General features: G+C 42.4%; 7 protein-coding genes, 1 long non-coding RNA gene and 1 pseudogene across 12 annotated transcripts in view; 3 read left to right on the forward strand and 6 right to left on the reverse strand.

The window, feature by feature from the left end:
* The first annotated feature begins 8,411 nt into the window (after positions 1-8,411).
* LOC311041790 (actin, cytoplasmic 1-like) lies at positions 8,412-20,732 on the forward strand (annotated as a pseudogene). Its single transcript, XR_014602870.1, has 4 exons — positions 8,412-8,643; positions 8,847-9,094; positions 9,444-9,631; positions 20,534-20,732. The product of XR_014602870.1 is annotated as an actin, cytoplasmic 1-like (transcript).
* Positions 20,733-23,722: 2,990 nt separating this feature from the next.
* LOC311042331 (asialoglycoprotein receptor 1-like) lies at positions 23,723-32,547 on the reverse strand. 2 transcript variants are annotated; one of them, XM_084053010.1, is made up of 6 exons: positions 32,425-32,547; positions 31,269-31,358; positions 28,001-28,228; positions 27,305-27,462; positions 26,545-26,654; positions 23,723-25,051 (listed from the first exon to the last, which is right to left on the reverse strand). In XM_084053010.1, exons 1-6 carry the CDS (start codon positions 32,510-32,512, stop codon positions 24,904-24,906), a joined length of 822 nt encoding a protein of 273 aa, XP_083909136.1. In that variant the 5' UTR covers positions 32,513-32,547; the 3' UTR covers positions 23,723-24,903. The 2 variants fall into 2 exon arrangements, with proteins under 2 accessions (XP_083909136.1, XP_083909135.1); XM_084053009.1 differs by having other exon boundaries at positions 28,001-28,417.
* Positions 32,548-33,771: 1,224 nt separating this feature from the next.
* Positions 33,772-37,388, forward strand: LOC311041518 (uncharacterized protein). 2 transcript variants are annotated; one of them, XR_014600422.1, is made up of 3 exons: positions 33,772-33,981; positions 34,914-35,246; positions 35,589-37,388. XR_014600422.1 is itself a non-coding variant. In XM_084051922.1 (3 exons), the coding sequence occupies exons 1-3, from the start codon at positions 33,909-33,911 to the stop codon at positions 35,706-35,708; spliced, it is 516 nt and encodes a 171-aa protein (XP_083908048.1). In that variant the 5' UTR covers positions 33,772-33,908; the 3' UTR covers positions 35,709-37,388. The 2 variants fall into 2 exon arrangements, 1 of the variants encoding a protein (XP_083908048.1); XM_084051922.1 differs by having other exon boundaries at positions 34,914-35,236.
* A 1,184-nt stretch (positions 37,389-38,572) lies between these two features.
* Positions 38,573-43,944, reverse strand: LOC311042070 (tRNA N(3)-cytidine methyltransferase METTL6-like). Its single transcript, XM_084052611.1, has 5 exons — positions 43,468-43,944; positions 43,105-43,239; positions 42,391-42,561; positions 40,926-41,067; positions 38,573-40,268 (listed from the first exon to the last, which is right to left on the reverse strand). Exons 1-5 carry the CDS (start codon positions 43,786-43,788, stop codon positions 40,114-40,116), a joined length of 924 nt encoding a protein of 307 aa, XP_083908737.1. The 5' UTR covers positions 43,789-43,944; the 3' UTR covers positions 38,573-40,113.
* An 845-nt stretch (positions 43,945-44,789) lies between these two features.
* Positions 44,790-51,420, forward strand: eaf1 (ELL associated factor 1). 2 transcript variants are annotated; one of them, XR_014600351.1, is made up of 6 exons: positions 44,790-45,037; positions 46,804-46,898; positions 47,115-47,251; positions 48,725-48,903; positions 49,290-49,875; positions 50,875-51,420. XR_014600351.1 is itself a non-coding variant. In XM_084051597.1 (6 exons), exons 1-6 carry the CDS (start codon positions 44,935-44,937, stop codon positions 50,922-50,924), a joined length of 786 nt encoding a protein of 261 aa, XP_083907723.1. In that variant the 5' UTR covers positions 44,790-44,934; the 3' UTR covers positions 50,925-51,420. The 2 variants fall into 2 exon arrangements, 1 of the variants encoding a protein (XP_083907723.1); XM_084051597.1 differs by having other exon boundaries at positions 49,290-49,511.
* An 8,689-nt stretch (positions 51,421-60,109) lies between these two features.
* On the reverse strand, positions 60,110-79,970 carry LOC311042832. Its single transcript, XR_014600549.1, has 4 exons — positions 79,881-79,970; positions 61,590-61,985; positions 60,912-61,059; positions 60,110-60,825 (listed from the first exon to the last, which is right to left on the reverse strand). It is a non-coding gene; the product is annotated as an uncharacterized lncRNA (long non-coding RNA).
* LOC311038609 (metaxin-1-like) lies at positions 63,413-64,315 on the reverse strand (the record flags this gene model as incomplete). The annotated part of the gene is made up of 1 exon (XM_084048181.1): positions 63,413-64,315. The coding sequence occupies one exon, from the start codon at positions 64,313-64,315 to the stop codon at positions 63,413-63,415; it is 903 nt and encodes a 300-aa protein (XP_083904307.1).
* A 7,591-nt stretch (positions 79,971-87,561) lies between the features above and the next one.
* On the reverse strand, positions 87,562-118,732 carry bmper (BMP binding endothelial regulator). Its single transcript, XM_084052122.1, has 16 exons — positions 117,440-118,732; positions 114,674-114,759; positions 105,413-105,512; positions 101,116-101,198; positions 100,203-100,293; positions 99,639-99,721; positions 98,105-98,204; positions 97,583-97,692; positions 96,843-96,977; positions 96,090-96,194; positions 92,981-93,026; positions 92,376-92,548; positions 91,582-91,783; positions 90,916-91,255; positions 90,033-90,163; positions 87,562-89,744 (listed from the first exon to the last, which is right to left on the reverse strand). The coding sequence occupies exons 1-16, from the start codon at positions 117,675-117,677 to the stop codon at positions 89,563-89,565; spliced, it is 2,205 nt and encodes a 734-aa protein (XP_083908248.1). The 5' UTR covers positions 117,678-118,732; the 3' UTR covers positions 87,562-89,562.
* A 6,405-nt stretch (positions 118,733-125,137) lies between these two features.
* Positions 125,138-138,600, reverse strand: part of bbs9 (Bardet-Biedl syndrome 9) — a 227,709-nt gene continuing 214,246 nt past the window's right edge. The window contains exon 22 of the mRNA XM_084052563.1: positions 125,138-127,089. Coding sequence (XP_083908689.1) covers positions 126,542-127,089 — 548 coding nt within the window. The 3' untranslated portion in view covers positions 125,138-126,541. The remainder of the gene's footprint in view (positions 127,090-138,600) is intronic.

A 138,600-nucleotide genomic window follows, 5' to 3' on the forward strand; every position in this document is an offset into this window, starting at 1 on the left:
TTCGTCTCGAATTGAAGAAAGTTCATCACAATGGACCGGGGTGGAGCAGACGGGTTGATCGGTCGTTCGGAGCCCTGCGTCCCCTTTGTATTTGAAGTTGGGTCCCTTCAGGCAAATCAAGCTCCGTTTGAAACAGTCGCTCCATATATTTCACTACTGAAGCCCCTTCGGTCCCCTCCACGAGTCCAAACACGCGTATGTTGTTGCGTTTTCCCCTCGTCTCAGCGTCCAGTTGCCTTGCCTGTAATTCCACCAGAACCATCATCGCCTCGTCCGCTCCCACTACAGTCCTCTATCTCCGATAAGCGCATTTGGGTTTTGTTTGTACCCGCCTTCAGCGTCGCTAACTCTTCATCGTGTTTTTGCAGCTGGCGGTCCACCTCAATGCGAAAACTTGTGATTTCCTCCTTCATTTCTTTTTTCATTTCTTCTTTAAACGACAACAGCTCCTGCCGTATTTCCTGCCTGAAAGATTGTAGTTCTTTAGTTATATTGTCGAGTCCAGCACGCAGTATTTCAGCTAAGCCCTCGTCCATTTTCTCATCCAAGTCTTCCTCACTATCCTTCCGTCGTCGTCAATGTTTTCGTTATTTTATTCTTCTGCTGTATATCTTCGGGTGTTCCTACGGCTTCATCTGTGTCTCCTATTCGTTTCTTTTCATTATTTTTCCATTCTGGTTCTGTTTTTGTCAAGTTATTTTGACTGACTGTAGAGAGCGAACTCCAAGCTACTCCTCTCTCGCCATCTTCGAATTACTCTTTCTATGTGATTAAAGCCGTAATATTCATTCAAAAGAAATTCATTTCGCCGCACAAATCGAAGAACCATTTCTTTCAGTTTCGGTTTTTCCATTTTTTTCAGTTTTGCCAGTTCCCACTTGATGTTGTGTGGGAGTCCTGACTGCTCCAGATTGTACTGAATAACTGTTAGCTTGCATAATGTCTTCAGACTAGGCCTCAAATCTAACATGAACAGTTTATCAGTGCAAACAGGCGCTGAGAACGTTTTGGATGAGTTGAAGAAGCATCGTTTGTATCCTCCAAAGATGATGATACGATCTCCCACCATGCAACATAACATTCCATACATTGAAAACGGGCCTTTTCCCTTGGGCTCCACCTTCTTCCAGGAGAAGGTCTCTGGATTGAATTTCCACAGATCATTCAAGTCCTTGTTATCGTGTTGGCCACCAAATATGTACAGCTCTCCATTGTAGGCAAAGGCTGAATGTTCCTCACGTACTTGTACTTCTGCAACAAGATGTCCAGAAGGAGTGCTCAGCCAGCAGTTGGTCTCTGTGTCAAACACACTAATGTTGTTGTTAGGCCATCGCTGTCTGCCCCCAAATACAAACATCTTTGTCCCAATGATGGTGGCAGAGTAACCCGAGAAAGCAGTTGGTGAAGTGCCTCCGGTGTTAATTAAAGCCCCGACCATTGTAGTGATGTCCAACTTGTAGATGACATTAGTGTATCCAGCTATCATTGCATATATGGCCTTCCCCAGGACACAGGCTGAGTGGAAGTGCTCATTCTCTGGAACATTCCCACAAACCCTGGGCTTGAACCATCTGTGGGTGTCGACATCAAATGCATAAAGAAATCCGAACCCCAAAATGTAGATGGAATGTTCAATCAGCATAGCTGACAGCCTTTTCTTTATGGTGGGAACCTCAAGGTGACGTTCTCCTCTTCCAGCTGCTGTCACAGGGGGTAACGTCATCCAGCACAGAGACACTGTGTTGAAGACATGCACGTCAGTCCGATCATTCCTACTTTCTCCTTCAAAGCAGTAGACCTCGTGTCCAACTACCACAGCAAGATGGAATAAATTATTTTCTCTTCCATTCAGATGTACCACCCAGTGAAACATTTCGCTCACCAACACGAATCTGGTTCTGATAGTGCTGATAAACAATTTACAAGAGGAAGTTGTAAGAAAGCAGATTGATTCCTTGGTAAATCACATTTGTGCCTAAGTCATTTTGAAGGACAGTTACATGGTTGTGATGATGACGTGATGTCTTTGCGTGATGACGTCATCAAAATAAGTAAATAATACATTATTACACAAACCAGTGATTTTTGGGGCGGTGTAGCCGCCCCCTATAAGTGAGTTTTGGACACTGACCAATCCTGCACCGTGATTGGCCAGTGAATAGCCCTATGAATAGCAATATGTTAAAATTAATTGAACCTTTTTTTTTAAGTGAGTCATGTTGTGATGACCAAACACCGCCCACTTCACACTGGGTGTGATTTTTGGGGCGGTGTAGCCGCCCCCTATAAGTGAGTTTTGGACACTGACCAAAACATTTGTTAATGCAAATCGATACTTTTGCAAAGTCAGCCAATCACATTACAGCTAGTGTCATCACCACTAACTGTAATGTGATTGTCTGACTTTGCAAATTCAGGACTGTGATTGGCTAGCGAAACACATGACACATGTGAAGCCCTATGAATAGCAGTATGGACTTTTAAAAAAAGTGATTTATCCTTTTTTTAAAGTGAGTCATGTTGTGATGACCACACACCGCCCACTTCACACTGGGTGTGATTTTTTAAATTAGCAGCTGATTTTATTCATTTTATTCCAATATCACACGCACACACGCACGCACGCAGACAGACAGACAGACAGACAGACAGACAGACAGACACTAAATTATGGGCTCCGGTAGTTAAATTAAGTTTAGAGTAAAGTCACTTTAGAATTCAACAGGTGGTCACAGAGAACATTCTCTAGGCGACAGAGATACTGGCACCATGAAGAGTTAGTGAGGTGAAGGCTGGCATATATTTCTATGGCAGGACATGACATTACAATCATTTAGCAGACACGTACAATAAGTGCATTCAACATAGGTAGGCAAAGAAACTAGTCACCAGAAGTCTTAAGTCCATTCCCTTCTAAAACACGTGACTAAGAGTATACCTAGCGCTAAGGTAAAAAAGTATATATCAGCTACCAACTTTCTTAAACAGATGAGACAAATAGGAAAATCAAATGAGCCAGAGCTAAAATAATTAAGTGTATCAAATAAAACAAGAGCTCGTAATACTAATTGACAACAAGTATGCAAGGCTAAGATGAAGGGTCAGGGTAGTGTTTCCTGAAGAGGTGGGTTTTCAGCCTGCGGCGAAAGATGGGCAGTGGTTCTGCTGTCCTGACATCAGTGGGGAGTTCATTCCACCACTGTGGGGCCAGAACAGAGAAAAGCTGTGACCGTGTAGATCGGCCAGAGGGACCACTGAGTGACGAGGCAACCAGTCGCCCGAGGCGGCAGACCGAGGTGGTCGGGCAGGGGTGTAAGCCTCGACCATAGCCTGGAGGTAAGAAGGAGCTGTTCCTTTCACTGCCCTATAGGCTAGCACCAGGGTCTTAAACTGGATGCGACCCGCAACGGGGAGCCAGTGTAGAGAACGGAGGACAGTATGTAATGATGACAGGGAACCCAGGCAACTAAACAAACACAGTAACATATGTGTGTGTGTGTGTGTGTGTGTGTGTGTGTGTGTACTTGTACTCTACTAGTGAGGGCCAAATGTCCCCACAAGTAGGCTATAGTAGAATTTGAGAAGTAGACATTGTTTGGACAATGGTCCTCACAAGGACTCAAAAAATATTTGATGGCTGATTTATACTTAATTGCACACCAGTGTCACGCACCAAAAATAGGTGATCTACAAGCTTACAATGCATCACACAGTGTAGATCACTTGTAGATCTGCTATTTTTGGTGTGTGACACCAACACCAGCGCACCAAGTATAACTTTGACTTCCAGGTTCGGGTTAAAAATGGCCAAAAAGAAAGGTAAAAATGGCATTTAGAAAATTGCCATCCTAAAATATATTCTCCCAAATATAGTAATACAACCTGTGTGTATAGGTGTGTGTAGGTAGGTGTGTGTGTGTGTGTGTGTGTGTGTGTGTGTGTGTGTGTGTGTGTGTGTGTGTGTGTGTGTGTGTGTGTGTGTGTGTGTGTGTGTGTGTGTGTGTGTGTGTGTGCGTGTGCGTGTGTGTGAGAGAGAGAGGGTGAGTGGGTCTGGTGCTGGTGACATCATGTAACCAAGAGATCAAGGACTCCCAATGAGAATTGTGTTCCTGAAAACACTTTTATTTTCAACTCGGGTTCAAAGAAAACAAAGTGGGAAAGAAGAGAAGCAAAAAAACAGATGGTAAATATAGAGAAAAGAAATGAAGAAATAAAAGAACAAAATAGAGAAAGAAAGAAAGAAATTAAGAAATTATTAACGAATGAAAGAAAGAAGAAAACGCCATGCCAATACAATAACACATCTGAACCTACTGAAGTCTACCCTGCAAGGGGGAAGTACATCAAAGTAAAAGTCTATCCCCTGTCACTGGACAAAATGTTTCAAAATAAAAGTCCTCTAGTTGTCCAGAGTGCCTCTGGCTGGGGTCGACACCATCATGGCTTCTCTCCTCTCCCCAGTGCTGAGCGAGTCAACCCCAGGGCACATTGCATAGCCAGATAGAAGACGCGCCATCTTCTTCAACCGTTCAACTTCAGAAATGTCTGGATGGACTTGTCTCCATCAGAGTGTGTGCGTGTGCGTGCGCGTCCACGTGCACGTGTCAACCGCAGCAAATAAGAGATGCCTCTCAAAATCATACGATTGTTAGTTGGCTGGCCTCAGATCAGTCCTCCAGAGGATTGCGCTCCGCACTGCTGATAATGTCATCATTGTGTTTAAAATACACACATATGCACACACACTCTTGTGATAATTTAAACCTTTCACCCAGACACAGCGCAAAACGTTATTTACTGGCTACTACCATCTACTAAATGAATTGCTCACAATTACTAGTGTTCACCATGAAACCCGATTTATATGTACTTCTGTCATACAACGAAGCCAGAAATGGCCGAAGATCGGCTAATTCCGGGGTGCGACACCATCGTAGATGGAGCATAAATTAGGCATGAAAAGTGTTAGCACAGCAGTGTTGCTGTGTTTAAAGGTGTAGTGAAATGAAAAATATGTTTTTCACACTTTTAGAGCATATCCGTGGTCATCATATGGGCACACCTAACAATAGATGCCCAAAAAAATGAAAAAAAAAACATTTTTGTGTATTTTTATATCTAAAGTCCCTAAAAAGCCAATCTTAATTACTTCCTGTAAACTAAAACGTGCTGCGTGATGACATAACGCAGCCTTCATGAATATAAATGAATCTTGATTACATGCACCTGTTTGATTCCCATAGCTGCACGTTCTTCAAACACAGCTGATTTCAATTACAGAGCTACTCCGTTTTGAATCTCATTGAAGATGAGTGTATTACTCATTTTAAACTTCATCTGCACACTAAAATATGTATCTGAAAACATTATAGGTTAGAAATAAGCCAGGTAGTAGCAAACGTGCTTCACTGGCCGTCTCTCTCTCACTTGTAAACAAACACTAGCCATGTTGCCCACGGCTGAAGTGATTGAGATCCAACGTCCCATAGCCTGAAGGGATGGGACCTTCTGATTGGTTTAGAGTCGGTTGAGCCGACGTTTTAGACTGAACCTTCAAAATAAAATGACCGAAAATGTCACTGCAGTGCGTCTTTAATGGATGGAAACCAGAGCCGGGTTCTCTATGTATGGTATAATTAAAGCTTAATTCATACTCCATCGCACGACTGTGTCGCTTGCGATGGAGTATGAATTAAGAACTAATTCACAAGCCAACACCACCAGTAAGCTGTATGTGAACATCCGCACGTCACATGGAAATGTTTGTGTGGACACAACTCTGCCAGAGAGTTTGATATGTTTCATAATGAGCCTATATACACAGAGCCTATATACACCCCCTCCTCTCACTGTACCGGAGAGAGCAGACCACATCGACATGAATGGACGGAACATTCTGGTTCCCCTGAAACATTCTTTTTTTTTTTTTTTCTATAATTTTTATCCCACGATTTTGTAACCCACATTTTTTCACCCAGTGCCAATTGCCTATGTAATCCTGGGCACTACCTACCCTCTGCCAGCCTAGGGAGAGCCCAAGCTGAAGCTCATGCCTCCTTCAATGCATGAGGAGCAAGCAGGCCGCTTCTTATCACCCGACAGGGGGGAGTTTCCCTGGTTGGACATAGCGCGTGGAAGGAACACGTTATTCCAACCAGTTCCCTTCTCCTCCATCAGGCGCCCCGGCTGACCAGGGGGAGGCAGTATAGTGACCAGGATTACTACATGTTTTTGTGAGGGTATTAACTGGCCGCAGGGATCGAGTTTACCGTCGTGCAAACTTTGTACAGTCGTTCCACAGTCGCTCCCCGTTGACTTCCATGCGTTGGGACGGGTAGGGTGGGGGCGACGGTAAGAGCCTGTCCCCGCCCCCTCCCTTTGACTATCCCCGCCCCCTCCGAGGCTCTCTCGGTCTCTCGACGGCCGCCATCTTTGTTTACCTTTAGACGGACAGGGAGGCTCTGCGCTTTTTAATTCGTTACAGACCCCCGCGACCAAACACCGAGGGTCCCTCGGTGCCGGTCGGGACCCAATAACGTTCCGTTCTATGTTTTATGTGTTTTTGATGACGTTAAGGCCTGGGTTTGGACGTCTTTCTCTCGGCCCGCGGTTGCCAGACTGTGGGAGAGAATCGAGCGACCCGGTCTGGGAAAACAAAGCCCAAAAGAAGCTACTATATGGACTATATGGGCCACACGAGCCCCAACGGATGGTCTCTTTGTGCTGGTTGGGACCCAATAACGCTCAGATTTGATGTTTTATATGTGTAATATGCTTTTGATGACATCAAGCCGTGGATTTTTACATCGGCGTTGCCAGGTTTGGGAGAGAAACGAGCGCCTGGCCTTTTAAACCTACTGTTTACAATGTTGTGCTAACGTTGTAAACAGACGTTTTAATGCCTCCAATTGTGCTAATAGGACATAATCATTGATCAGCATATACTCCCTAGTCCCTAAGGAAGACGATTTTGTATTTAATATGATTTTAAATATATTTAGCTTAGTTTAAGGTAGCTTATTTGTTGAAAGGAGGAGATGCTAGCGAGATTAGCGCGTTAGCATTAGCGTCTATTTAAAGAGGGGTTTAATGGCTCTAGGGGACAGTTTATAACACGCTAAAGCAAACGATTGTGTGCTCAGATAACCTGGTGAGTTGGTGGATTTACAGTGGATTCATTATGAGATCAATCTGGGATGTTATAAGTGTGTTTTTGGCTGTATGTAACCTGCAGTTTAAGGGCTATTTTAATATAGCTGATGCAGGGCAGGCTTTATTATAGTGGGCTGAAAGCTGATAAAATCTAACAAACAGTCCAGAATGTTGATTCTAATCACTGTATCTGATCTGTTTATGTATGTCTAGGCCCATATGCTCTTGTTTATTGTACATTATAGGGCACTGAGGGTGTACAAATGGAATCAAATGGACCCTCAGGGGTCCATTTGGTTCCATTTGTACACTCTTGAGAGATAGGATTTTATAATATAGATGGAGGTCCCAGAGATAGAAAATGTTATCAAATGGGGGTCTAATGCATTTCAAACTGGGGGTCCTTGAAATTAAAAGGTTTGAGAACCACTGACAGGGGATACTGTGTGTTCCTATTTATGAGACAGAACGTATGCAAATATTCCAAAACGTTCACTTCATGTTTTTAAATAGCCGATCTACAAGCTTGTAGATTGGCTATTTTCAAATGGCTGGTGTGGCTTGCTGGTGTGGCTTGCTGATTTTGATGAAGTGGAGAGAACCACTTCCCTGGTGTGTGTTCATATTATTTGAGATATTACATTATGTGCAGGCCTATTGGCTTTGGACTGACAGAGACAGAAAGCTGTTCAATTATGTCTTTTTAATTATGTACATTTAGTTATGTGTAGGCCTTTATGTATAGTCTACATGATTGTGGATGTTGTGTGTGCATTATGCTCCCAAATAGTGTAATAGAGTTGAGGCTTTGGACAGAGAGAGACTCAAAGCTGTTTATGTGAATAAAATGTTCATCCAATACGTGTGCCATTACAGTAGTTCTCAAACGTTTTCATGTGAAGGACCCCCAAATTAATATGCATTTTACTATAGGGTTTATTGATGATTTTGATGTTATAATGACACATTTTTCTGGAGACCCCCAGGAACCCCCTTAAGGACCCCTGGGTGCTGTACCCTGCTGACTGTCTCACCTTTGTCCTGTATGTTAAATTAGCCAATCTACAAGCTTGCATGTTAAGTACATTGGTTTTCAGGATTCAAAAATGGCAAAAAGCTTGCAGATATGCCACTTTTGTGACGCTGTAGCATGCTCAAGTAGGGCATTAATTTACAAAAGTGAAAATATGGAGATTAGGTGTTTCTCCCCCCCCCCCTGCTGTTTGTTAACCTTTGTGTTTCTTCTTCCTCTCCAGGGTGTGATGGTGGGCATGGGCCAGAAGGACAGCTACCTGGGCGACGAGGCCCAGAGCAAGAGAGGCATCCTGACCCTGAAGTACCCCATCGAGCACGGCATCGTCACCAACTGGGACGACATGGAGAAGATCTGGCATCACACCTTCTACAACGAGCTGCGTGTGGCCCCCGAGGAGCACCCCGTCCTGCTCAACCCCCCTCAACCCCAAGGCCAACAGGGAGAAGATGACCCAGGTAAGAAAACAAAAACTGGGGACTTGCAGGAAGATGTGGGGCTGGGTTGTGAACGAGATTTTTTTTCGAAACCCGACATTTAGAAAAAACAATAACCGACTTAGTCTGGCTGGTTTGAGAACCACTGAACTAGAGCAATATTCATTCTTTGTGATAACAGAAGTGACTCATCATCTAACCCACCCAACCCTCTCTTCATTCAGATCATGTTCGAGACCTTCAACACCCCCGCCATGTACGTGGCCATCCAGGCCGTGTTGTCTCTGTACGCCTCTTGGTCGTACCACCGGTATCGTCATGGACTCCGGTGACGGCGTGACCCACACTGTGCCCATGTACGAGGGCTACGCTCTGCCCCATGCCATCGTCAGGTTGAACCTGGCTGTACGCGACCTCACAGACTACCTCATGAAGATCCTCACCGAGAGGGGCTACAGCTTCACCACCACAGGTTGGCAAAAACACCTTGAAACCAGCCAAACCCTCAGCCACACATTGCAACCAGCTAGAGAAGGCTTTTATAGTGTTATATTGTTGCTAGAGGTGTAAAACCCCTCAACATCCTGTCGGCGGTTTACACCACAAGCAAACTTAAACCACTTAATCCCTTTAGACTTGGTAAACAGGACATGAGCTGGCTCTGTACTTTCTACCCAAAATCTCTTGGGCAAAAATAGCTATAGATCTGCTATTTTTGGCTTAAGTTCCCACACAATATGCATGCTGGCATTCCAAGTTGTTAAAGAATATGAATTATTGCCTTCTGTTAACTAATCTCATTCTCCTCTTCTGCCCAACAGCCGAGCGTGAGATCGTGCGTGACATCAAGGAGAAACTGTGCACTGGACTTTGAGCAGGAAATGGGCACCGCGTCCTCGTCTTCCTCCCTGGAGAAGAGCTACGAGCTGCCCGACGGACAGGTCATCACCATCGGCAACGAGAGGTTCCGTTGCCCAGAGGCCCTCTTCCAGCCCTCATTCCTCGGTGAGTCACTAATTTCAGTAATTTGGATTCCATAGCAGCCAGCATGTCTTCTATGGACGCATGTTGGTCAGCGAAAATAGCCGATCTACAAGCTTGTAGATTGGCTATTTTCAAATGGCTGATGTATATAGGGTATATGTGGCTTGCTGATTTTGATGCTATAGATATTAACACATTTTTCTGGGGACCCTGTACAGTTAATCAGTAAAGTTATTTAACATGACAGTGTGGTGCTAAAGCTGCAGTTGAAATCCATCTCTTAGAGAACCACTTCCCTGGTGTGTGTTCATATTATTTGAGATATTACATTATGTGCAGGCCTATTGGCTTTGGACTGACAGAGACAGAAAGCTGTTCAATACATGTTCATCCTGTGTGCAAATAGCCAATCTACAAGCTTGTAGATCGGCTATTTTCAACCAGGTGATGAAAGGAGTGGCTAAAATGTGTAACATGGATTATAGGCCAAATGCTACAGCAGAGGACATGGTGAGAAATCAAATGAGTGTTTTAGACAATATGCATCTTGATTCTAACCAAATTACTGTATCTGAGATATTTATTTATGTCTAGGCTGCTATGCTCTTGTTTAGTGTACATGATAGGGCAGTGGTTCTCAAACAGAGGGTGTACAAATGGAACCAAATGGACCCTCACGGGTCCATTTGGTTCCATTTAAACACTCTTAGAGTTAGGATTTTAAAGTATAGATTCAATTCAGAACCTCTGCCCCAAATTGTTCACATGGGCCTGTTATAGCGCCACCAGGAGGCCGCTTTTTGACAGTACTCCTACAGATTCTGTCCAAACGTCAGGTAAATCGGTACACAGTATCTCTATAGTCATTAAACAAAACGGGTCTTTCAGATTTTTCATATTCCATCCTGATTGGCTAAAAATGGCTTCCAAAGTTTGCAGGAGTGCTCAGTTTTGAACAAAATGCCTCGAATCATGATCACAGCATGCAATTTCCCTGAAACTATGCACGCACATTCCCACTATGCCGAGGAAGAAATGCCACTTAAAACATTTTAAAAAGCGCTAACACAGGCCGATTCGTGTTTTTACCTATAACTGCACACTGTATAAAACTCTGCATACACACTCCCTAGAGGCCAAGGAAAAACCTTTGCCCTGCATTCTTCACATCTGCCTTTTATAGCGCCACCAAGAGGCCGACTTATATAAAATACATTTGTTTATATCTCTCTATAGTCATGTGATCAAGACAGATCTGTTTAATTTTTCATATTCCATCCTGATTGGCTAAGATTAACATCTAAAGTTTGCAGTAGTGGCTTGTTTTGAACAAAATGCCGCAAATCATGAACGCAGCGTCTGATTGCCGTGCATGGCCTAGGAAGAAATGGCACCCTTTTCACATTGGCCTATTATAGCGCCACCAGGATGCCAAAATAACCTACCTGACCTGGCGGAGACCTGTGCTCGGAGGAGCACTTTTTCTAGTTCCCCTTGGGTTCCTCTTATTCACACACATGTATTCTGTCTTGCTGCGGCAAAATGTTCACTTAATTGTCTTCTTTAGATAGCCGATCTGCAAGCTTGTGGATCGTCTATTTCAAATAACTGATAGGGTTTATAGCGGCTTGCTGATTTAGATGCTATATTAACATATTCCTGGGGACCCCCTTAAGGACCCCTGGGGGTCCCCTGACCCCAATCTGAGAATCACTGTGCTATTTTCTACTGTGATTACAGGTCAATCATATCAGTATGAAGGAGAGCTGTATTGGTTCTTTATCAAGCCACTGCAACACACGTTATTCAGGCCTTTTTAATATTTTCTGTATTCACATGCAAGTAAGGACATGGTGGTGTCACAAAGCAAACAAGCACTGGTAGGAAGTACTTCTAGCTTATGCTGGATCCAGGGTGCAACTCCCTGCAGCGCTGTGCCCTGCTGACTCTCTCACCTTTGTCCTGTTGTATGTTTATGTTATACATTACATTACAGTCATTTAGCAGACGCTTTTATCCAAAGCGACTTACAATAAGTGCATTCAACATAGGTAGGGAACGAAACTACTAATCACCAGAAGCATTAAGTGCATTCTCTTCTAAAACAAGCAACCAAGAGTATACCTAGCGCTAAAGTAAAAGTGCAATATATCAGCTACCTACTTTCATAAACCGATGAGACAAAATAGGAAAATCAAATGAGCAAGAGCTAAAACAAAGAAGTGTATCGAATAAACAAGATCCAATAAAACAAGAGTTCGTACAACTAGTTAACAACTAGGCAAGGCGAAGAGGAAGGGTAGTGTTTCCTGAAGAGGTGGGTTTTCAGCCTGCGGCGAAAGATGGGCAGTGACTCCGCTGTCCTGACATCAGTCCCATCAGGACCCTTGAGCGACGAGGCAATCAGTCGCCCCGAGGTGGCCGACCGAAGTGGTCGGGCAGGGGTGTAAGCATCGACCATGACCCGGAGGTAAGAAGGAGCTGTTCCTTTCACTGCCCTATAGGCTAGCACCAGGGTTTTAAACTGGATGCGAGCCACTACCAAAGAGCCGCTAGCAAAGAGGCTGTGTTTTCAGATCAGCTACAGTTGTCTGAGAGTTGTTCATTGTTGGTTGACGGAGCCCGGGATCGAACCCGCGACCCGTGGCATAACCGAAACAAATGGCTACTAGACATGCAAATCACATGGCATAACAGGAACACATGGCTACTAGACATGCAAAGCAGATGCAAATATGCAAGAGACATGCAAATGAGGGACCCTCCCCGATTTGATCACGTGACAGGGCTCGGCCAATGGCTTCGCAGGACGGAAAGCACGACGGTACGACTGACCCCCGGCCGCAGGGCTTGAGTCTACAGAGGTGCAAGTGACTGGAGACAGTCTCCAGCCATGTCTCCAGTCGGTCTCCAGAAGTCAGGGGGGGCCCCTTGTCTCCAGTCGCCCCCCTCATAGACCTCCATTCACTCTCCAGTCTCCAGAGGCCCCCACCTTCCTGAAAACTTCTCTTGTTTGCCTGTCCCCGCCCCCTTCACTCTCTCTGAGTTTCTCAATGGCAGCCATCTTTGTTTACATTTAGATGGACAGGAACACTCTAAGCTTTTTAATTCATTATAGACCCCCACCACCAAACAATGATGGTCCCTTGGTGCTGGTTAGGACCCAATAACATTTCGATTTTATGTTTTATATGTTTTTGATGACGTTAAGGCCTGGATTTGGACATCTCTTCCACAGCCTTGAGCAGCCAGAGTTGCCAGACTCTGCGAGAGAATCGAGCAACAAGGTCTGGGAAAACCAAGCCCAAAAGAAGTGACTATATGGGCCACAGGAGCCCCCACGGATGGTCTCTTTGTGCTGGTTGGGACCCAACAACGTTTATATTTGATGTTTTATATGGTTTTGATGACATCAAGGCGTGGATTTTTACATCTCTGTCACAGACTCCTGTCACAGCCAGCGTTGCCAGGTTCTGTGAGAGAAACGAGTGACTGGGTGTGAGCCCTTTTAAACCCACTGTATACATAGTCAATTTGAAAATAGCAGATCTACAAGCGCACAACGTGTCACATCATGACGGATTGTGAGCTTGTAGATCTGCTATTTTCAAATAAAGCTTGGGGGACATAATAAAGGCAAGCAGACCTGGCTGCAAGCATTGGTGAGAGCTTATGTCAGACAGCAGCATCAGCAGAAGAAGACAGGTAAGGTGCCTTGTAAACAGATGTTTAATGTCTCCAATTGTGCTAATAGGACATAATCATTGATCATTATATATCCCTTAGTCCCTAAGGAAGACCAGATTTTTTTTTATTGAATATGATTTTAAAAGGGTCTTTGTTGAAAGGAGGAGATGCTAACAAAATGTTAGCATCGTTTATTTAAAGAGGGGTTTAAAGGCTCTATGGGACAGTTTATAACATGGTAAAGCAAACAAATGTATGCTCAGATAACCTGGTGAGTTGCTGAACACAGTGGATTCATTATTAGCTCAATCTGGGATGTTATAAGTGTGTACTGGGCTGTCTGTAACCTGTAGCTTAAGGGCTATTTTCAAATAGCTGATGTAGGGTTTACAGTGGGCTGAAAGCTGCTTAAAGACGCACTGAAGTGACATTTTCGGTCATTTTATTTTGAAGGTTCAGCCTGAAATGTCGGCTCAACGACTCTAAACCAATCAGAAGGTCCCATCCCTTCAGGCTATGGGACGTTGGATCTCAATCACTTCAGCCGTGTGCAACACGGCTAGTGTTTGTTTACAAGTGAGAGAGAGACGGCCAGTGAAGCACGTTTGCTACTACCTGGCTTATTTCTAACCTATAATGTTTTCAGATACATATTTTAGTGTGCAGATGAAGTTTAAAATGAGTAATACACTCATCTTCAATGAGATTCAAAACGGAGTATCTCTGTAATTAAAATCAGCTGTGTTTGAAGAACGTGCAGCTATGGGAATCAAACAGGTGCATGTAATCAAGATTCATTTATATTCATGAAGGCTGAGTGATGTCATCACGCAGCACGTTTTCGTTTACAGGAAGTAATTAAGATTGGCTTTTTAGGGACTTTAGATGTAAAAATACACAAAAATGGGTTTTTTTCATTTTTTTTGGCATCTATTGTTAGGTATGCCCATATGATGACCACGGATATGCTCTAAAAGTGTGAAAAACATATTTTTCATTTCACTACACCTTTAAAGCTAACAAACAGTCCATGCTAGACACATATCATTATTCACAGAACATCACTGATCACCAGCCTCGATTTTATATTTCATATTATTTAAAATATGTTTAGCTTTGTTTATTATATAGCAGTTTGAGGGAAAGAGCTCCGTTTTTGTACTGTTATTTAACATGACAGTTTAATGTTTTGTGGTCATGAGTCAAGGTGTGTTGGTCAACACATGTTTACCTCCATCTGGGGTGTGTGGGTTTGTAAACTGCTCAGTGTAACATGCATGATTTTATACAACCCAAATGCTAAATGAGGAGAAATCAAATTAGTGATTGACTGTAATGTATTGTAGATGTTGATTCTAATCACTGTATCTGAGCTGTTTATTTATGTCTACTATGTCTATTTTTCTGGGGACCCCAGTACAGTTCATCAGTACAGTTATTTTAATAATATGATACGGCAGTGGTTCTCAAAGAGAGGGTGTACAAATGGAACCAAATGGACCCATGAGGGTCCATTTATACACTCTTAAGGTTGTTACACACCGGCGAATATAGCGAATATACGCAAAATTCGGACTCGTTCCGAATAATTAAAAGACGCTTTTTCGCGTCGCTTTTTCGCTTTTTCGCTCCATGTACGGAGCCATTGACTTTATAAGGTTTAAAAAAAAAACGCAATATTCGCACGAAAAAATCGCCCCGGTGTGTAACAACCTTTAGAGTTAGGATTTTATAGTATAGATTGTGGTCCTTGAAATTAAAAGGTTTGACAACCACTGTGATAGGGCATACTATGCGTTCATATTATTTGAGATATTTAATTATGTGTAGGCCTTTATGTATAGTCTACATGACTGTGGATGTTGTGTGTTCATTATGCTCCCAACTAGTGTAATAGAGTTGAGGCTTTGGACAGAGAGAGACTCAAAGCTGTTTATGTGAATAAAATGTTCATCCAATACGTGTGTGCTATTACAGTAGTTCACAAACGTTTAAGGACCCCCAAATTAATATGCATTTGATTATAGGGTTTATTGCTTATTTTGATGTTGTATTAACACATTTTTCTGTAGACCCCCAGGAATCCCCTTAAGGACCCCTGAGGGGTCTATTTATTTTTTATACTATATAAAATCTGAGAATCACTATGCTATTGTATAGTGTGATTACAGCTTTACTAAAGGAAAGCCGTGTGGGTAAAGCCAGGTTGTTCATATCTTTTCATACATTTTCATGCAAGTAAGGGCATGGTGTGAACATGGCAAAAAAGCACTGGTAGTAGGTACTCCTGGTTTCTGCTGGGAACAGGGTTCGAGTCCCTGCAGCGCTGTGCTTACTGTTTCACCGTTGTCATGTTATATGTTTACATAAAATGTTATCACTCAATTAGTTAACACATTTGGTTCCATTTGTACACTCTCAGTTAGGATTTTATAGTATAGATTGTGGTCCCAGATATAGAAAATGTTATCAAATGGGGGTCCGTGGTCTAATGCATATCAAACTGGGGGTCCTTGAAATTAAAAGGTTTGAGAACCACTGTGACAGGGGATACTGTGTGTTCATATTTGAGACAGTTATTTATGCAAATATTCCACTTTCACTTTTCACTTCATTAATGTTTTTAAATAACCGATCTACAAGCTTGTAGATTGGCTATTTTCAAATAGCTGATGTATATAGGGTCTATAGTAGCGTGCTGATTTTGATGCTATAGATCATGGATGGGCAACTTTGATAATGTAGGGGGCCACTATATTTCCACACTCACTCCAGAGGGCCACATTGCATATACTGTCAGGCAGACACCTCTTATCTCCGTATTTTAACTTTTTTCGGTAAATGAGTGCTGTACTTCGCCATTCTATGTCAAACTAAAGTAGCAAAAGTAGCCGATCTACAAGCTCAAAACGTGTCGCACCGCAACACGTTTTGAGCTTGTAGATCGGCTACTTTTGAATTGGAATCCTGAAAAGTAACATTTTTATTGAATTCCAAATGCATTTATTTATACTTATGTCAACTTTATGAACTTAAATACAAATACATTGGACATAAAAAAGAAAATAGTATTTTAATACCAGTCATTAAGCTACTAATATAGACTGAAGTAATTAAAGCGCGTCATGTTTGCATGTTTGTAATTGTAAACAGCTGAAATCAATAATATATCAGTATTCCGATATTAACCTGCAGACCGCATGTGGCCCCGGGCCGCCAATTGCCCATGTATGCTATAGATATTAACACATTTTTCATGTAGTTTCATGTTCATCAGTACAGTTATTTAACATGACAGTGTGGTGCTAAAGCTGCAGTGGAAATCCATCTTCTTAGAGAACCACTGTGATATCCCCTGGTATGTGTTCATATTATTTTAGATATTAAATGATATGCAGGCAGCAGGCCTATTGGCTTTGGACTGACAGAGACAGGCAGAAAGCTGTTCAATACATGTTCATCCTGTGTGCTGTTGCAGTGGTTCTCCGACCTTTTCATGTCAAGGACTCTAAATGAATATGTTTTTGACCATTTGAAGATTTTTTGAAAATAGCCAATCTACAAGCTTGTAGATCGGCTATTTTCAACCAGGTGATAAAAGGTTTAAAGTGGCTATAATGTCGTCACCTTGCTAAACTAATGGCCTAAGTAATTTTTTGAGGAAAATTATATTTTTGCCTAAGTCAGCTCCTCATGACACTGGCCACCTCTGGTAAAATCGCCTATCTCCTAATTGAAAAGGATCATGCTGTTCACTCCCCTTTTAGTATAATGGCCTAACTCCCTAGTGTGACTTAGGACAAAATAGGCCTTTTTTTTGGCCTAAGTCACATGGTTTTGTGAGGCCAAATTATTTACTTATTTCGGCCATTTTTTTTCTTTTGGCCTAAGTCCGATTTAAACCTATTTAAATCTATTATGTTACATAACTGACAGACAGTGTTATTTCTATTTAAATAGTCATAATTTGTTATAAACATTTTGGGTGAAATGATTAAGAAATATCATATAGTTTTGTTTTGGATCAGTTTTTTTTTCTTCCTGAAAAACGTTTTAAAAAATGACATAAGCCATTAGTTTAGCAAGGCGACGATGTGTAACATGGATTATAGGCCAAATGATACAGCAGAGGAAATGGTGAGAAATCAAATGAGTGATTGACTGTTTTAGACAATATGCATTGCAGATATGTTGATTCTAACCAAATTACTGTATCTGAAATGAAAAGGTTTGAGAACCACTGTGATAGGGGATATGCGTTCATATTATTGTCTCCGCCAGAGAGTATGTTTTGCACCCTGTCCGTCCGTCCGTGTGGGTGTCCGTCCGTCTGTGTGTGCCCAGCTAATCTCCAGGACCGTTGGCATGATCGCAGCGAAACACATGGGCCTGTTATAGCGCCACCAGGAGGCCGCTTTTTGCAAAAAAAAAAAATTGACAGCACTCCTACAGATTTTGTCCAAACGTCACGTTAATCTGTACACAGTATATAGTCATTAAACAAAACGTGTCTTTCAGATTTTCACTATCATCAGTGTTTTCTTAATTCATGTTTTTTGTTTACACATGATTTTTTTTCTATTGATATATTGCATTCATGTTCATGGGTATTTTCAGACATTTAACCACCTGTGAGGGGTTGTGAGCTTGTAGATCGGCTATTTTCAAATAGATGATGTATATAGGGTTTATAGTGGCTAGCTGATTTTTTATACTAGATCAAATCTGAGAATCACTATGCTATTGTATAGTGTGATTACAGCTTTACTAAAGGAAAGCTGTGTGGGTAAAGCCAGGTCATTCATATCTTTTCATACATTTTCATGCAAATAAGGGCATGGTGTGAACATGGCAAAAAAGCACTGGTAGTAGGTACTCCTGGTTTCTGCTGGGAACAGGGTTCGAGTCCCTGCAGCGCTGTGCTTACTGTTTCACCGTTGTCCTGTTATATGTTTACATAAAATGTTAGCACTCAATTCATAGACCTGAATGCACTTTTAATTATAGTACATCAAGCAGGTAGCCCTGTGATTACATCTTTATAGCACATGGTTGCATTACAGTGCAACCACAATGTGATTACGTTCTTATTCACAATGCAACGTTTTTGTACTCCAATGTCATGGTGTATTAGTCAGCACAGTGGATTAATATTTCGATCGATCTGGGATGTTAAAGTTGTGCAAAACTGTGGTCAATGAATTGCCTCTTCAGCTAGATCAAACGGCAGTCACTTATAACTGTTGAGACTCCTAGAACATTAAGACGTGTTGACATGGATAGCTTTGTGTCTAATAACATCTCTGTGTTAATGAATGGGGTATGAGCATTATGTCATACAGTGTAGATTGTAGATCGGACCATGTCGTACAGTACATGGTCTACAGACCATGTCAGTCTACAGTACAACAAACTATTAAGATGTTTGTGATTACAATATGTACTGCTTGGTGTTATGTTTAAAGTAAAGTAGGCCTTGCACAAGCCCGGGATCGAACCCAGGACCTTTTGACCATGTCATGTGTAAATGACATGCAAATGGTCCAAACAGGGACACACCCTAATGCTAATCTGATCCCTCCCACATTGACTGGAGAAACCTCAGCCAATCGCTGGCCTCACAGATTGCACTACGGTACGGCTCATCCCCACCCGCTAGGAGACACGGGGAGAACATGCAAACTCCACACAGAGTAGGCCCTTTCGCCAACCCCACATAGGGTATGGGCGCCGATGACGTGGAGGAGAGAACACGCCCCCAGCGCCCACAGCGTCCCTGGCGGGAATCGAACCCAGGACCTTCTAGCTGTGAGGCGACAGCGCTACCGACTGCGCCACCGTGCCCCCACCCCTGAAACATTCTTCCAAATAATGACATCCGATAATCTATTTTCATTTTTTTAAATTTGTCCTTCATTTGCTTAACGTTTTTTACGTAACCCCATCTGGCCATGTCGGCCTGCATGCCCTGAAAGATCTTTTCGTTCCGAGTCACTCCGTCCAACTCTCTTTGGATGCTCTCCTCACTTAACAAAGTCAGAAAGGCCTTTACCTCAGCTTTAGTCCAATATGATCCAGATTTACGGGCTGCCATCTATAAGCGAGATTGTAGCTTAGCTTAGCTATTTTTTAAACACGTGAACGCTGAGACTAGAGAAACTGGCAGCAGCTGAGCAAACAATTTATCCTGACGCACAGTTGTGACGATTTCCTCTGACCAATCGGTAGCAAGCAGCGTTGACCTATCAGTAGCAGCAGCCTTATACGTCACTGCTAGAGCCCAGCTCAGACCTACCCAGTAGTGGGTACTTTTTAGGCACCAGTTTAGTACCACTTTACCCACTTCATTGTAGTGGAAACCGTTGCTGTGGTGGTCGGTGTGGGGTGGGCCTAGGTAAGTCCATGCATATGGAAAGGAGGCTATAGGGATTCCAGAAGGGTGGCACTGATAACATCGTTCTAAGAATAGAACGGCCCGGGCAGTTCTCTGAACTGAAACTCCCTCAGGGAAAAGGTTACCCAGCCATTATGTGTCACAGGTCGGTGTGTTGACACTGAAGCGGTGTGGGGGTGGCCACAGGAGTGCGCTGATCTATGAAGGAGTAAGTAACAACTTCCTCAATGAGTTAAAGCATTAATACATGTATGCTGTTCAGCAGTAGATTGCAGGTTTCCATCGGTTGCTTAGCTGCCTGTGTCTGTCTATTTCATCCGTCTCTCTTTATTGTTATTACGGGGCAGTGGACTGCAGGTTTCCGATGGCAGTCTGTAGCCTTATTTACACTTTGTTGTACGACCATGTCACTCAAGCGACTCAACAATTAGATTTATGTCTGTCTGTCTGTCTTTTTATTTGGAGCAGGGGCCACACGTCTGTCTCTCTCTGTCTATCCACAGTAAACGTATAAAAATACAGGACACATGATTGTCTTTGGCATGATTGTCAGTAGAGAACTCACAATGGCAGCTATGCATTTTTTGGAAACCAAATGGACCCAGAAGGGACCATTTGGTTACATTTGTAACCTCTCGAGAGTTAAATGAACACTGAGGATTTTATACTGTGCACGCTTCACCTCTTTCTGCTTTCAGGTAGGGGTGAGGAGCTGTACGTGTGTATAGATTGGAAACTCAAGTCTTTGTTTTTGTTTCAGTGTTGTCACGAGACAGACGGACGCAAGCACCGTTTTGCTGTAGCTGTCTCTGTATCAACCTTGTTTCTCCTCCCCTCCATATCCAGTCGGATCAATCGAGACTCCTCTGTCCCTCCTTTTCCTGCCTGTGAGTCCAGGAGGGGACCAGGGGTGTCTGAAGATGAGGATCTCATGCCGACAGGTCGGAAATCACCAGTTTTCAATCTTATTCCCAATGTCTCCGGGGACCTGAAGCTCATCAGATTCATAGTCGTCATCGAAAGACATGTGGTTGATGGCATGTAAAAGAAAACTAGATTAGCATACAGTAAAGGTGTACTGTGTACTATATTCTGCACTGCTTATACTTTTGTTTTGGTTAATAATGATCACTTAAGTCGTGGTTGAGTTACTTATTTTCTAATAATGTAAAAAAAAAAAAATGCCGATCTACAAGCTCACAACGTGTCGCATTGTTTTCAAAGACTTTTCATACACGTCCCAAAATAGGGATGCCAGGGTTATACTGTCGGTGTCTGGCAATTTCATTTATAATGTATTATGAAAACTGTTACATTTAAAAGACAAACAATCATTGCATTCAAGTTCATTGATTAACTGTTATCCTATAGTTTCAATGTACAGATTATCATTTTGATAGTATATTGTTTAGACTGATGCTAGGTTCTTCCGTTCTTGGTTTACCTGTGATCGTAGTTTCCTGAGGCACTACACTGTCTCTCTGCATTTGATGTATGTGTTTACCTTGCTTATTGTATGAAGCTCTGAATAAGAGCGTCTGCTAAAATACCTAAATTGTAAATTCAAAGCTTGCAAATGAGTCTATGCGTGGAGAAGTATACTGTATACTGTAGCTGTGTTATGTCTTGTATGCATGTGCGTTAGTACTGTATGTTGTTGTTGTTATGTATGTATGTCTGTACCCCTCATGTAGCTGTTCATTAGCAGTCTCTTCCGCAACCAGTATCTCATACTCCTCTGAGGCGTATTTATCCCAGTCTGACGGCTCTGGACCTTCACTGTCAATGTCCTAAAACAAAACACTCACCATTAACAACCCTAGTTGTTGACCGGGCCCTGGATCCCGCAGGGGGTCTATACTTTGTCCCCTCCTTTTTTCCCTCTACACCATGGTAGATCTACAAGCTTGAAACGCAATGCGTTGTGAGTTTGTACATCATTATAGGGTTGCTAGGGTTCATGTGGTTAATATTTACAAGTTGAATACAAACACAACAAAAAAGGCGCTTTAGCAGCAGATGTGGATTTCTTTCCAGAATCCCATTGCTAACATGTATTGACAAACACAAGAAGTATCACAAGCTAGTTATCTGCAGGTTATCATGCGTTATTTTACTGCCCTGATATGCAGTGCACACAGTACAGGACCGGTCAATATTGTGTTGGATTGGATGACACTGTAATGAATAGTGTATTAACTCTGATCTGAGGTATTTCTCCAGGTTGAAGAAGGCTTTAGATCACTAAGGGTGATCTTACCTGCAGAAATAACATATGAAAAGTCAAACAGAGGAACAATAGTGTTAGAGAGAGAGAGAGACATCCAGCCAGCCAGCCAGCCAGCCAGCCAGCCAGCCAGATACACAAACACACACACACACACACACACACACACACACACACACACACACACACACACACACACACACACACACACACACACACACACACACACAGAAGGTGAGGTTGAACCACATTCTTTATCTTCTGGTCCAACATCAGCATAAGCTAAAGGGCCGGTCACACCACGCACTATAACTCCAACTATAACGATAATTTTGTGAGTGTCCACATTGAATGATAACGCTGTGTAAACAGTGCCACCAAACTGGCGCAGCGCTGCGTCAGAGCGCACACACAGAGACAGAGAGCGACAGTGAGAGAGAGATCTCCACCTCTGTGGTGCTGAAACACACATGCAATAGGATATAAGGATTATCTGACTGATTATTAATTATAAGGAGGCCAGATAATTAGTTGTAGGCTATACCTGAGGAAATGCCAGCTAGCCTACCGGCAGTGGTGTAAAGTAGCTAAGTACATTTACTCAAGTATTGTACTTGAATTTTGAGGTACTTTTACTTTACTGGTGTATTTTCAATTTTACTTCTACTCCACTACATCTCAGAGGCAAATATTGTACTTTTACTCCACTACAATTATTTGAAAACTTTAGTTACTAGTTATTAGTTACTTTACTTACCTCTTCGTCCCGGTTGGGGCATAAGGCCGCAATCATACATTGCCACTGAATCCTGTCTTGTGCTTTGGCCTGCGCTCAGCTCCATCATCACTGTCCTTCGCCAGGTGTTCTTTGGTCTACCTCTCTTTCTCTTCCCAACTGAGGTCCATCTCAAGGCAACTTTGGTTATTATGTCGTCTTTCGTAAGGTACTTACTATGGGATATCATCGCCCCCTGGCGATTATACAGGGCAAAAACACATGAACTCCCGTATCCAATAGAATTGGAGAAGGGTTGTGTGACGCAATTCACCGCCGACCGGTGAGGGTATAAAACCCTTGCGCCACCACTGGTCATTCTCTTTCACCACTCTGCGACATCGATTGCGCACAGAGCTTCAACACAGCGACGGACTACTACTACAAATTTCAACACAACCCACAGCTTGAGCACCTACAAGTGTTCCTCCACGGGTACCTTCGTACTAAAGTTCGGTTTACTACTAAACACTCCCTTATCTAGAAACGACTTTCCTATCCTCTCTGTTTTCAACCACGAGACGCGCAGCTAGCTAAGCTAACGAGCCTACACTAGCAGCGCGCAGCAGAGGCTAGGCTAACTAGCCCTTTGTTCCTACCTCGTGTTACTCAGAGGAGGAAACAAGATGGCGGCTCGGGCCTGCGGCATGAAGGGTTGCAGATTCCTCATCACCGCGGACGACCGTCATTCAACAAATACATCCATGCATACATAAACTTGCTTGATTTATTTACTTTTCAACCCAGTATCCTACTATAATTCTAGTAACCTCTGTCTGTCTGTTTGTAGTGGTGTCTGTTTGTAGTGGTGTCACTACCCGGTTCTCCTCACTGGCTGGAGCAATTGCTCTGATTTCGCACACAGCCATTGACCATTACCATCTGAACTTAACTGTGAAGCCCGTTTTTCAATTTCATCAAATCTCAGCTTCTTATTAGCGTTTATGTGTCAAACAATGTCGCCTCCCGGGTTGCCAGATCATGTGCGCATATCCCCCCACGGATGCGTCGACCGGGTATGGTCTAGTAACAGTATATTTTGGTAAGTTGTATCATGCAATGCTGAAGAAATATGTCACCATAACACTGCCCTCTAGTGTTTAGGAAGGGTGTGCGCAGGTTACAAATATAGAATATTTTGATTCACACTAATTTATGTAGTGGTCACTTGAGTGAGTTTAAATTGCGTGGTCCTCCTCAACATTACAAACAAACAATAGTAAGCCTTGAAAATGGAATGAATAAACACCCATATGTACATTCAATAATCAACGTAATGCATGCAAAATAAGGTCTTCCAAAAACAATTCATGTATAGCTGATTGTTTGATTGAATACTTTATTTGGAAGAAATGCCAACAGCAGTCAAACACTTGGTCTAAAAGGATATAACACCAAAAAAGTCCTTCCGGTCTTGTTTCCATTGGGTCCTATGCAAGGCCGGATCATCCATAGGCGGTTGGGGGCGAGTGCCCTGGGGCACCAGCCAATGAGGGCACCACATGATAAAAAAATAAATCTATTACCCCCCATAAAAGACATTTCAAATGCCTCTAGCGGCCTAACGGTAAGGCCGACGGAAAAACTCAAGAAAAACTGACTCAAAGTTAACTTGAGTTCTACCTACTCAGGTATCTAGTTTGTCGCCGTCCGACCTTCCTAGCCTGTGTTATTAAAGAAAAACGGGCGACAATGGCCACTTCAACTTGAGGTCACCCAGGGGCACCACAGAGGGTTAATCCGGGCCTGGTCCTATGTATTCAATTCACCAACATAACATAATAATAACACCAAAATTCTATATTCAAAATCCAAAAAGCTACCTAATGTAATGGCTCTGATGTAGCGTGACATCATTACCTGGTAACTGGTGCCTACTGTATATACCTTTCTTTGAAGTAATAACAAGCAGTGTGTGTGTGTGTGTGTGTGTGTGTGTGTGTGTGTGTGTGTGTGTGTGTGCGCACACGCGTATGAGTGTGTGTGTGTGTGTGTGTGTGTGTGTGTGTGTGTGTGTGTGTGTGTGTGTGTGTGTGTGTGTGTGTGTGTGTGTGTGTGTGTGTGTGTGTGTGCGCGCGTGCATGCGTGAGTTAGTGTGAGTGTGTCAATGAAATGTCAAAAGGAGCGTAGAAAGCATATATGCATTCATTTGTGTACATGCCTGTCTTTCCATACATAGCAGTGCACTGTATGATAAAACTATAAGCTAATGGATCACATGAGCTCTTTCTCACATAGCCAGTTAAGTGAAGTTCCACAAGGAGCATTATGCCAACTGGCCATCAGAGGCTGGATTTGACTAGAGTACACACAGTCCTGATATCTGGAGCCCCCACTGGCTGGCTGTTGGTCTGCCCAAAACCTAGAATACAAAACATTGTTTTTTTCGTAAATGAATGCCCTTTGATCATATTACAGCGTCACACAAAAGCATCAAAAGCAGCAGATCTACAAGCTTGACACGCGGTGCAAAGCAGCGTTGAGCTTGTAGATCTGCTACTTTTGCTGTTTTTGAAATTGAATCCTATCCGATATATGATTTACATCACTCATTATAAAATAAATTGTACATTTTAGGTATTTGATGGATATGTTTATCCACACAGGAAAATCTTTTGAAGACATTTTTTTGTCTTCTTCAGCCTTTATTTTATAGTATACAGTAGTCTGACAGGGGGTGACACGCAGCAAAGGTCATCGGAATCGGGATTCGAACCCGCAACACGCTGTCAGGCTCATCAGCAGCCTAGGTGCCCGGACTGCTACGCCAGCCGTCCGGGACAAATCATCATTGTTGTCTCCGCCACGTCGAAAGGCATGGCGTTTTACCCTCCGTCCGTCCGTCCGTGTGTCCGTGTGTGTCCGTCCTGTCTGTGTGTTAGCAGCTAATCTCCGGCACCGTTGGCCCGGTTGCTCCGAAACTTTGCACACAATTTTTTCACATGGGCCTGTTATAGCGCCACCAGGAGGCCGATTTGTGCAAAGCCCATTTTTGGACGGTGCAACCGCCCCTATATGTGAGGTTTGGACATTCGCTGCACTGTGATTGGCCACCATTGTACCCCCCCCCACCCATTGTACCCCCCCAACCCTGCGCTGTGATTGGCCACCATTGTATCCCCCTAACCCTGCACCGTGATTGGCCACCATTGTACACTGGTTGACTCTATTCAGGACAGTGATTGGCTAGTGAAACACATGACACATGTGCATAGCCCTATAAATAGGACTATGCACTTAAAAACACATTTATGTTTTTTTTAAGTGAACACACACACCACACACTTCAGAAATATTACTTTTCTTTAAGTCAACTTCCATCACTGTGATGACCACTGTGACACCGCCCACTTCACACTGGGTGTGATTTTTTTACATTACTCCTACAGATTTTATCCAAACGTCATGCAAATCAGTACACAGTATCTCTATAGTCATGTGATCAACACAAATCTGTCCGATTTCCCATATTCCATCCTCATTGCCTATGGTTGGCTTCCAAAGTTTGCAGGATTGGTCTGTTTTGAACAAAAAGCCTCAAACTATGCACGCAGCTTGCGATTTCCGTGAATTTTCACACGCATATTCCCACTAGGCCGAGGAAGAAATGCCACCCTTTTCACATTGGCCTGTTATAGCGCCACCAGCAGGTCTAATTTAGCAAAACACATTTTTGGAACAAAATGCCTCAAATCATGAATGCAGTGTCTGATTGCCATGAAAGACCCAAGAATAAATGGCACCCTTTTCACATTGGCCTATTATAGCGCCACCAGGAGGCCAGAATAACGTACCTGACCTGGCGGAGACCTGTGCTCCGAGGAGCACTTTTTCTAGTTCTCAATGAATTATCACCTTGTGTTCAGTGGGGTTTCATCCACCCATGTCCACCTTCCCATCCTGTCCCTGATAGACAGACCGATCCACGCGTCAACAGGGATATCTGAGCCATTGTGGAGCGCTACCTGTTGGCCATGATTCAAGTATAATAGGTTTACAGAATATTCATATAAAATTGTTGTCAAAAAAAAAAAAGTCATACAGTACATTTCTAATTCATCACATGGTTGGTTAGAAAATGGTCATAGTACTACCGGGGACTGGGATTTCATTCCTGCTCCGACGAAAAGTCTTCCAAAGAATGTCATTATTTAATTCCCCTCCACACATAAAGTGTGTTGGACTGCTAGTAGACTTTTTAGGACATTCTTTGACGTTGAGAGTTTATCATAATCATGATACTGTATAACCTTATTCAATTTGGAAAATGTTTCGATTTTTTTATGGGAAGTGAGCACGCTGAACAAATATATTTAAAAAAAATGCTTTTCTTCTGTAGTCTATTCCTCAAAAGCTTTACGTGGGACAAATGAGTTTATTTTAAAATGACAGTGGCTTGTGTGTACAGACTCAGAGCAGGCAACTACTCTACGCTTGATTTATACTTACTGTAAGCATCTGACACAAACGCACAACTAAGTATAAATTTGGTTTCAGAAACACACACACACACACACACACACACACACACACACACACACACACACACACACACACACACACACACACACACACACACACACACACACACACACACACACACACACACACACACCTGTTCCTCTCTGTTGTTTATCACCACTAGGTGAGCTCCTCTCTTCAAGCAGTCCAGCCTGGCCCCCTCCCAGCTGTTGAGCTCAGAGGACACCAGGTAACAGCTGGACAGGTGTAAGCTCCACCCTACTGGACACACCTGATGCTGTTGCTCTGGTCCTAAACACAACGACACAGGATGGAATGAATGATGAATAACACGTTGGGATGATGGTACTGTAATATCTAAGAATTATGAAGCCTAATTTATAGTGCAAAAATCTGTACTTGCCAGCAAGCAACACCGTCCTATGACAAATTAAGCTTAAGAGAGTTTGCTTGTTGAAAGTGTATGCCCTCTACTATTGGTCATCTCATATTCACGAATTAACCTTCAAGCTGCAAATGACTCGACAAATTTATCAAACACATTTCCCTCACAAAGTATTGTTAAGGCATCCTTACAGTATTTTTGAAAAGTTTTGAAACGATTTAGAATTGATTTATCTATTAATTTTGAAACTTTTGTTTTGTAGGGGTGTTAATCAAAGCACTTGAGCAGCAGTACCCAGTAGCAGTTGCCGCAGTACTGGGCCATTCCAAGTTGGGAATGTGTGTTACTGTTAATGAAAGCAAAGCAGGGCATTGCCGCTAAAAGAGAATGCTTCAACTGTATTAAAATGTAAATTGTTTGCAAGGTATCATCTCCATCACTCACCATGTAGAGCTCGGGTGGAACGCGTCCGTCTCTCATTCTCAAGCGCCGCTATGCGATTCATCAATTTACTGACATCGTTCCTCAACCGGTCTCTCTCTCTGGTCAAAGCGTTGAAGCGCTCCACCAACTGGTTCTTATCTGCCACTGCTGTGAGGTTCCGGGTGCAGTCATCATACCTGGTCTCCATCCGTTCATAACTAGCCTGCAACTGGTTCCTCCGATCTGCATCTGCAGTCAGGTTCCTGGTACAGTCAGCATACCTGGTCTGCAACCTGTCATAACCAGCCTGTAAACGCTTCTTTTGCTTCCTTAGATTGTTTAGTTGGTTTCTCTCTCCTTGAGCCAGGTCTGTGATGTCATTAGTTGGCATCACAATGTTGTGTGATAACTGGTGGTCATACTCTTCACAAGACTCATCTGAAGGCAATTGAGATATGAAGGTTCTTATAACACACTTTCTGTGTTTAGTGCAGTTAAACGTAAAGGGATAGTTCACCCCCAAAAAATATTTTTTTCTATCGAATACTCATGGAGACTTGAATTCATGGATATATATTTTTTTTTGTCGCATTCCTAAGCCAATAATTTGATCACCAGCGGACCGGTAGGCAGCGGTTCCGGAAGGTGACACAAAGGAGACTCTTTGTGTCTCCTACCGGTCATCAAATTATTGGCTTAGGAATGCGACAAAAAACTAAAGATATCCATGAAGTCTCCATGGGGTGATTAATCGATAGAAAAAAAGTCATTTGGGGGTGAACTATCCCTTTAATCTTGACCTTGCAATGCATTAAGACTAGTCTACCGGGAAAATCTATTTACTCTATTACTCTGCCTTGTTTTTATCCTGCATTTGAATGAAAAGTGAGCTCAAACCACTGAGCATGAGAAGTTAAAGCCTCATTGAGCAATGTGCAATAGCGCTGTGTCAATGGCCGGGTTTCCCAAACGAATTTGAGCTTGTGCGTAGCCTAGAACCTGCGTAGGAGCCTCCACGCAGCTGCGCAGTAGCAACCCCGCTGCGCACTATCTTCGTTAGTAGCAGCTGTGTGTGCCCTTAACTGGCTTCTGGAGACACCATCTTCGCAGGTGCTCAAGCGCACGGTGTTAACGTCTGTGCTAAAACTACACTCCGGAGGCAGCATGCGCGTAAAGAGCTCCTGGACGTAGCCTACGTCAACTACGTAGTGCTTTCCTACTATAGTTTAAACACCCTTTGCATACATATATATATATGTATACAGGATTTTGCAAACATACTAAGATAAAGTCGCACCTTTATCTAACTTACCTTTATATGTATTTGACACTTACATTTTTATAGGTACATTCTGTAATGTATTAAAATGCATTTTAAGGTGACATTTCAATGATCTTAAATGAACACGGCGGCCATTGTGCGCCGTTCAAAAAAAATTCAGAGGATAGAGGGGGCGTCCCCCTGCATGATTGACAGCTTTTAGCACCAATGGGGGGAATTTACTTTAGGAAAGTTTAGGAATATATCTATATATCTATATATCTATATAGATAGATACAGATATATATAGATATATAGATATATATATAACGGCGCGTAACGGGCGACGCCTCCCCAAAAAAAACAGACATACATCCAACAAACACACTGCGACATGCCGTGTTGATATAACTTGCAGATATGTTATTTTGGGGCGAGCGGGTGTTGCTCCCACAGTCAAATTAGCGAGAAGTTGCGTGCAAAAGACCTAACTATCGGGCTCAGTCTTATTGGCATGACTGGTAACGCGTTGGGCTGGCGATTGGGAACTTCGGGCTCGATCCCAATTCACTGTTTCCACTACATTCATGAACCCGGCGTTGATAAATTATAGCATGATCCGATAAAAAGGCTGTCGGTGACAGAGCCAATTGTCAGATGTCGTGAAGCAGTCCACTGTAAATACAACGTTTGAATAATATATTTATGCATTAAATTACATCTACAAGCTTATGAGGCGTTGTGAGCTTGTAGATCTGCTATTTTCAAAAGATTTTTTAACCATTCACAGCTGTCACTTTGTGAGAGGAACTGCACTTTCATCATAACGTTTAACTATAAAACTTCGAAATTAAGGAAACATATTTAGCTCAGCATCATTTATATACCTTTAGTTAACTTGGCATATGCTTAATATTTTTATTAGATGATCGGATCATCCGTGAGAGTACGATTTGTAAACTTCGGGTTCATGCATAAAGGACGAAGCACTGCAGCCGCTCGCCCTACCCAAAAGAACAGATCTGCAAGCTATCGACACGGCATGTCGCAGTGCGTTGACAGCTTGTATGTCTGGGTTTTTTTGGGGGGACGTTACGCACCGGCCCGGACGTAATTTATATATATATATATAAATGACGGCCGTATGTGTGTGTGTGTGTGTGTGTGTGTGTGTGTGTGTGTGTGTGTGTGTGTGTGTGTGTGTGTGTGTGTGTGTGTGTGTGTGTGTGTGTGTGTGTGTGTGTGTATATATATATATATATATATATATATATATATATATATATATATATATACACACACACACACACACATACACACGTGTGTGTGTGTGTGTGTGTGTGTGTGTGTGTGTGTGTGTGTCGGTCTTTTCATAGATCTATTTCGCTACGAAGGGTGTTACAGGCGGCCCAGGGCGCTCGTTACAAACTGCTGCATTGAACAGCACTGAGTCCACGTCTCTCCCAGGAGGCGGGGAGTAGGTAGGCTTCGTGCGTGCTGATGGCAGAATGTAGTTTTAGCACACACGTAACTCCCTGCACTGGAGAACCTACGACTATGGTGTCTCGTGAAGCCAGTTTAGATGGCACGTTGCCAGGTTACAACCACCTGCTACTAATGAGGGAGCGTAGGTTTGCTGTGTAGGAGGCCCTTACGCAAGTTGAGTAGGCTGCGCATGACCTGAAATCTACGTGGCTGCTGAGGGCGTGACCTGAAATCTACGTGCCTGCTAACGCCTGTGACGACACACATTAGACCCGTCGTCGGACCTGCGCAGCATCTCTACGAAGCATCTCTACGAAGCTGTTTGGGAAACCCGGCCAATGTCATTATTTTCAGGCCATGTGATCAAAACTATCACACAATGCAGCATATATTTTCACCTTTTGAAAGAACACGCATATAACAAAATATTTGTTATACTGCAAAAGGACATGGCATTCCCAGCACGTCCTGGAGATGCCTGGGGGGAACAGGAGTGTATTATATCCTGTGCTTTTATTAATTGTTTAATTAATTAATACTCACAGGAAAACATCCGCAGGGAAATGTTGAGAGTGGCTTGAAGGATGCACAATAAGCCAAAGCTGATGGCAACCACACTGTAGACTTTTGACCCTGGTAGAACACACACACACACACACACACACACACACACACACACACACACACACACACACACACACACACACACACACACACACACACACACACACACACACACACACACACACACACACACACACACACACACACACACACACACACACACGTAACCATGAAGAGGAAGCAGTTTTTAAGAAATCATGTAAGCATGCAAGACATTTGTTACAACACTGTTGCAACATTTTGAGAAATTTAGATAATAACATTTTGTCATGGGTCTATAAGAAGTGCTGTCACACAAATTACAAATCAATAATTTGATTGATTGATTGAATACTTTATTAAGGTACAGTTTAAAAAGATTGTTAAATAACACCAAAAGCCCTGGGGGCTTGGTTCCACTGTGGTCCTGCAGAGATTGCAGTATTGAAAAGAAATCTCTGCATACTTTCTGTAGTGTTAATCAATACAAATCTGGCTGATTATTTTCCTAATGCTCATGCCATGTTTTAAACATCTCCAGCATGGCTGAACTTGTTCTATTTAAATTCATTTAATCTATCCTGGCATTGTCTTTAACCACTTGAGCCTCCACATTCTACTGCAAACATCCAGCAAAAATAGCCAATCTACAAGCTCACAACGCTTCGCAACATGGTGTGTTGTGAACTTGTAGATCAGCTATTTTCCTCAAAGAGATTTGGTATACTGTAGAGATAAATATTAGCGGCCCTAGTATAAAGCCACCTGGGGAATCTGGTCACTAAGTATTGTAACTAAGTACTAAGTATCTGGTCACTAAGTATTGTAACTAAATACTAAGTATATGGTAACTAAGTAAGTACATACATAGGGTTTAAGTGGTTAAAAGACTGCGTGGTGGTGGCAAAGTGGGACATTTCAATCACATTCAATGTGATTCGCTGATTTTCTCTCACATGCATCTTGTAAGCTTACGACAGATATTCTATGTAGTACCCTGGCAAGTAACCTGCCTTGAATTAGTCAATACCACACATTTGTAATTTCATACCCCTGTACCGTAATAAACATTCTGTCCATTGATGAGCAGTCTTACCTGTATCATGTCTCTTTTTCACCCCTACCCCCTTTCTCTCATCTAAGTCCTGAGAATTTACATAATCTGCCATCTCTATGTCCTCCATGACGGCGCAGTGGATCCAAATGTTAAACAGCACACTTGGTTCTCTTTTTAACACTGACACTGTCTAGGCATTTATTTCACAAGATGTGTGTGTGCGTGTTCGAGTTTGGAAATCACCCACAAAAAAAGAAGAAGTATTAAAAATCACATACTTCCCACGTAAGTGGTTCTTGCTGGATTACAAATACCCCTTTTCCAACAAATGTTCTATCTTCTCCCCTCTCTCTCTCTCTCTCTCTAAAATCTAATTTCTATGCCATGACACAGGCTGGCAGTACAGCAATACAGTGTCGGTACAGCTTGACACTGCATGGACAAAGCATGTGCAAGTGTGTACCAAAGTATAATATAGCATCAATACAATGAATAAGTAAAAAGATGAAAGCGTCCATATATGTGTGTGTGTGTGTGTGTGTGTGTGTGTGTGTGTGTGTGTGTGTGTGTGTGTGTGTGTGTGTGTGTGTGTGTGTGTGTGTGTGTGTGTGTGTGTGTGTGTGTGTGTGTGTGTCTGTGTGCATACATACATTTGCGCATATACATATGTGGAGAAATATGTTTATGGATGTGTATTTGAATGCATAAATTATAAGTAGGAAGCAATCACTTCATATATGTAGAAAGTGAGTTATTGAGATATATATTTATACAAATAATAAATACAAATGTAACCTAACAATTGGAAGATAAAAAGTAAAGAAATGAATACAAATAGTAATAATAATTTTAAACAGTGATGGTATAAATGCTTCTAGTGATGTTATAATATAATTAGTAAAAGGTATATACAAATTGTTTACGTCTGATAAACTAATGTAAACCGAGATGTTGTTTCTTTTTGTTTCGTCGGTTCTGAAATGTAATATTTGAAGCTTTGTGATAGTTCATTTTCTTTTGTTTGCTCTTACGTTTTCTGCTACAGTGATAATTTATTTTAAATGGTGATAAGGTGGGCAAAATAAGCTTCGGCTTCAGCCCATACCTTTTCGGCCAAATAGTCATCTTGTTGACTAGGTTGTATGTTCGACTGTTTTGTTTAAAAAAAAACATGACCAAAATAAACTAACTAACTAATTTACAATGTATCCCATCTTAAACTAGACAATGGAACATTACTCAGAACTGTACACAGGTCAACATCCACCACCCCCACACACACACACACACACACACACACACACACACACACACACACACAAACAACCACATGTACTGTACAGAATGCGTCGACCCCCTCTCTTGCCTGCTTTGTGGTCGGAGCACATGCAGTTTCTATTTTGTTGCAGCAAAATAAGCATGCGTTTGGCATGTGTGATTGTACCTTCAACTTGTCTCTGCAACATTCTGTTCTACTGTGTCTACAACAGCCCTTTCATTAACTTGTGTGTGAGTGATTGAGGATGATTTGGCTTGGTGGATCCAAAGTACTGTTGGTGGTGACACTCTTACAATTTGCATCAGCGTTCGACCCAGGTACAGTAACAGTAGTTTTTATTCACTGTGGCACAGACATATCACACAATGCTTTTTGCACCGTTTTGAGTATTCTTTCTCTGAACACAAATAATTAATGCAGTAGGGGTGAATTTATTCATGTACATATATATATACATAGTGACACATTTGTAAATTGTGAATTTATAGCCCAACAGTTTGAAACGTATTTAACCCTGTGCTTTTTGAATTGTTTATGTTGTATGCAAATACCTTTTTGGTAACACTTCACAATGGTACAGCATCACCCCAGTGTATTAACCTGTATATTAAGCTATAGTAACATATTGTAAGCACAAATTAATGCTCTTAAGGTGTACACAAACAGAAAGTTTACCATGAAATGTAAGCACTGAAATGTTCTGCATACAGTACTATTCCATAGTTGAATACAGAATGAGGTCATTGCAAAGTAAAGTATTACGGTGTCATTCAAATGTGGAGAGTATTATAAGTGAATATTTGGTCATTTTACCCAAAATAAAGTGTTTTATAATACCAATTTAATTTATAATTGTATTGATATAATTGACTGAGTGATTATTTTAAATCATACAGCCTGGTCTAAATCTCTGAAGACATCACACTAGAGTCATTTTTTGTCCAAGGTGTTCCTCATGGTGACCACAGGGCAAGACAGGTTACATAAAATACATCATGAAATAACAATAAAATCTGCGCACCAGAATACTTCTCCCCTCATGGGTATTTTTAATGGTGATTTTTCGAGCCAGGAGGCTCTTCCTCAGACCTTACTGATTTTATTGTTATTTCATGTTATAGTTTTGATAAGAGCACCCAGCCTAACAGGTTGCCCTTTGTCACTTTGAGACACCTTTTCCATAGACAAAATACATCAACATGAGCAGTACTGTGAGAAATTGCATTTTGTTTGTGTCTCTCTCCTCCAGGTAATTTAAATCTCACATACCCAAGGCGGCAAATCACTCAGGATGAGGGCACATCGGCTACACTTACCTGTAAGGCACGGTACAACTTCAGGCTATGCGGCCTTGTTGAGGTGGCATGGTATCAATATCCCAGTACCAAACTGACTGATGTCAGCAGGTACATTACCACTGTTAACGAGACAGTGATAGAGGGCGACATCAGACTGCGTCAGGTGGTGACAGAGATTGTACGGCTGACCCTGAAAGACAAAGGGGCATTTCAGTGCAACGCTGAATGTGAGAATGGCGATACAGCATACATGGGGCACATTGTCGGGATAGATGTGAAATAAGGTACCTATCTGTGGATCAGGTTTTATTGTATTTTATGTTAACTTCTCATTTGTAAAGATGTTTATGTTACATTGACGTCCTCCTTGTTATAGTTCCTGTGATCCTGTTCAGTTTCTCTTTCTTGGTTGTCACCTTGATTCATGTCTTTTTTTATTCCATCTATTCCAGGTCCATTGTGGTTGCACAATTTCTTAGTAATTTGACCATATCATTTAATTAAATTTACTGTATATCATAGTTACTAATACTTGTATCATTTACTAAAGTCCAGTCAATGTCCTTTGGTTAATTGACTGGCTACATTTATCAGCACAAGTATAATCTCTTCTCTTGCCTGTCAAGGTCAGAACCATCCAACAGCTGGAGTTCTTGTCTGACAGCTTTGATGCAGGAGCCAGCCAGCTACCCGGAGGGATCCTCTTCTCTTCTCTTCTAGATTTGTTTTCTACAGTACCTGAGTAGGCCTAGGATTTTGCGTCCAATGGCTTAAACTTATTGAATACAGGAACTCCTCTTCATCATGAGGAGAACATCTTCTACTATGAATCACTGGACAAAATACTCTACAGCTTATCAGTCCAGTTATCCCAATTAAAGTCTGACAACACTGGCTGTCAAATAAAATAAGTATGAAATCCCTGCAAAATCAAATATTTCATTTACTTATTACAAACTATTCAATACCAAGCAGCTCCTCTGAGTAACAGATAATAAAAGACATAACATTACATATTTTAGATCAAAATTGTCAGTGTTGCAACATGTGACTTTTAAAAGTGTTTGATCTTTAGGTTGTGCATGTTCCTCTCAGTGGTCACACTGTGTTTCTTGTCACAGCGGGCCATGTAAGCCTCGCTTCAAGACAGGAAACCACATCTGTTGTGCTCACAGTAGCAGGATGTTCGTTTTTTATTTACATGGCAAGTTTAGCAATCTAATGTGTCAAAGTTGTGTTCCAACTTCCAACCACTGCTTTATTATACATGATATGCTTTTGTAACTGTACAAAGGCCATATGCTGATTTATTCACTGTGATTATCAATCGCTTAATGATGCCAAAATGAAAATTCACAAGATTTTGACAGAAAAAGGATGTCATCTTGGGTAATCTTGTCATTTCCTCTTAACGACCTTAACGCCACTGTTTATGTGTTCTTATGGAGGGCTATAAGCTTCACTTTAAGGCAGGAAACCACAGTGTTGCAGTAGCAGAATGTTAAACCGATGTGTAGGTCGATTTTGCTCAAGCTTGTGGTGAAAGTCTCTGAGAGGTCTTGTTCTGTTGAAATGAAATCACATGTATGAGCCATGGGGCCATGTGGCTGGCCATATGTCTCTGGAACCGGCGTCTAACCATATTAGTCCATGAGCCAGACAACATTTCATTGTCGAAAGAGTGGGCAAAACCATACCTATATTAAATTGTTTATAGGGTCAATATAAGTAAATAAATATATGATAACCTTTCCACAGGAGCAGCTTTTTCGTATTTATCCCACATTGTTATTTTCCCCATATGTACATGACAGATGAAAAAATAACATTTAAAAAATAGTTATCATAATGAAACTTCCCCAGTTGATTACTTACATGAAGACAATGATTTATCGTATTACAAGTTTTCTGAAATTGTATATTTAAATATGCAAATTAGGCATTAGGAAAATATGCCCGAATTTGCATAACTTTCCAGAATCAACATTGGACAAAGCCAGAGTCAAAATTATTATTTCATTTTGTTATGTTGGAGTCAAGGGTTTTTAACGAGGGAATATTCAATATCTGGCTCAATTTTGGGGCTCTGGCTCATGCACTAAATGCCTAATTTGCATATTTAAATATAAAATGTCAGAAAACTTGTAATACGATAAATCATTGTCTTCATGTAAGTAATCAACTGGGGAAGTTTCATTATGATAACTATTTTTTAAATGTTGTCATTTTTTCACCTGTCATGTACGTATGGGGAAAAGAACAAAATGTGTGATAAATATGAAAAAGCTGCTCCTGTGGAAAGGTTATCATATATGTATTTACTTACATTGACCCCATAAACAATTTAATATAGGTATGGTTTTGCCCACTCTTTCGATAATCATTGCTCAATTTTGGGGCTCTGGCTCATGGACTATGGCTCTGCACATCTGTCTACTGGCTTTTATCAAACTTTATTTTTCTGTGCAGCATGTAAAACAATTATTATAGCATTATTCAAAAATCATCATGGCTTTGTATTTCTTTCTTTTGAATTCTACTGGTTCATTGTCTCCGCCAGACAGAGACTATTTTTTGCATCAGTGTGTCCGTCTGTGTCCGTCTGTCTGCGAGCAGCTAATCTCCGGCACCGTAGGCCCGATCGCAGCGAAACTGTGCACACACACTCACTGGATGCCAGAGCAGAAGCCTGACTGGCTAAGATTGGCTTCCAAAGTTTGCAGGATTGGTCCGTTTTATAAAAAATACCTCAAACACGCAGCATGCGATTTCCATGAAACTTTGCACGCACATTCCCACTGGGCCGCAAATCGGTACACAGTATCTCTATAGTCATTAAACGAAACAGGTCTTTCAGATTTTTCATATTCCATCCTGATTGGCTAAGATTGGCTTCCAAAGTTTGCAGGAGTGGTCCGTTTTTAACAAAATGCCTCAAATCATGAACACAGCGTGCGATTCCCGTGAAGTTTTGCCCATACCCACTGGGCCGATCATGAAGAAATGCCACTTGACATTTTTCAAATCAGCCTCATGGTGGCGCTACAACAGGCCCATTCTAGTTTTTACCTATAACTGCACTGATCTGCGTGAATCTTTGCACGCCACAGCTAAACACATTTATTATAGTACTCCTACAGATTTTGTCCAAACATCACGCATATCGGTACAAATTATCTCTATAGTCAAGTGTGATCATGTGATCAAGACAGATCTGTCCAATTCTTTATATTCCATCAACATTGCAGGCCCAGAATAACCTACCTGATCTGGCGGAGACCTGTGCTCCAAAGAGCACTTTTTATAGTTTGCATTCTGTAGAAAACTTGTGTGTGAGCATTATTGATGGGAGACTTAACATCAATTGCGTCTCTAATTCACAAACTGGGAAGCAACTTGAAAATTCATTTTCATGCCTCTCATGCTTATTATTTGTCATTTGCAGCTACTTTTATTTTACGAACAAATTATGATTGGGCCATGTCAGCTACTCAATGACAGTGTGGATGTAATCACTCAATTTATTGGTGTAAATAATAATAAAAATTCACAATTGCAAACACTTTTTTTATTATGAAAATATATGGGGGAGGAAAAAAGTAAATGCAAACAAATAATTCTGTTTTTGCATTATTCAGACATGCAAACTTGTAGCTTTTCAGCTACAATAGCCGTTTTCAATCCAAATAGGGCAATAGTGTGACATCTGACCCGAAAAATCAACATGTTGTCACCCTTTTCACCTCGGGGCTGTTTGCATGCCTGATTATAATGATTGTAAAAAAAAAATAATAATAATAATAATAATAAAAAAAAAAGAATTCTCAAAACTATATTTTTTCCCCCCAAAACGATACATATCGTCACGAAAACGTATCGCGATATATCGTGGGACGATATATCGGCACACCCCTAGTTCTGGGTAGTAGAAACTCTTGATCCAGGAAGAAGTCCACCAGAGGTCTATAATAGGCCCAATCCTTTTTACCCCTTTTACATTAAATATGTTTGCTGAAAACAGCCAATCTGCAAAGCGACACGTTGTGAGCTTGTAGATCAGCTATTTTTGCCAAATGTTCGCCAATTGTGACGAGAATTATGACCAGAATTGGTAAATTAGGTTTCAAGTTGTGAACTGATGGATTTTACTGTCACTTTTTCGATGCCCAAGTAAAAATTAATCGGCCTTTGTCTCTTTGACTCTGATAATGAGATTATAAAGAGTCTTTGCCTCTTTATAAATATGTGTGGCACTACCTGTACTGTTAGTAAGCATAACAGTTTCATTGTGCTCCACTATCTTCCTGGGTTAAGCTTTTCTTATGCCCAGAACTCCGTTTACATCGATTGTACATGTGGGAAATAGGCGGAGGGGTAAACATTTTGGATGTAATAGCAGTTATTATACCTCAGCAATTATGAACAACCTGATGTAGGTACATTTAATATTGTATAGTGTGTACAGTAGGTAGACAGGCACATGTCCACATAATTTTGTCGACATGGGATATGTCCGGAAAGAAATGCTCAATCACTCAAGAATATAATAACAAAAATAACTGGCCGGGTGCATTCGATATAGAGAAGAAAAAATAAACCTTCCACTTTTCAGTCGCATGCACACTTTGATCAAAGAGACATAAAATCAAACTTAAACAAAGTATTTAGGCTTTTGCACCCTTATCAGCAATATAGGCATTTCAGTAATTATCCAAGGAAACATTTAGCAAAACAGGTATGTTATTTTTTTGCATAACAGCACTTTGCAGTCCCATGGTTATACTCAAGCCTGATGTGTCGTACGATGGAGAATACATTAAGCAACACTCACCCTTAGGAGCCACCCAGTATGACCACAGCCTTCTTCTGTTGGCCGCTGAGTAGCTACACTAGAACAATTGGATAAATGTTTTGGGCTTGATCATGGTCAACATGAAAGGAGTACATGATGAGGGACAGGACAGAATGTTCGATTTCACGCACTGCCCAAATCCACAGGTGAGACAGTGGTCTTTCTGTCACTGGCCTGCCTTTCTAGTCCTTAAGGGCACGGTCACACATGTGCGAATGCTGGCAAATGACCTTCCATTAATGCATGTCATTTTCAGGGCCTCTAAGGCAAATGTTTATCTGGGGTTATATATAGGAACATCAGGAGCTCTGTGATTGCCCAGGCTTGGTGAATTTGCTCTGGAGGAATACTCTGGGGACACATAAGCCCTCTTTTTTGTTGATGGTTTCTCTGAGGACATAGTCATTGACCACACAGTTGAAGCCCGCCGCCTCAAACAACTCAGCCAGGAGCTCTGGAAGAAAAGAAAATGTGGTCGCTAAGTTTTACGAAAAGGAAAATCAGAGCAGCAGCAAAACAAAACAATCCGCCATCTCATTCATAACAGCTAACATCCAAATAGGGCCAATCAAGAAGCATGTTTTTTTTATAATCGACTAAATTGATTAGTCTAAATAATCAATTAAGCAATATTTTATACTTACATACAACAGTGTTGCACAGAAATATCGATCTACAAGCTCACAACACGTTGCATTGTGACGCATTGTGAGCTTGTAGAGCTGCTATTTTTGAAACTTGATTAAATCAATTAGTTTGAGTAACTATTGCACCTCTACATTCAACTGTAGAATTCTGGTTAGGAATGCCATTACCTCCTGTGATTAATAGGCACTGACTGTATCTGTTTATATGGAAGTACATTTCTCTCAGGTCCTTAGAGACCTACTTTATTATATTATATTATATTGAAAAGAAAAAGAAAAAATGCTGGTCTATAGAAAAATAAAGTTACATTTATTCAAACACATAAATCAAAGATATATCAAACAAAACCTTTAATTTTAATCTGAACAGATTAAAACTGGAAAAAAAAGGAAAATGTCTATCCCTATCACAAAAAAGAAGAATAATTTGAAATGTGCAGCTGTAATGTAAATACAATACTAACCTTTAGAGAAGAAGTAGGACCTAGTACCATCCTGTCGGACATAGAAGTTGTTGCCCAGCTTGCTGCCAGCTTTAAAGCGAAGCATGGCGTGATCATTAAGGCCATAGTCTCTGAACAGGACAATACCTCCTGGCTTTAACACCTGGGAGACGCAAATACAGAGCGCTTTAAATGAGTGTAGAGAAAATATTTTGGGAACACATTTTAAGTACACAATTATATTGTGTAAGCAACCTCTCTTTAAACCTTGGGCAATAGAAAACTGGTGGGAATGTGTGTGCAAAGTTTCACGGCAATCGGACGCTGCGTTCATGATTTGAGGCATTTTGTTCCAAACGGGCCACTCCTGCAAACATTGGAAGCCAATCAGGATGGAAAATTCAAAATCAGACATGATCACATGGCTATAGAGATACTGTGTACCGATTTGCGTGATGTTGGGACAAAATCTGTAGGAGTAATATGCAAGAATCGGCCTTCTGGTGGTGCTGTAACAGGCCAATGTGTAAGCTTTTTGGCAGAGGTTCTGCTCTGGCCTCCAGGGAGTGTGTGTGCAGTTTCACACCGATCTGTGCAATGGTGCAAGAGATTAGCTGCGCGCACACACACACACGCGCGCGCTTGTGCGCACAAACATAGTCTTGGCCACGCCTTCGCCTGGCAGAGAAATAATAATTAATTATGGTGTACTTTAAATGTTTCCATGGGTTCTTAACTTCCTAGCACAGCCCTAGGCTATGTAAAGAAAGAAAGAACATGAATATCACTTTCTTGGACCGCACATTCCAGGCAGATTTGCCGCACTAGGAGGCAAATGGAAGCCGATGGAATGCATTGAAGTCAGCGAGAGTCGGGTGTGGATAAGTGTATGAATAAACACTACCTTTGAATGATTGTGACCATTGTCAGATAATCAGTTCAGGAAAACAAAAGACTACCATGTCTTGTTTTTCGATGTCCACGCTATATAATTTTCAGTACCTTTCAGTAGTTTTCAGACTGTACAGTAAGTACAGTCTCGCGATGACAGACCACCATCAGACCACCAAGAATGTAAATTAGTGACAGCCTGTCAACCAATTCTCATGATGACAGCCCATACTACCCAGTCAGAAACTGATCTGTGCTATTTAGATGCCTCAAAAAAAGTGTTGAGCTCAGAAGACAACCGGTTATGTCTTCTTTTATTTTCCTGACGTGATTATCTGACAATGATCGCAATTATTAAAAATATTGTTTGTTCATACGCTGGGCTTGTTGTCCACCCGGGGTCTCTCAGTGAGTTCTAGCTCCAGTTTGCCTCCTGGTGTGTCTTGCATGCCATTGCGTAGAATGTGTCCATATCTTCTTTACACAGCCTTGGTACAGGGTAATCTACTAGAGGAGGTAGAGCATACAAGCTTAGCAACCACACTCAAAAGACTTAGAAGCTTTTTGTGTTCATTTCCCACCCTGCTGTGTTTACCTTGCAGATGTTCTCCAGAGCCTGCCTCATCTTGTCAGGGTGGATGGCTGACAGGACAAAGATAAGTGTAACCACGTCCACGCTGCCCTCTGGCACATTGTCCCTCAAATCACTGTGGGTCAGGTCACACTGGAAGGCACAACATCGCTCAGGGCTGTACAATGGATTTAGCTGTCAACAGAAGAGTTTGCGTTTTTAATGTATTTCCCCAAGGGAAAAGACTTGCTGACGACACAAGCTCTTTCTCTGCACTATCCTTACTGTAATTGATACTAACTAATCCTTTCACTGATAACCACTGGTCATCTAAACTAGAGCAGTGGTTCTCAAAGTGGGGTCCAGGAACCTCCAGGGGGTCCACAGCCAAAGTAGTTAACATAACATCATAATCATTTAAACTTCTTTATCCATTTATTTGTTGGCTATTCAAAAATAGCATACGTTATCAAAGATGTTTGGAAAACGTTTAAATAATTTTGAATTTATTTTTAACATACATTTTATTTTCAGGGGGTCCCTGGCACAAAATCTTTTCAGATGGGGGTCCGTGGTCAAATACATATTAATTTGGGGGTCCTTGGCACAAAACATTTGAGAACCACTGAACTAGAGCAATATGGGTTGGGTTGATCGCTAAAGAGCGCCTCTGTGAATTATCAAGAAAGATGACTGGATAAAATGAACCCAACAGATTGCTGTGATGATGTTCCTTACCTTGACAAAGTCCACAGCTCGTGGTGAGAAGTCACAGGCGTAAACAAATATATTGAGATCCTCTCCCAGGAGGGGGAAGATACAGTTTCCTACTCCACAGCCTGCTTCCAGCAACACCAGCCGCTGGGACTCAAACTGGAAACCATGAGGAGAGAGAGAGAGAGAGAGAGAGAGAGAGAGAGAGAGAGAGAGAGAGAGAGAGAGAGAGAGAGAGAGAGTGAGTGAGTGAGTGAGTGAGTGTGAGTGTGAGTGTGAGTGAGTGAGTGAGAGAATGAATGGCCTTATTCTATTCAGTTTGTAAAGAATAATAAAAATATCATTCTTATTCTCTTGAAACCACTTGTTTAGGAAGCAAACCACTACCTGTCGACAGGCCTTGAGCTCTTCAAACTCCCTGGTGGTCCAGTGTCTGTCCTTGAAGAAGTTCGTGGTGTTTCTCTTGTAGAACAAATCCCAGTTTTTCTGCGCGTCTTTCTCCAGCTTCAGCTGTTTGAAGTCGCACACCAGACTTCTGTCAGTAGTTGAGAGTTTCTCCGACTCTTCTTTGGTCAAAGTTCTATGTATGATCCCAGTGTTGTTCGTTTGTCCCGCCGGGGGGGCCGAGGGCTGGATCTGTTGTTGATCCTTCACTTCTTCAGGGGCTGCTACGCCTGAGTCCAGTTCTCCATTCATCTGGAATGCCATGCTGCTAAAAACCTTACTGTCAGGTCACAAATCATTGGGGGGAAATTACTCATACACTTAACTGAAATTACATGAAATGAAATTTTAAAAATGTGCCCAAACAGGCTTTCCTTTCTTTAATAAACACTTTTTTTTTTTCAGCTAAACGTGCACACCTTTTTTACAACGTGAAGACATCTTGTCCGTCACTTAAATAATTCCGTCCGTACTAGCCCTGAAACATGACTGATATATGCTGGATGAACTTCAACTTGGTGTTTGCACCTTCTCCATTTACGGCCCGTAAATCTACGTAAACGTTCATATTTCAAATATAAAGTGCTTAACCTATGGCCAGGAATGTTCCAATTATACTCGGTTCCTCAGAAGTAACTGTAATTTCAATATTGTTCAATAAAAAGCATTTTAATCCTATCGGTGGCCATTTTCTCCGAATTTTCTCCGCATGCTTACTACCACGTGAACGTGACCCTATCGGCTGAGAGGTGTATTGCACTCTGATACGTTATAACTCTATGAGAAAATGGCCGCCAATCGGATTCAAATGTTTTTTTATTGAACATTACGGAAGATACGGGTACTTTTGAGAACCCGTACATAATGTTAACATCCGTGGCCATAGGGTAAGCACTTTATATTTGAAATCTGAACGTTTATGTAGATGTATGGGTCGTAAATGGAGAAAAAGCAAACACCAGGTTGAAGTTCATCCATGACGACCATCGTGTGATCCATGGCCATACGTCCGTACGAGACCTCGATTTGTACATTTTTCCTGTAACGAGGACATTGGTCATAGTATTTTCTGTATAGTTGATAAATCATAATTATATTAAATGAATTAATTTAAATTAAATTAATTATATTTGTCCAAAAGTACAAGGCAGTCGATGTTGGTTCCTTGGTGTATATAATACCATATTATAACTCGGTGTATATCGGTGGTATTTCATGAGTGGAACACAACAGGAAGAGGAGTGGCCATGTGAAGAAGAGTGCATTGTTTTGCTAAAGCTTAGCCAGAAGGCTAACTTTGCACTACAGTTGTCTTTTCATTCCATCATCACTATACTTTATCTCGGCATTGTTAGTTCATTCAGGAGAAAATCCGAGACGAATGTGAATGTTACACATTTAAACGACGCAATGAATGGAAGTACGAATCCGCTCTTGGACAAAGAAGAGCATGTTTTGAAACTCGGAGAGAGCTTTGAGAAGAGGCCAAAATCCTCCTTTCACACAATCAGATGTGAGTGTGACAAGCATGCACTATCCCATTCCCTAGAAGATTTGTCCAAAATGTACCCTACTCAAATTATTGTAATGTGAAATTACCCAAGGTATATTTGTTGATTCGTTTTGTTCTTCACATTGACATACATGCAGTGGTGGAAAAAGTACTCACAGTTTTTACAGTAATGTAGAAATAAGTAATATTTAAATAAGTAGAAGGCCAGTATTCAAAATTTACTTAGGTAAAGGTACAAAAGTATTGGTATCAAAATATACTTAAATTACAAAAGTAAAAGTACTCATAATACAGACCCATTTCACAAGTTTTCAAATGTATAAATATTTTGATATTAGCAGTGAGCTTGTAGATTGGCTACTTTTCAAATGGCCAAAATGTATAGGGCTGAAGTGGTTTGTGTATGTTTTGTAATAATAATAATCCAAATCTACAAAGTAACTATAACGTTTTCAAATAATTGTAGTGGAGTAAATACGTATAATATTTGTGTGTATATATATATATATATATATATATATATATATATATATATATATATATATATATATATATATATATATATATATATAATACTCTGAGATGTAATGGAGTAGTAGTAAAAGTACAGCAAATTTTAAATAATCCAGTAAAGTAAAAAAAATACCTCAAAATTGTACTTAAGTACAGTACTTGAGTAAATGTACTCAGTTACTTTGGACATGGTGTTACACAACACAGCCCGTTATCTCTAGTTAATTCACTTAGCATAACTCACATGCTCTGCTGACTTGTTAATCCTCAAAGTTATTTTTGTCACCATTTAAAGAAGCTGTTTTATGTTTGGCCAACTCAAAGTCCAATCAAACGACATGCAATTAGACCATAGTTTGTTAATATTCATGTGCCAGTGTTGCCAAGACTTCAGTTCCCACATTATGGCAGATCATACTTCAGATCCGATAAATGATGTGTACGTATCTGCAGTGTATTTATAAGTATGTGTGAATGTCGCCCTAGAATGGCTGTGATTAGCCGCAAGCAACTCTAGATCATATTTTTAATATCTGGAATGAATGTAGAGTTGCAGTACCACTACCGACCCTTGACAGCCCATACATCGAAACGCCCCATAAATCCTGCATTATGTCCAATTTCGAAACGGGTGGTACGCAGGACCGTTGAGTGATTTCCAACGAGCGCTTCCAAACTCCAACACTTAATACTATTAACACCTGCACAGAATGTATTGACAGAAAATAGCCCATAACATGTCTACGGTGGATTTTTAACAAAAACGTTGCAGATGGAAAGAGGATAATTCTTTTTCCGTACAGCTGCAATGTTGTTGAGTTTAACTTTGTTTAATACAATCAGATAGGACTTTTCTGTTTGGATGTGTGGGCTGTCAAGGGTTGGTATTGCAACTAGTTTTAATTGGTATTGCAATTAAAACTAGGATCTAAGAGTTGCTTGAGGCTAGGCTGTGATATGTGTATGTATTGTAAAATCACAGCCATTCTAGGGATAATGTGAATGTACAGTAATATGTATTTATGTGAGGCACTGTACAAACTGTGACAACAAATCTATAAAATGATATTAAAGAATATATCAATTTAAACAAAGAAGTGCTTAGTATGGTTTTGGGATAGCTCCGGTCCATAGCGTTAGAAGGAGTTCACCTTAGGAGAACTCCTTCTAACACTATGGACCAGAGCTAGTTTTGGGATATATTCATATTTTTCATCTATGACTTGTCGTCACCTCGTGGCTTTCCTTTGCAGATGACTTCAAACCGGCATCTATTGACACAAGCTGTGAGGGAGAGTTGCAAGTTGGGAAGGGGGATGAAGTCACCATAACATTGCCTCACATTCCAGTAAGAATGTCTGCTTTTGTTTTCTAATCTGATGTCCACTGACTACTTTGGACAATGTCTTTGGAGATAAACAAGGACATGTCTCTACACCTGGGAAATGTACAGCAAGCATTAACAGGCCTAACTAACATTTTCTTGTCTAGTGTAGGCAGAGATGTTGTCCATATAGTAAAGCAAAACAAGATAATTACAATATGCTTACTGTCCTTGTTGCAGGGTTCCACACCACCCATGACGGTATTCAAAGGGAACAAGCGACCATACCAGAAGGACTGCGTGCTTATCATTAACCATGACACTGGAGAGTTTGTGCTGGAGAAGCTGAGCAGCAGCATCCAAGTCAAGAAGACCAGGTGAGAAGTCAAAGGAAAACCAGACCACTTACCAGAGAAAGGTTGCATTCATATTATTAAGACACAATGTACTGTAAGGAAGAAGAGGACTGTCTGAGCTACTGACAGAGTTGTTGTTGTTGTTGTTGTTGTTGTTGTTGTTGTTGTTGTTGTTGTTGTTGGGATATTTGTCCCTGTACATTTGCCCATACATGAAATTCATCCTGTGGTTGATGGATTTCTGAGATTCGATGCAGATGACTAAATGTGTTGGTTGTGAATGTGCTTTAACACATTAAGACCTGAGGCCGATTCCACAAATGTCTTCTAAATCCTATACTAACGTTTTTTTGATTCATTCATGTCAAGGACCCCCAAAATGATATGTATTTGGCCGCGGACCCCCATCATAGGAGAAGGAGTCAAGTCACATGGAAAACTAATTTAAGCGTATTTTACTTTGCGCTCCTTGTATGTCACTCATAAGTGCTTCCAGCAAATACCTAAAATGTAAATGACGACAGAGTTTGAGCAGACAAAATTGGAACTGGAACACTATAAAATCAAAGCTTATAAATCATCTTTATGGAGAACATTTATTTTCAGTTTATGGAGAGACAGCAATGATTACTATCATATATATAATATAGAGCTTTAACTTTTTAACAATTTAATTGTATGGCATGAAGAAGAGATTCTGAGTTTTTACGCATTTATTTCACAAAATACAGACTTGACAGATTGTTTAGACTAGGCCTATTCATTTATGGTAAATAATTTAACCACTTAAACCCTATACTTAGTTGACTTGATTCCTAAGAGCTTTATACTAGCCCCCCTCCTTTTTTTGCTCTATATTAATGTATCTAGTTTGTTAGCCCCAGAATAGGGAAGCTAGGATACATGGTTAAATCTGTTGTTACCACTGTAAGGGCAGGAAGTAAGTTGTGTCTCGCCCACTTTCTCACCCAAAAAAGATGGTCCCTCTTATACACCGTGCTCTTGTGTGTGCTCTTGCTCTGTGTGTGTGTGTGTGTGTGTGTGTGTGTGTGTGTGTGTGTGTGTGTGTGTGTGTGTGTGTGTGTGTGTGTGTGTGTGTGTGTGTGTGTGTGTGTGTGTGTGTGAGTGTGTGAGAGAGAGAAAGAGACTTGTTGACGTATAATGTTACAGTTGCGTGTTTGTGCAAGCAACATGTTTTTGTGATCAGAAATGCATTGGAGGAAATTGAAGAGAAGCAGCTGTGCAGACCTTAGACTTCATACCCTTTCCCCCTCTGCCAGCTGAGCGTTTTACACAGACGTCGATTTGGCTCTACCTCCGTTGCCAGTTCAAACTAAGGTGCCATGAAAATGATTCCCCATTCTGTTCTCTTATACACAGAACAAAGAAACATTCCTTGAATGGGCAATGTAAGAGGGGCTTTAGTGTGCCAGTGTGGAAGCAGTTGAGAAACACAACGCCATAGGATTCATTATGCATATTTCTGTGTCACAGGGCGGAGGGCAGCAGTAAGATCCAGGCCAGGATCGAACAGCAGTCGGTGCGATCCAACAATAACCAGCCTAGCTCCCAATTCCGTGCCCCGACCAAGCCTGGTGCCGGAGCCAAGACCTCTCCCTCCCCCTCCAAGGACAATCCCTCCCCAGAGCCACAGTTGGATGACATCAAAAGAGGTGAGGGGGCATCAGTTGCTATATATATATGAGTGGCTTTGCCTGCATTTTGCTTTTGCTTTTCATGCTTCATAAACTTCATCTGTCCAAAACCGTTACTTTCCAGCAAATGGAAAAATAACCTGTCTTCCAATAGACACGGCACTTTCACTTTCAAAATCATAACATTTTCAGAAATCGTGACACTTTGTGAGCTTGTAGATATGTTATTTTCGCTACTCTTGCGTGAGCACTGAGAATTATAAATGTTTTAATGGATGGGAAGGAAATAATCGAGACAAAAACGGTCGAGAGAGCATGGATGTTACTCTGGCCTAGTATTTTACATGACATTTGAACTACCCCATCGCTGCCACTGACTCTGTGCTGCCCCCTACTGTCTGCAGAGCTGCGTGCTGAGGTGGAGGTGATCGAGCAGATGAGCAGCAGTGGCAGCAGCAGCTCCTCAGACTCGGCCAGTGGGTCCGGGAGCGGCGATGACAGCTCTAGCAGTGATGGGGAGCACAATGCCCCTCCACCTCCTGGTCAGACCTCCCCCACCCGCCCCCCGATGGCCAACGGAGGGGCTGAGAGGCAGCCGGGCAGCACTCAGCTCATGAACACGCTCCGTAAGTACCAGAGACTTGCGCTTATACACTCCCATCACAGGTGTGTCTGGGGACCACTGCCTGTTTTTTCCCTTTCCTTTATGTGATGATTATGACAGGCCTAGCGATAGGGTGTTTTTAAAGAGACAACAAGTTTATTTACATAGCTCACAAACCGAACAACCACACGATTCTTGGTCAAAATATGCAGGTGTGACATATTAGCTGAACCAATCAATCGTTCAAATTACATCTCTCTTGTTGTGCTTCTGTAACGTTAGCCCCTCCCCCTTAGCCTATCAGGAACCCAACTCGAGCAAATTTGTCTGAGCTCTACAGTCTGTGGATGAAGAACCAAGAGATGCTGTTACCATGTTGTAGCACTGTAGGTAGTGGCCTATTACTATGGTGCTGATAAACAAAATAGAAGTTCCACCAAGGCCACTAGGCTGAAAAATTAATCCGCACCAATAAATCAGCACAGAATCCATAAATATCAGACAATGCAAAAAATTGGGGATGTTTTCCCCTTCCCTCCTTATTACTCTCCGCCAGGAGAGTATTGTTTTCACCGCGTTTTCACTTTCTAAACATGACACACCGATTGGTCAAGCCTCACGTGACACGTGAAATACTGTGATCTGATTGGCTAGTGACGTATAGAGGCCTATATATACATGGCATCACTTTGACATTGTCTCTGTCACTGTCAAAGTGGCGTAAGACAGGAACCATCACAAAATGGCTGCATGGCTGATACATAATTGGCAGATAGGACAGATAGGACACTTATATAGACAGGAGGGATATGACACTTACACAGACAGGACGGATAGGACACTTACAGTATACAGACAGGATGGATAGGACAGTTAGAACATAAGAATTAGAACATTCCCAACATTCCCAACACAAGTCTGGTAAGAGTGAGGTAAGACAGGAACAATCACGAAATGGTTGAGAAATGGCGGATACTGTAACAATTGGATAGGACACTTACACGGACAGGACGGATAGGACACTTACAAAGACAGGACGGATAGGACACTTACATAGACAGGACGGATAGGACACTTATACAGACAGGAGGGATAGGACACTTATACAGACAGGACGGATAGGACACTTATACAGATAGAACATTCCCAACATTCCCAACACAAGTCTTCTGGCGGAGAGTTGTGCTCCGAGGAGCACTTTTTCTAGTACTACCTTTATTTTTGTTACACCATAACTTATATTTATACATTTTCTATTATTATAAAGTGTGTGTTGTTTCTTTCTTTTTTACCCTCCAGCCAATGATACTGAATGGTTTTCATGGCTGTTTCTGCCATGAGCTCCAATTAGAAAGCTTGTCCGACCCGTTTTATATCTGTTGCAGGAAATGATCTGCAGCTGAGCGAATCGGGCAGCGACAGTGATGATGATTGAACTCCTCTCCCTGCCTCTCCTCTTCACCATATCTCTGCTGTCTCACCTCTGCGCAGTTCACCCTTTCCATTGACATGGTCACCCACACCAGCTGTACATCTTGGTTTGACTTTTAAAATTTTCTTTTAGTATTTCCTAAAAGTTGGCCAATATTTAAGAGTGTATTTTTTATTAGCTGTATATTTTGTTTTACTTATCAAAAACGAGAAAAAAAAGAAAAAAACATTTTACATTTGTAAATTTGGGAAATGTATATGAGAGTGCACATACATATTTTCTGTACTGCAGTTTTATTTACTTGTAGTGATGTTTGTTTGCTCTTCGTCTCCACCAGAGGGTAAGGAATTTTTAATATCTTGCTCTCCTGCACTCCCACAATGTGTCTCCTGGTATTTACTATTTAACCACTTAAGCCCTATACACTTTGAGCACAAATAGCTGATCTACAAGTTCACAACATTTCACATCACGACACATTGTGAGCTTGTATTTTTGATAGGGCTGGGACTTGATTAAAAACAATAATCTAATTAATTAGAGGCTTTGTAATTCATTAATCGCAATTAATCGCATTTTAATTGCATATCAATATTTGACCTGAGAACAGTGAAAAGCATTTTTTTCAAATGGATTTTTGCATACGTCTTTAAGTACATGTACTCAAGAACTGTACTTAAGTACAATTTTGAGGTATTTGCATTGACTCGAGTATTTCCAATTTCTAATAGTTTTACTTCTTCTCCAGTAACTCCACTATATCTCAGAGGCAAATCTTGTACTTTCACTCCACTACAATTATTTGAAAACTTTAGTTACTAGTTACTTTGTAGATTTCGATTATTATTATAAAAATAAAACATTACAGTAGCCATGTGAAAATAGCAGATCTACAAGCGCAAGGCATTGTGAGCTTGTAGATCAGATATTTTCCACCACTGGAGGCTGGTAGAGTGTTGTTAGTGTGGTTGCCCTAACAGGGCAACCAGACTATAGTACTCTATACACTTTATTATTCTTCTATCCGGATAAACTTTATTTCAAACCACTACTCCTCCCACAGTTTTTATCCCCCAATGTTGTGCCATATATCAAAATGACCGTCTTGAACGGGAATCGTGCGCTTGTATTTTGCTAAGAGATTGGTTGAATAGTTTAATTGATATTAATTTATTAGTGCCATTAAATGTCCCATCCACTTTAATGGAAAAGTGAAAAAACTCAAATTCAAGTATTTTTTTCTCAGAAACCGTAAGAGCTAGAGTTACCACATTTGGAGGGGAGGTTTCTAATTTTCTTTGAAATTATTTAAAAAAATATCACACCATTCCGCCTCATGGTGGCGCTATAACAGCCCCCTTTACGTTTTGGCCTGTAACTCTTGAACCGTAGGTCCTACAATCAAAATTTCTTTTCACCTGGATTCCTTGGGTCACGACGCATCTCCCCATATAGGCCACGCCCATTTGCGTCAGGATAGATTTTCCGCCATTTTGAATTTTCTTCAAAACACACTTTTTGCTCCTTTTCCTTCAAATTTTGTCCAAATCTCACACAAATCGGTACACATGATCTATGCACCCATGCAATGAATATATCCAAACGGCATATTGATAGTCCTTACCGTTCATCAGTAATTGGCTTCCAAAGTTAGTGGGAGGGGCCCGTTTTACCAAAAATGCCAAAAATCACCAACGAAACGTCCAAATGTCACAAAAATCGGTACACATGATCTCTGGACCCATGCGATAAACATATCCAAACGGCATTGTAATAGTCCTTACCGTTCGTCCGTAGTATGGTTTAATTCATATTAATTTATTACTGCATTAAATTTCCCCATCCGAATTAATGGAAAAGTGAAAAAACTCAAATTCAAGTATTTTTTTCTCAGAAACCGTAAGAGCTAGAGTTACCACATTTGGAGGGGAGGTTTATAATTTTCTCCGAAATTATTTTAAAAAATATCACACCATTCGGCCTCATGGTGGCGCTATAACAGCCCCCTTGACGTTTTGGCCTGTACCTCTTGAACCGTAGGTCCTACAATCAAAATTTCTTTTCACCTGGATTCCTTGGGTCACGACGCATCTCCCCATATAGTCCACGCCCATTTGCGTCGGGATAGATTTTCCGCCATTTTGAATTTTCTTCAAAACACACTTTTTGCTCCTTTTCCTACATTTTTTTTCCAAATCTCACACAAATCGGTACACATGATCTATGGACCCATGCGATAAAGATATCCAAACGGCATATTGATAGTCCTTACCGTTCGTCCGTAATTGGCTTCCAAAGTTAGCGGGAGGGGCCCGTTTTACAAAGAATGCCAAAAATCACGAACGAAACGTCCAATCGATCCCAGATTTGAATCACGTGTCGAGGGTGGTTTACTCAACAAATCCCCAAAAGCATTTCCACTTTGACCCATAGGGGGCGCCACAAATGCGCGAAATGTAACCGCTCGATGCAAAAACATGATTTTTGGGGGGATCGATCCTCTCAAAATGAAACGCAAGCGATCTCAGGAGTGACGACACGATGTAATTGGCGCAGCCTCCGACGTTATTCCTCCCGGCGTGTTCCTCGAGTCCCGGCGGCCGCGACCCGCGACGGCGCAACCACACTCTGCAATTTCCCCGGAATTGCGACGCGTCTAGTTACTGTTGTTTTATAGTAGATTCATTAATTATTATAAATAAAAATCGCGCGTATGTGATCCGCACCGCATCGTGGAACCCCCCCACCAGCGCACCCCCCACCAGCGCACCCCCCGCACCCCCCCCCCCCCCCCCCAACGGGACAAGCGCGCGCGTAGGCGGGGGGCTTCCATTACAGATTCTGACTTGCCCAGGCAACATTATCAAGCAGGCATCATGTTTTCATGCACTGTGCTGGCTGCAGTAGACTTTGTTGTTGTCTGTCATGCCTGAGAAGTGAGAATTACCGTCTGTTGGTGCGCTGCTATAAACGGTCCGTCTGAAACTCGTCCAGTGAGAAACGTTCCGCGGTGCAAAAATAGGTGCGATTAAAATGCGTTAATTTTTTTAACGCGATAATTTTTTTGTAATTAATTGATCTAAATTAACGCGATAAAGTCCCGGCCCTAATTTTTTTTTAAAGAGAAGAAGAAAAAAAAGAAATATGTGGGTGCAGAATTTTGCCAGGGTTAATGTGGTTAAATGGAAGTTTCTCTGTCAAGTTTTTAATCACTTCATTGTGATTATAGAAATCACTGGTAGCAATTCATAGGCAGCCCCAAAAAGGGCCCATGCCATTTAATGTATCACTGCCAGTCAACAGGCGTTCTGATTATTACATCCACTATGTCTGGCATAATGCTGCAGTTAGAAACACCAACTGGTAAACTTCCAAACAACTGCTTTCTAGGCACACCTCCTGAGTCAACTATCATTATCACAATTGCTTTTGAATACATTGAATTGAGATCATAACACCATGCTCATATCAGGGAATCTTTTAAAAAGCATGTGTGTTTAAAGCGGTATTAAACTGATGTCAACTTTTAGGTTATGTTTCTATAAAGTCCCTTCCCCAGGAAAATTCTCAATATTTACTGACATTTTGTTGCATGTGGGCTCAATAGCGAAGAAAATACGGTCCAATGACATTCATTCCTTTACCAGAGATGTTGGGGAGAGGATTTTATGAATAGATTTGTCTACCTAACAAAGAAGAAATAATTAGATGAATGGCAGATTTCTGGCCAGTGGATAAGTGTTCAATACTCTTATAAAGGAAGGAAAATATCAAGGAGGAACAGGTCGTTACATTTAAATTGTAACATCTGTTTTTTTCTGATGGACTTGGTAACGCACTTTAGCTGTCATCACCTTTATCCTGTCCATGTGATTTACATGTTTAATCATTGGCATTAAAAGACATTTACATTTAATCATGTAGGGGGGAACAGAGGACTTACAAAATATCAGAAGCACTTTGTTCTTACTCAGATATTTGCCATTCTGTCTGGCTCTGTTTAGCAGTAAGTTTCACACCAAACTCAATATAAAAACATTTCAGTGACAATATGACCACTTGGACTTATGTCCAAATGTATTTAACAGGCAGACATTTAAAGTTGAACTGTGGCGTTTTACACGGAGACAAACATTGATTTGTTTACACTCATAATTTCGCAGAAGCAGTGTTTTGTTGAAGCACACTGACTATGTGATTATGGGTGCGTTCGGAAATGCGCACCGGGAGCACACTCACGTATTAGTTTGTATTGGCCAGTGCGCTCAGTGCTATATATCCGAACACACCCATTACCAGTGGTGGACAGTAATGGAGTACTGGCTTTTGATACTCATTACTCTTACTTTAGTACATTTCCAAGACAAATATTTTACTTTTACTCAAGTACATTTCTATGATAAAGTACTAAGTACTTTTAGGTTGGCTGTTTTTTTTTTCTTCCCTAAAATGCAATTGGCCACACTAGTCCATGTGTCTGGCTTCTGTTTACTTCTACTTTAAGTATTTTTAAAAGCATGTACTTTTACTTGTACTTTAAGTATTTTTTAAAAGCATGTCATTTTGAATACTTATACTATACTAGTATAAGTATACTTAAAAGCGATGCCTTTTTTACTCTTACTTGAGTAACATTTTGACTGAGCTACTTTTACTTGTAGTGGAGTCAAGTACTGGGGTCGAGTACTTCGTCCACCTCTGGATATTACTTTCAAAGATTTTCAGAAAATATTACTTTTTAAAATGTATACGGCTGCCATGTTTACCTGTTGACATTTTTATAAGGCTACAAAGTTGACCACCAGATTCGAGGCTAACGCTTGGTGAGGAAGCTTGCGCCACTTCATTTCATTGACGGCCTAAATTCCTAAAGTTGGCAAGCTAATATACCTGTAGTACCAGTCCAGAATGAAGAATGTTAACAACGCATCGATATGAAATCCTTTCTCCAATTTGACCTGTATTGTGACTTTTCAAAACTCAACATCACGGTCAAATTCCTTTTGATTGCTTTCCTTTTTTGTGTCTCTATTTTCTGCCGACTTGATTATGGCAGGAAATGCAACCTGGAATGGCACTATGAAGAAGAAACTCTTAAGAGGATATGTCAAGGTTTACATATCCAGTAAGCAGAGGTCGCGTTAGTCCGATAATTGCCGGTTTTGACCGTTTTTTTATGACAAAGACCGGAAAAAATAAATCTCTCCGGACATCCTGACCGGTTCATAATGGCACGGCTGTTCATTAATTATCACCGCAAAATTAGGCACATTTCAAATCCTCTGCTTTGCAAGCTCGCTCACTCTCTCTCTCTCTCTCTCTCGCTCGCTCGCTCGCTCTTTCTTTCTCTCTCTCTCTTAACAGCGTGCGTGTGCTTCTGGGAGAGAGAGAGAGACGTAGATAGAAAAGAGTTTGTCACACGCTGTTAGGTTACACCTATTTCCTGTTAATAATAACCAGTGTAAAATGTGCTGCATTGGGCGGTAAATGGGAGACACTTTATTGTGAAGGTACAACAGGAAAAAGAGAGCTAGTTGTTGCTGCTGCTGCGTACAGACTGCAGTCTCGGCAGTCAGTCAGACGCCGCGGTCTGTTACAAGTTACATTATATAAAGTTGTGTATTTAACAGCCAGTTACACACAAGTTGTATCATTACGAGTTAGAATATGTCACAGATACTAGGCTAATACAAGGGCACTTGTGAGTAAAGTTGGCAAGTTGCCCTACAGTTTAACAACAGTGCAGGTTGAAGTAGCCATGGTTCACATGACGCTTGTATACACAAGCGTCATGGTGCCAGTTGCCCCTGGGTTTTCGCGGATTTCTTTTTGTTTAGATTGCCAACTCTCACATGTACATAAACGTTCAGATTTCAAATATAAAGTGCTTACCACAGAGCCACGGATGTTACCTCGCGATGCGGACCACATTAAGTACCCGTATCTCCCGTATTGTTCAATAAAAAGCATTTTAAGCCCATCGCCGGCCATTTTCCTTTTTCAGTTTTTTTTTTTTTTTAATGTATCAGAGTGCAATACACCTCCCAACCATTAGGTGTCGCATGGTTGAAAGTATCGGAGAAAATTTGGAGAAAATGGCTGGCGATCGGATTAAAAGGCTTTTTATTGAACAAAGCGGGAGATACGGGTACTTATTGTGGTCCGCATCGCGAGGTAACATCCGTGGCTCTGTGGTAAGCACTTTATATTTGAAATCTGAACGTTTATGTACATGTGAGAGTTGGCAATCTAAACAAAAAGAAATCCGCGAAAACCCAGGGGCAACTGGCACCATGACTGTCATGGAATGACAGTCATGTTTCAGGGCTAAGGTTGAAGATGAAATCTAACACAGATGCGTAATACTCTTCACAACGGCTACTGCAACTATTGCATCGAGCTGAAACATGACGTTAATCATAATCGTGGACCTATTTTTAACTCTATGAGGTGGACACGTTAAAACGTTACCACTTTGAACTGAATAGCTCTATTAGGAGACGACAAGATTCTCACAACTCATCAACTTTCCCACTGCTGTCCCAACTAGACGCACGGATGGCATCCACTGTCTAACTATTACAGCATAACCTCCTCCTGTGAGTGAGTAGTGGTCTATATTTATTGCCCTAACAGGCCAGCTGAGCCACGTTATTAAGGATTTATCTGAAATGCCCAATTTTGTGCAGTGCCCTTTGATTAGAAAATGCATACAAACGCAATTGATTATTGAGAAACCATTACGCACGCAGCATGCGCAAATGGTAATGTAGGTAATTAATGTATTTGTGTAAGATGACCCTGCTATATAAAATGTGTATATTATGATGGTTCATGTTCAAATAGCTCAATCCAAAATATAATGCTGTAGGCCTAAGTGTTATGCTGTACGCACCTGCTTGTCATTAATGCATAAAAATAATTATGACCGTTATTTTTGTCAGATGTCCGGTAAATTTGAATCCTTCCGGACATTGGGACCGGCAGATTAAAATCCTAGTGCGACCCCTGCCAGTAAGATCCTGGGGTATAGCACATGCTCAGTTAAGAGTCTGGTCTGCTCTTCGAATACATGATATAGGAGTGAACTATATGCACGTTATGCGTTGTAATACTCCACCAGATCATTTAATTTCTAGTGCATGTGTCATACCACAAGTAAAGCTTCTTTGACGCTGCCTTCTATAGATATGGTTTGGAACGGTGCCCAAACCTGACCCTTCCATGCACGTTGTGTGCATGTACGTCCTCATGTGCATGCTTGAGAACCACGTGATCACTGTTGTTCTACAGGGATCCACGTTGCTCAGTAGCGCTACTTACAAGTGGCCAAAAACTCTACAATTCAACTTTAACCAATAGAGAACCAAAGTACTGATGTTAAAAGCCATGCATTCTGGGTCATAAAATGGGTTAAAAGTATTTTAATCACTCATAACATGTGTTACCTAAAGTGTGAACTATAACATTTTTAAATGGGAAAATGTCTTTATGACCCAGGGGCTGTGGTTTTTATGTCAAACTTTGCTAGGTCTACTTTAACACCATTACTAGAGAGACTACGCTGAGGTAGCTGAGGTGTAAGTAAAAACCTTAAGAGATAGGTTAAAGGTCAATTTTCAACACGTTTTCTAGACCAGGGATCTTCAACGTTTTTCAGGCCAAGGACCCCTTAACTGAGAGAGAGATGAAGCAGGGACCCCCACTACATATTGTATGAAATTGTTTTGCAAACCTTTTCATAGATGGCTTCATAGATGTGTTTAACAGCACTATCATCAGTGTTGTTTAAATGTTTTTTTTAAATGTTGGATTCATGTTAATGTGTATTTTCAGACATTTAACCACTTAAACAGTCAATATTTAGTAAACTTGACCTTTCACTCTGTACTTGGTCTGCACTTCTTTCCCTTTACATCAAACCTCTTTGCCGGAAATAGCAGATCTACAAGCTCACAACGTCTTGCACTGCGAGGCATTGTGGCTAAAGTTCTCCTCAGAATAGGGATGCTAGGGTTCAAGTGGTTAATGTAAAATAATACATATATATCCTATCACACTAAGATTTGGCTGCCCTCCTGTAGTAACTCGGAGGACCTCCTGTTGAAGACCCTTGTTCTAGACTTGTGTACATTATTATTAGGCAAAGCCATCCCACAATTTCCACTTCATAGCTAAAACTGAGCTTGAGAGATTGATGCTGGCCATGCAAGGTTATGTCACATTTTAGTCAGCGTATCAAGCTGAATGTCTTCTCAATGAATGCCAAAGACTCAAAAGAACCCTTGTTAAACACAGAACAGAAATGTCATCTCATGTTACAACGTGATGTTAGGGTAATTGTATTCCTTTTGGTTTTGTGCATTTGAGTTGATGCTGATGTCATACTTGGTTGCGCATTGTGTCACGCACCGAAAATAGCCAATCTACATTTTTTTAGTTTGGCAATTTTCAGAGCACCACAACGTTTGGAAAAACAAATGTATTGCTTATGAAATTGTGTAAGTTTACAGACTGTAATCATCTGCCTTTTATTAAGACAATGTGGAAAGAACATTGGAAATTTCCCAAATTATACTTACAGTTTTGGAATGAAAGCCTTAGATTGTTGATAACTAATGGGCTACTTGTATCAAATTGTCAATTGATGAATATTCTGTAACTGCTATTAAAACTTCTTTCATCTTTCATATTGAAAGTAGGCCAGGACCTAATTGGCTTTGTTGTAAGTATTAAAGATAATGGCCAATTTTCCAGAAGTATCTTTAGATGAAGTTAATCTTCGCTCCATCCACTGACAGTTGAATGAAGATTGCATTAGTCTGAATTGTACCATATAGTACCTGTAAGTTATGTATTCTTTCTGATTCCAAACACGGTTCCAGTTACTGTGCACTCTGGTATCTGTACGTTTGCGGTTGTGACCCATTTCTGTTCCCAGACAAAACCTCTTGTATTTGGTGCTTTAATTCCTAGGTTTTTATTAGTGCTATGTTTGTGAATTGTTTCTACAAATCTGAAGTGCATTAAAAGTGTGCAAATACATTCCAGTTTATTGTTTGTTATATTGCGTATTCTGTTTATTAACATTATGGTAGCACCTACAATGTCCACATGTTAGCATTAATCTGCAATAACTGTTGGAAAAGTAACATTAATTAAATCTACTTTTCTAAAGGTTAATCAAATTCAGGGGAATAAGGCCATTGCAAAGCATTAATGACTTTTCCGAGTAAGGGATAATACAGTAACAAGTACCAGTTTTGTATTTGTTCATTTTCACGAAATTTGGAAGCCAATTATGGGCGTGGCCTAAAATAAATGATCATTGTATGACCCTAGGTCAAAATGTAAAGCGGGCTGATATAGCGCCACCATGAGGCTGACTCAAAAAGTCTTGGGTGAATATCTTCCTTAGCCTAATGGCTTTGTGCATGACAATTTTGACTGATATGTCCAGTGGTTTATGAGATTAGCTGCACACACAGACAGTCACATACTCGTAAGGGCGATTGGTGGAGATAATCACTAATATGGGATGACCATAGACTGTAAAAATAAATATGGACAGCGTCACGCCATTGGTTTCTACAGACCGTAAATTAAGCCTATTTTGCAGCGATCAAGTGTAAAGTTCGTCCAAAAAACCCATCCGCTTGAATAGAGCCTAATTGCGTCTGCAACCAGCAGGGGTGAAACAGCGAGACTGGCCATTCATATGAACTGTCACACTTCCTATATAGCATCAATTTACAAGCCGGTCCTTGGGGATGGCAGGCACAGAACAAGATGAGGCGACATCTGGTGGACAGGTAGGGAAGTAGAGGAAGAGACTGGATCAACAGTTAATGGAAGAACAGCCATGACAACAAATCTCCTGCTCCATCATAGCATCACTTATTTCCTAAGAGGAAAAGAAAAACTGCTGTTGATTGCATGTCTCTATACAAATAATACTGACAATAAGAATATTGGCGAGGATTAACTAACCTTCGGTGACCTTTCCTCTTCTTGTAGCAGAAGCAACATAGACGTAGACACCCATTTTCACGAACACATTCACAACAACGGCACTCTTCTTCTTCTACATCCTCATCGGTCTCTTGCCCTTGTGGTTTTATCACTGCCTCTTGTTCATCTGTACAAGTAAAAAATAGTAAAGAGGCAAACCAAGATATATGAGAATACAGATAAAATTACATTAAAGGGGTTCAAGCGTTCAGTTTTATTGTCAACAATACCAATTACAAGTAAAAGGCATATGACATTCATTGTGTGCTAAAAACCAACACAGCAGCTACAGTCTCAAGAGTACCATGTTAAAGACTAGTGTCAAATGTGATCTGTGTTAAAAGTAAAGTAAATAGCCTTAAATGAGTTATCATTTATTGTCATACATATTGTCAGACATTTTGTTGCTGGCTGGAATTCATCTATACTGAGATGTCATAGTGTGTATATGTGTCAATGCTGCTCCACATGTATGTGTATGATGGTCTCTCATGTATACCTTCTATCACAGATCTTCAAACTAGAAATAGAAGCCTAGATACATTTACATTTTTACACACACACCATATTTCAGTGATCTAGTTTAGATAAAATTGTGGAAGATCTGATTTGTGTAGATTAAATAAGTCAGTAATGTATTAAAAGAATAGGCTTTACCATTGGCCACCATTTTGTAGGCTTGGCTAGGAGAACCAGTTTGAGTTTCTCGAACATAACTTGGTTGGATGCTGATTTTGTCAGATGAAGGTGCGACTGCAGGGTTGTACCATGGCATTGTCTTCAGATCTGGAAGCATATCTGTGAGTCTTACATCATGTAGCAGATTCAGGAATTCCCGGCAAGTCATGTCCCCCTTGAAAATAATTTTGTCCACAAGTGCAGTGGCTGCATCTGATGGAACACTGATTTCTTTTAGGTTGCCATACTCAAATTCCACAATTAGGTTTTGTTCAAATACATACTGGTTGACTAACTTAATGTGTGGCATTAGAATATGTTGAAGAGTTGTCTTGTTCCGTGTGATCAGGTCTTTAGCCTCCATGCTGATTATCCCTGCAAGAGAAAAAAGGACATTTTTCAAAAAGGGCACTTAACCCATTAAAACCAGGAAAGAAATTGTGTCATTTTAGAGTTGAGCTAAAAAGCTTTATATTATACTTTGGCTATTCAAAAATAGCAGATATAAATTAATCGCTTGTATATTTTACTGTATTTGTATTGCATTGATAATATCTATTTTTGTATGGATAACTATACCACCATTTTTTAACAGCCTGCTCAGGGACTACAGATGAAAATTAGCCAACTCTGGCTAACATTGGCCCATTTACGTGGATGTGAAAAACTGACATGTTGATTAATGTGCACTGTCCCTGATAAATAAATAAATAAAAATAAAATATATAAGTGAAAATGTGTGCAAATCTTTGAATATATATACATTTTTTTAAAGCGACCATTTTTAACTCAAATATTTGCTGCTGGGGTGTCCCTGGAACAAAATATTTTGAGATAGGGTCGGCGGCCAAATACATATAATTTTGTGGGTCCTTGACATGAAAAAGCAACATCGGTTTGTCAGAAAACTGTTAGAATTTAGGACATTGTTGAATCAGCCCCAATAATAACCAAATATAATGATAGAAAGGTCTCTCTCGTCTCTGTCTCTGGCTTGTGATGACAAGGTTTTGAGGTTTTTTGACAGGGGGCATGAGGCCCCTGTTTAGAGATGATATGTTGCATAAAACCGTGCTGCACACTCCATGGTGAACGAAGAATCCAGGTGAATGAAGATCCAAGAACAGTAAAACCACACCAGATAGTCATTAATAAACTCCACCAAGTGGAGTCCAAGTTCAATCCAAGTGTCGCATCCAACCAAGTCCAAATCGCATCCTCATTAGGCTACTTCCAAAACACTGCTTTTTCACTGAGATGGTTTATACCAGAAGCGTTTTAAATAGTACAAATTTCAGTGTTTTAGAAGTACTGCGCACACGACTGGATGCATTACACTGCAAGTGCTGCTCTGGAGCTCAAAACCGGATCCTTGTTTTCTGGGGGTCTCTGGTTTTGCTGTCATTAATCGTAGAACCCCATTTTCTTCAATTCATCAAGTTAAGTATTCTCTTTATTTTTTGATTCGTCATTCACCACAAAGGAATGCGACACAAATAAAAACACTCTATGAACTCAAGGCTTCATGGGGTGAGCAACCGATAGAATAAAAGTCACCTTCGGGATGAAGCACTCCCTTAACTTACAGTGTAGAAATGGACCCAAATTAACTTAAATTAACTGCCAGGATTTGCTGGGGATTGAGTTATTAAGGAATAATAACTCAATAATATATTCCCCGTATTTTCCATCCTTACAAAGTATATGGAATATATTTGACAATGTTAATGCCCCCAAAAATTAGGAAAGCCTCAGTTCTTTTTTCCATTTATTGTTTATTTGGATCCCAATTAGCTACTGCTTTAGCAGCAACTGTCCTTGCCAGGCCTCTCCAGCCCCGTCAAGATGGCGTAACCCAGCATGGCGGCGGTTGCGAACAGCACGGATAATATCTGGTTGCGTCTCTTGTGGGGCTCATTGTAAAAGTTGCTGCTGGTGTCTGCCTGAGCCGGCGACTTGCTGGCTGGGGCCTTTTGGGCCGTGGAGGGGAAGTACAGGTCTAGGATGTTGGTGCAGAACTGATTCAAGTTTTCCAAGGAGTTGAGGTGTTGCTGGAGCTTCCCGTTGGGCATCCTGATCTTCAACAGAGACCCGAGGTGGCCATACACGTAGGCGTCCAGTGAGGATGGGGAATCACCGAAGAAGAACTTGTGTGAACCGAGGTGCTGAGAGAGCAATGTCATACACTCCAGAGCATCACGGTAAAGCTCTTCTTCTAGTTGTTCTCCGGACTCCATCATGGGATCTCCTCTGACCAGCCTCAGCTTCTCCAGCTGCTGGTTACGCATGCGGTTTGCCAGGAAGAAGTTCAGGGGGAATGAAATGTTCTCACCATACCAGCGCCGTGTCACATCCTCATAGTTTTTGGCGTCCACCCATTTGGAGTAGATCAACGCAGGGAGCAGCTTCTCCTCCAGAAGAGAGACAAATGCCAGGGTGTCCGCACTCTCCTTGGGTGAGAGGTCGTAGTCAGCATTATATTTCTGTTTCTTGAGTTGGATAATGACATTATTGGTTCTTGAAACAATGCCTTCGTTCACGGTCTTCAGTGCAGGTAAAACACCTGTGGGACTTCTCCAAGGGTTGGTGATCTCGTGGATTTTAACAGGAGCACCAGAAAACTTGGAGTATGCCAGTACGATGAGAGAATCTACATCGCAACCCCAGTCACCTCCCCAGCAGTACAACTCTATGGGGTCGGCCATCTTGGATTTTATTGCCAAAACACCAGTTTATAGTCCAGACGTAACCTACACAAACTGTCAAGGGCAGAATGGAAATTGAAATCTGCCTGGGAATTTAAATGACAATGGCCCTCATGGAGGTTAGCCTGTGACATCAGTACAGCATGCACTTCTGACACACCAACTTGGGGTATCCATATTTGGTCCAGACAGACACACACACTTCAACGTCATAGAATAGAAGAGGAAATACCGTATGTGAAGATTAAGTAGAGAGTCTGTCTGTCTGTCTGTCTGTCTGTCTGTCTGTCTGTCTGTCTGTCTGTCTGTCTGTCTGTCTGTCTGTCTGTCTGTGGCGGGTGGGGGGGGACTATGCCCAAATATGGACATATCTAAGTCTGATGTCAGCACAAATTCGGGGGCCGGAGGAGCGGCAGCGCCCGAACTGTGACAACTTCCTCCTGGGTGCTTTGCTTCTGTGTTTATTCTATATTAACCTTCTGTGTTGTTTTTAGCGGTGCCAACCGCTCTATACGTGGCTTTGACTCGGTGTCTGTGTGTCTGTGTGTCTGTGTGTCTGTCTGTGTGTCTGTGTGTCTGTGTGTATGAGCCCGGGATGAGCACGGCAAAGAAGCAACACATACAAACACACGCACACACACACACACACACACACACACACACACACACACACACACACACACACACACACACACACACACACACACACAGACTTGGAGATTGCCTATGCCATCTCTCCTCTCATTTGCCACAAGTGCCACCGGTTATCAAAGAGGGGTCCAGGGACCCCCAGGGACGTCCGCCCGTATGAGCACGGGATGAGCACGGGATTTTAAACAGCTATAACTCCAGTTTGCAGCATGCCACCAAGTCCAAATTTGGTATGTGGACTTAGACCACCAATAGGGACGAGCACGAATTGCTCAAGCCCTGCCCCCTCTGTCTTCCCATTGGCTGGCCTTTAAACAGCCATAACTCAAGTTCGCAGCATGCTACGGAGTACAAATTTTGGACATGGACTAAAACCACCAATAGGGACAAACTGTAATTACTTAAGCCCCGCCCCCTCTGTCTGCCCATTGGCTGGGCTTTAAACAGCCATTATTCCAGTTTGCAGCATGCTACCAAGTACAAATTTGGTAAGTGGACTCAGACCACCAATAGGGACGAACTGAAATGAGTTAAAGGAGACATCCGCGCATTTTCAGTGTTATCTTTAATGTGTTGCTTAGCACTCACCAACATTGAAAGGGTCGCTGCGTTAATCTCATTGAGTCCGTGTCGTCCCGTCTAAAGACCCCCTCCGTCGGCAGAATGGAGCATATTGGATATCCCAAATTCGCCTATTTTAACAAATGCAAAGTCTGTTTTTTTGCTTCTAGTACTCATTGTTGAGTCCCATGATAATGTAACAGGCGCTAAAAGTCCGAGAAGCTAACGGCTAATAACAAAACGAAGTAATGCTGGTTGCCGGTTTCTCTCCCGACCTGGCAACCTGGGGCTGCCATGCAGAGATAAGCAGCCCCAGCATTACTTCGTTCTGTTATTAGCCGTTAGCTTCTCGGACTTTTAGCGCCTGTTACATTATCATGGGACTCAACAATGAGTACTAGAAGCAAAAAAACAGACTTTGCATTTGTTAAAATAGGCGAATTTGGGATATCCAATATGCTCCATTCTGCTGACGGAGGGGGTCTTTAGACGGGACGACACGGACTCAATGAGATTAACGCAGCGACCCTTTCAATGTTGGTGAGTGCTAAGCAACACATTAACACTGAAAATGCCCGGATGTCTCCTTTAAGCCCCGCCCCAAAGGCACCGCTTCCTTCACACAGGGTGTGATTTTTACCTTTCTTTTTGGCCATTTTTAACCCGAACCTGGAAGTCTAAGTTATACTTGGTGCGCTGGTGTTGGTGTCACACACCAAAAATAGCAGATCTACAAGTGATCTACACTGTGTGATGCATTGTAAGCTTGTAGATCACCTATTTTTGGTGCGTGACACTGGTGTGCAATTAAGTATAAATCAGCCATCAAATATTTTTTGAGTCCTTGTGAGGACCATTGTCCAAACAATGTCTACTTCTCAAATTCTACTATAGCCTACTTGTGGGGACATTTGGCCCTCACTAGTAGAGTACAAGTACACACACACATATGTTAATGTGTTTGTTTAGTTGCCTGGGTTCCCTGTCATCATTACATACTGTCCTCCGTTCTCTACACTGGCTCCCCGTTGCGGCTCGCATCCAGTTTAAGACCCTGGTGCTAGCCTATAGGGCAGTGAAAGGAACAGCTCCTTCTTACCTCCAGGCTATGGTCGAGGCTTACACCCCTGCCCGACCACTTCGGTCTGCCGCCTCGGGCGACTGGTTGCCTCGTCACTCAGTGGTCCCTCTGGCCGATCTACACGGTCACAGCTTTTCTCTGTTCTGCCCCACAGTGGTGGAATGAACTCCCCACTGATGTCAGGACAGCAGAACCACTGCCCATCTTTCGCCGCAGGCTGAAAACCCACCTCTTCAGGAAACACTACCCTGACCCTTCATCTTAGCCTTGCCTACTTGTTGTCAATTAGTATTACGAGCTCTTGTTTTATTTGATACACTTAATTATTTTAGCTCTGGCTCATTTGATTTTCCTATTTGTCTCATCTGTTTAAGAAAGTTGGTAGCTGATATATACTTTTTTACCTTAGCGCTAGGTATACTCTTAGTCACGTGTTTTAGAAGGGAATGGACTTAAGACTTCTGGTGACTAGTTTCTTTGCCTACCTATGTTGAATGCACTTATTGTACGTGTCTGCTAAATGATTGTAATGTCATGTCCTGCCATAGAAATATATGCCAGCCTTCACCTCACTAACTCTTCATGGTGCCAGTATCTCTGTCGCCTAGAGAATGTTCTCTGTGACCACCTGTTGAATTCTAAAGTGACTTTACTCTAAACTTAATTTAACTACCGGAGCCCATAATTTAGTGTGTGTGTGTGTGTGTGTGTGTGTGTGTGTGTGTGTGTGTGTGTGTGTGTGTGTGTGTGTGTGTGTGTGCGTGCGTGCGTGCCTGCCTGCCTGCCTGCCTGCCTGCCTGCCTGCCTGCCTGCCTGCCTGCCTGCCTGCCTGCCTGCCTGCCTGCCTGCCTGTCTGTCTGCCTGTCTGTCTGTCTGTCTGTCTGCGTGCGTGCGTGTGTGTGATGGTGGGCGGTGTGTGGTCATCACAACATGACTCACTTTTAAAAAAGGATAAATAACTTTTTTAAAAGTCCATACTGCTATTCATAGGGCTGCACATGTGTCATGTGTTTCGCTAGCCAATCACAGTCCTGAATTTGCAAAGTCAGCCAATCACATTACAGTTAGTGGTGATGACACTAGCTGTAATGTGATTGGCTGATATGAAAAAAGTATCGATTTGCATTAACAATGGAAGGGTTAGGGGGTACATCATTTTTTTGGTCGGTGTCCAAAACCCACTTATAGGGGGCGGCTACACCGCCCCAAAAATCACACCCAGTGTGAAGTGGGCGGTATGTGGTCATCACAACATGACTCACTTTAAAAAAAGGATAAGTGACTTTTTTTAAAGTCCATACTGCTATTCATAGGGCTGCACATGTGTCATGTGTTTCGCTAGCCAATTAAAGTTAAATTAAAGTTAGTGGTGATGACACTAGCTGTAATGTGATTGGCTGACTTTGCAAAAGTATCGATTTGAATTAACAATGGAAGGGTTAGGGGTATGCAATGCGTTGTAGACTATTGGCCAATCACGGTGCAGGATTGGTCAGTGTCCAAAACTCACTTATAGGGGGCGGCTACACCGCCCCAAAAATCACTTGTTTGTGTAATAATGTATTATTACTTATTTTGATGACGTCATCACGCAAAGACATCACGTCATCATCACAATGTAACTGTCCTTCAAAATGACTTGTCCTAGGCACAACCAAGGAATCAATCTGCTTTCTTACAACTTCCTCTTGTAAATTGTTTATCAGCACCAGATTCGTGTTGGTGAGCGAAATGTTTCACTGGGTGGTACATCTGAATGGAAGAGAAAATAATTTATTCGATCTTGCTGTGGTAGTTGGACACGAGGTCTACTGCTTTGAAGGAGACAGTAGGAATGATCGGACTGACGTGCATGTCTTCAACACAGTGTCTCTGTGCTGGATGACGTTACCCCCTGTGACAGCAGCTGGAAGAGGAGAACGTCACCTTGAGGTTCCCACCATAAGGAAAAGGCTGTCAGCTATGCTGATCGAACATTCCATCTACATTTTGGGGTTCGGATTTCTTTATGCATTTGATGTCGACACCCACATATGGTTCAAGCCCAGGGTTTGTGGGAATGTTCCAGAGAATGAGCACTTCCACTCAGCCTGTGTCCTGGGGAAGGCCATATATGCAATGATAGCTGGATACACTAATGTCATCTACAAGTTGGACATCACTACAATGGTCGGGGCTTTAATTAACACCGGAGGCACTCAACCAACTGCTTTCTCGGGTTACTCTGCCACCATCATTGGGACAAAGATGTTTGTATTTGGGGGATGGCCTAACAAGAACATTAGTGTGTTTGACACAGAGACCAACTGCTGGCTGAGCACTCCTTCTGGACATCTTGTTGCAGAAGTACAAGTACGTGAGGAACATTCAGCCTTTGCCTACAATGGAGAGCTGTACATATTTGGTGGCCAACACGATAACAAGGACTTGAATGATCTGTGGAAATTCAATCCAGAGACCTTCTCCTGGAAGAAGGTGGAGCCCAAAGGAAAAGGCCCGTTTTCAATGTATGGAATGTTATGTTGCGTGGTGGGAGATCGTATCATCATCTTTGGAGGATACAAACGATGCTTCTTCAACTCATCCTCGATGATCTCGATCTCAGCGCCTGTTTGCACTGATAAACTGTTCATGTTAGATTTGAGGCCTAGTCTGAAGACATTATGCAAGCTAACAGTTATTCAGTACAATCTGGAGCAGTCAGAACTCCCACACAACATCAAGTGGGAACTGGCAAAACTGAAAAAAATGGAAAAACCGAAACTGAAAGAAATGGTTCTTCGATTTGTGCGGCGAAATGAATTTCTTTATAAGGAATATTACGGCTATAATCATATGGAAAGATTCATTCGAAGATGGCGAGAGAGGAGTAGCGAGGAGTTCTCTCTACAGTCAGTCAAAATAACTTGACAAAAACAGAACCAGAATGGAAAAATAATGAAAAGAAACGAATAGGAGACACAGACGAAGCCGTAGGAACACCCGAAGATATACAGCAGAAGAATAAAATAACGAAAACATTGACGACGACGGAAGGATAGTGAGGAAGACTTGGATGAGGAAATGGACGAGGCCTTAGCTGAAATACTGCGTGCTGGACTCGACAATATAACTAAAGAACTACAATCTTTCAGGCAGGAAATACAGCAGGAGCTGTTGTCGTTTAAAGAAGAAATGAAAAAAGAAATAAAGGAGGAAATCACAAACGTGACAAACAACATATGCGTGTTTGGACTCGTGGAGGGGACCGAAGGGGCTTCAGTAGTGAAATATATGGAGCGACTGTTTCAAACGGAGCTAGATTTGCCTGAAGGGACCCAACTTCAAATACAAAGGGGACGCAGGGCTCCGAACGACCGAACAACCCGTCTGCTCCACCCCGGTCCATTGTGATGAACTTTCTTCAATTCGAGACGAAAGAGATGGTGCTTAAAAAGGCCTGGGAAACGAAGATTCTAGTGGGAGACAAGTGCCTAGGCTTCGATCACGATTATCCACCTGAGGTTGTCCGCATCAGGAAAGAGAACCTAAAACCATAAATCCTTAAAAAAAAAAAAGGAATCCGTTTCCATACACCTTTCACGAAGATGAGGGTCCACTGGCTTGATGGGATGAAGATCTACAAAAGTGCGTAGGAAGTCACCCGAGCCATGAAGGAGAGGGGCTACATGGATGGAGATCCGAGCGGGGAACGAGACACTGAATCGCCGTCGCAGGAAGGTGGGAACTGGCAAAACTGTACCGAAACTGAAAGAAATGGTTCTTCGATTAGTGCGGCAAAGTATATTTCTTTATAGGGAATTTATCGGGTATAATCGCCGTTAAGAATTTCCTTTATTAAATGTATCGATCTTCAATTAATTACGGGGTGTGATGGCTGACTCAGCAGCCACACATTGAGGCTAATTGCTATGGGAAGCTGTGACAGAAATGTAGATGATGGGCTGGCCAAAGGAATGGGAATCAGCTGCTCCATATCTGAAGCTAATGTGGACAATTGGACTGCACCACAGTCTTCCTGCACTATGGGGAGGGGCAGGGGTTATTAGAGTGTGTTTAAGTGGTAGTCTGTGTCTTTTCCCCCTTTGTGTTCACAGTGGTCTGACCCATCCCTATATATGTCCACCTCATGTGTCATTCTGGTTAGTTCAGTTTTCAGTCCAGTTGTGTTGATCAGTCCAGTTTCTGTTTAGTTATTTAGTTTGATTTCATTTTTTGAGCATATTTTTTTTTGTTATCTGTTAAATCATTTATTTTCAACAAAGAAATGCAAAAAGAGAACAATATTTTAAAACCAACAAAGTTTCCTTGTGTCTCTCCAACTCGGTCCCTGACAGATGGTGGCAGTGGTGGGACTACGCTGGAGAGCACAGGTATATATTTTTAAGTTGTGTATGTGTTTGTATCTTGTTTTTGTTGAAAAATGTATCCATTCGAACATAATTGTATTGTCGATATGATAATTAAAAAAAATTGATAACAACAAAAAACTAGAAAAAGTGCTCCTCGGAGCACAACTCTCCGCCAGAAGACTTGTGTTGGTTCGAAGGTCGCTATCCCTCTTGTATATGTAAGTGTAGTAACTATGGGTCGATATAACAGCACAATTACTGTTTATACAGTTTCCACACTTATAATATTGAATGAGCAAATGGACACAGCAAGTATTTCTAACTGTCTGACACTGATGGCTCAATCTACATCGTCATATGAGCCTTGGCTCCACAAACTGACCTATTGACCCTTAGGAATGTTCCACAGGACATGGACCATGGATACAAATGGAAATTTGCATCTAATTTCACTAACGCAAGGTTTGACTTTTAAGAGTGATTGAGAACTCGCTTTGAAGGTTTGCGAAACTTGGTCCATTCTATTTTCAGATGTTTGTCTCCAAAGCAAACTCACTGGAACACTACAGACTACAGAGAATCCCAGAATGGATCAGGACTCTTGGATTATAATACTGTTTCCCTTTATTGGATTATGTTATCATCTCACAGATAACACTCTGACTTATTGACAAGTAACCATTCATGTCACCACTCATGTCATAATGTTTGAATGTTTCATTCATGTAATCATTCCAATTCATTAATCATGATTTTGATTGTAATTATGACATATACTATTTGCACCATATTCATCGTAGTTTACTGCACTGGATTCAATGGTTTGTAATAACGGTGTAAATAAAATAAACACGACATTTGCAGAATATGTGTAATTTAAGCCATGAGCAAGGCAAGAGTGCATGACTTCATCTTCCCAAGAAGGACATCTTTCTGGACAAGTCTTTGCCTCAAAACAACAACATGTATTTCGGAACATCATGTGTGTTGCAACAGCCTCATGTTACCTCATCGCAACGTATATAAACGCTGTGTGCGACCTCCTCCTTAGGACCTAACACCCCCTTAGCTCGGAAGCTCCCAGCTCCGGGAGACCTAAGCCCCTCTTTGCGAGGAAGCAAGGGACCGCGAAGAAGAAGATGCCCTCCATGGCTGATGGATAGGAAGCTCTTCACACCGCACCTCCGTGACTGGAAGGCCTGATTCTCTCACAAGCCAGACGCAACAACTTGGGGTTCTCCAGACGATCTGACCCTGACCAAGTTGCGTCTCCGCTGCTTCTCTTCTGGCATCCCTAAAGATAATACAGCCACAAAGCTCCTGACTGGCCCCTGCTCAACGCTACGACGACTGTGCTCTTGCCTGACCATAGGTACAGCACGTGGGCAGCATTCTGCCACAACTGGCTCCTCAGAGGACTGAGTGAGACAAAGGACGGATCTACAACTACAACTTCACGTTTTCACCCTAAAACCAGCGTGAATTCCACCACGTCATCACAAACAGACAACGTTCATCACTGGACATCGGACACATCACATGACAACTGTGATGTGCGGTAAACACAGGAACAACTCCTGAATAAGATCAATTCAGCTGCTCATGGCATATCATTCTTATTTAATTTAACTGTTGTTTTCTTACAGGATTTTAAGTTAGGTTTAGCCTCCATCTGAATCCAGTTAAAACCTTGATTATATTTAATGTTGAGATTTTCCATTTTTATTAAATGTTGCATGCCTAGCTTAGGTTTGATTGAATAAATTCTTATATTTTTAATATCAAATCTAGTTTGGTCATTGCTCAAGTTGAATTATTATTCCTTGTAGAACTTTGACATATGTTGACACACATCTTAAGAAGGCTCTGCCGAGAAAAGAACGTTTTCCCCTTCAGATCTTGTAGATTTATTGAAATAAAATAATAACTGATTATTTTATAATCTTTCATTATTTTATTGGTGGTTTAAAGTTAAGGTTAAATACAAATTAAGCTTGTGTTTAGTCATAAGTTGATTTTCATGGTGCCTCGTTAAATTTCTCTTAATTTTAAATACTCATAATTCCAAATGCATAGTTATTGATTTGATTATCCTTAAGATATTAAGAAGTCCTCAAACTACATTTTTGGTTATTAATAATACCACTAATATTGAAATCTACACACTCATGCCTACTACAAAGTGTCCTATCCATCCTGTCTGGGTAAGTGTCCTCTTCCGTCCTGTCTGTGTAAGTGTCCTATCCCTCCTGTCTGTATAAGTGTCCTATCCGTCCTGTCTATGTAAGTGTCATATCCCTCCTGTCTATATAAGTGTCCTGTCCAATAAGACAGATAGGAACAATTGGACCGCGACTACTTGAAGTCTGGTTCGAAGTCTGGGAGTGAACTAGTGGCCGGATTTTCGGTATTGGAATCTGGCTTATCACTCTGGAGAGTCCTGTCTGTATAAGTGTCCGTCCTGTCTGTATAAGTGTCCTATCCGTCCTGTCTGTACACTGTCCGTCCTGTCTGTGTAAGTGTCATATCCCTCCTGTCTATATAAATGTCCTATCTGTCCTATCTGCCAATTATGTATCAGCCATGCAGCCATTTCATGGTTCCTGTCTTACCTCACTTTGACAGTGGCGGAGACACTGTCAAAGTGATGCCATGTATATATAGGCCTCTATGCGTCACTAGCCAATCAGATCACAGTATTTCACGTGTCACGTGAGGCTTGACCAATCGGTGTGTCATGTTTAGAAAGTGAAAACGCAGTGAAAACAATACTCTCCGCCAGGAGAGTATTGTTTTCACTGCGTTTTCACTTTCCCTTTATTGCCTTTATTGGATTATGTTATCATCTCACAGATAACACTCTGACTTATTGACAAGTAACCATTCATGTCACCACTCATGTCATAATGTTTGAATGTTTCATTCATGTAATCATTCCAATTCATTAATCATGATTTTGATTGTAATTATGACATATACTATTTGCACCATATTCATCGTAGTTTACTGCACTGGATTCAATGGTTTGTAATAACGGTGTAAATAAAATAAACACGACATTTGCAGAATATGTGTAATTTAAGCCATGAGCAAGGCAAGAGTGCATGACTTCATCTTCCCAAGAAGGACATCTTTCTGGACAAGTCTTTGCCTCAAAACAACAACATGTATTTCGGAACATCATGTGTGTTGCAACAGCCTCATGTTACCTCATCGCAACGTATATAAACGCTGTGTGCGACCTCCTCCTTAGGACCTAACACCCCCTTAGCTCGGAAGCTCCCAGCTCCGGGAGACCTAAGCCCCTCTTTGCGAGGAAGCAAGGGACCGCGAAGAAGAAGATGCCCTCCATGGCTGATGGATAGGAAGCTCTTCACACCGCACCTCCGTGACTGGAAGGCCTGATTCTCTCACAAGCCAGACGCAACAACTTGGGGTTCTCCAGACGATCTGACCCTGACCAAGTTGCGTCTCCGCTGCTTCTCTTCTGGCATCCCTAAAGATAATACAGCCACAAAGCTCCTGACTGGCCCCTGCTCAACGCTACGACGACTGTGCTCTTGCCTGACCATAGGTACAGCACGTGGGCAGCATTCTGCCACAACTGGCTCCTCAGAGGACTGAGTGAGACAAAGGACGGATCTACAACTACAACTTCACGTTTTCACCCTAAAACCAGCGTGAATTCCACCACGTCATCACAAACAGACAACGTTCATCACTGGACATCGGACACATCACATGACAACTGTGATGTGCGGTAAACACAGGAACAACTCCTGAATAAGATCAATTCAGCTGCTCATGGCATATCATTCTTATTTAATTTAACTGTTGTTTTCTTACAGGATTTTAAGTTAGGTTTAGCCTCCATCTGAATCCAGTTAAAACCTTGATTATATTTAATGTTGAGATTTTCCATTTTTATTAAATGTTGCATGCCTAGCTTAGGTTTGATTGAATAAATTCATATATTTTTAATATCAAATCTAGTTTGGTCATTGCTCAAGTTGAATTATTATTCCTTATAGAACTTTGACATATGTTGACACACATCTTAAGAAGGCTCTGCCGAGAAAAGAACGTTTTCCCCTTCAGATCTTGTAGATTTATTGAAATAAAATAATAACTGATTATTTTATAATCTTTCATTATTTTATTGGTGGTTTAAAGTTAAGGTTAAATACAAATTAAGCTTGTGTTTAGTCATAAGTTGATTTTCATGGTGCCTCGTTAAATTTCTCTTAATTTTAAATACTCATAATTCCAAATGCATAGTTATTGATTTGATTATCCTTAAGATATTAAGAAGTCCTCAAACTACATTTTTGGTTATTAATAATACCACTAATATTGAAATCTACACACTCATGCCTACTACAAAGTGTCCTATCCATCCTGTCTGGGTAAGTGTCCTCTTCCGTCCTGTCTGTGTAAGTGTCCTATCCCTCCTGTCTGTATAAGTGTCCTATCCGTCCTGTCTATGTAAGTGTCATATCCCTCCTGTCTATATAAGTGTCCTGTCCAATAAGACAGATAGGAACAATTGGACCGCGACTACTTGAAGTCTGGTTCGAAGTCTGGGAGTGAACTAGTGGCCGGATTTTCGGTATTGGAATCTGGCTTATCACTCTGGAGAGTCCTGTCTGTATAAGTGTCCGTCCTGTCTGTATAAGTGTCCTATCCGTCCTGTCTGTACACTGTCCGTCCTGTCTGTGTAAGTGTCATATCCCTCCTGTCTATATAAATGTCCTATCTGTCCTATCTGCCAATTATGTATCAGCCATGCAGCCATTTCATGGTTCCTGTCTTACCTCACTTTGACAGTGGCGGAGACACTGTCAAAGTGATGCCATGTATATATAGGCCTCTATGCGTCACTAGCCAATCAGATCACAGTATTTCACGTGTCACGTGAGGCTTGACCAATCGGTGTGTCATGTTTAGAAAGTGAAAACGCAGTGAAAACAATACTCTCCGCCAGGAGAGTATTGTTTTCACTGCGTTTTCACTTTCCCTTTATTGCCTTTATTGGATTATGTTATCATCTCACAGATAACACTCTGACTTATTGACAAGTAACCATTCATGTCACCACTCATGTCATAATGTTTGAATGTTTCATTCATGTAATCATTCCAATTCATTAATCATGATTTTGATTGTAATTATGACATATACTATTTGCACCATATTCATCGTAGTTTACTGCACTGGATTCAATGGTTTGTAATAACGGTGTAAATAAAATAAACACGACATTTGCAGAATATGTGTAATTTAAGCCATGAGCAAGGCAAGAGTGCATGACTTCATCTTCCCAAGAAGGACATCTTTCTGGACAAGTCTTTGCCTCAAAACAACAACATGTATTTCGGAACATCATGTGTGTTGCAACAGCCTCATGTTACCTCATCGCAACGTATATAAACGCTGTGTGCGACCTCCTCCTTAGGACCTAACACCCCCTTAGCTCGGAAGCTCCCAGCTCCGGGAGACCTAAGCCCCTCTTTGCGAGGAAGCAAGGGACCGCGAAGAAGAAGATGCCCTCCATGGCTGATGGATAGGAAGCTCTTCACACCGCACCTCCGTGACTGGAAGGCCTGATTCTCTCACAAGCCAGACGCAACAACTTGGGGTTCTCCAGACGATCTGACCCTGACCAAGTTGCGTCTCCGCTGCTTCTCTTCTGGCATCCCTAAAGATAATACAGCCACAAAGCTCCTGACTGGCCCCTGCTCAACGCTACGACGACTGTGCTCTTGCCTGACCATAGGTACAGCACGTGGGCAGCATTCTGCCACAACTGGCTCCTCAGAGGACTGAGTGAGACAAAGGACGGATCTACAACTACAACTTCACGTTTTCACCCTAAAACCAGCGTGAATTCCACCACGTCATCACAAACAGACAACGTTCATCACTGGACATCGGACACATCACATGACAACTGTGATGTGCGGTAAACACAGGAACAACTCCTGAATAAGATCAATTCAGCTGCTCATGGCATATCATTCTTATTTAATTTAACTGTTGTTTTCTTACAGGATTTTAAGTTAGGTTTAGCCTCCATCTGAATCCAGTTAAAACCTTGATTATATTTAATGTTGAGATTTTCCATTTTTATTAAATGTTGCATGCCTAGCTTAGGTTTGATTGAATAAATTCATATATTTTTAATATCAAATCTAGTTTGGTCATTGCTCAAGTTGAATTATTATTCCTTATAGAACTTTGACATATGTTGACACACATCATAAGAAGGCTCTGCCGAGAAAAGAACGTTTTCCCCTTCAGATCTTGTAGATTTATTGAAATAAAATAATAACTGATTATTTTATAATCTTTCATTATTTTATTGGTGGTTTAAAGTTAAGGTTAAATACAAATTAAGCTTGTGTTTAGTCATAAGTTGATTTTCATGGTGCCTCGTTAAATTTCTCTTAATTTTAAATACTCATAATTCCAAATGCATAGTTATTGATTTGATTATCCTTAAGATATTAAGAAGTCCTCAAACTACATTTTTGGTTATTAATAATACCACTAATATTGAAATCTACACACTCATGCCTACTACAAAGTGTCCTATCCATCCTGTCTGGGTAAGTGTCCTCTTCCGTCCTGTCTGTGTAAGTGTCCTATCCCTCCTGTCTGTATAAGTGTCCTATCCGTCCTGTCTATGTAAGTGTCATATCCCTCCTGTCTATATAAGTGTCCTGTCCAATAAGACAGATAGGAACAATTGGACCGCGACTACTTGAAGTCTGGTTCGAAGTCTGGGAGTGAACTAGTGGCCGGATTTTCGGTATTGGAATCTGGCTTATCACTCTGGAGAGTCCTGTCTGTATAAGTGTCCGTCCTGTCTGTATAAGTGTCCTATCCGTCCTGTCTGTACACTGTCCGTCCTGTCTGTGTAAGTGTCATATCCCTCCTGTCTATATAAATGTCCTATCTGTCCTATCTGCCAATTATGTATCAGCCATGCAGCCATTTCATGGTTCCTGTCTTACCTCACTTTGACAGTGGCGGAGACACTGTCAAAGTGATGCCATGTATATATAGGCCTCTATGCGTCACTAGCCAATCAGATCACAGTATTTCACGTGTCACGTGAGGCTTGACCAATCGGTGTGTCATGTTTAGAAAGTGAAAACGCAGTGAAAACAATACTCTCCTGGCGGAGAGTAACAACACTACATGTTTAAGGCAGTGGTGCTGAGAGATTATTTTTTATCATGATCAGTATCACGTCACAGAGCTGTGCCCATTTTTACATAATTTGTCAAAGATTATTTAGAAAACTCAGCATTATGTGTTCCACTCAATGTAACAAAACGGCCAAAATACATCTAGAGATAATGCAAATCAAATCTATTTTCATTTGATATTATATAATAAAGTAAAACTGTTTTATGAGAACACTTAAAGTGGATAAAATATTAAATATTTCTATTTTTATGTGATTACACCATTTTACTTTTTCAGGCACATTCTGTAATTGTCATTGCAAAATTGGTGCAAGTGTCTTTTCAAATGACATTAAATCAACATGACTACAAAATGTACGTTTTAACAAACCTGATACATGCCTGTAAAATAAGATTTTAAGATTTTTTATATTTTTTAATTTGTCATCTTGCCAACCCTATTTTGTCACTGACCCTAAAATGAGTTCCAGATTGCACCTTTAACAGACTAGAAATTATCTTTATACTTGGTTAACCAGTTAGCAATCTGCAGAACCGTGTGTATATGCGTGTAATATACAGATGCTGTGCATAGACATGGAAACACTAAAACCCACTTCCCTCTGCTAAGTCGTGGGATCATAACTGGCAGGTACTGTGGGGATGATGCAATTGGTGTGAAGGGGGGGGGGGGGGTCAACCACAAATCTAACCTGTATATGAAACCTCCACAAACAATGTCAACATGTTACTTATTAACCCCTTTTCTTTTCAATCAGTCGCAAATCAATCACAATATACAAACATAGTAACCATCTGGTACATAAACACAAATCTTCCTCCTTTTGGCGGCTCGCTCGGATGCGCCTTACAAGCATCTAGCCCTCACTGTCGCCTTGTTTTTATGAGATTTACGGTGAAGAGGCATGCATTTGTTGCACACCCTTGCACATATGCTGGTATATGAACCTAAAGGTGCATCTCAGACAATCATACAGGTCGTCAGAGCTGAACTCGATTGGGAATTGCTAGGATGCTGCTAGATCTCGAGGAGGGAGTAATGTAGTCCTGCGTGTGACCAGCACGGTACTGGATTCCAGTGCTAAAGTGCTCAGGATAGAGCAAGACTGGCCTATTTGACACTGAACATAAACCTTATCATGCAGTGGTCGAAACAAGCAGAGGTACCAAAATATATATACTGTATACACATTGTGCAGTTACAAATGTGCACTTCCACTGTTTGTGAAAAAGGCCTGACACTTTAAAATCTCATCATAGTACGGTTTGGGACATTCCCCCTCATCATGGGTGAAGAAATACAGGAATAAATAAATAGGGAAGTGACTAAAAACAGAAGTAAACGTGAAATACCTTCCCCTTTCTTTCTTTCCTTCTAATTTATAATGGCTTATAATGACTTTCTGTTATACATTATAACTAAGCTTGCTTAGACATGTTAACTGTGCTATTACAAGGGAGTTGGTGTTGCCAAAAATGGACATTTATTGAGATAACTTAGTTTATGCTAATACCTAACACATAATATATTTTAGAACCTATAGGTTAAAAACAATTGCTACCTTGGAAAAAGACAGTTTATCTATAAAACGACTTCTTACAAGCAAGCAGGATTTAAAAAATGAAATAGACTAGTAATAGCCTAATGGTAGCTAGTCTATTCTAAGTATTAATAGTTCAGTTCAGTTCAGGGTAGGTAGTCCTACCTTTACTTATCAATGTATCAGTCTCCCACACGCCAAGGCTTGAATGTGAATTTGCAAAGAGGAATCGACAAAGGGGAAATAGAAAGATAGTCACTATGTGAATAAAGAATGAAAGTGTGTATGTGTAGAGAGAGAGAGAGAGAGAGAGAGAGAGAGAGAGAGAGAGAGAGAGAGAGAGACCTCTGTTGATACAGTTGAACTAGACCGTACTGTACCGTGTCTGAACCATTGACTGTAAAAAGGAGAAAGTCAGAGAGAGAGAGAGAGAAGTACCTTAAAGACTATTAATCATAAGTGTATTCCTGTACTATCTGCACCATACTGATCTCCATAGACCTACTGTACACTTTGACTTCAGTCTTTGTAGCATGTTAAGCATGACTGGAGATGTGTCAAGAATTGCCTCCCAAAAGCTTGATGGATTATTGGCTTGTGCATTTTGTTTTGTCTTGTTTCATATTATTGCTGCAAGATGTTGTAATGTAAACAATGAAATCCATGAATTTATCACACTATGCACCGAAAGACTTATGTGTCTGTCTGTCTGTGAGTGTATCGCCACATAATATGTGGCGATACACTCACAGACAGACAGAGAAGCAGAGGTACCAACACAGTTAACAAGTGTGAAGTCAATCGGTCAGACTGTTCTCGACATATTATGTCGAGAACAGTCTGACCGATTGACTTCACACTTGGCAGATCTCTGTATCTGTCTGTCTGTGTCCCTATGCCCATTTATGGAGATCCCTGGTGTCATCAATATGACATCATACTGATGTCATTGACTGGCCTCAAAGTATGAGGTAATGGGTACTGCATTAAGTATTGCATGACTGGAGGGAGGGCCATGGGCTAGGCGTGACCCTATAATAATAATAATAATAATAATAACTAGAAAAAGTGCTCCTCGGAGCACAACTCTCCGCCAGACGACTTGTGTTGGGAACGTTGCGAATGTTCTATCTGTATAAGTGTCCTATCCGTCCTGTCTGTATAAGTGTCCTATCCCTCCTGTCTGTGTAGCAAATCGGATCACAGTATTTCACAGTATTGTCACGTGTCTCCCACTCGGTCACCGTATGGACCGAGTGGGAGTGAGCGAGTGGCCGGATTTTCGGTATTGGAATCTGGCTTATGACTCTTTCAAAGTGACACATGTATTTATAGGCCGCTATCCGTCCTGTCTATGTAATAGCGGTTTCTCACTATGGTTCCGCGTCCGCACTCCAGACCGCTCCGTTTCCGAGTGCGCTTGGCTGGCCCGCATTCACACTGGCCAAGTCTCTAACGCGCTCGAATACACTTGCATATATACCCCCGATCCTATAGGTGGCGGCATGCACATAGTGCTTCGCCAGTGGACACAGACGTCATCAACTATGCGACAATGTTTGTACTGGTCGCGCATAAATATAGGGTTGCCGCTGGGCCGAGAGTCCAGGAGCGCACTGTGGCCAGCAGCGCACTGTGCGCACAGCGACGCGAGCGCACAGAAGTCAAGGCACAGACTGCTGTGTTGTTGGCGCGCGTGTTGTTGACAGACAACGGATGCACGCTTATGAGAAACAACACAAATAAAACCTGGTGAAACACTTGTGTGCATTTGCGCAAGATGAGGATACAGGAAACATTCAGTCTAAATGTCCAGTTTGCTAACCTTCACAACTACTACTAGGGGAGAGTGAGGTAATGTGAGACACCGGGTAAAGTGAGACACCCCCCTTATCACCTGACCACAACACCTGTGCGGTCATATGACCATTAGATTTTGAAGCCCCTCCCATTTCCCACTTACCATGGAGGAGAGGACCTCATTGTGCTGTAGTAAGCATGTTTTTTTCACTAAAATATGTTTTTTGCATGTAAAAGTAATTTTTTGGGCTGTCAACATAATCAGCTGTTGTGTCAAAGAAAATTGATTCAGGTAGAAAAACTTATGTCATGCATGTTGATGAACTACAAACCTATACATCCATGTGATTAATGCTAATTCAAGATCAGCCAGAATTGCTAAAAGTGGTCCTTTTCACCAAAATGTGGCTGTGGGGTAAAGTGAGACAAATGGCTTGGGGTACAGTGGGAAACTGTCTCAAAGTTAAGTTTAGTACTTAAACATAGTTAAATCTAATATTGGTTTGATAATCCAATTGGTTTGATAATCTAATATTGGTTTGATTGGTTAAAACTGGTTTGTCTCGGTTGGGGTAAAGTGAGACACCTTCCAATTGTGTAGAGCAAAATGTGCTTAATGACCAATTGCCATGATTCTGTTACTAGTCTGACATTAGTTCTGGAATGTGTGGTTGTCAAGCTAGCTGTCGGTATTCTAACTGTTAGAACATGTGTTTTTATGGTAGTTTTAAACTGAAAAAAGTAAGTGGATCAGTTTACCCCATTGATTTTTCTGGTTTGTCTCGGTTTACCCCAGACCTGGGGTAAAGTGAGACACCAAAAAACTTTTTTTAAAACAATCATATTTTCACTGCCTTTTGTCTTGAATACATTCTGATAATTTCCATTGTTAGGAAACATCCCAAATGTATGGGAAATGTGTACATTTTACTGATATATCATTTTAGCTCACCTAGAGGGGAGAAAATGTAAAAATTGTCTCACATTACCCCACTCTCCCCTACTTTTGTATTTGAAACCTTACATTTCTCTAAATATTATAAACTTTCACGACAGCTTAAGTACAAAAATATATAATTTATGAAAAGGCAACTAGCCTATACAGTGAAGTCGGACTGAATGACTGAAACCTTGTATTGTGAATTGTACTTCCATGTACTGTTTCTCATGTCTTACTAAATAAAGTAACGTCTTTTCTTTTTTTACTCTCTTTGTGTGGGGATTATCTGGCACATGTATGTATCTGTTATGAAAGAGAAATTGCATCATGAGTGAAACGGCTATAGTCCATGGGAAACCATAAACCTACGTAGGCCTACATCTAAATGAGTTATATTTACTTACAAATTTGAAATTACAAAGCCTTATAAGCTATATATTTCTGGGATGCATAGTAGCTGAAACTCCACAAGATATCCACAAGATATACTATATATATATATATATATATATATATATATATATATATATATATATATATATATATATATATATATATATATATATATATATATATATATATATATTGTTGCTGTCATTATATGGCCATGACACGGCCTCTCTTTCTATCTCGCGCTCTCATTCTATTTCTGTATGTAATGTTTTATATAAATAAATAAATAAGTTTTATATATAAATATTGCGGGTTTTAGCGCATCATCCCGCGGGTTCATTTGGTCATTTAATGATAAAATTAACCCGCGGGATGATGCGGTACTAAATCTTTCATCATCCCGCGGTTTCATTTTATAATTTAATGATGAAATTAACCCGCGGGATCCGGCCATGGTTGAACCCCTGTGGATTGATCTGCGACGTGTTTTTTTGGTCGAGTTTATATACCGTCACCTATTACAAATAGCGGGCCACTTCCGTCAAACGATACGCTTGCTTTCACATTGCAGTGTACCGTCCCCGAGGACGCAAGAATCGCACCCGAGACTACCTCCCGAGGTGGTTTCGGGTACGGAACGGCGATCCGTTTCGGGGAACGATGCGCAACATTCACACTAGCGCGAAACCTGCCAAGCGTTCTCGAGTGCGCACCCAGGACCGTAGTGTGAAACCGCTGTGAGTGTCCTATCCGTCCTGTCTGTGTAAGTGTCCTCTTCCGTCCTGTCTGTGTAAGTGTCCTATCCCTCCTGTCTGTATAAGTGTCCTATCCGTCCTGTCTATGTAAGTGTCCTATCCGTCCTGTCTGTATAAGTGTTCTATCCGTCCTGTCTGTATAAGTGTCCTATCCGTCCTGTCTGTATAAGTGTCCTATCCCTCCTGTCTGTATAAGTGTCCTATCCGTCCTGTCTGTGTAAGTGTCATATCCCTCCTGTCTATATAAGTGTCCTATCTGTCCTATCTGTCCAATTATGTATCCTATCTAATTGTTATAACGAAAAAACATCACATGGATGCACCTGGGACGTATCATCAGTGTTGTAGCCTGGGGTCATAGGATGTTTCGGGTCTCGCAACATACACCCTCGCCCAGGTGACCCAGCCAGGGTTGATCAAGTCCCGACTTACGTCCCAGGTAGCTACCCACGGTCAGTCCTAAATAGGGAAAGACAGGGCCACTCAATACGCTTGTCCGAAACTACTCTGCCAGGAATGGGGGAGAGGAACTGCTGGTACGTGGAGGGGCTAGGCTCTGTGGATGGCCTCCTGGCCGGGCTCCTCCTCCGTCTCACCAGGTCCAGGACCTGTGCGTTGCACCAGACTCCCCCGCTCCAAACATTTCATTCTGGTGTGATGGTGTCTTGGCCCGTGGTGGTACTGCAGGCTCCCTTAGCGGCTTGCTTAAATGGTCCTCCTAAAGGCCTCACCGTGGATTTGTTGGGCTTCTTCCTCACGGAAGACACAGACTGGGGCGCCAACCCAAACTGCTCCCGGATGCCGTCTACATTCCGGCTGTCACCCGTCTCTCCGGTGGTCACCAATCTATTCCTGGTTGTCACATAGTCTATAAATTCCTATGAGCCACTATAAATAGAACTATAACGAAAAAACATCACATGGATGCACCTGGGACGTATCATCAGTGTTGTAGCCTGGGGTCATAGGATGTTTCGGGTCTCGCAACATACACCCTCGCCCAGGTGACCCAGCCAGGGTTGATCAAGTCCCGACTTACGTCCCAGGTAGCTACCCACGGTCAGTCCTAAATAGGGAAAGACAAGGCCACTCAATACGCTTGTCCGAAACTACTCTGCCAGGAATGGGGGAGAGGAACTGCTGGTACGTGGAGGGGCTAGGCTCTGTGGATGGCCTCCTGGCCGGGCTCCTCCTCCGTCTCACCAGGTCCAGGACCTGTGCGTCGCACCAGACTCCGGGCTGTCACCCGTCTCTCCGGTGGTCACCAATCTATTCCTGATTGTCACGTAGTCTATAAATTCCTATGAGCCACTATAAATAGAAGAACTATAACGAAAAAACATCACATGGATGCACCTGGGACGTATCATCAGTGTTGTAGCCTGTTACAGTATCCACCATTTCTCAGCCATTTCGTGATGGTTCCTGTCTTACCTCATTTTGACAGTGGCGCAGACACTGTCAAAATGACGCCATGTATATATAGACCACTATGCGTCACTAGCCAATCAGATCACAGTATTTCACCGTATTGTCACGTGTCACGTGAGGCTTGACCAATCGGTGTGTCATATTTAGAAAGTGAAAACAATACTCTCCTGGCGGAGAGTAATAATAATAACAAGAAAAAGTGCTCCTCGGAGCACAACTCTCCGCCAGAAGACTTGTGTTGGTTCGAAGGTCGCGAAGGTCGCTATCCCTCTTGTATATGTAAGTGTCCTATCCATCCTGTCTGGGTAAGTGTCCTCTTCCGTCCTGTCTGTGTAAGTGTCCTATCCCTCCTGTCTGTATAAGTGTCCTATCCGTCCTGTCTATGTAAGTGTCATATCCCTCCTGTCTATATAAGTGTCCTATCTGTCCAATAAGACAGATAGGAACAATTGGACCGCGACTACTTGACTACTTCCGGTTCGAAGTCTGGGAGTGAGCTAGTGGCCGGATTTTCGGTATTGGAATCTGGCTTATCACTCTTTAAAAGTGACACATGTATTTATAGGTCGCTATCCCTCTTGTATATGTAAGTGTCCTATCCAACCTGTCTGGGTAAGTGTCCTATCCGTCCTGTCTGTGTAAGTGTCCTATCCGTCCTGTCTGTGTAAGTGTCCTATCCGTCCTGTCTGTGTAAGTGTCCGATCCGTCTTGTCTGTATAAGTGTCCTATCCGTCCTGTCTGTATAAGTGTCCTATCCGTCCTGTCTGTACACTGTCCGTCCTGTCTGTGTAAGTGTCATATCCCTCCTGTCTATATAAATGTCCTATCTGTCCTATCTGCCAATTATGTATCAGCCATGCAGCCATTTCATGGTTCCTGTCTTACCTCACTTTGACAGTGGCGGAGACACTGTCAAAGTGATGCCATGTATATATAGGCCGCTATGCGTCACTAGCCAATCAGATCACAGTATTTCACGTGTCACGTGAGGCTTGACCAATCGGTGTGTCATATTTAGAAAGTGAAAACGCAGTGAAAACAATACTCTCCTGGCGGAGAGTAATAATAACTAGAAAGTACTGTTCCTGAAGAAACAGTGTGGGATCGCTAAGAATGTTGATAGTATCACACTAGAAAGTACTTACCTGATTAATTCTGTCTTACCTATTTATATTACATATTGTAATGTCACGTGAAGCTCGACCTATCAAAAAACGGGCGGAATAATAACTAGTGAAGATAACATTAGTGTGATCGCTAAATCGATCCCACAACTAGAGGTTTGGGCCGCTTTGCGGCCCTCACATCTAGGCCCGATCAGCTACATCACAGCTACGTTGCACCAGTGATCCAACTGATATGGCCTTATATGGAGATGCGCAGTAGGGGGGTGCTGTGGCTAAATGTGCAATGTAGTTTTATATTAACCGTACAATATGTAAGTACATTGAAGATGGGGAAAGAGGCTTAGGGGTCCTAGCGGCCAATTTTCTTCTCGAGCATTTTGGAATGATAGAGAAGAAGAAAAGTAATTAAGCATACTAAATAGTATAAGTTACTATGCGTTTTCGAACGTGGCCTGAATTTAGCATGCATATCACATACTATTTAGTAGCTACTAAGTTTTCGGACATACAAAAAAGTAATTTGGCATACTAAATAGTAAGTTAGTGTGCGATTTTGGACGGGGCCTAAATTTAGAATGCATCTCACATACTATTTAGTAGCTACTAAGTTTCAGACAAACTAAAAAGTAATTTGGCATACTAAATACTGTTAGAATGTGATTTCAACCCATTAAAAGCATTCATACAGAAGACATTGTGAAGTTAATTTTTATATTTGTGGTGTCCTGTTGGTTAGTTGATGTTTGTAAATGTACATTATTATAATGTACCCTTTCATAGACACCAGAAATGGATGCACACAATAATACAGTACAATACAATGCAATGTTTTATGGTATAACTTTAAGAATATTTTCTACTCTGTAATTATTCCAGTTTTATCCTGAGCAGTTATTTTTATGTTCTTTACATCAAAATAGAATTATTAAATACACAAATATTCACAAATGATTATCTTTTCTAAAAGCAACCAATGATGTTCTTCACTAGCTTATGCAAGTGACATCAGATCTGCAATGTACATACCTATCCTTTCTGTTTTATGAAATGTTCTTTAGTTGATCATTTGCTTTGTAAAATTATGTTTTCTGTTTTACTCATTTGGTTTCTGATTTGCCAATATTTGTTTTGAAATATCTCTATGTTCTCATGTTCTAATGCAGTGGTTTTCAACCAGTGGTCCGGGGACCACCAGTGGTCCTTGAGGGAGTACCAGGGGTCCCCAGCAAAATTAGTTAATAGCGTCACGATAATTTTCAACCACTTAGTTTTGGCTATTCAAAAATAGCAGATATACAAGCTCATAATGAGCTTGTAGATCTGCTATTTTTGAAAAACCTTGAAAAAGTGTGCATATCTTTGAATATTTATATTTTTTAATGCGAAAATGAACTGATATCTTTGCTTCTGGGGGTCCCTGGCACAAAACATTTTCAATTGGGGGTCCGCGGCCAAATGTATATCAATTTAGGGGTCCTTGGCATGAAAAAGGTTGAAAACCACTGTTCTAATGTGTTTTCTGAATTGCTAATTTGTTTTGTGAAAGACAGCTGTGGTGTCTGGTGAATTTGTTTTCAGAAAGGTCAGTGTTGTCTGTTTTGCTTGTTGATTTGTTTATTCATAATTTGCTATTTTGTGTTGTGAAATGTTGTATTTTGCACTTATAGGCCATTGTAGTTTAAATTTCTGTGTCAGTCCTCTGTCTCCTTCATACAGTAACATAACCCAGGGCGCTAGGGGGGATGGGGGAAAGCCAAGCTTCTGCTTTTGATACCCCCTCAGGTCATTCATTTTTCTTTCTTTTTTCTTATCTCCGGGGGCGTATATGTTCTATCTCTGCATCTGGTCAGACTGAATTAAATAATGCATTTCCTTTAGGGAAATGTAGACTGTCTGATATGTTTAATATTTATGTTTGATATCACTATTTAACCACAATTTTCAGAAATGATAAATTGTCGATCTACGATCTAAGCGTTGACTGGCTATTTTCGCTATTTGTTGTACAAAGAAGTATATAGGGCTTAAGTGGGTACGAAAATGTCCCCCACTGTTCTTTTTACAAATAAAACCCTGACTATCACATACATACTCCTGGGAGATGGGCAGAACCACAGCCAAGGACTTTACAGCGGTTAGCGAGTGGGAAAGCATTATTCCTTTACTTTTCCCTTGGGGATTTTTTGTTCTGGCTGTCCGGAAATTGGATCTTCTCACCCAATTATTGTAGATTTGAACAGATTGGATGGAAGACAACAGAAGTCAAGGAGGAATTAGATTTAAGGTTATATTGCTGGTCTTAAATAATGTCTTTGAATCAAGTGAGATAGGTTTAGAGGAACACCTTCAGTTTGAGAACCACAACAACCTGCACACGGAGCAGAATACAGTACATTTTTTCCCTGCGATGGTGCAACAGCTGAGTCACATTTGGGTGTTTCTCTCTTCAAACAATAACACAAATGTACACAACAAATACATAAATAGCTTTTTTTCCCTTTAAATCATTTATAACATAATTATATTTATGATTCTGGCTCTTGCTACGACATGTAAATTTGATAGCTATATATATATATATATATATAAATTAACAATATCAACAACAAATAATTATAACAATAATACAAAAGCTGTCTTTCATATAAATCTCATGAGTTTACAGTATAAAATGATCCTATGCAAGAGAGATCAGGGGGGTGGTTCAATATGATGCTTTGTGGCGCTTATCCCTTCTGTTGGCACTATGAACATGCCCTTTCAAGACGCACATTTTCCGAGTTATTGTTTTATTACAGTTTATGAGAGATTAAGGGGACATATTGGCTCAAAAACAAGTCCGTTAGCCAAGTTCTTTTCCTGAGGGTCCTTGGCAGTGTGCTTGCACATTCCTCGGATGGGGGTTCAAAATGATTTGGCCTCAAAATGTTCAATAAGGCCCCTGAGTTTTCCCACTGAAATGATTCTTATTTCTTCAAAAGAAACAACCTCCCCCCCTGTGGTGGTGAATGGTATTGTGGAGTTTCTGAGATTTGGTACCGTCTTGTGGTGGTGGTATGTGGTATTACAAGAGGAGTCAAAAAGCAGCAGAACAGTCCCAGTCTTATAGCATGGATGTACCTCAGTCAGGATGGATACGGCATCTCCTTGATTCGCCTGTCCATTGAGTTTCCCCTTCAGGCCAACACCTCAGTCTGTATCTCTCACTCCAAATCACCACCACACTGTGCATAATGCACTCCCTTGGAATAATATGGACCCTGAGTTTCTTACCAGACTGAGCCTTTTATGGCCCCAGTTACCCCCTAAATGTAATTCACCCTTCAGCAATTTTGGCCTCTTGAATTTTGACTCTGGGTGGCCACCCAACACATCCCCCCTCACCCGTGGGGCTACTAGGGTCACCGACCAGGGCAGGATGTGGGCTTGATGCATCGGCCTTGAAACAGCACCAGGTTGGCAGGACAGTGGCAGCCAGCCACACAGGGCTTGTGGCATGGCCCGATCTCATTCCAGTTGTCACAGGTCTTCATGCAGCCTGGTCCGCAGGTATCGTAAACGGCACCGTGCTTACACTGTGTGGCTGGAAGCAGGGAAGTAAGAAAATAAGAGAGATTCATATTCATGTAATATTCTTGTAAATACTACAGACAGACGTAACCACTTTCACTTTCAAAATATTTCAAAAACAGACGATCTACAAGCTCAATGCATCGCAATGCGACATGTTGTGAGCTTGTAGATCGGCTGTTTTCCCTACTTTTGCGCGACACTGTCATACGACAAAGTAGGGCGATACTTTACGTTGGGGGGGACAGACATGAAAAAATGCGTCAGCCACCATCACTAAGCCCTGTGCATTGTTACTCACCCATACAAGCTGTGTCAGCTCTCCAGAGGACGGGTGTTCCTTCTCTCTCACAGGCTCGGCTGTAGGCTATGAAAGACTCACAATAACAGTTCTTATGTACTGGACACTCGCACATATCTGTGACACAGGACCTGGAAAGAAACATAAAACAGTTTAGTTCAGCTCTTTGTTTGTTTTTTTATTTGCACTGCATTTGGACTGTTAAATATGTTGCTCTCTGATGGAATGGAATTTCCTTTACCACAGCACTGCATTGCTAATGCATTGTGCTGCAGGTTTGATCCTGCTCAAGCTCATGTTATTTCAGTGTGAACAATAGCAAATGTTGTTTTGTTTAGTTTTTTGGTTTGGTTTCTATGATGAAATCGTCTCACCAGTCAATCAAAGTTTCAATGAAAATTTCTTATGAAATTATAACATCAACCAAGTCCAACCACATAAAAGTGCCATGAAACCAAATAATGCCTGTTTATGTGTGCTGGCAGAGTTGGACTGAAGCCCTTATCTCTATTGTTTCAATATTTCTAGTCAATAAGAAAAAACGTATAACACCAACATGACAGCACATAAAACTTGACATGATATCATTATCAACCCATTAAAACCGGGACAGCATCTGTGTCATTTTAGATTTTAAAGTTGGCTATTAAAAAATAGCAGATATACAAGCTCACTTGTACAGCTTGTACATCTGCTATTTTTGAACATTTTGGAAAAATCGTGAAAGTGTGAGAACTACTGATTTAGTTGGCATTTGTAGAATCGGCCTCAGGTCTTAATGGGTAAGTACAATAAAAAATGAATAAAAACAAAGCTACAGACACACAAAATAATTATTCACACAAGATAGATAGTAATCATCATAATAAACCCTGATTCTAACCTGTAGAAGGGAGCAAAGTCGACCACACGGTGACACTTCTGAAACTCCCATGACTTGATCTTCTGGCACTCGCGGTGGGCGCGGAACTTGACCTTGACGCTGCCGGAGCACAGGAAGGACGCAGGCCTCCGGGGTGGCTGCTGGGAGCACACCTCGTTGCCCTCCACGCGCCACGATTCGGCGAATTCGTCCACGTCGAACTTGAACTGGCCGTCTCCTCCCATGGTGTCGTCACGCTTGTGGCCGTTGTAGTTGCCACAGAGGCCACACAGGCGGCCGCGCAGATGAGGGGCTGCCACCACCTCCACGAAGCTGTCCCCGTCCCATGTGATCTCCAGGCCTGGGGGAGAAGACACAGAGAGGGGAAAACAATGTCATCTTTTCCGCCTCCCATAATGCTTTGTCTGCCCACACAACATCAACAACAAATGTGTAGATGTATAAGCTCATAAGCTTGTCGATGTGCTATTTTCAGCGTGCGACATGGCATGCAACAAAGTGTAAATCAGTAATATCAGTATAATAACTTCATGTGAGATCATACAGTAAACATACGTAATATACCACCTGGCCAGTGATGGCGCAGTGGTTAAGACTACACTGTAAAGTGCTGCTGTGTGTTTGCGTAATATTGCATGACTCTGGTTCTGAAAGCCCCCCCCCTACCGGCTATGGTGGTGAGTTTGAGCAGGTATCCATCCAGGTCGATGTGAACCCCGGGGCCGTGGTACGGCAGGGCGATGCGGGTGCCGTTCCTCCTGACCGTAAGGTGCTGGTGCAGGCTCAGACTCAGCGTCCCCAGGCGCAGCTCCACAGACTGGGTCCAGGAGAAGGAGCGCGTCCGCCTCGCGTCGTTCCTCACCAACACCTGGTGGTGGTGATGGAGGGGAATGATGAAGGTCACAATCATTAGAAAGTATTGATGAAAAGCCAAGAGAGTGATCGAGGCAGCAGAAGTGGAATTACAGCTTTTAACCAAGTGACTTGACAAACGTATTTGGAATTAATGGTTAAGTGACATGGAGAGTGAGCCCTTTGTCTTTATTTACAAGATACAAGCTTACATATTTTGAAATCCTGATAATAATCATTTCACATTCTTTATTAAATATATAATTTTGCAGAACTCAATATATTACCCATCATCACCGAGTCTCCTGAAGCCACACGATCGGAGATCTACACCTACCGATACATCTGGTGACATCTAATTCAATGTAGTGGAAACAATTATCCTATTAACTGCTCTGAAGAATCATTGCAAAGATAGGTTTGTCTGTGGCCAATGTCTAAGATAGGATAGAATAACTGTTCGAGCCATTTTACAACTTACAATATAAATGTCACCGGAGGTATTGCTATGGGGAGATCTCTGATCATATGACTATGTGAGACTATCCAGCACCAGACTCATGGCGACTACAGTGCTTTAAATTGCCGAAGTCAACGTCCCACCCTACCGTGAAGCTGGAGTCGGGGTTGTTGAGGTTGCTGTTGCCCGGGTTACCCCCACCCCCGACAACACCACCGCAGTCTCGGGTCAGAACGTACTGACAGGTGCCCTGGAAGTTAAAGGTACGGCCATCAAAGGTGTTGTAGTGGGGGTCGCCAAAGACCGTACACACGCCTGGCTCTGGATGGAGAGAGAAGAGAAGAGAAGTGAAGAGAAGAGAAGAGAAGAGAAGAGAAGAGAAGAGATGAGAAGAGAAGAAAAGAGAAATGATAAAGAAATGGGTTTGTTGAAGGGTAATAGAGTGTAATTTAATCTCTTTCATTACCATATATATTTCCTCCACACTATCATTATAATAGTGTAGATGGTTTAACTGGTTTCTATGGTAAACATTAGCAACAGACTGAATGTGCAGTCCAAATTAGAATGAGTCCAAGGAACTACTTTGGCATGTTCAAAACACATATGGCCAAATCATCTACATTTTGGATTCCAAAATAAATTGGAAGGGAAATCCCAGATATATTATCAGACATCAATTTGTAATTTGCGGTGCTTAAGGATTTGGGGATTTGACAGTTGAAGTGAAGGCCAGTGGAAAAACTTACTCACTTTCAGTGCAAACTGGGCAGCATCCGGTCCGGTTCAGGATCTTGTTCTGGGGGAGATAATACAGACATTAATAAAAAATACATTTAGAAACACAGCGGAGTCAGAGAGACAGAGACAGCAGAATACACAGTAAAAGCTTCAGTCAGCTCTGTGCATTACTCTAGTCTTGTATTAATTTGAACTGCCTCAGCATTGTCAGCAATGTGTCAAAGTGTCCCTGAGCAAGACACTTAAACCCTAAATGCTCCCCGAGCACTACAACCAACGGCTGCTCACTGCTGGTAACATGCAGAGGACAAATTTCATGTGCAAACATACGACAAACATGTGACAAAAAACACCCCAAGGAGTGGGGACCAAATTATTATCATTATTAACTGGAAACACGTGTGAAGGTGTCTTGTGTGCTTCCAGTTCCAACCTGCTGCTGAGCCAATCAAAACGAAAACGAACTGGGACAGAAAACAGGTGTGCCACCTTCTAAAAACTGGGGACTTTCACTTTAACGTTAAAGTATGCGACGCGTTGTGAGCTTGTGGATCGGCTATTTTTGCTGCTTTTGAAAATCTACATGAAATGTACATTAAAAAAATATATCGAGATAGAAGATAGAAGTTTTCCACCCAATAGTGACGAAATGGTTATTAATGTTATTTTAACTCTGAGCGTGTACAAAAGCCAAACGGACCCATAAGGATTTTGCTGCGTAGTAGAGGATTGACATGGAGAGTACATTTGATAACGGCTCCAGGCTGAGAACAGATGAGAGTTCAGATAACATCATTGTGTAGACCAGTGTGACAGGTTCATTGGTGTGGGTGAGGAACAGAAGATGTAATGATAGATTCAGACACAGACTGATCAGTGACACAGCAGGGTCGCCCCGGTCATACAGGGACACAGCCACAAAGACACTCTGATACAGGCCTTACATACAGCTGATTGTTGAGCGCTGTCCGTGTAATAGGACACTGTGTGTGTGTGTGTGTGTGTGTGTGTGTGTGTGCGCGTGCATGTGCGTGCATGCACAGGGGCGGAGCATATGTTTCAACTTCCATCAGAAGCACAGATCAGAGAGCTTTTTCACACACCCTCTGTTTTGCTTCAGGGCAGCCCCTCACGTGCACACACAATCACACACACGCACACAACACACACACACCCGTGCGCGTGCTCGCACATAACACACACACACACACACACACACACACACACACACACACACACACACACACACACACACACACACACACACACACACACACACACACACACACACACACACACAGTGTCCCTACCTCCACACAATCGCTGTTCCCTCTTTGAAGAGGGCCTTTTGAGAGAGATTGGCAACAGAGAGAGAGAGAGAGAGAGATTGTCTTTCAAGGGCCTAAATATAGGGAAGCTCTTCTTCGTTGTCATTCAAACATCACACAGACAAAGGGCCCTGTGGAGACATGCTGTCTCAGGGACCCACGCACAGATGACCGGTCCCTGACCGCAGCCTGCTTGTGTGTCGCGCGCATGTGTGTGTGTGTGTGTGTGTATATACATGTGTGTGCGTGTGGAGGGGCGATATAGGGTTGGTTCGTGACTGCTGTAGCGTGAACTCTGTGAGAGACGGTAGACACACTGAATGACTGGCCTGTTATGATAACATGAGAGAGATGTGCATGTCTGTGTGTGCATGCATGTGTGTGCGCGTGTGTGTGCGTGTATGCGTGCATGCGTACGTACGTACGTGCATGTGTGTGTGAGTGCGTAACCATCTGTGTGTGTGTGTGTGTGTGTGTGTGTGTAAGCATGCCAGATGCTCATGTTAATTTGTGACCATACGACGGCTAGGAATCATAACAGGTGTGAGTAGTGTGGGTACATGCATGTGTATGAAAAAGAACCATTAATGAACATATCGTCACTGTTGGGTGGAAATCCGCTGTCTCCATTTTTCAACTTTTTTTTTTTTTATGGTTTGTGTTGCATTGCGAGAGGTTGTGAGCTTGTAGATCTGCTATTTTTACTATTTTTGAAAATATTTTAAAGTTAAAGTGAAAGTTGTTAAGTGTGTCAGTGGGTTTTATAAATATTGAACCAATGAAAAATATTAACAAAAGCTTGTGACTAAATAATAACTACATTGGATCCATTGGATCTTTTTTTCCTTCTATTTCCTGAAAAGTAATAGTTTTGTACATACGAGGCTTCCATCCGACAGCGACGATTTGATACTTTGAAGGAAAAAAAAGAAGAAATAAAAACACCCTAAGGTGGCCTCCGATGACCAGAAGCAACAGGTGAGGAAGCACTGGAAGCGTGTGAAACTTGGATCACGTTGACTCTGGCTATGACTAAGCGACAGCCAGGCACTCAAGAATCCACTCCATCACGGAGCGACAGACAACCTCTGTTTCACCTCAACAACAGGTGAGGTGCATGTAAACCCGCCTCCCTCTGACATTACTCAAAGTGTTTGACAGCGTACACCACGCTTCATTCAAGTAAAACCATGCGCTGCACTAAAACGCAGATCCTAGTCCAGTTCTGACTGCATACTGTACATCGCGCTTTATTCAAGTAAAACACTGCACTTCACTGCATTGACGTGCAGTTCTGTTCTACCCAACAAAGGAAAATATTTTAACCAGTTCTGCAAACAAAATAAAACGTGATTCAGTCAGTTTTGTTTGTCAGGGTAGATTGAAAAGCAACTTTAAAGCCAATGTTCTGTTTCACACTCATTTTGCCATTGTAGGACAGAATTGGCCTGATCTGGTACTGTGAAGTTTTGGGCAAAAGGATTGTTTTATGATCACTTCGTCTGTTAATCAGGATCAAGACATGTCTTGTGTGTGAAGTTAAATATATATTAGTCACAGCCTTTAAGCATGTAAGACTCAGACAGGTTATATCTAAGAGGGGAGAGCCTAAACGTTTGTTGGGCTTAGAAAGTGAAACACTCCAGTGAGTCATAATAGACATAAGTAGACATAATGAGCTGTAGTATTAATAACAAGATACGTTTCTTATTCAAACATTTCCATCCAAAGCATTCAGGAAGTGACGTGAACAACACAAAGTCTTGTGAGTGGGTGGTGGACCTGTCACTCACCGAGGGACAGCTGGTGATGGGTACGCACTGCTTGGGTTGGCACTCAATGTTGCCTTTGACACAGGCACACAGGGTGCAGTTGACCGATGACCACATGTCCCCTTCCTGAAAGAGAGACACATTGCGTTTGACTGCATGCTAAACAACACACAATAATGTAGAACACTGTCCAATTGTGGGTCGTAGACCAATTTTTATCATGGGTCAGGAGTAAATATCTCCTTTTTTCCCCGTTTCCTGCATACAAAGAATATAACAACTAAAGACAATTCCAACATTTTTCAAAAGTATTTCATTAATAGAATGAAAATAATCAAATAATTACCATAAATAAATAGATACAAAGTTCAAGAAGCAGTGAAAACAGCAGATCTACAAGCTCACGTTGTGAGCTTGTAGATCTGCGGTTTTCACTCATTTCTCTTTTGGGTCTTGAACTAAAAAGTTTGGGAACCACTGATGTAGACTTCATCTATTCCTAATCTTTTACACCACCCACCCACCCACCCATCCACCCATCCATCCATCCTTCCATCCCATTCGCATTCTGCAAAAATAGCCAAACATTCTGCAAAAATCTACAAGCTCACAATGTGCATTGTGACACGTTGTAAGCTTGTAGATCGGCTATTTTCGGCGAAGAGATTTGGTGCAGAGGGAAAAAAGGAAGGTCAACGACGTATAAAGGGTTTAAGCGAAGTGCTTTTAAAGCAGCGGACATGATAACTGCTGTTCCTCTCATAGTCATCTCACCCTGTAGATCTTGTTCCTGACGCGGCAGTACTTCACCTCCTCCACCTTCACATAGGACAGACACTCCTCGCAGCACTGGTCGCCATGGCAACTTCCTGGCCGAGAGCAGCGCCTCTTGCACGCCACAGTGGAATCCTGGGAAGGCAGATGGAGAAGGGAGAAGGCTAAAAATGTTATTCCCGGGTGGAGTTGCAGATGGTGTGAGTCGTGAGCGTGACGGGCACAGTCACCAAATTGCCTTTTAACTTTCCTGCGATTGCCTTATATTGTCCACTAGCCTTTAAACCCCTTCTGTGTGACAGGAGCAAACTGACCCAAGCCACACCAAACATAGTCTCGCGTAGCCAGACTTTCAGAGATCTCCGCCTACTGACAAGTCTGGTTATGTTCTAATTCTGTGTGGGCTAGATGTGGCTGATCAAAATTCTGAGAAAAAAGAAAAAAAAACTGCATTGCAGAACCAATGCGAAGGACGGAGGATGGTCCTTCCTAATCTAGGTGGAGGCCTTCAGTTGGGCGGGGTAAAGATGGTGAAGGCGTGTCCTAAAACAAACAAAATAACAGTGGGCATGGCCTTGTCACCGGTTGCCTTCACCGTCCGTCCAAGCCCATGCAATGAATTTAAATGCATCCAGACGATTGGCAGGCGGAGATAGGCGAAGACGTCCGATATGTCTGGCTATGCGAGAATACACCAAACAGCAAAGTGAATCTCTGTCTCCGCCAGGAAGCCTCTGTACCTTGCAGGTGCAGGTGGTGCAGTTGTCGTGTTTGAAGGAGGTGCCGTTCTCATAAACCTCACTGTGGAACAGACAGCTGCCTAACGACAGATCAAACACCTTCCTCTGGCCTGGGAGGGAGAGAGACATACAGGGAAGAGAGGGAATGGGGCAGGAAGAGAGAGAGACATAAAGACAGTGATGGAGAGAGAAAGAAAGAGAGAGAGAGAGAGAGAGAGAGAGAGAGAGAGAGAGAGAGAGAGAGAGAGAGAGAGAGAGAGTGTCATTGTGTGTCACATTTTCACATTAAATATTTCACATGTAGTGTGTGCCAACCGTATAGGGATGATACTTGTGTACTTGTGATACTTTAATGCGTGCTGGTGTCGTGCACTGTGAACGCGCCTCAGCATTACATGTTGTGAGCCGGTAGATCGGCTAGTTTCGCTGTGCATTGCACGTTGGTGTCGCAATTTACAGCCTGAGTTATTAAATCCAGGCTTTAATGTCCTTCAAAGAGGGCTGTAAAGCACAGACACTTACCAAGGCATCTGGGGCAGCATTGCCCAGGTGGGGTGTGGCTGAGGTGGGCGGGGCAGGAGAGGACAGGGCACACTTCACGCATGCATAGGGTCCGCCCTCCCTGAAATAACAAAGATAGTTTAATACAGGGGCATCATTTGGAGTCCCAGGGGATGGCAATTGCCCCTGCCTAGCGTTTGCATTTAACCCCCAAATTCAGTTATTTTATGCAAGGTTTTCGTGGATGAACTTGAGTGCATCTCAATCCACATCCATCTACATGTGACACATGTTATAGACACGTGTTTTCTTGTCCGCAATCATGCATTCATTAACCACTTCCACCCTGTGTCCCTATTTTGGGCATGTCATTAGAGGCCAACATTTTCGAACCTTAAAAAAGATTTACAAGCACACGTCTAGAGCTTGTAGATCGGACTTTCTCACTATTTTTGAAATAGGGCTTAAGTGCTAACTTTTTGTGCCATCCCCCATTTCTTTTCTGAAATGACGCCTCTGGTTTAATACCCAACCATCAACGTAGCTTCATCTAGTTCTACTGTTGCTGTGCGTAAAGGATTCTGTATAAAAGTATGTTGTACAATTCGAAATGAATGACAGTGGGGTGTGACTTGTCGTCAGCGGCAACAGGAGGGACAGGGGGTGGCGCCAGCCTGGTGCAGCAGGCATGGAAGGTGTCTCACCTGTGGCTAATTAAGTGATATTATGCGTGAAAGCATATTGCATAATGTACTATATAAAGTGTTTGGTTCTCGCCACTTCTTGCCACAGCTATGTGTGAATGTGTTAATGAGTCGGGAGCACAGTAGAAATCCTCAGTGCTCCGAGAGTGTACAAATGTGACCAAAAGGACCCCTAAGGGTACAGTTGTACACTCTCTGTGATACAAATGGATACGCAACACTGAGGATTTTACCGTGTGTGTCCTCTGACACCTCTCTGCTTTGTTTACTGAAGGAAGGGATAGGATGGATGAAGGAAATGAAAAAATAAATACATTAATAGTTAAAATAAATAGAAAAATGGAGAGGGAGGAAAGGATACAAATTTGACAGAGAGAGAAGGAGGCATGGAAAGGGGAAAGACCCTTATGGATCCATTTGTATATTCTCAGAGGTAAATTAACACAGAGGATTTTACTGTGTGGAGAGAGTATAAATACTCCATTTGTGAGACTATACAACTTATGTGTTCACAGCAGCAGCCATGAACAGTGTGATGGTAGATTGGAGCTAGCAAATAGCACAGCTACCTGGGTTACAGTGATACAAAGTATCCTCAGTAAATATCCTCTGTGTTCATTTACCTCTGAGAGTGTACAAATGTAACCAATTGGCTTACATTTTTGTAACCCAAATGGAGGACTTTACTGCGTGTGTAGGCATAGGAAAGGCATACATACATAGTTGAAGGACTGATTGCACAGGAAGTGCATGCGTGTTTGTGCGTGCGGTGCTGCATGTGTATGCATGCCTGCTTGTGTGTGTGTGTGTGTGTGTGTGTGTGTGTGTGGGGTGGGGGGGGTTACACTCACAGTGCAGCTGCATTTGATGCAGGGCTTCCTCTCTGGACTGAACTCCTCCCTCTCTTTGTACAGACGGCCCTCAAAGATGCAACCTAAAAGATGACAGCCACGCATTACAACAAGTTCAAATAATAAAACTGTATATGGCTGGGACCATATACTTACAGGCAATGTGCGGTATATGGTTCATTGCAAATCAATTGAATTGGTGAATTTAAGGTACCAATACACCCCCACACCCCCACTCCAGAATAAGTGAAGACCATCTGTTGAACATCCCCAGTTAATTGATAGATAGACGTTGCTGTGACTGTGGATGCATCAATTTCCATTGTTAATTTGAATATGACTTTTATGTTTTTGGCATATTTTGTTCAGGGCTAGGGTTGAGAATGTGTTTTATCGCAATAGCTGCAAAACATATTTCCCAGAACAGACATGAAGCTGCACAGTAACATCCTCAGTGTTCATTTATGGCCATTTGTGCAAACACTCGCAGAGTTAAATGAACACTGACGATTTCACTGCGAGGGCTTTGAACAGTGTTGTGTGGTGTGGTCCTGGTGTACTCACTAGGGCAGGTGGGACAGCACTTCTTAGGGTGGATCTTTGGGTTCTTGCAGTGGACAACACACTGCACTTCTGCCTCTGTGATGACACCTTCCTGTCACAACCAGAAAAGAATAGTCTTATTTTGATATGGCAGTCCATATCTCTCTAACTATAATAACTGTGCGTAAAATCTCTAAATTCCTTCACAAATGACCTTCCACACAAACTTGTTTCTTTAAGAATTTCAAGGATGCCCCCATCTTTTCTTTGGAGTCTTTGTCTAAAGCTGGGACTTTTCGAAGTGACGTCAAAACTGAAATGGCAGTGCGCCTAACTTAAAATTGAATGACAATGAGCTCATCCAGCTGCTCGCCTAGCCACACAGGATTCAAACCGACCACTCTCTGAGGTCGGGGCTTCTAATTCTCTCCATTCATCCAGCCATTCCGGGGGCGTCAATGACGCAGGGTTAAGTAATCAGCGTATGCGAGCGCATACCTCCCATAGCGGTGTTACAAAAACTACCCTTTGGCTGGTTGAGTGTTATGTATTTGTGCTGAGGTGGATGCCACGAGAATGAAGCAGAAGATTAACCAGTGATATTTCGGAACATACCATTCTGAACATATCCACATACACTGACCAACCTGCACGCACATAATACGTATGTGCACACAAAACGTGTGGTGGCTGGTGGTGCTTACACATACGTGCACGAACAATTCATTCACGGATCATGCCCAGTGAAATGGATGAACAAGCAAAAAAGGTCACTGGCATGTCAAGTGACAAAAGCATAGATTATTTTAGCAAGCCATGCAGAAGAGCACTGAAACATCAGACCAATAGCCATGTCCACAAACCCACTAGCCTGTCTCTATGTATACATTAGCAGCCATACGACACACACAAAATGCAGTACACACACACTGACCTGACAGCGCCTGTTAATGCAGGGCTTGGTCGGGCTGGTCCAGGACACTGAGCTGTTGTACGACCTCCCATCCAGCTGACAACCTGAGAGAGACAGAGAGAAAATCATTAGCAGTTCATCCAGCCCCACCGTTGAAAATTGTAATAAAACCTAAAGACCCACTTTTTCTCCTTCGATTGAAGGCAAGGGCGACTGTTTGACTAGGCTTTTTAATAATAATCACTATGTATGTACTTTTCCCTCTTCTTTTTCAGTTCCAATCTGTCTGTTTGCTTTTATTAATTACTTTTGTTACTGTGTTTGCTTCTATTAATGTGTTCTCTGATTTAATGTTCTATATAAATAAAGGCGACTTGACTTGACATAGTGCGTGTGTGTGTGTGTGTGTGTGTGTGTGTGTGTGTGTGTGTGTGTGTGTGTGTGTGTGTGTGTGTGTGTGTGTGTGTGTGTGTGTGTGTGTGTGTGTGACGCTATGTTATGCACTAAAGTGTTGTATACACCTCATACAAAATGTCGCTTGCAGAAAATAATTTATTTTCAGTTTCGGAGAGTGACACAGGCATACAGTACGACAAAAATGTGCCATTACACATAGTGTATTTGTGTGTGTGTGTGTGTGTGTTTTAATGTATGCATGCACAAGGAAGGTGAGTAACCTTAGTCGCCTTAGCATCACCGAAGTCGAAGGATATGGGTGATAATAATGTCAGTATTCAGTAACATGCATACATACTACATAACAGCATAGATAGACCATCAGTCTCTCTTTCTCTATAATGCTTTCTGTCATAGTCTATGAAATGATGTGCACACACAGACATTCATGCCAAGAATGTCTCTCTCGCTCTTCTCACACACACACACACACACACACACACACACACACACACACACACACACACACACACACACACACACACACACACACACACACACACACACACACACACACACTTGGAGCTGTGTGTATCATATCTCCGAAGTCGTCCGGGGAAGTGTGTGTTTGGATCCATAGTCAGTTTGATAAGAGGCTGTTAGTAACCTGACTCCATCTCTGGAGGACCTGTAGACTCCACAGCGACCACACGCTACATACCCTCCCCAGCCACCCACTCAGCACTAAATTAATAGCCTATTCATTTCACCAATCCCATTTACTGTAAGTGGACTCAGATCAATGCTAAACTTTCCATAGGATGAAATCAAATCGCATGTATCGACCTGCTTTCATTTCTGCAAGCCATACAGTACAGACATGGGGGGGTCGATTGTCATAGTACGGAGTAAAACCCTCTGTGTTAATTTATCCATTTGTAACAACCAAATCGACCCGTAAGGGTAGCTCTACTATACTGTAAAATTGTTTTATAGTAATAGTAGGGCTTGTTGTAAGCGTATAGGAGTCTTTCTGGGCAGAAATAAGAATTCTTCTGAGAATATTAGACAGAACCTGTCCCAATCTATAGCCACAAGGGACATATGGACCAGAAGTGGCAAAGAAAAAAACTAAACAGAACACAACCGAACACAACACGATAGAATAGAAATGTATATCCTTGTCCAACCAAACAAAAATATCTGTATCAGGTACCAAAGCAAATTTTCCAGTTTACACAGTACAGTATTTCCCTGTAAGTTAATACCCAATACAGTGGAATCGCACCATTTCAAAGTGTACATTTGCTCAGTGTCTGTGAGTGCAGAGATGATGAAGATATGAGAAGTCTGGCTTTTTATGCCCAAACCAACAGTTTCTGTCCTAAATTTAGTCGTGTCATTGGGACCGCAAGTCAACCACACTCTAGGGGGAACAATAGAAAACTGACACATGTTGCCATGGTGACGCGGGGCTTTCCACCGCCAACTTGAATGAGTTCCACCTCACTTAATGAACTGCCGTCTCATAAAACACACAACCGCAAACAAAAGGACCGCGCCCCCAGTGTGAGCGTCCCCATGCTACTTGGTGTAGCAAAGGTATGTGTACACAGTTGGATCCTCAGAGTTAATGTATCCTTTTGTAACTCTGAGAGAGTAAACATTTGTACACTCTCACAAGAGTTAAATTAACACTGATTTTACGGTGTGTGTGTGTGTGTGTGTGTGTGTGTGTGTGTGTGTGTGTGTGTGTGTGTGTGTGTGTGTGTGTGTGTGTGTGTGTGTGTGTGTGTGTGTGTGTGTGTGTGTGTGAAGGAGAGGCAGAGAGAGCATGTTAGTTGCAGCTATACTGTATGTGAGCATGCTGATGTTATTCTTATGATGTGTTTACCATACAGCCAGAGGAGAGGAGAGGAGAGGAGAGGAGAGGAGAGGAGAGGAGAGGAGAGGAGAGGAGAGGCTCAATCTGGGGGCTTGTAAAGGCAGCTTTATTTCTGTGGCCTATAAACCCAAAGCTGAACCCACCATCCTGCCCTATCTACATACACACACACACACACACACACACTGAAGACTGAAGAACACTGTGTGTGCGTGCGTGCGTGCGTGCGTGCGTGCGTGCATGCGTGCGTGTGTGCGTGCGCGCGTGCGTGCGTGCGTACCATGTGCTCTCACAACTGGGGCTAAAAAATCAAATGTAAAAATATTTTTCATGACGGAAATTGGGGAGTAAATATTGTATATTTACAGAAGGAGGCATTATAGAAAAGGCCACGGGTCACCAACATCAGTAGGGTTCATCCTGCAATCTGCCTATTAGATTGAGATGTAAAATGTTGATATCTTGGCCTGAGGGTGGTGCTAGAGGCTACATCATGGGGTTCCACAAGTTATTTGATTTTATATTGTGTCCTCTCGTGATATCTAAATTCAATGATCTATGGGCTAAAAACTGGGTGAAACAATTAGAATCTTTAAAAAATAACAGTATCACACAACCAATGCAAAGACTTTAGTGCAGTCCTTCATATGGGATGATATCAGGATTGGTTTTCAAAACTGGGTGTATGTTTGGTTTGCGCTCGTTTCACCATTCACTGAATGTAGTTTTCCCCAGACGTCTCAGTGGGCGGAGATCTCTGAACATCTGGCTATGTGAGAGGCACTATAATCTTGTGTGCAATTGTGCAAATTGGACAATGTTGCCTAATGCTGTTGCTAGAGGAAAGGCCATGGGGTCACCAAAATCAGTAGTTAATTCTCAGGGCAGCATGATGGTAAATGGTGAATGGATTTACGTAGCACCTTTCTATTCATACCGAACACCATTCAAAGTGATAAAATGTATTTCACCTTCTTCTATTCACACACACATTCACAGCAAGGCGCCTGCCTGCTTATCGGGTTCAGTGTCTAGCTCAAGAACACTTTGACATCAGGGATCAACTCTTTCGCTTCTAAGATGCCCACTCTCTTCCTCCTGAACCAATGTTGTCTCTTCTTGGCCCCCTCCTTTCTTCCCTCTACATCACAATTCTTAACAAAAAACAGCAGATCTACAAGCTCACAATGCGGTATATTGCTACGTGTTGTAGATCTGCTATTTTTACATGTTTGCCTTATGGCATGCCCAGAATAGTTGTGCTAGGGTGCTTAAAGGTACCATCATCACTTCAGTTACATACTTTCTCGCTGTCTGTTACATACTTTCTCGATGTCTTCATCCCATGTCTACATTTTATCAAACAGCTCCACTGATTCACATTGCAGTAGTGTTTGTCCCTTTGGTCAGGTCTTTACATTTTAACCAGATTTCAAAAGGCTTTTATCTCCCTCTCTATGTATCTCAACCCTTGTCTTCCATGTAGTTAAACATAACCTTTGTTGTGTTGACCCTGCTCCAGTGTGACCTTATCTTGCAAGACAACACGAGAAACAGGGTTAAACTTAACACCAACACTCTTAGGAGGAAAAACATGTTCTACCACCTCAAGGCATCCAAAATCCTTTTTCAGGACATAATAACCTCCATAAGGATATTCTGGCTTTCCTGCGGGGCTATGTTCTGGCTGAGAAGGTTTCGTCAATGCAGGGTATAAGTGTGTGTGTGTGTGTGTGTGTGTGTGTGTGTGTGTGTGTGTGTGTGTGTGTGTGTGTGTGTGTGTGTGTGTGTGTGTGTGTGTGTGTGTGTGTGTGTGTGTGTGTGTGTGTGTGTGTGTGTGTGTGTGTGTGTGTGTGTGTGTGTGAACCCACCAAAAAAGCGCCGCTCATGTGCTTTATTGTGTGAGCAGGTTTGCCAGTGACTGTTCTCTCCAAACCTGGCCACAGTGGGACGCCTGGTCAATGCATTTTAATGAGAATGCGCACAGTCAGTCTGTCTGTCTGTCTGTCTGTCTGTCTGTCTGTCTGTCTGTCTTACCTTTACATCGTTCACAGCAGGCTCCAGTCTGCTTCACCACCAGGGCACAATCCTCCGACACCAGTGGACACTTCTCCTGCTTACAGTCAGCTTTCCCATCCTGCAGGAAGAGGCAGTCAGAATGACACAGGCAGAGACAGATAGATGAAATCTATCAAGGAGGGGGTAAAGCAGGTAAAATGTGGACGGAATAATAAAGGGAGTATGTGGATGTAGAAATAAAGGGACTGAGGTGGGATAGATGATTTGTCAATCAGAAGCAGCAGAATGTATGTCATTTGGGGGAAGCTTTTAAGCCAAAGTGGCTTGCATTGATGTGTGCTTAACCCCTACCCCTTCTGCCTGGATCCACGTTTTTGAGCTACACAGCAAATGGAAAACCTAACCATTGCGATGTTAGTGTCATGCTTGAACCACTGAGCTAGACTATAGGGAATGGAACCATTATTTTAGTGCCGTGCTCTACCCTTTGAGCAGCTCTGGGAATGGAAACCCTAACCCTGGCAGGCAGCACAAGCATGGCGAAATGCCATACTCTGCCCAGGAACCTTTCATCTCAAAATGCCTATTCTATACCCACCATTCACACAAATACACTCTCACTCCCACAACGTGTAAACACTCACTTTATTGGGGGGCAAAATGGCTTTCGGCGTGGCAAACTCACCCAGCCAAAACAAAACACCAACAAAACTAAACACCAAAATCACCTTTGGCACACATCTGAGATGGCTCACTCCTCCAAAACAAACCGCCCACCATCCTGCCTCCCTCCTCTCTTTCCATTTGTCCTTCGCTCTCCCCTGTTTTAATCTACATGACTTTCACACCCTGGTTTTATGACCGACTTTATCCACACATTTTTTTTTACACACTGCCTGTTTATATAGTGGTGGCCCCTGGATCCCTTGCCACCTCGCTGGCTAACTGTAACGAGGAGGGATCAAAGGATGACTGTGGCCCCAAATGGCAAAAATAAAATCGGGCAGTTTAATTTAGCTGCGCTGCTTGCCCTAGACCTAACCACACTGGGTACAAATGATGTCATGAGAGAGAGGAGAGGAGAGGAGAGGAGAGGAGAGGAGAGGAGAGGAGAGGAGAGGAGAGGAGAGGAGAGGATTACGGAAGAGAGGGAGAAAGGGGAGATATGAATGGAAAGTTGAGGGGTGAGTAAGGGAAGAAAGGAAGAAAGACAGACAGAGATGGATTAAAGGGGAAGTAGAATAGAAGTACAGTGGGATAGAGAGAACTGGAGGCTGTCAGCGTGGAGGTTCATGCAACGTCGCTGTCAGGCCTGCACAGCAACAGCACAGCTCACTTCTGTTTGGGATGATGAGTTGGAGCACGGAACCAAACATGGGAGCTGAACACAACATCTGTCACAGTCTGGGTATGGAAATACATAACCTCTCTCTCACACTCTTGCATATACAGATGCACACACAACTCACCAAATGTCGGGGGAGGAGGCTTAAAGCGCCAATGTCTAAAGTTTCATGACCTACTCCGGTCAAACCTAGGTCTCTCGCATTGGGAGACCAGGGGAGATATTGCGCATATGAGCTTCAGGCAGTATTACTTGTCAACCAGTAAGGTGTCCTACCCGACACCAGGGTTTAATTTCTCAATGGAAAAGTAAGGAGACTACCTCCAAGCACTGCAGATGTGCTAGTTATAATGTTTTATTAATTAAAACAAGTTCTGGATTACAGCTTTAATGCACATGTTGATCTCAATGGCTCGGCTACATCCTTCTATACTTGCCAGCTTAAATGACACACATTAAAATAAGAGATGGATGGACAGATATTCCAGAATAATGAATGGAAAGAGTGACGACAACTGGGAATGTAGAAGATGAAGGCAGAAAGAGAGACATGATTTGATGTGAATAGTATTTGTCGTATGCACTGTACCACTAACAAGACCCACATCAAGACAAACCAAACCCTCTCACTAACACACGCACGCGCACGCACACGCACACACACACACACACACACACACACACACACACACACACACACACACACACACACACACACACATACACAAAAGTAAACAGACAAAATGCACAAATTCACGTACACACACAAATAAACATACCGACAAATAAACGCAGACAAAATGTTTCTCATGTTTCTCTTTCTCTATAATGCTTTCTGTCATAGTCTATGAAATGATGTGCACACACAGACATTCATGCCAAGAAAGTCTCTTTCTCGCTCTTCTCATCCACACACACACACGCACACACACACACACACACACACACACACACAACACTCTCTCTCGCTCTTCTCATACACGCACGCACGCACGCACGCACGCACGCACGCACGCACGCACGCACGCACGCACGCACGCACGCACGCACGCACGCACGCACGCACACACACACACACACACACACACACACACACACACACACACACACACACACACACACACACACACACACACACACACACACACACACACACACACCTTTGTCCACTCTTCTTCTTTTTCTTTAGATTATCCTCGCTCCTGTCTAACTGTTTTATCACTCTGTCCACTGTTTGTCTCACTCTTGGGTCTCTCTCCCCCTCCATCCCTCCATCTCTCACTCCCTCACCCTGCTGCCTTGCCCATTTCTCCCACTCAATCTATGTCATTCGCTCACTCCATCTCTTTTACTCTCCCACTCTCTACCTATAACCCTCAACCTCTCTCTCTCTCCCTCCACTCAGCCCCCTCCGTCTTACCCTCCAATATAAATTCCCAGCCGGCCCATTCAAAGCCATTCCACTGGGCCACCATTAGCACTAAGTGGTGTAAAGAGATGTGACCCCCCGCCTCTCTGCCAGGGTCAAAGGTTACGATGGGTCGCCACGCCTCATAAACGCTGGACATGCTGCTATGTTGCTCAGGGCCTTTCTATTGGCCGGCGGGTGGTTTGGGAGAGGGCCCTGATTGGACTGTTGGACTGTCTGTCTCTGTCTCCAGGGACAGTGACCCCCTGGGGAGGGATGAGGCGTTGGTATGTTTACAAGTGTGTGAATGTGGGAGTGTGTATGTGCATGAGTGGCACAAAGAGAGAAGGGAGAGGAAGACAGGGAGATGATGAAGATCACTTCTTTCATTGGAAAACCTCTTAACCTCCAAGTTTGGTATTTTCCTTTTTTTCTACCTGAACCTTTGTATCGATAAAGTCAAAAGGTTGCGTGTACCGTTACACAGTAAATTCCTCAGTGTTCATTTATTAATGTATAACTCTCTAAGTTAAATTAAAGCTGGAATCCAGAGCTTATTGAATGAATGAAACGTTATTTTAACCAATCTGTTCGAGTAATACACTATAACTAGCACATCTGCAGTGTTTGGAGGTGGTCTCCCTACTCAAGTAGTGCTGCCTGAAGTTCACAGGTGCAACATCTCCCCTGGACAAGCGGGGATTGCGTCTAGCTCATGCGGGAGGCCCATGTTTGAATCCTGGGTAGGACTTAAAAGTTACGGATTGCAGCTCAGGATTTTACAGTGTTGTATCAATTAACTCCATTCTACGTAGACAGTTTAGAGTAAAAGCTTGCGTCAATGGCATGGAAACGAAGACATCTCCTTGACAACAGCGTGTACGGCGACCACAGCTAGCCCCGGGATCAAGGGATCTATTTGGACATGCGCAGATGCTGCAGGAACAGCAACAGGAGGGATCCATGACAACATCGCGGAGGATTCCTTTACTGGTCCCATTCACAGCACCAGTGGCTGTTAACTTCCACACCAGTAACCTAAACCTGTTCATCTAAGAACCCTGGCTTTGGTCACAACAGATGTGTGTTCAGAAAATAATATCTGACTGAAGTATTCTGACTTCCTGAAAATACAATAAACCTACTCTAATACCGACAAAATGTTTGCCAGCATTTTAAAAGGCATCATGGTTCTTGTAGAAAGATAACATATTGACCCAACACCTTCATCTAGACTGTTGGATCATCTAGACTGTAGATCTTCAGAAATACTGAAAACCAAGAACCTCAGATCTTGACTTTTACCAGTTGGATATTTCCTGACACACCACCACTAGGGGGCGACAAGGCATACCAGTTGTCATTCCTCACACACGTCACTACTCGTACTCACCCTCTGTCTGTCCGTCCATCTCTCTCTCTCTCTCTCTCTCTCTCTCTCTCTCTCTCTCTCTCTCTCTCTCTCTCTCTCTCTCTCACTCTCTCTCTCTCTCTGTCCATCAATCCTCTCTCTAATTATTTAATCTCTCACTTTCCCTCCCTCCTCTTTCCCACAATTTCCCCCCAATTTCTCTCTTGATCTCAACCCACCTCTCTTCCTCTTTCCTATCCCCTTTTGAAGTCTCTCTCTCTCGGTCAGCCTTTTCCATCATGCCTCTCTTAATGTTTCTCTTTCCCCTCTCTCTCTCTCTCTATCTCTCTCTCTCTCTCTCTCTCTCTCTCTCTCTCTCTCTCTCTGTCTCTCTCTCTCTCTCTCTCTCTCTCTCTCTAACTCTCCATCTGTCTGTTGGTTTTCGGTCTTTTCAGCCTTCAGCCCCTATACCCTATACCCTCTGCCCTCTCTCTCGAATTCTCTGTCTCCCCCATGTTCCTCTCCCTCTCTCTCTCTGTCTCCCCCATCTTTCTGTCTGTCTCCCCGATTTTACTCTCCGTCTCCCCCCATCTCTCGCTCTCTCTTGTTCTGGTATGTTGTATCAAGTTGACAGGCCGTCTGACGACGGACGTCTGTCTTTTGTGGCGAGGGACAGAGACATCACTGAGGGGCTCTTAGGGAGAGGAGAGAAGCACTCGAGTCAAAGGCCTACTTAAGCCCTCAGACTCCATGACCCCCCTCCACCTCCACCATGACCTCTCACCTTTCACCCTTCCTCCAAAACAAACAGGTCATGGCCCCTGGCAGCGAGCCGGAGCCACGGTAGCTTATAGGCCTAGACAGGACCGCGGAACGACCACCGAGTGGAATGGATGTCAGAAATGTTCACGCTTTTGTTAAGTAAATCTGCTCTTGTTGTAGAAGGTTTATGTATCCTGCGTGCATAACACACATCGTATGTGGTAGATACCCCCCCCATACCACTTATGGTATGGGGGGAGTTTCCTTCTTTATCAGGTACACATATTTTTAAATCATCTGTGGTCATTTATGTACTAAGCTGCGCATCGTGAGCTTGTAGATCTGCTATTTTCAGATTTGTTCAGATTTTGGCTATAATGACTAATGTCTAAAATAGGAACGCCAGGGTCAATGTGGTTAATTTATCATATCTTCTGTTCTCCTGGAGTGACCCTGTCCGCTTTTATCTCTTCTCTTCTACACAGCGGAGGGTAACACTCTGACTCACTCAGTCACTCTTTTATCCCTCCCTTTTCCCTCTTCTTCTTCTTCTTCTCCTCCTCCTCTCTCTCTCTCTACCCCTTCATTAGTGGAAGACTAGGAGGTATGGGTGGCCCACTCACTGCAATGCATGAAGATGACTAAATTGAAAGAGAGAACCAGAGAGAAGAATAAATTAAAAGTTATGAATTAAAATGATTCTGTCAGGCCAATCAATTGGAGAGGAGAGGAGAGGAGAGGAGAGGAGAGGAGAGGAGAGGAATGAATTAATTGAAGTTTAGTGCATTACATCAAAACCAATGTAAATAGTGCAAGAGCTATTTTACACCAGTCCTGTATACTTTGCAATTGTTGTAATTTGTAATTTGGTAGTTTGTAAATAAGACTGCCTCGGTGTTAGGACAGCTGATTTCAAGAAAGATAGTTGTGAGTTAGTATGAAACTAGTGTGGACGATCTTATGACTACCTGACGATTGTGAAAGTGGTACAGTGGGTACCAGCCATTAGAGTTAGGGTTAAGACAACAAAAGGTGAACGCTGTGAGGCCAGGATAGTCATGTCCTGTATTGATCAGTTACTGTTTGGAGAAAAGATTGTCACAGGAAACAGCCTTTGACCCTCTTCTATGTTTGCTGATAGCCAGTCAGCCTCACTGTGCTAATCAATCACAGATTATGTGTGCGCACGTGTGTGTGTGTGTGTGTGTGTGTGTGTATGTGTGTGTGTGTGTGTGTGTGTGTGTGTGTGTGTGCGTGCGTGCGTGCGTGCGTGCGTGCGTGCGTGCGTGCGTGCGTGCGTGCGTGCGTGCGTGCGTGCGTGCGTGCGTGCGTGCGTGTGTGCGTACGTTTTGACCTGGCACTTCTATATCGTACAAAAATAACGGGAGTGTTAAAGGAACACCAAAACTGAATCACCTTGTGATGACTTGGACACGAGGAGAATTTTTATTTGTATCACATTCCTATATAGTGAATGAAGAATCCAAAAATGAAGATAATAGAGTTGAAAAGGAAGAGAATAAAATAAATAATAATAATAATAATAATAGGGGTCCAATATGAAAAACAGCAATCACTTTATCGAAAATCAGATTATAAACTCCAAAACAACGTTCACACTGTAATCTCAAGTGTCTTGTATCCAGTCGTATCCTCATTACTTCCAAACCATCACCTTTAAGCTTAGTTTTTTACTTTTTAAATCACTTCCGGTGTAAGCCGTCTCATGCACGAGCGAGGAATGTGCCTGGACATGTCTGTGGGGTTCACACGAGCAGAGTTCACACACATGCGCTCCTCAGACGTGTGCGTAGTTCGCACATGAGGTTGTTTAGCCCGGAAGTGTTTTAAACAAAAAGTATCAGCGAAAAAGTGACGTTCTGTAAAGACATACACCTGAGATTATACTGTGAGAGCTGTTTTGTTGTTTTTAACATCAGACCCCTATCTTTTTAGCGGTGCCAGCCGCTCTACATTTGACCGTGTCTGTGTGTTATGTCCGTCCGTCCGGATGAGCACGAGAAGCAACACATACAAACCACATGAACGCAGTGTGCAATTTCCGTGAAACTTTCCACGCATATTCCCACTAGGCCCCCCTTTTCACATTGCCCTGTTATAGCGCCACCAGGAGGCCAGCCTTGCAATGAATTTACAGGGATTTAACATTGTTTCTCTAGTTCATATATAGCCCAATTAAATAAACTCATCAAAGGCACCGCTTCCTTCACACAGGGTGTGATTTTTTTTGTCTATATTCTCTTAGTTTTTTGATTCTTCATTTATCGCAAAGGAATGTGATACAACCAAAGATTCTACTTGCATTCGGGGCATCACGGTATGAGTAATTGATAGGGGAAAAAAAGAATCATTTCGGGCGTGAGGTATTCCTTTAATTTAGGTCTGAGCGTAGAAATTGGTTATGATGATGCCAGAGCTCCGAACGAGATGATGCCAATGGCTGTCGTGATAATGAAAGGAGAAAGAGAGAAGACAAGAGAGAATGAGAAAATGAGGTTAACGTGACAACCAGTCACAGCGATGGTGAGAGAAGAAAAGAGGAGAAGATGACAGACTGGAAAAAAGAAAGGGCGAGACAGACAGACGGAGAACGCGACAGAGATGGATGGATTCAGCTAGATAACAGATCGTCATGGAGACCTGCCTGTCAGTCAGTCTGTCAGCCCTCTCCACTAGCACTCCCCATACATCGCTCGCTCTCCTCTCTCTCTCTCCCATAGACACACAATGGTTCCTCTGTGTGTGTGTGTGCGTGTGTGTGTGTGTGTGTGTACCTCCAGTTTCCCCAGCCACAGGGCCATTAGCAGGTACTCCACAGCAACTGGGGAGCCCCCCTGTGAGTGACACTGGAGCCCTGACGGCTCAAACCCACCGCTCTTTAAAGCCTCTCCACCCCCCCTCACCCCTCCCATCGCTCCATCCCCCTAAAGACAGCGTGGCGACACGGGGGTCTTTCATGCCCTACTGGGGGGGGTTGGAGGATAGCGACATAGCTGTCCAAGTGGATGTGTACTGCGTTGTGTGTGTTTGATTGTGCACGTTTACACGTGCATGTTTGTGTGCATATCTTTGTGCTGTGTGTGTGTGTGTGTGTGTGTGTGTGTGTGTGTGTGTGTGTGTGTGTGTGTGTGTGTGTGTGTGTGTGTTGGCGTGTGTTGTGTAGGGCAGGGCGGAGGGGTTAAGTAAAGATGAAAGGCTAGCGGTGGTCCACTGATGACTGATAGCATTCAACAGAGCTTTGCTTGATGGCTGTCTGATAACACAGAGGCTGATCAGGGCGCAGCTCGAGTGGAGCCGTATCAAAAGACCTATCAGACGCTGGCTGTAGGACAGCCTGCATGCCATCACACACTGGCAGGGCTGCTTGGAAAGGACATTGGATGTAAATGTGCAAAGGGGAATGGTGTAGGCGCCTGGAGTATATATACAGTACATATATCTACTACATAGATATATATTAGATAGATAGATAGATAGATAGATAGATAGATAGATAGATAGATAGATAGATAGATAGTATGTATGTATACACGCACACTCGCGCGCACGAACACACACACACACACACACACACACACACACACACACACACACACACACACACACACACACACACACACACACACACACACACACACACACACACACACACACACACACACACACACACACACACACCAGTTCACTCCAGGCCAGCTCTCTGGTTCACATAGGGGAAACAGCCGTCAAAGTAAAATCCCAAATGTTTAAACGGTGCCTCTGGCCACATGACACATTTTAAAGAGGCTCCTGAAAGACAAAACACGCTGTGGCGCAGCCTCACTCTCAGCCGGTGTCAATGCACTGACACAGAAAAGCTTCTCGCTTCCATTCTCATCCCCTAAAACAATGACCTTCACAGCAGGGCATGGCCAGGGGTCAAAGAGCACATGTTCCAGGAAAGACTTGTCCTTTAACGTTTTGTAGGCTGATTTTAACAACCAGGCCTGGCCAAGACAGCATGACGACAGGGGCTCTTTTTAAAAAACTAAACCTTTTCTCACTGAGATTTGTTTCTTCTTTTGTACATGGACAAAATATGTTACTACCCTATCCTTCTTACACATCTTGCAACCTAGCGATAAAGACCACTCAATCGAGCCAAAATAATCACTTAACAAATAAATGTATCAGTACTACATATATGTAATCTCTAATGTGTTCGGTCCGTTTTGGCTAGACCAAAGCAAATATCAAGCGCAAAGATCACTTGTGTTCTTATGCAGCTCACACGTGCCAAGAACAAATGGGGCGCAATAACTCAATGTCAAAGGAACAAATAACCATTTGGCTAAATCTTCATCCATAGTTAATTTAAACAATAAATAAATAATCATTTATCTTATTTCTTACCAAGCAGACGCAGGTGATGCAGGGGTTGTCAGTGATGTTGGGGATGTGCAACACTTCTCCCTCATTCTCGCAGCTGGCTTCAGTACCTGTGAAGGACAGGTGACACATTGACATTAGACATTAGGCTTTTCATGAAATATTGAAAAGTTAGAGCATTTAACTTAGGAATGCTTCATTAACTTTTGTGCACACACTAAACACCACAATATTTTGTTTTTAATGGCAGTCTTATCCCAAACTCGGCCCTTCTCTGGGTAGGCCCAGGCCCTACATGCATTTCAAAGATAATAGTTATGTATTTGTTAGAAACCCTGACGCAATGACTTTGACACTGAATGGAATAAAATTTCACACACAAATAAAATAAATACCAAAAATATAAATATGCTATGTAATAGGCTAGTCCTAAATGCGGGAATAATTGGTCAGCAACAAATGAGTAGGACTTGCAGACTATACAGGCAATTATTAGCAATAAGGTTCCAACAGTGTGGCTCTAGGGCAGGGGTCTTCAACAGGGGGTCCGCTAGGGGGTCCTCAGTCAGATTTACTACAGCGGGGCTGCCAAATCTTTGTGATAAGATTATTATTTTTTACATTAACCACTTGAACCCTAGCATCCCTTTTCTGAGGAGTATAACTATAGCCAAAAATAGCAGAGAAAAATAGCAGACCAAGTAAAAAAAAAAGTTTAATCTGAAACACAATGTTATACAATATAGAGGGGGTCCCTCCCTGCTTCATCTCTCTCTAAGCTAGGGGGTCCTTGGCCTTAAAAACGTCTACGTTGTAATATAATATGTAGCCTGCATAAGGGAAATAGAAATTGGCTAGACACCCTCAAGGTATATCCACATTAGGCCTATAGAAGTGACTTGTGTTGTCTTGGTGCAGTCAGTCGGCAGCTGTCTGCAGGACTTCATAAGATAGTCAACCTTTTAATTCGGGGAGCAGACAAACCCCGCAGACTCCGCGACGACTGTAACATTTACAACCTTCGCGTGTAATTAAACCAGCACGGCTGTAAGTGATTGAGGGGGAAACCCAACACTCTCGCCTTGCCTCAGTCCGCGTAGCGACGCCTTCTCCCGCTTTGAAAAAGCCAGATGAATGAATACAAGTTGTTTATTCATCAAGCTCTTTTCACCTGCTGCGGCGGCAGCGTGCGCTTGGCTCCTGCAGCCGCCAACTTTCCTCTCAATTCCATCTCACTTAAAGCTGTGTAACCTGGCTTCAACCGATCGTTTAACTGCGCGGGTGCGAGACAACGGATAGGCTAAACGTGGGGTCCGCCAGTCTGGGGGCCCGCCAGGGGACATTGAGGGGTTTCCAGGGGGTCCACAGCTAAATTAGTTTGTTTAGCATCGACGTCAGTTTAACCACTTTAACCCTCTTTAATATGCCTATACTCCTGTTATTCGAAAACAGATTTATCATCTACAAGCTCGAGAGATTTTTATTTATTGTTATTTTAATCATTTGTATTTAAAATATATATATATATATATATATTTGTCCCCTGAGCCCCTCCCTGGCACAACGGGGTCCGCGGCCAAATCATTTTGGGGGTCCTTGTCATGAAAATGTGCACCACGCACTAGGCTAGATATTATAGGCTAGTGCATAAAATGTGAGAACCATGGGCGAGCTAGATAGTAGGCTAGTGCATATTTGGAATTGCAGGTGGTAACAAGGCGTTATATGGGAATGTAATCATTGGGATTAGACCTTAAGGTATATAACCTCCTCCTCAGCTGATGCCCACTAATAGAAAACGCTGTTCTTTAAGTCATTCTGATGTTGTTTGTCCAACGATAACGATAAGGCAGTATTATAATGGATGTATTGGGCTGGACCTGTACATGATATAGACCCAGACCTATTCTACTCATTTCTCAACAGTGCTGCAAGGCAAACAGCGATAGCCTATGATGCAATGCGCCTGTCAACGGGTTTCAAAAGGAGCCCGTGGCAGCAGAAGTGTCCGTGGCAGATGTTTGGTGAAGCTTGTCAGAATGTTGCAGGTGAAGTGAATTGTGTTTCACGTTAGTAGGCTATAGCCGTCGGGCAGAGAGGTTGAAACAGACCGGACTCAAACCTATATACGGACCCACGCCTGCTCTGCCCCCAAATTGATATGTATTTGGCCGCGGACCCCCGCCCCCCCCCCCATCTGTAATTGTGTTGTGCCAGGGACCCCCAGAAGCAAATAAAAATGTTCGCTTTACAAAATGTATATATTTAAAGATATGCACACATTTTCAGATTTAAAAAAAAATAGTAGATCTATAAAGCTCATAGTGCCGCGCTGTGAGCTTGTATATCTGCTATTTTTGAATAGCCAAGGCGGTTAAAATGATCGTGACGGTATGTTAACTAAGTTTTCAAACTTTTTCATGCCAAGGACCCCCAAATTGATATGTATTTGGGCGCGGACCCCCCATCTGAAAAATTCCAAAATTATTCAAAAATGTCCAAACATTTTCGATATCTTTCTATACAAACTCGCAGCGCGGCACAAAGCGATGTGCTGTGAGCTTGTAGATCTGCTATTTTTGAATAGCCAATGTGTAAATAGATTTAAAGTGGTTGAAATGATTGCGAGGCTACATTAACTACTTAAAGTTGGGGACCCCCTGGAACCTCTAGGGGTCCCCGGACCTCACTTTGAGAACCAATGTGCGTAAATGTCATGATATGATATGGGCAACTTTTACGCACGTTGAATGTTATTTTTGTAAACTGAAATAATGACTTTAATCTTACCTGTAATTAATGGCGTAGAGGACCCTGGCATTTGGAATAATAAAAGTAAAAATAAAAAAATGCAGGTGATGTGAGAGTGAACCGTTAAGACGCTTGAGAAGCTGTGTAACAGCATCCTAAATTCGGTCCCGGGGAAAATAAAGATCGGGGGGGAAAACGGGTTGAAAATAACAAAATAAATGTAAAACTGAAATCCAAATAGTTGCTTTTTGTTGTGATGATGATGATGAAAGCACATTCAGAGGAAATCCACCAATGACGGTAATTGCTCCCATCCAGTTCCTCTGTAGCTCGTTCGGTTCCAACGCATATAAACTTAACTTTGTGAAAATGTAAAACGATGTGATGGCGTGTCCTCCTCGGCCATCTGACACATACACATTACAATGACAAAGGTGACAGTCATGTCGCCTCCTCCAGCCTCTTCAAGCGCTCTTGCATGGCCCCAAAAACAAGTGTCCGACCGTGCAGAGATCAAAAGTTCCACAGATAAGTCTCGAGTCCAATCAATGCCCTGGTTGTGTGGATGGGTAAATAAATACAACAAAAATGATATCTGCCGGTCAAGCCACAGAAAGCAACCCAAACATAATAGTAAAAATAAATAAAAACAATTCTCCGAATTAGCCTATATTTATGAAAAGGAATATAAATAAATAATCAAGAGTAGCCTAAAACCGTCCACTAAAAAGTAAGCGACTATTTGTAAAAACAGCCTATAACCGAGGCTATCTGTTCCTTATCTGCTGCCTGGAAGAGCCTATATGTGCGGCCAGAATCCTGGGTCCGCTTCGCACGTTGATGCTCTCAACGATCCGGCGTGCGTGGAGCAGCTGTTTGCAGGGTCTCTCTACTCTGTAGTACCAAGCTGTTTGCAGGGTCTCTCTCTCCTCTGTAGTACCAAGCTGTTTGTAGGGTCTCTCTCTCCTCTGTACCAAGCTGTTTGTAGGGTATCTCTCTCCTCTTTACCACGCTGTTTGCAGGGTCTCACTCTCCTCTGTACCAAGCTGTTTGCAGGGTCTCTCTCTCTCCTCTGTACCAAGGCTATATTAGTGCCGAACTGCCGATCTCAGTCATCAGCCGATGCCAGTGTAACAGAAACCCTGCTACTTCAGTTAAACATCACCGCAGGGTGCAGTGCAGGGACCTCCTCCAAATGCGTCCGTAGAACGGCCCCTCGTTATTCAAATCGTCGCCGGGGGGTTTAATAATCCGCAGCAATTTTGACGTCCAAATCTGTCCCGCCGCTTTGCTGCTCGCCACGGCTATTCAACTTTCTTCTCCTCGGCACACACAATACCACTCTGTGCGTGCGTGTGTGTGTGTGTGTGTGTGTGTGTGTGTGTGTGTGTTGGAGAGAGACAGACCCACCTACTGCTATATCGGATCCCGTTTCACAACTAACTAACAAGCCCGAGTAGCGACAGTACATGCGCTGCTTCACGTGTCCACTCTGAGTCTGAGCTACCAGTGGTTTTCAACCTTTTTCATGCCAAGGACCCCTAAATTGATATACATTTGGCCGCGGACCCCCAATTGAAAATGTTTTGTGCCAGGGACCCCCAGAAGCAAAGATATCAGTTCATTTTCGCATTAAAAAATATAAATATTCAAAGATATGCACACTTTTTTCAAGGTTTTTCAAAAATAGCAGATCTACAGAGCTTGTATATCTGCTATTTTTGAATAGCCAAAACTAAGTGGTTGAAAAAGATCGTGACGCTATTAACTAATTTTGCTGGGGACCCCCTGGTACTCCCTCAAGTACCCCTGGGGGTCCCCGGACCACTGGTTGAAAACCACTGCCCTAAACACACCAGCGGTGCCAAAACCGGGTAGGCACAGTGATGGAAGAAGTACTCAAATGTTTTAGCTTAAGTAAAAGTATCAATACTGCAATGTAGAGGTACTCTGTTACTAGTAAAAGTCCGGAATTCAACATTTACTTGAGTAAAAGTACAAAAGTATTGGTATCAAAATGTACTAAAAGTAGCCTATATACCACAAGTAGAAAGTATAGTTCTCATTATGCCATCCCATTTCACAAGTTTTCAAATGTATAAAATGTATACAAATCTTTTGAAAATAGCAGATCTACATGCTCACAATGCAGGTGTGAGCTTGTAGTTCGGCTATTTTCAAATGGTCAAAAAGTATATAGGGCTGAAGTGGTTAATGTATGTTTTGTAATAGCCTAATAATAATAATAATGTATGTTTTGTAATAGCCTAATAATAATAATAATAATGTATGTTTTGTAATAATAATCAAAATCTACAAAGTTAGGACTACTAGTAAATATAAAGTTTTCATATAATTGTAGTGGAGTGGAGTAAAAGTAGGCCTACAACATTAACATTTTCCTCTGAGGTGTAGTGGGGTATAAGTAAAAAGTATTGAAAATTGTAATTACTGAAGAAAGTAAAAATACCTCAAAATTGTACTTAAGTATAGAGGCTACTTGAGTACATGTACTTAGTTACTTTCCACCACTGGGTAGGCAGACTAGAGGTTAGTGCAGGTTGTAGCCTCATGGATATGAAGTTGTTTACCATCATGCATTTGCAAGTTATTTCTACTGCTATAATTTAGGCGAGATAATTTATAACCTATTCAAACGAAACGCGTCACTCTGAAGAATAAACTAGCATCTCTTACATTTTACCCTATTATTTCCTGGTGAACTTGGTTTGTGAGGATCGTTTTTTTAAGCGGATTGCGTTACATTATGCTGTTAGATTTAGAAAAGTGACACCTTTTTAAAGCGCTCACACTTTAAGCGCCCGCAGAATCTCCCATAGCCAGTGTTGCCAGGTTTTGCGAGAGAAACAAGCACACAGGTCTCGTAAAACAAGCCCAAAGAAGCAACATTTAAAACACTTTAAACTTATATTGACTATTAGAAAATAGCCAATCTACAAGCTCACAGGATGCGACGCGTTGTGAACTTGTAAATCTGCTATTTTATATAAAACACTTGCAATAAATGTGTAATATGTGGATTTTTTTTTTTTACATTCTAACAACACAAATGCTCCCTGGCACAAAACATTTTCATGAAAATATTTGAGAACCACTGGTCTAAATGATCATTTAAACATTTTAAATGAACAAGTACAATTTAGAAACAAGCACAAAAAAACGCAACCCGCAACTACCAACCTTTACAAGCAACTTTACAGAAAAAGAAGCCCAAAGTCGCTTATAATAAGCGGACATGGCAACACTGCCCATAGCCTATATGGGAAGGGAAAGAGTGTCTTCAAAGACACAATTATGACCCAGCCCGGTTTTACTGGCCTCAGCGCTGTCAGGCAGCGATGCTTTCTTTTATCTAATTGGGTTGCTCTTGTTACTTCGCATTGTAAACATGCCACGAGGGACAGGACAGCCCTGATGAGTGCATTTATAGTGTGAATGACTGAGAGACTGCAGCATGCAATGCTCAAAGTTGGTATTTCATCAATATTAGCCGCTAGATGGCGCCAAAGAGTACCCAAGCAATTTCGCTGACTTGCCGCCTACTCAGTGTTGCCAGAGTTTGTGAGAGAAATACGCAGCGAGGTGTATAAAAACAAGCCCAAAAGAAGCCACTAGAGACACATGAGCACCTTATTAGCTATTATAGCCAATGTAGATCTGCTATTTTCAAAAAGTTCTTGAAAGGATATTTGAAAAGTTATTTCTTTTTTCAGATGGGGGGGTCTGCACTGCAGAGAAATACATTAATTTGGGCGTCCTTCAGTCCTTGACATGCAAATGTTTGAGAACTGGTTAAAACAATAATTAAAAAAAAATGGAAGCAAGCCCAAATAATTACACTTTAAAAACAAACCCAAAAAACCCAACCAGCAACTACCAATATTTATAAGCAACAGAAAAACAAGCCCAAAGTCGCTTATAATAAGCAGACATGGCAACACTGCCCCTACTGCGCTGGAGATGGAGTTTCAACAGGTATTTAACTTGCCCCTAAATGACCCTCCTCCCACTCCGTAGGGACCAAATAACGCCCCTGTTGGTGCAGTGGGGCGATGATGTTGATGAATGAGCCCACATGCCAACCTGCACTTTTAAATAAAATTCCCATTTAACATTTCAGTTTTTTTTAGCTGACCTGATTCTAATCCAGAATGATTTATGGGCCAATGAATGAACAAAGGAATTCAGTGCCTTGCTCATTGACATAGACTGTCTCTTGCGGAATTGAACCTTTTACCTCAGGGTTCTAATAAAAAGGATGCATGTTTATTTTATATTGATATCTGTTGTCCTTAATGTATATATGAAAACTAGTGACACACAGATGTTTCCCACAACCTAACATATTGATGTATTGAATAGTACGTCATTTTCAAGGCTCCAAATGCAGGGAAATTGAGAGCGCACCTCTCAAGGGGAGATGTCTCCTGGTGAGAAGATATTTCTGAAATGACTGCGACGGTGGTGCCGTCTGAGCCTGGCTTTTGGGATCCCGTTTCAAACAAAGAGGGAGCCGGTGAATTATATTCCTACATTGTAAAGCCCGTCTATTACACTCAGGATTTTGCAGTGTAGAGACTCAGACAGGCTCTCCTCCAGCTCTTCAGACCTGGTGCAGCATTGTGATGCCTGCCGACTGTAGACGATAGGCGGAGACCGGCTGCCCCCGGGTTAAGGCCGCATGCAGACGGCAGGTCTGGCCTGGAGCTCTGGAGAGGAGGAGGGGGTGTTACACTCAGCTGTCTGTGGGCGGCAGAGTGGCTTGGTGTATCTGAAGGGTCACAATGTCCAATCCCCATAATGTGTGCTCAACAGCCATGTCTGGTTCAGAGCTCTAGGGGTAAAGATCCAGTTGTCTATAGGAAATGAGCAGCAGTGATTCCTGTTTACAATAATATGCAGTTTGGTTGGAAAAAAGTGGCCATTAACTGATTAACTGAAATTCATCATTCAATCTATGGAAAAAATATATATTCAAAGAAATCACTTAAGCGATGTCCTATCAATAAAAAGTACAATACTTTTCCCACTTTGAAACACAAGTGACTTTGAAAGAGGTGCGACTTTGTTGGAAAGGCAAAACTTCCATTCCGTGGAGGCCGTTGTGGCAGTGGGGTGTGGTTTGTTGTCAGTTACCGTGTGGGCCGCTCTGTCGCTCTGGTGCAGCAGTAACAACTTTAATTAATTGGGCTGATTGGCTGTCATTGTAGAAAATATGGCATCATCTTCAGGGCCTCTCTTTCACACAGTTGATCTTAGAACCAGTCCAGCCTTTAACCCTGTGTCCTGGCCAGCTAGGCCAGGAGCCACGCCCGACGTCCCAATAGGTCTCAACTGTGACGGGGGGCTTCTTGGAGGTGACGTTGTTTGTAGTTTCAGGTGAGACATTTGGATCTCCGTCCGCTGTGTCACACTTTCCACACACACATGCAGAGTTCATGCACAGTTCTTTATGTCTGTGAGGGGTCAAAAGGTGAAATTTGGTTATTAGGAAGGACATTTCTTTCATTGACAGTTTTGTTTAGGAGATTACATGATTCGGATTTAACAGGTTTTAAGGGCCCTAGAGTTGTGAACCTTACTCAACACATGTAAACTTGCAAGTTAATAGCAGCAGCGATAATGACGTTGCAGCTCAATATGCCTTGCTCTGGACAGCATTACCACACAGAAGCCCCTTTTATACAGCCTGTTCAAGGCAGGGATGTTGTGTCATCAGGGTACGGTGCGCAAATATTAAATATTTGTCTCACGTTCACCTCCATTCTATGTGAGCGAAGGGGTGGAGCTTCCGGTGGCAAATTAGCATCTTCTCTAGTTCAAGTTTTGTGAACTTTGACATGTAATTCACCTCGGCACGTAAAAGCCTATCCCCTGCATTGGCGCATGTAAAGATAATTCTGATGTGTGACCATAGCCTCATTCCACCACACTGTTATTCTGTAAAACGTACAGAGATGGGAAGCCAGAGCCAAATTAACATTGCTGTAAAAGGCACAGCTTGTATGGTGTGGCATTTGATGTCTAATGTGTCTTATTTGGAAAATGGTTCGACAATTCTTCCGTAGTAATGTTGTGGAAATATGTTCACAGATTTGAACTTCCGTGATCAATAGCTCATAAGCTAAACGTTGTTAAAACATAAACAACACTTCTTTGCTAATGTAGTAACTTGTGGAAGACCCAGCTGTAACTGCCTGTTTGCTGCTTTGCACAGTAAGGAAAGATAGCATTAAGCTGTTTATGTGGACTCTTTCTTTTCTCTGTAATGGCATGAGTATTACAACAACTATCCTCTGAATATCTTAGGACTAAAACACTGTTAAAATGAACGCACACAGAGCCAGTCATTTCTAAAAGTCTAAAAATGCACATCTGTTTTTATTACATTCTCTTAAAAGTGCTGTGGCACAGTTACTGTTTCATTATTATTGTTTGTTTACTTTTTGTTGTTGGCTTATTTTACAGTGGGGTGTGTAACAATGTTTGGTTGATGTGGTTCTTGACACTAGAACATTTCTGTGCAGAGTTGTTTGACAGAGCGATGGGAGAGAGGAGCAAAATAGTAGAAGAAAGACAAAGTGGTCGTTGCATGTGAGAGAAACTAGAAGAGAGAGAGACAGAAAGAGTAATAGGAAAGTGAGAGAAAAACGCAGTGATGCAGAAACAGAGAGATGGTGGGGGGGGGGGGGCAAATGAGAGAAAGAGGGAGAGAGAGAGTTGGCAGGCATCAAACAATATCTACAGTCCTTGTACCGTGCCGCTTCAAAGGTCTACATGTACAAACAGACCTGTTGCCAAATTAAACAGCAACAAATTAAACAGTTACAAAATCTTCAATTGACCTTGCTCTATGCACAAGGAAGTTTACACAAGAGCACAGAAAGAAAAACAAGAAAAGAGAGAAACAAGTCCCTTTCACTGGTGTGACAGCTTCTACATTTTGGTCACAGACTGTCCTGACCTCTCAGGAAAAACACAAAGACAACACACAGACATACCTAAGAGAGGTTTTTTTTTCAGGTGTAACGGTCACAGTAAATGAAGAAGACAAGACAGTGCTAAATACAGTTAACCCTGCTGATGTGGCCAGAAACAAAAGGCTCAGAATGTACCCGGTACGGTAGAACAGCAATGGTAGAAAACAGACTCAGTCGTTTCATAGTTTCAACTCTAAGGCCCAGTGTCCACCTCAAACCTCAGTTTTACAGAGCTGGCTTCTTTATTCGCCTAGCTTACAATGGGAAAGGACGCACTGTGGCACAACGTTGCTGATCACAAACAGAACGTTGCTTTCTTGCAGGGAAAAGTATTTCACCTTTTAGCAAAAGAGCAGCAGGTTTCACATGTGGCTTTCAGTAGTCACACCAACAGCGCTAGGTTCAACCCACATTTCCCCACAAGCATAGCTTTTGTGTGGTTAGCTAAAAAAGAATGTCTGGTGGACAGTCTGGACATTGAGCCAAAAGATTTTGGTAACCGTACATGGAACAGACGAGTTATAGAGTACAGTACCAATAGACATACAAAGACACAGTTGCTTGGATTGTCATTGGTTGAGCTGGCACAGCGTTCCTCTATGGCCGTGGTCTATGAGCTCAGAGGCTGGCTGGAAATACAGGGCAAAAGACTTTAGAGTTAAATATATAGTATGTATGTACTGAGTGTGTGTGTGTGTGTGTGTGTGTGTGTGTGTGTGTGTGTGTGTGTGTGTGTGTGTGTGTGTGTGTGTGTGTGTGTGTGTGTGTGTGTGTGTGTGTGTGTGTGTGTGTGTGTGTGTGTGTGTGTGTGTGTGTGTGTGTGTGTGTGTGTGTGTGTGTGTCTGTGGGGTAAAGAGCTCTACTCAAACTCAAAATGCTAAACTGTACATCCCTTTAAAAATATCTCTAGAGCGTAACGTTTCCAGTCGGTATAGTGTTATCAAACATTTTGTAATTGGAGTTGTCACTTATTTCAAATGTTACATTCCATGCTGAAACAGAACTCACAGATTCTTTCTAATCTATCGTAATGAAAGGCCAGGAGTTTTCCCTGGTCACGTGACCTGGTCTGGGTTGTGTCTGGTCGTACTCTAAAAAGACATATTCTCTTATCCAACCTTCTGCCAACACGTTGTATCTAGAAACTTCCAGCCACTGTTGGGCAACAGGGGAGATTTGGCAGTTAAAAGAAGACTGTCCTAGAACTGAAATGTTGGTTCAATTGCCGCAGCATCATCAATGTGCCATGGGTACTGTCAGTGCCAGTTACACTGAACCCCTGCGGTAGCTAAATATCTGTTATGTCAATGTAAAAAAACTATGGGGGTGTGGGGTTCAAGGGTTTGAAGCGGCCTTAATTTACCCGGAAGTGGTAGGGTGGCTGAACCTGACAGACCAGCGAGCGGCTATTCTTATTTCCAGTGCGGGGGAGGCTCGAGAGAGGAGGCCTGATGCCATGTGATGGGGGGTGGAGGGTAAGAGGGAGGACGGTCTGACGTCAAAGCATGGCCAGTATGTACTGTAGGCGGGTTGGGTGGGGGGGTCAGGGATTAGCAAGGCGCAGCACTGTGGGTTCCCCTGGCCCGGGAGCAGGGACACAGGGAAAGAGCGGAGGAGGAAGCAGGAGGAAGAGTGTCTGCTAAAGGAGAAGGGAGGGAGGAGGATGGAAGAGAGGAAGGGAGAACGGTTGCTGATGCTGCCTACGTCCTTGGTCTCCCTGAGTCCAGTGCTTCCCACCGCAGCTCAGCACAGACACCAGAACTAGCGGATGTGGTCCAGTCGAATACAGTGAGCCCAGACAGAAAGAAAAACTGTGTGTGTGTGTGTGTGTATAAAACAGCCACTGCTCTGTATGTACACATGCCTCAATCAGTGGATGTGTCATGACTGATTTATACTTTGTTGCACACTGTGTCGCGCACCTGAAATAGCGATCTGCAAGCTCACAACGCATGACAAAGCTTGTAGATCAGCTATTTTTAATGTTTTGGTTCACGTCACTGACACGCAAACTAAGTATAAATCAGGCGTTATATGCCAGTGTAAGTGTGTGTGTGCGCTACATATCAGTGTGTGATTATTGTGTAAGTGTGTGTGTGTGTGTGCTGCATATCAGTGTGTGATTAGTGCATGGCTGCTATCAGTCGTCTCCAGCCTCTGGCTCTTTCTGCTTCTCTTTCACCTTCACTGATGACTTCTTAGACACTTTTTTGTCTACTGCCTCCTTACTGGGTTCTTTCCCTTCCTTATCTCTGTCTTTCTCCTTCTTCTCCTTGGACGACTCCTTCTTCTCCTTGGAGGAGGAGTCTTTAGACGATTCCTTCTTTGATTCCTTCTTGGCCTCCTCCTTGGGCTCTTTGGCCTCCTTGCTCGACTCCTTTTTAGAGTCCTTGGATGACTCCTTCTTCTCCTTTGAAGCCTCCTTCTTCTCTTTGGGCTCCTTTTTCTCCTTCTTCACCACCTCCTTGGCCGGCTCCTCCACTGCGGCGCTCTCCTCAATCACCGCCACCTCAGATGGCTCCTTGACCACCTCCTTCTTCTCCTTTGAAGCCTCCTTCTTCTCTTTGGGCTCCCTTTTCTCCTTCTTCACCACCTCCTTGGCCGGCTCTTCCACTGCAGCGCTCTCCTCAATCACCGCCACCTCAGATGGCTCCTTGACCACCTCCTTCTTCTCCTTTGGTTCCTTATCTGTATGTGGGCAGAGAGAGAAAGAGATGAACAAATACACATACACGTACACGGCGAAAATCGGCCTCACAAGACATATTTCATATCGTATCATATCATATTTACCATATCGTGGCTGTCCGGCAGAAACCTTGTATTACCAAATCAGCAGCATTTTGTGTAACTTATTTACAAAGTAGGCCATTACTATACGAAAGAACATAGAAAGTTGGGATACAAGGTTTCTGTCCGACAGCAACAATGTCAAACAAGATTAAAGAAAATGTTATGAGATAAAATACTTTAATTTCAAGCTGATGACAATGTCTGTATTTTGAAGTTTGAATTGCAACACTGAGATGAAAAGCCTATGAGCCATGTGTGCATTTATAAATATTATCTCCATCTACTTCAACCAATCTGTTTTCTATAACAATCACTCGAGTTTAAGGTTGGAAGTAAGTAGAAACAGTAAGAAAAACTAAATCCATTCCAACTTCACCCCCTCAGGCAAGCATTGATTTCCATCAATACAGTAAACAAAATCATTCACGTGACAAATGGCCCCTCGTTCTGTAATGAGTGGGTTAGGGGATTAACTGACGTTTGCATAATGGCCTACGCTGATGACGCCATTGTTTTGTACCATGGGCTGAGGTTAAGACACAGCGAGCACAATGCCAGCATAAACAGTAAAGCTCTCAGACATCTTTAACAACGAGTCTAATTGAGTGACAACGGCACCTGTTGCATTACAAAAGACCCCCACTCTGAGCAGCCCCCCTCCCCTCCTCCTCCAGATTGGATTGGCTCTTTGATAAGATAATAACAGCGCCGTTGTCTGCAAACAATGAGACATGCTTATCTCCATGAGAAAGGAGAGGGCTTACTGGGAGAGAGAGAGAGAGAGAGAGAGAGAGAGAGAGAGAGAGAGAGAGAGAGAGAGAGAGAGAGAGAGAGAGAGAGAGAGAGAGAGAGAGAGAGAGAGAGAGAGAGAGAGAGAGAGAGAGAGAGAGAGAGAGAGAGAGAGAGAGAGTGTGTGTGTGTGTGTGTGTGTGTGTGTGTGTGTGTGTGTGTGTGTGTGTGTGTGTGTGTGTGTGTGTGTGTGTGTGTGTGTGTGTGTGTGTGTGTGTGTGTGTGTGTGTGTCTAGCATGTGTGTGTGTTTAGTGACTCCACAGTAGAGTCAGTATCAGCTGGCTAATCGTCTAGGCCAGGCTTACAGAGGTTTGGCTGAAGTGTGTGTGGAGTGTGTGGTATTCTTTTTATACATGACCCTACAGTCACTTAGTGAGGCGGTTGGCAGCTATTGTGTGCAGGTGGCCAACAGTGTTCAACTCACTAAACAAGGTAGATGAAACAGTACTGTTTAGTTCGTCTTGTCATTTAAAATAAGTGCAAAACAGCTGAATGTTAGCTGTGGCAGATATTTTATTTGTTCTGTGACATCAGGTTGGCACCTAAGTATCTACCTTCAGTGGTCTGAAACGCCACACATCACAATGCAAAAAAGCGGGAAAAAAATACTTGGGATACTTTGTTTTTGGTTACTATTTTTGTACAATTTATCCAGAGTCAGATATAGTCAAATGATCAAATGCGTTTGTATGCCTAATTTTTGTCTGCAGACAGATAGGGAGGTTGAAGAGAGGTATGTTTTCACCTCTGTCCATATTTGTGTGTCTGATTGTACAGCCTACGGCCAAAACATAAAGTGGCCTAGTATAACACCACCATGAGACTGGTTTGACACATTTGGGGTGTGTCTTACTTGGCCTACTGTGAGTGTGCGTGCAAATTTCACGCCGATCGGAGTCGGAGATTATCTGCTCACAGACACACACACGGTCGGACGAATAATACAAATAACTAGAAAAAGTGCTCCTTGGAGCACAGGTCTCCGCCAGGTCAGGTACGTTATCGTGGCCTCCTGGTGGCGCTATAATAGGCCAATGTGAAAAGGGTGGCCATTTCTTCTTAGGCCTTTCACGGAAATCGGACAATGCATTCATGGTTTGAGGCATTTTGTTCCAAAAATGTGTTTTGCTAAATTAACCTGCTGGTGGCGCTATAACAGGCCAATGTGAAAAGGGTGGCATTTCTTCCTGGGCCTAGTGGGAATGTGCGCGTGAAATTTCACGGAAATCACAGTTCATGATTTGAGCCAGGCATTTTGTTCAAAACGGACCAATCCTGCAAACTTGGAAGCCAACCTTAGCCAATGAGGATGGAATATGGGAAATCGGACAGATCCGTGTTGATCACATGACTATAGAGATATTGTGTACCGAATTGCATGACGTTTGGATAAAATCTGTCGGAGTAATGGGAAAAAAATGTTTTTTGCACAAATCGGCCTCCTGGTGTCGCTATGACAGGCCCATGTGAAAACTTTGGGGCAGAGGTTCTGAATTGGCATTCAGGGAGTGTGTGTGCACAGTTTAGCAGCGGCCGGGCTAACAGTGCCGGAGATTAGCTGTTAACACACGGACAGGACACACGGACGGACACACGGACGGACGGACAGGGGGTAAAACATACTCTCGCCATGCCTTTCGGCCTGGCGGAGACAATAATGCAATTTAAGCTCCCTGCCTGCCATGATGCTGATAATGCACATACCACTCTCATTGTCCGGTGTGATGCTGTGTGTAACTACAGTTGAACAAGCATGCGCTAATCGACGAATGTACCTGAATGACCCCGAGGTACACACACGTACACAGACACACTCAGGGAAAATATAACCCCCCCAAAACATCACATCATCAAGCCCTATGAACCCATATGAATGGGTTAAAGGGAGGAGCAGAGCTGTGTGAATGGGTGTCAGGGCCAGTAAAGCGGTACAGTAAAAGTAGGCCTGTTAAAAAGGGAGCAGCTTTTGTTTTAACACTGTTTTACCAGCTACCACCCTTTCCCTTTGGTTAACACCAAGGAGAGGAGTGCTAGGAGTGTTCTTTGGATACAATCAATGGTTCACTCACACATACAAGCACATCATGCAAGCACATATTCACATGAGCAGTTCACACACACACACACACACACACACACACACACACACACACACACACACACACACACACACACACACACACACACACACACACACACACACACACACCCATGTGCCGTTAGATCTTTTACAGTCACAGATTAAAGTAGTGTATTTTACCGACACGCAGAGGAAATGCTGACAGAGGGACTTGTGCCATTCACATACATCACAGACGGGGTTATTTCAGTTTGTCTCCCATGGAAACGTGGAACAGAAACATGGTTGTATACAGTTTCTGTGTGCATTTGATGTTGAAGGCGTGACGCTTATTGTAAATGCACTTATGAAGTGTGTTAGTGTCTATGTTTGTGAAAGTTGGCATCTGCAAAAACACATAAAGAGAGAGTCAGAGAGAGAGAGAGAGAGAGACAGTTCCATACTTCACTTGTTAATGTTGACTTTAAACAAGATATTTGTCAGGAAAATGTCGCTTTTTGTTTGTAGTGATATTATGCCAATTTGTGTGTCCTTATAAGGGTCAATTTTTACACCCTGGGTTAATGAACCCTTACATTTGTACACTCAGAGTGTACAGATGTACATTCAGGATTTTAGTGTAAGGCAGTGGCGTTCCCAGAAATTACATTTAGGGCAGGCGAGATTTTTTTCTCGATTTTGAACACAACAATATGGTATTAAAGAGGTGGTGCCATGGTTTTGCACTTTTTCTGTTTTTCATGTGTCTATGAGGTTGATAGAACTTCATTAAGCCCCCTGGTGGTGTTTTTATGGTGTTTTATGTCTTCTCTGACTATTTTGAGTTTCTACCTGGAGGCTGAAACCTTGAGGGTCAAACGTGCCAATAGAAAAACAGCCCTTTCGTAACATTATCATAACACAACAGCTGTGGGCATGAGAAGGAGGAGGAACTAGGACAGGTGGGTGGTGCTAAGGTCTCTAAGGTCGCATCTCCTTGGTGTAGCACCTTGTAAGGGGATAAACACCCTCGTTGCTTGCCTGATACTGACAACGAGGCCACTTCAAACTACTCACTTAAAATATTGCACGAAAACGGTAAGACTAATTCCTGTACATTTATATGACATGGCAAGAGAAGTGAGTTAGGGTGTTAGTGCTATCAAAAACATCATCTCACTTTGTTGCCTATGAGTGTGGAGGAGAGAAGGGGTGTCTCTGTATTAATTGACACTTGCTGTCTGTCGCAAGTGGTGTACTCCAGTGTCAAAGAACCCATGCACTCAGTAAAATATATAACAGATACAAGGACCAGATTAGTCATACAGTATTCTAAAAATAGTAAATACACATATATACAGTATAACAGCTACCCAAGGTTGATAATGTTGTACACGCACTCCTTACATTCACTCCTCAGTTCTTGCTGATAACCCTTCTCCAAGCAATCTGTGACAGGCCTGTATTAGTGCATAAATCCCTCCTATAGCTTTGCTATGTATAACCTTAAGTCACCACAAACAGCCATGTAAGAGTAAAGGTTATCCGCTGACTGACAGCCACTCAATCCGTTCCATTGTGATTTAGGGAGATGTAGGCCTTTGCCGTTTCTAAGCTTCAGATGCGGCTAGCGGCTGGGTGGAAATACTGCATGCAGAGCCAGCGAGACGCCATGGAAGCAATTACTTTACAGTTCATCTACCTTCTTGAATAAAAGAACAAGACAATGTTCCATGGAAATCCCACAGCACAGATCCAAATTTGTCCCACAGACAGGGGTTAATTACAATGGATATGTTAGGGCATTGCGGTGAGTCGGTGGCAAAGGCCACGTTGAGATTACCATGTGATGTCGCCGGTTTGAATCTGGACTGTGACTTTTGTTACATCTGACTGATCTCTCACATCTTTGCTGTTCTCACAAAGCAGAAGGCCTTAATGCAGGAGTAACACAACCCTAAATTTAAATAGGCGGAGGAGGTAGAGGGTGTGATTTGGGTCCATACATTCCATGACCTTTGTGTAAAAAGCCCCCAATGTTTTTTCTCCATACAAGGCATCAACAAATACACGTTCCATTCAGTCCAGAGCTCGGTTTTAGGGAGTCGTGAAGTTTAGGGAGTCATGAAGGCAACAATGTTCTGTAGATGACAACAACGCTAAGCAGCGCAACAAAAGCCAAGCAGTCGATAAGGCTGGCTCAGAGGAGAGCGTCGCTATCTTGACGGCGTTCAAAGCCCTGATGTTCCGCTCGGCTGAGCGTCTTAGGAACGGATCGCAGGCACTGCATTCATCCGCACGGAGCCGAAGTCAAAACATACGTGGGCCGCACAGCGAGCCCGCAGGCACCTACACACACACACACACACACACACACGCGCACGCACGCACGCACACGCACGCACACACAATGTCCTCTCCAGCATGTGGGAGAATTCAGTGAGCGTTGTATTGTTTTATAAATATCACTCGCTAAACTGCTTCTTGCTTTAGTATGCTTATGTGTGTGAGTATAGATGTGTGCATGTATGTGTGCTTCAGTGCAGTACACACACAGTGTGTGTGTGTGTGTGTGTGTGTGTGTGTGTGTGTGTGTGTGTGTGTGTGTGTGTGTGTGTGTGTGTGTGTGTGTGTGTGTGTGTGCGTGTGTTTGTGTGAACATAGTCCAGATTAAAGGATTGCAGCATTGTGTGAAATCTAAAAACAAACTAGTGTGGTCGGCAACGTGGGAACACAGACATTTGACACAAAAGACTGAGTGGGATCCAAGACAGTAAAACATACTCACACGCATACATATGCACGCATAAGAATACGCATACGCACGCAGACACACGCACACGCACACACACACACACACACACACACACACACACACACACACACACACACACACACACACACACACACAGGTGTCAAGGGCACCTGCTTTAAGTCACTTGTGGTTGGAACTATGAAAGCAGTCTTTAAAGTGTACAGAGTGTTCAAACTGGAACAACAATATTCACTGGGCTGGATTCTCTGGAGAGGAGCACTGGAAAACTAACCGGAGGTGAGAGGGAGAGGAGAGCAGGGGGGAGAGAGAGAGAGAGAGAGAGAGAGAGAGAGAGAGAGAGAGAGAGAGAGACTGGAATCTGTACAGAGGTCAGAACTCAGTGAAGCCTTCGGCATGGTTCTTCAGAACGAATTTAAGCCCGATTCATACTTTGACGCACAGCGGTTGTCACGCGCCAGAAAATAGCAGACCTACAAGCTCTAACGAAGCATTGTGCGCTTGCCTTGTAGGTCTGCTATTTTTGGTGCGCTACACTGTCGCACAAATCAGGTTTTAGTGCAATGTGCTCTCCGACCACGCAGGACAACCAGTGGTGGTGGAAAGTAACTAAGTAGTGCTACACTACATTTACTCAAGTACCGCACTTAAGTACAATTTTTAGGTACTTTTACTTGACTTTTTGTTTCTAGTTTAAACTTCTACTTCACTGCATCTCAGAGGCAAATATTGTACTTTTTACACCACTACAATTATTTGAGAACTTAAGTTAGAAGTTACTTTGCGGATTTAGATAATTTATACAAATCATCCATTAAATTGTATTGTATGTATTATGTAACTTTCTTTAGAGAATAACATTTTAATACAATGTAACTACAATTTGGTTGTAATTGGTCTCCCTGCTCTTCTATTGAGACATTTAGATCCTGTGTCTGAAGGTCAAAATTACATTTCTCCCCTGAGCAAGCAGGCAGGCTCTTTTAGCTCAGTGGTAAAAGCACTTGCGCAGGAGACCCGGGGTCACATCCAGGTTACATAACGCAGCTTTGACCATTTAAGCCCTATTTTATACTTTGTTTATTGAAAATAGCCGATCTTCATATAATAACAGGTAGTATCGCGACACATTGTGAGCTTGTAGATGTGCTATTTTTCAAAAATGGCTAAACTGTAAGGTGGGGTGATAAGCTGTCCATCATGGGACAGGGTGGGATTATAATGCTGATGATACCCAGCTGTATCTTTCGGTAGCTCCAGACGACCCCTGCGCTCTAGACCCATTGTTGACCTGTCTGTCCAGTATAAAATGCTGGATGAGTGAGAACTTTCTTAAGCTAAATGAGGATAAAACAGAAATTCTCATAATTGGCTCCAGTGAGCAGAGAGAATTAATAATAAGTAGACTTGGTAACCTGGCTGTAGAAAGTAACACCACAGTAAAGAACCTGGGGGTTATTATCGACTCTGAATTGAATTTTAATGCACACATTAATCATGTCACCAAGATTGCTTTCTTTCATCTTAGAAATATTGCGCGAATTAGAGACTATCTGTCGTTAGACGACGCAAAAACGCTGATCCACGCTTTTGTTTTCTCTCGGCTTGATTACTGCAATGCGCTCTACTCTGGCCTGCCTAAGAAAACAACTGACAGATTACAACTTGTTCAAAATGCGGCAGCCAGAATTTTAACTAAAACTAGAATGAGAGAACATATCACTCCAGTACTAGCTTCACTACACTGGCTCCCGGTTGTTTTTAGGATTGATTTTAAAATTCTTTTAATAGTTTATAAAGCTCTAAATGGTCTGGCACCTTCCTACCTCTATGACTGCCTAGAGAGACATGATCCAAACCGGACCCTCAGGTCTTCAAGTGCTGACCTACTCGAGGTGCCTAAAATGACATATAAAAAATACGGTGAAGCAGCATTCTGCTTTTACGGACCAACAGTGTGGAATAAACTCCCATTACACCTAAAACAGGCAGCCTCTGTCGATAGCTTTAAAGCACAGCTCAAGACCTATTTCTTCACTCTTGCTTTTAGCTGACTCTTTGGTTGATTTTTAAGTCCTCACTGTATTGCCTATTTTAATGTTTTATGCTTTTGCTTTTATTTTATTTTATTTTTTGTTTGCTTTATTGTTAAATTGGTTGTAACTGTAACTGTATTCTTGCTCTGTAAAGCACTTTGCGCTGCATTTCATGTCATGAAAGGTGCTATACAAATAAAGTTTATTATTATTATTATTATTATTATTATTATTATTATTATTATAAACAGTAAGTAGTTATTGCTGGTGGGGATATATACCATCATGGTAATGCATCATTTCTTTGTTTGCCAAACACCAAGGAATAAGACTGAGATATCAGTTTCATACTTTCATATGAAAACATGGCAGAATTCTACGATCTTCTTCATCTTCTTCTGTTCCCATCAGGGGTCGCCACAGCTGATCATCTGTTTCCATCCGTTTCTGTTTTCTGCATCTTCCTCGGCCTCTCCAGCCACCTGCATGTCCCTCTCTCACCGAATCCATAAAACCTCCGCTTTGGCCTCCCTCTTCTCCTCTTGCCTGGCAGCTCCATCTTCGGTATTCTTCTCCCAATGTCCTCCTTCCTCCCTCATCCGCACATGTCGAAACCATCTCAACCTCGCCTCTCTTGCTTTATCCCCAAACCTTTTAACCTGGGCTGACTCTCTAATGCAGTGGTTCTCAAACTTTTCTCAAACGTTCCCCAGATAAATATTGTGAAAATAGCAGATCTACAAGCCCACAACGTCTCGCAACGCGGGGCGTTGTCAGCTTGTGGATCGGCTATTTTCACAATTTGGTCTCTTTCGTATATTATTTGACAATTTGGCCAATGTTTGATCGGTTTTTATAGCATAGTTTGTTGATTACTTTTGATGCAGTAATGGTCTTTCTTTCTTTTTTTAGGTATTAAAAAGGTCTTAAAAGTTACTTCAAATAAGGATCCCTCTCATTTCATCTGGACTGAATAGCCCTCAACATAAGAGTGTTAACTATACCAGAAATGTACTCATTTAATGTAAATGTGATGCCCAACATGACCTACCTTGCTCTAGAAAAAAAGAATAAAAAGAAAGTAAAAAGAAAAAGGTCTTAAAAGTCCTTAAATTGTCATTTCACTGTCATCTGGGGACCCCCCAAAATCATGTGGAGACCCCCTTGAGGGTCCCGACTCACAGGTTGAGAACCACTGCTCTAATATAGTCATTTCTGATCTGATCTTGTCAACCCTTGTCACTCCAAATGAGAATGGCAGCATCCTCACTTCTGCCACCCTCAGCGTCAAAGCCACCATTTCCAAGCCGTACAGCATACTGTCTTATACACCTTCCCTCTCACTCTTGCGGGTACCCTTCTGTCACAAATCATTCCTGACACTTTCCTCCCTGCTTGCACTCTCCCCTCTCTTCCATACTTCGCATTACTTTGGATAGTTGACCCCAGGTATTTATACTCCTTCACCTTCGCCACCTCTGCTGCTTGCATCCTCACTGTTCTCTCTCTTGTTCACACACACACACACACACACACACACACACACACACACACACACACACACACACACACACACACACACACACACACACACACACACACACACACACACACACACACACACACACACACACACACACACACACACACACACACACACACACACTATGTCTGTCCTGCATGACCTTCATTCCTCTGCAGGTGCAGGACCAACAATCAAGACAGGCAAAATAACACATCTTCTTCTTCAGAATAATCAGATTTATACCTCTGTAGTTACTACAGCTCTGTTCGCCCTTGTTCTTGAAGATCGGTACCAGTATACTTTTTCTACACTGCTCAGGCATCCTCTCGCTTTCCAAGATTGTGGAAAGCGAGAGGATGCAGAATCCAATCCGAAACATTAAAACACAGTCTGGAATCTTACATAAAACACACCGACATGCATAGTGCTCAAATTCATTTATCTGAGAGACTGGTGTTGATTTTTGCATTCAGGCTGCATAATGCTTAGGTCAATTAATGATTCATGTTTTGTTCAAACCATGAGCCATGATCTCATTTGAGCTACGCAACATGACATTTATGCCCAAACAACCTTCCTTCATTTATCATCTCTGATGAAGGCCAACTTTCAGTCTTTGACTGTCTAAGCCTGGTGGTTGAGTGCAACATGAGAATGCAGTCTCCCTCTAGGAGTCTGCAATCATAAGAATTAACACAAATTCAAGCAATCCCTCCCTACAATAATTGCTAGAGTTTGTAATTTGCCCAATATATTTCCACCACAATTTTCCACATAAAATGGTAAAATCGGAAGAATGCTGTCACACATCATCCTGTTGTGTGTGCACTGTGCACACACACACATGCACGATTGCCTCTTCAGAAAGAGTGGAAGGGGGGAGAGATGCATATGTGTGTGGAAGAGAGAGGCCACACAACCTTTATTTTTCTATTTTTAGATGCACAGCCTACTATTGTTGTGAAACGCTGAAAAGATCTGTCTCTACCATGCTGCTCTGGTCTATACCATGCTGTTACGGTCTCTATCATGCTGTTCTGGTCTCTACGATGCTCCTCTGGTCTCTACCATGCTGTTACGGTCTCTATCATGCTGTTCTGGTCTCTACGATGCTGCTCTGGTCTCTACCATGCTGTTACGGTCTCTACCATGCTGCAGCACGGGCCTCTCTACCCATGCTGCTCTGGTCTTTCTAAAAAGCAGACCATCTACCATGCTGCTCTGGGTCTGTCTCAAAGCAGAACATGCGGCCATAGCTGAATGGGTAGAGAGGCCACCTGGAAAACAGAAGATCTCAGGTTTGACTCCTGGCCCCGGCAATGTGTCGAGATGTCCCTGAGCAAGACACTTAACCCCTAACGTAACCCCTAACTGCCGCCTACGATAATAGGTACTGCACTACTATAGAGCTCTGACAACGAGGACAAAGGGTACTCTCTGACAATGGGTAAAACGAGTACTCTAACAACGGGAACAACAGGTATTGCATAACCAAGGGGCATACGGTCCCAACGGGCATAGTCATAGGAGTTTAATTCCAGAGTTTTGGCAGGGTTTTCTAACCGTTCTCAACATGGCCAAAGTGTGCCTGTGGGTGTCCTTTATGAGGTAGATATTCAATGATTGGTTTTAGGCCCTGTGCTGGGAAAACACCAACGATATGAGAGTGTGCTCTGAGAGTGTGCTCCCAATGTGAGAATTTACTAATATAATAATACAGCAATAATATAAAGAATCGTCTTGATATATCTTAATCACAGAATGAGCAGACTTGAAAATAGATTTAACAGTAATGTTTTTTTTCCTTTCTTTTAATACATTGTTTTGGCTTGTCTGCCTTTATTTATATTGGAAAGTGGAGATGGACAGGAAACAGGGAGAAAGAGATGCAGTAAAGATCGTCGGGAACGGGGCCTGAACCTGTGATGCACTGCCAGGCCACCCTAGAGCCTAGGTGCCCGGACCGGTAAGCCATGGTCCGGGCCAACAGTAATGTTTTTGTGTAATTTGATCAATTAGAATTTATTGTCATTATACCAAGGTATAGGGCACAGGACGTAGGATTGACATTCGTACGCATGCACTTACGCACGCATGCATGCACTCACACGCATACATGCACGCACGCACGCACGCACGCACGCACGCACGCACGCACGCACGCACGCACGCACGCACGCACGCACGCACACACACACACACACACACACACACACACACACA

The sequence above is a fragment of the Gymnoscopelus microlampas genome (genome assembly GCF_963454915.1).
Source record: "Gymnoscopelus microlampas genome assembly, chromosome: 3".
NCBI lineage: Eukaryota > Metazoa > Chordata > Actinopteri > Myctophiformes > Myctophidae > Gymnoscopelus > Gymnoscopelus microlampas.

Bases quoted from the DNA above. Each gene is read 5' to 3' on its own strand.
- LOC311042331 (XM_084053009.1), bottom strand. From the start codon at position 32,512: ATGGAGGACATAGAGATGGCAGATTATGTAAATTCTCAGGACTTAGAT. The intron at 27,463-28,000 runs GTGAGTGATGGA...CGTTGTGTTTAG, and splicing joins TTCCACCCGAGCTCTACATG to GACCAGAGCAACAGCATCAG. The intron at 25,052-26,544 runs GTGATAATTCAT...TTTGTATTCTAG, and splicing joins GAAACCCCACTGAACACAAG to GTTTTGGGCAGACCAACAGC.
- LOC311041518 (XM_084051922.1), top strand. From the start codon at position 33,909: ATGATTTGGCTTGGTGGATCCAAAGTACTGTTGGTGGTGACACTCTTA. The intron at 33,982-34,913 runs GTACAGTAACAG...TCTCTCCTCCAG, and splicing joins TGCATCAGCGTTCGACCCAG to GTAATTTAAATCTCACATAC. The intron at 35,237-35,588 runs GTGAAATAAGGT...TTGCCTGTCAAG, and splicing joins GGCACATTGTCGGGATAGAT to GTCAGAACCATCCAACAGCT.
- LOC311042070 (XM_084052611.1), bottom strand. From the start codon at position 43,788: ATGGCATTCCAGATGAATGGAGAACTGGACTCAGGCGTAGCAGCCCCT. The intron at 43,240-43,467 runs GTAGTGGTTTGC...CATGGTTTCCAG, and splicing joins AGCTCAAGGCCTGTCGACAG to TTTGAGTCCCAGCGGCTGGT. The intron at 42,562-43,104 runs GTAAGGAACATC...TTCTGTTGACAG, and splicing joins GAGCTGTGGACTTTGTCAAG to CTAAATCCATTGTACAGCCC.
- eaf1 (XM_084051597.1), top strand. From the start codon at position 44,935: ATGAATGGAAGTACGAATCCGCTCTTGGACAAAGAAGAGCATGTTTTG. The intron at 45,038-46,803 runs GTGAGTGTGACA...TTTCCTTTGCAG, and splicing joins CTCCTTTCACACAATCAGAT to ATGACTTCAAACCGGCATCT. The intron at 49,512-50,874 runs GTAAGTACCAGA...TATCTGTTGCAG, and splicing joins TCAGCTCATGAACACGCTCC to GAAATGATCTGCAGCTGAGC.
- bmper (XM_084052122.1), bottom strand. From the start codon at position 117,677: ATGTGCTTTCATCATCATCATCACAACAAAAAGCAACTATTTGGATTT. The intron at 90,164-90,915 runs GTTAGAATCAGG...GTTTCTTTCCAG, and splicing joins GACTTTGCTCCCTTCTACAG to GTCCTGTGTCACAGATATGT. The intron at 89,745-90,032 runs GTGAGTAACAAT...CCCTGCTTCCAG, and splicing joins AGCTGACACAGCTTGTATGG to CCACACAGTGTAAGCACGGT.